Source organism: Carettochelys insculpta, chromosome 4, assembly GCF_033958435.1.
Source record: "Carettochelys insculpta isolate YL-2023 chromosome 4, ASM3395843v1, whole genome shotgun sequence".
Taxonomy (NCBI): Eukaryota; Metazoa; Chordata; order Testudines; family Carettochelyidae; genus Carettochelys; species Carettochelys insculpta.
Window position 1 is genome coordinate 106,751,872 of NC_134140.1, and position 116,303 is coordinate 106,868,174.

Consider the following 116,303-nt stretch of genomic DNA (forward strand, 5'->3'; position numbering starts at 1 on the left):
GTCAGCGGAGAGACACACATGCAAATACCATGTTCTCTAACAATCCAATGTGCACTCCAACCTTTACAGTATGCGGAGTAAACTCAGCAGAATGCACATTTTCCTAATGATTTATGAGAACACTAGCCTATTTGGGCCTTCTTCTGGTGAAAACATACAGGTTATCATTGGGGTCTGTAATCTGAGAGACTGAAGAGATCCAGCCAACTTGCTCAAGACTTCATAGTTTATTTTTTTATACATCTCAAACAGAAAAAATCATTTTCTAAAAATTTACATGAAAAGTATTTTGTTTGTTTCTCGGTAGCATTGTTCTTCAGAGAGGAAAGGTGGGTCAATGGTTATGATGCACTTTCTTGCTCTGTCAGAGTTCCTGTGAATCCTTGGAAGAATTAGTTTCTCTGTAGACAACTGTCCACTGCGGTAACAGTACTTGCCCACATTGCAGGGGTATTTTGAGCATAAATACCTTATAGGCTGTCAGGAGCCCCATACTGATCTAAGGGGGCATATAATGATGTAAGATGGATAAGACTGTGCAAGAAAACCGTAGCATTGTTCTAACGTATGGCAACAAAAAGTGAAATGACTAAAAATAATCAAAATGATCAGGTTTTTCACTGTCTATTGGAATGACATGGTAAAACAGGGTGGATTGATTTACATCAAGGTGATTTAAATTGTGATTTAAAATCACCAAAAATAATTGATTTAAATGAAGTTAACAATAAAGCTAAGACTGACTGTGATTGGAGTGAGCATAATTTTAGGGGAAACCTTACTGAACTCAGTGGCACTTGTTTTTTTTTGAGAAAACAAGTATAGAATGGGGCTCCCTTGGAAAAGCCGAGTTATGCTGAAGTACAATAGGGAATCGACTAGTCATATCAACATTATGGTCTGTGGCCATGATGTTCCAAAACAAGGGGCATGAATTATATAAGCAAATGACACTCAGTGGGAACTGGGAACTGTAGATTTTTCTTACTTCAGCTTTCTGTATTGTACAAGTGAATGACAGATTCTAAAACTAGTGAACTAATTAAACAAGCCATAAGAATTAGCTAAGCTAAACATTTTTTAGCAACATCCAACACAACACACAGCTTGGGAATTTACTTGTTAAATCACACATACTAAAAAGCATAGAGAGACTCTTGAAGGATGATGCATCACAAAGTGAATTATGTAAATTACTAACCAGTAGATCTACTCAGCCACATCCACATCTTCATCTACACCCTTTTCTCCCAATAAAAACAGATTTCCTTATAATATTTCATTCTTGAAATCAGGCACTGCATCTGCCTGCACTGCTTACACTTGCAGTGTTTTCTTTTTTACCTAGGGAATGAATTCTTTCAGAACATTCCGAGATAGCCATGAGAGCTTTTGTGTAGCAAAAGTGTGGGGGGAATATAGGAAGCTCTGTGCTGAGTAATAGCAACGGAGGGTCCTGTGGCACCTTATAGACTAACAGAAAAGTTTTGAGCATGAGCTTTCGTGAGCACAGACTCACTTCATCAGATGCTGGTCTTGGAAATCTGCAGGGCCAAGTATAAATAAGCCAGAGCAAGGGTGGGGATAACAAGGTTAGCTCAGTCAGCAAGGGTGAGGCTTACTACCAGCAGTTGATCTGGAGGTGTGAACACCAAGGGAGGGGAAGCTGCTTCTGTATTGAGCCAGCCATTTGCAGTCTTTGTTTAAGCCAGAGCTGAGGGCGTCCAATTTGTAGATGAATTGTAGCTCAGAACTTTCTCTTTGGAGTCTGGTCCTGAAATTTCTTTGCTGTAGGATAGCTACTTTTAAGTCTGCTACTGTGTGGCCTGGGAGATTGAAGTGCTCTCCTATGGGTTTTTGTATATTGCCATTTCTGATATCTGATTTGTGTGCGTTTATTCTTTTATGTAGAGACTGTCCAGTTTGTCCAATGTATATAGCCGAGGGGCATTGCTGGCACATGATGGCATAAATTATATTGGTAGATGTGCAGCTGAATGAACCCACAATGGTGTGGCTGATCTGGTTAGGTCCTGTAATGGTGTTGCTGGTGTAGATATGTGGGCAGAGCTGGCAACGAGGTTTGTTGCATGGATGGGTCCCTGAGTTAGAGTGACTGTGGTGCGGTGTATAGTTGCTGGTTAGGATTTGCTTCAGGTTGGCAGGTTGTCTGTGGGCAAGGACTGGTCTGCCTCCCAAGGCCTGTGAAAGTGGGGGATCATTGTCCAGGATGGGTTGTAAATCCCTAATGATGCACTGTAGAGGTTTTAGCTGAGGACTGTAAGTGATGGCTAGTGGTGTTCTGTTGGTTTCTCTCTTGGGCTTGTCCTGTAGTAAGAGGCTTCGTGGCACACTTCCTCAGGTGGGTATTGCAGTTTCAAGAATGCTTGGTAGAGATCCTGTAGGTGTTTGTCTCTGTTGGAGGGGTTGGAGCAAATGCGGTTATATCTTAGTGCTTGGATGTAGACAATGGATCGTGTGGTGTGTCTGGGATGGAAGCTGGAGGCATGAAGGTAGGCGTAGTGGTCAGTAGGTTTATGGTACAGGGTCGTATTCATGTGGCCATTGTGTATTAGCACCATAGAAGTGGATCTCCTCTGTGGACTGTTCCAGGCTGAGGTTGATGTTGGGGTGAAAGTTGTTGAAGTCCCGGTGGAATTCCTCCAGAGTCTCCTTCCCATATCTACACCATATCTACATATCTACACCATATCTACACCAGCAACACCATTACAGGACCTAACCAGATCAGGTACACCATCGTGGGTTCATTCAGCTGCACATCTACCAATATAATTTATACCATCATGTGCCAGCAATGCCCCTCGGCTATATACATCAGACAAACTGGACAGTCTCTACGTAAAAGAATAAACGCACACAAATCAGATATCAGAAATGGCAATATACAAAAACCCGTAGGAGAGCACTTCAATCTCCCAGGCCACATAGTAGCAGACTTAAAAGTAGCTATCCTACAGCAAAGAAATTTCAGGACCAGACTCCAAAGAGAAAGTTCTGAGCTACAATTCATCTGCAAATTCGATGCCCTCAGCTCTGGTTTAAACAAAGACTGCGAATGGCTGGCTAAATACAGAAGCAGCTTCCCCTCCCTTGGTGTTCACACCTCCAGATCAACTGCTGGTAGTAAGCCTCACCCTTGCTGACTGAGCTAACCTTGTTATCCCCACCCTTACTCTGGCTTATTTATACCTGGCCCTGCAGATTTCCAAGACCAGCATCTGGCGAAGTGAGTCTGTGCTCACGAAAGCTCATGCTCAAAACTTTTCTGTTAGTCTATAAGGTGCCACAGGACCCTTCGTTGCTGTTACAGATCCAGACTAACACGGCTACCCCTCTGATACTTGTGCTGAATAATGTGTCCCCTTTTTCTTTCCCATCCATGCCCCTGGTCCTTTCTATGGTGCCTCTGTCCTCCTTTCCTATATATTATCTGTCTTTAAGAAAACGTCAACTCCTCTTCTGTGCTTGGCCAAGATCCACCACCACACATGCACAGAACAAAAACAATCCTATCCAGCTTGTGTCTTTCTTTGCATATGTTACTTTTTAGTCTGCTAAGAAACAGAAATTGAAAGCCCAGAATTTTCGAGACGCAAGAGCTAGTAGTTAGGTTAGACAGACGAGCACCATTAATTCATTTTTATCAGACAGTACGTGTAGCATGTTTGTGATGAGATTTAATTGTAACTGTTATTTTTAAATGAGAAACTTAGTATTTTACTAATTATTAAAAAAACAGAAAAGCCTGATGTTTTTTCATTTAAAAACAATCAGCTATTTTTATCCACCCTGTAAAACAAACAATATAAACAGCAAATTAGCTTTTTAAAATTCTGCCTGGTTTAATGACCTCAAGTGTTTTTAGTGCTGATAGGAAAGCACGGCAGTATTACTTGTTTATAATTTATTATGACACTTCAATTAATCTTAGAGAAAATTAAAAAACACCCCATGGAGTTCTACAAAAAAGGCTTTAATGTAAAATTTTTGCAGACTATTAATTCTTAAAACCTTACTATTTTTCTTTTCTTTAAATTTTATGCATGTATTTTCCACAAGCACTAACCCATGAGCACATAACTTTTGTTACTTGGTTAAATCCAATGGTTTACTGTTGCAGACAATCCCCTTCTTTATTGGCTGTGGTACAAGATAACAGACTTAATCTTCCCAGTAACACGTGAGTTTTCATGTATCATTTTAATCTGCGAAACATTGGAGCTGAGTGTACTGTCACATGCTGATTTTACTTTTCTATGAGGAAGTGACTCCCAGGCTCAATGATGGATTGTTTGCTCTTTTCCAACAACAGGCAAGATGGTGAATGCCCTGGGGTGATAGACAGTGTGCAATGGAAACGAGAGCAAATCTGATGGCCCAGTTCAAGTTCACCTGACAAAGCTGGAGCAGTCTGCAAGCAGCATTCTAGAAAGGATTATTCACACTAGCATTATATTTTTGAATGCATTTTCCCCCTGTGCAGCTGCACAGTTCCCCAACACGGAAGGTTTATGCACCATAATAAAGAGATTTAATTTTTTTTCTTTTGCTTCCTACCCCTTCCACCTAGTTTCCCCTGCTCTGTGCAATTATATGGCCTCTGTATATCCAAACAAGCCAATACAAACATCACCTTGAAAACAATAGCAGAATTAAACAACAGTAACTGGACTTCTGCTGGTGGGAGAAACAAAAAGCTGATGGTTTTGTTAAGCCTAACTTTGTCCTGGGGGTGGGGGAGTTCCGATATTTTTATGTAGCTTTCGATTCAGTTTCTTTCCCCCTCAAGATGAGACAAACCCCCCTTAAATCAACTATGCCAACCAGATGACTTTCTGGGACAGGATATTGGAACTATAAGACATATTTTAGATTGTAAAAAACATACTTTATCTGAAGGAAGTCTCTATAGATTACGCAGGTAAATCAAACACCCTTTATTCACACCATTACAAAAACACAAAAGGGGGAACACTTTCTAATGTCAGAGGTGTTTTATTGTATATGGTGGGACAACTTCCTGAGAAGTGACAACTATTGGTCCCCATCCAAGGAGGTTGTTTGGCATGGGTAGACCTCTCCTGGAGTGATGAGGTTCTGTATTGAGACAGGGTTGAACTGCAGGGAACCATCTGCATGATGAAGGTTGTCAGCTGTTTCACAAGTACAGTTAAGACAGTAATACTCAGCATTTAGTAGACATTGCACTGGCATTTTCAAAGTGCTATACAAACAATAACCGTCGTCCTCATCAAACCTGTCTGGCAGGTATTTGCCTCATTTTGCAGAAAGGAAACAGAAGCAGAGAGAGGTAAATTGACTTGAGCAAGGCGTACAGCAAGTTAAGGGAAGAATCAGGAAAGAAACGCTCAAGTGTGTCTTGAATCCTGCATTGCCACCACTGGATCACACAGCTCACAAAAAAGTTTGGACAATAGCCTGAATGTATCTGAACCCATTTTGTCTCGCTATTTCACAGGCAGAAGCTTTCAGTGAGGTCACAGAGTGACTGGATTAGCAATACAGGCTAACTGCAACTGCCAACAAGGTAGCGCTAAGGATGAGTCTTCACAGCATAGTTTGCTCAGGTTACAACCTAACCATTAATACGAACTCAGTTCTTGCCTATTTTAACCTCAAGCCAGCTGGCCTGTCAGGTAATGTCTACACTATAGCTTGAGGGAACAATTCTTAGCCCCACTTGAAATCCCATTCCCAAAACAGCAGTGTGGCTGTTGAGCTCAGACCTAAGGGGTTCTACAGGCTTGGACTCTGACAGCTAGGCCATGCTGTGACATCCACCTTGCTATTTTAAGCATACTTGTTCATGCAGAGCTAGCTGGAGTCTGGCTGCCTGTGCTGAAAATAACCCTCCCAAAGGCAGTGGACACATACCCTAAGAGAGAGGGGGTTGCTAGGTATGAATTGGGGATGTAACAGCTTGAGTTACAACAACTGAGTCACAACAACTCATCAGTCTGTGCTGCCCATCCAATTGCTCTGGTGTAAATCAGAAGACTAGCTAGAGCGCAGTAACTTGAGTGTACTAACTTGAGCTATTGGCAGCAGTGAAGACAAGCCCTATCAGAAATCTAATGAAGACAGACCCTGACATTCTGTGCCCCTTGAATGCATCCCCAGTGAGATTCTGAAAAGGGAATGAAATAACTACATTTGCTACTTTCCAATTCTCCAGGTGGTAGCTCACAACAGTCCACTAAGGTCATGTCCATGAATTACAAGCTTTGGTCTGAAACAAAAAACAACAAAAGATTGTTTCATAAGAAGGAAAAAGCAGCAGCTGCTTCTACCCAGGGTAAGCACTATGGGAGCCTGCGGACAGCACACATACCGCAGGATGTTCAAAGACTGTGGAGTGTTAAAAATCAGGGGTACTTGGAGTGTGTTATAGATCCCTGAACAATCGTAAAAGTGCAGAGAAAAATGAATGAAATAAAGAGGAAATGTTCAAAGAAGCAGCTGCATGTATATGCAATATACTAAAACGTGGCCCCAGCAGAGTCAGCAAATGTGTAAAAGCTGCAAGAAGCATCTTTGGAGTGTGGGCTGAACTAATTTAAATATTCTCAGGAGACAGAACAGCAGTCTAATGACTCAGTGTTGACATTTATGTTGACAGCAGAAACCCCTAAAACAAACATCAACTGTTTTTAAAATTCTTTCCAATATAAACTAGACTTAAAGATTCTAAGGAAGCAAACAAATTCTGTGGAGAACTACAATTTTATATTACAGCCTTTTTCCATTCACTTCAGCATGGCTACTTTCGTGAATAAGGGTTGCCAGGCTGGGCTCTAAATTTACGGCAGTCACAGTTCCACTGGAGGTAGCGATGGGACTTTTGTTTTGTTTTTAAGAGGGATCTATCACGGGCTGGTAGGAATGTCTCCTATGGGCACATCAACAGAGGTGTGAGCAAGTCGAGCCATTCTTTGGTTTCAAGAACAGTCTTGCCTGTATAAGGACTGCAAGGTTTGCTCTGTGGCTATCAGGGTTAAAACTGCTATTTTACAACATAAGCAAGAAATTACATCCTTAGGTCTTAGAGGAAGGACGTACATTTTTATCACTTTTTGTTTCAGTAACACAGCATGTTGACATTGGAAAAAAGTCTCTGAAAATCATAAATACAAGTAAATTCAAATAGCAGATCCTCTTTCTTAGAATAGTACCTCCTAACAGCAGCTGGCTTTATAAATCCCACTGTCCTTTCTCAGCCAAAACCCACACTGAAGCTAAGCCCTGAATAAAAAGATTGTACTATTTTGTCTCCTTCTGATGCTGTGATTTCTAGAGGAGACTGATCATTATAAGGACAAAGTTCTAGTGTGAGCTCCTAGTTTTCCTGTCCCTTGTGGATTTGTTGTACTATTTGTGTTCCTTGAGTCTACTTTTATATAGTTCTGTTAATTTCCAAAACAAGCTGTGTTCAGTAGCATGGTGTTACCCACCTGGAAGTACAGGCCAGGTACTTCCAACACTTAGGAATAGCAGTAGTTTACTTTTATGACGCTGCTCTCAAAGCAGAGGTATTTAGGTCAATAAATGACTGAGGAATCAGGTTCTTGGCATAAGGCTAAGTTGGTTCTGCTAGTGAAGGTCTTGTCAGAGAAAGATGATGGCAGATTTCATTGCACTCCACATGCTGATTATTGAAGAAATAATAAATTCCTTTCTCCCCAAAATTGGTGGAGTGTGAAACATCTTTCTCATTAAGAGAATGAATTTGGGGATCTGTGAGGTAGATCAGGCCTTTTCCATTGCCGGTCACCCAACCTGGATAAATAAAGAATACATTGGAATGTAAAATGACACACAATAGTCCCTTCACTTCACTGTGGTCTGTAAATAAGCCTCTCTCACCCCAAGTCTGATCCCATGTGTGGCAATTTTACATGAGTGAAATTCTGTTGACGTCAATGGAATTACTCCTGATTTACCCCAGGATCAATGAGAGCAGAATAAGACCCTTAATGTCGACATTGATATTCAGGTAAGAACACAATCACAGTCAGGAGCCAACAGAAATGGGCTGTCTCTGAGCTCCTGGGAGGGGTGGAAGCCATCCCTCAGCACCACCCAAATTAAGCTGTGCCCCTCCCAGTCAGCCCTTAGCACTGCCCACACTGTGCAGCCAGCGCTCCAGGAGCAATTTAAACGGCCCAGGATGCCAGGGCTCACCGCCGCTACTGCAGCAATGGTGTCAGTAGCCAGAGTCCCAGGCTCTTCTGAATCACCAGGCCCCGGTGTAGTTGCCCCCTCCCAGTGGGCCTGATCACAGGACGACATTAGGTCCCAACAGCCTCCTGTTTTTGGCTCTCTCCTTCTAAGGGAGGAGGGGCACTTGAGTGAGCAGAAACATTAGAAGTGCAGGTCCTCAGCTCTAGCCAAGGAGAGCCTGTAGAGCTAAGGGGTGGGAAGGCGTGCACCCAAAGATAGCTTTCAGCCATTCAGGGGCTGGCTGGAGACAGGAAAGGAGAGGGGTAGCATGTGAACTGCTATACCGTCTCTGGTTCACCTGAGGAGCCCCCTTTGCCAAGAAGCTCCATGAGGCCAATTTCCATTAGCTTCAGTTTAGCTTTCACAAGGATACAGTGACATAAGTTTGCATCACACTAGGATCTGGCCTAGGAACACGATCACAGTTTCTCTTACATCAAGAAGGGAGAGCGCTTCTCTTTAAGCCAACAGGTGTTATTTATTTCACAATCCAAAAATTGAGGCCTGCTTTCTTACACGTCTGAGTCCCCTCTATGCCTCCCTTGGCCTCAGGGACATTTTAAAATGGCTTTGTTCTTTGTATAGAACAAGCTGCTGGAAAACGGGAAGGACACAAAACAAACAGAATCAGCCATCATACAAACCTTGTAAATCAACAACCACATCTGTGCCATGGGAAAACGCGTAGGAGAAATGGCCAAAGGCCAAGCCATACTCAGTGGCTTTGTATTCTGTCTTTACCACTTTCGTATTATTAGATAATTTCACAAATTCTCCCAGAATATAGGGCTCCACACTCACACAGCCTTTTATAGATTTGCCTTCTAAGATCTGAAAGAAACCACAATGTTAAAGGATTAAAATAATCCCAGTAGAGATGAAATGGTGAGACATCCTTTAGCTCAGCTATTTGAATTCTTCCTTGCACTATTACTTCTCCCCATAGCACTAAAAGGAACATGGACCTAAAAAGCCATCCACTTGTTCGTTTCCATCTGAGCACATGTGGAAGCAGAGCTCCCATCTAGCCAGACAGTGTCAGCTCTAGAAATGCCAATTCAACCTCGTGAGACAAGGCATGGCGATCAACAAGTTCTATAGGTGTCTTGTAAAGCAGAAGAAAAATAAATTGCAAGAAAATCAGTGTAAGAAATGAGATAAGGAGCTGGGAAGATGGCAGACCAGTGACCAGCAGTTGTTCATCTTTTGATGTGTCTGTGGTTGCTTGATATAGTTATGTTTACATAGTCAAGCACTTGAATGGATTAGTGTTAAAGCTACATTGGGCCTTGAAAACTAATACTCCAGGGTTAAAGAGCACCAAAGGAGCATGCTTAGCAAAAGCAGTAGAGCAAAGCTTTTTGAGCCAAGGTCATTTGCATATTGCATTATAGCATACACATGAACAACAGAACAAGAACTTATACTCTACACACATATAGGACAGAAATTGGACAGCTATAGCATACATAACAGTCTACTTGCTTGCTTGTATTTGGGACACAGAAGTCTAATAGAACCCTAGTTAAATATATAACCTAGGTCTATAAAAGACAGAGGGACAGATGGTTGGCTAATGCTCTGGCCGCTGGGTGCCACTCAGGTGATGCAAGAGGGCCAGAGGAGCTGCAGATTTTCTTGGAATGGACAACTCCCCACATGGCTTGTAGCTAGCTATTTTGACTCTATACCATCCCTCCTCAATCTGCTTGGTAAGAACAGTGTCTTGGGGGCAAGTCTGGATGTGCTGCAATCTGGTGACCCTCGTCTGTTCCGTGAGTGTCATTAGAAAGCAACGCCAATGCGCGTAACCCTGAGGCTGCCCTGAGAGGGGCTGGCTGGACCCGAGGTTCTAGCCCATAGTATTGGAACACTCTTACTATTAGTCACTATTCATAATGATTTAAAGTTTTTTTCACCGATCAACGGAAAAAAACCCAAAGTCCCTGTCCCAAGGATTGATAACCTAAGGGCCACACTGTGCTTGCCTGACTCACCCAAGTAGCAAGGCCACAGGAACCTTTGCTGAAGTGGGTGGACCTAGACAAAGCATCAGAGATATTAAAATACTACTCAAATATCCAACTGAGTACCAAATGTAGCCACACTATGCTATTTAAGGTATAATTATACTATCAACAAAAGGACACCTTTAATTCTAGGCACAGAGACTACATTCTTCTCCACAGCACGTTTCTTTTTTTAAAAAGTGGAGGGTATAGCCCTTTAAGAATTGGGAGCTGTCCTTCCCCAATCCCACCAGTTCTGGTGCCAGCGCTCAGTAGTCCCACTTAAATCAAAGGTCCACTTGAAGTGGATAAACTGAGCAGAATTTACCCTGATTCTGGTATCTCTGAAAGCACCTTTATAAGTAATAGGCTACATTTTGAAGAAACACACTAAAGATGCAGCTATTAAAGTAGCTTGTGCATTTGCAGACAAACACAAGTCCTCATATTTCTGTGCACAAATAGGTTAGGGGCAACTACATCTCTCAGCTGGTTAAATGCATCCTTCCCTGCTCTAGGTACACAGATAAAGGAATGGTTTGGTGGGGCTGGCAGGATATGCATATTTTTACATTTGCACCTATTGTGCCCTCTGGTGAGGCTCTGTGTTGGTATGGTCTATACTCAAACTGGTTTACCACGTAATGGCATTTGCCTCTAGGGGACATCTGCCCTGCATTTCAGAGTGACACTGAGTGAGTCTCCCAACCTGGGTGGACAGACTGAGTCAGCAACGCTCATAGAAGCCTTCTAAAATAGCTGTAGACAGTGCTTTGAAGTTACAGCTTGAACTCAGACTCAAACCTAGGGAGGGGCTGAGCTTCAAAACCTAAGCTCCATCCTGAGCTGCTAGTTCTCCCAGTCTGTCAGTCGTTGGCCAGGAGGCCAAATCCTGCTTGCTCCAAAATGCTGTGTTACATACCCTCAGGGTATGGGACACACTTGGCTTATCACTAATTATTATTGTTCTGCAGGGATCGTGTAGCTCTCTTTATTCTATACTTGGTCTCAGACAACAATCGGGGTACCCCTGCTGTCAGCTAGAAGTTTTGTGCCAAGATGGAGTGAAATGGAGGAGGCTTGTACATGTCCTATGCTCCACCCGCAGCACAAGGGTTTAAGTGAAGTAAGTCTCTACCCACTGCTCTACAGGAAAAACATTATCTGAGCACTTTCTGCTGGCTTCTGTAAGTCCCCTACTTCAACTGATTTCTGTTCAGAACTTCCTACCAGGAGTACTGCAGAGGGGATGTAAAAGATTTGTGTTGGGATCTTCTGCTCATACAGCCTTTTGTTGAATTCTGTCACATAGTACTGAGCAGTCATTTGTCGCTCCACATCACTGAAATGGTGAAGAAGCCCCTTTTCTTCTTTGTACTCTTTCCCGACATACCTATGTGAGTAAAAACAAACAAACACGCAGTGTAGCCAAATCCCTCAGTTAGATAGCAATAGGGGGAACCCACACTGGGATGCAAATCACCACCACAAATCCACTTTGTTGTTCAAGGCCAAAGCTGCTTATTGGTACCTTATTTAAAATGACAGCTGAAATCTGACTTTGTACCTCCTGATGGAATAACAAAAGTTAGCTATGAAAAATCTTAGCCTTCGGGTGAGAATTTCAAAAGCGTGTAAACAAATTATGCATACAACTCCAGCTGACTTCCACTGGAGCACAGGCACCTTTGAAAATCCCACCAGACTCCCTAGTAACCCATACATCACATTTACTGATCGTCTAGAATCCACTTTTGCCACTTGCAAAGTGGTGTACCTTCTGCTTGTGGTGTACCCTTCCCATCTAATAGCACCATGCGTTCGTGACCACTTACAGAGAATAAGGGGCTGCCCTCAGCCTTAGCTACTAGCTAGCTGGTTTTTCTATTATGCAGTAGAGCATCATATACTAAGCTCCAGAGGTCTCAGGTTTGTTCTGCTTGAAGATGACTGGGCTCTGTCCACATTACCCAAAGCAGCAAGCACTGCCTCTGGGTGCTGTGGCCTTAGGTGGACTTCTTCCACCTCTTAAGGCGGAGGTGTACATTTCACAAAGCCACTAAAGTTTTACCTATTTCTCTGACATGCCATGCTCTTCCCCACCCAGCTCTCTTCTTATCCCATCCTCTTGAGAGCCAGATAGCTAGACTAAGGCTTGGTCTACACTAGGCAGGTAAATCAATTGCACATACGCAATTCTAGCTATGGCAACTGCGTACCTAGAATCAACTTGTCTGCAATCAGCTTACTTGTCTGTCCCCACTAAGGAAGGTTGATGGAAGAGTTTCTCTTGGAGACCTTCTTTAATCCTTGCGATAGCGAGAAGTACAGGGGTTGACTGCCAATCCGTGATAGATCAATTTGTGGGGGCCAAAACCAGATGCACTAAATCAAATCCCTGGCAGATCGACTCTGATCTTCTGAGTAATGTAGGCCTGGCTTCAGATATTTAAAGCCTTTTAGGCATTGCTGAGCTTGGCCTTGCAATCCCCAACTGATTTAGGAGCCTAACTCTTACTTTCGAAAGTAATTCAGATACTCAGGAGCCAAAATCTGACTGCAAGTGGAATTCATGCGCCCAAGTGTCTATATTACTTTAAAAACAAATCAGATGTTGGCATTGGAACACAGAACCCAGCAAGGCCTAAATTCTTTTATAAATCTGGATTATAGTGCACAAGATGCTACAGACCTCCACTCGGGCAGAGGACAATATGTGGTAGTGAATCTTGCGCTCATAAGCAAACCTCTACTCATACTGATACTAAAACAGAACAGGCTTGCCACTCTGCTGTGCTCCTTGTTTACACACAAGCTTGTGCTGGAATCACAAAATTCATTTTAATTTTCACATTTGCTTATTTCACGTGAGCCTGTTTCTCTCTCTTGTTACAGATTAAGGGAGTGTTGTATCTGCTTTGTACTTCAGTCAGAAGTAGGAAACAATTGAAAATGAGAGAGTTTGAAACAATCAAAGGTATGAAATAAAATCCACTCACTTATTTCTGTGCAGGTTTGCATGGAGAAAAGCCCAAGGGCATATTAGGAAAATGGAAACTAAACGTGACACAGTGTCAGATAACACAGAAAACAATAATGAAGCAATTGGTTCTTTTTAAATACCTCTCGTTCTGGAAAGACATTAACTGCAGAATCACACTGAGTAACAACAGCTATAATAAAACAAAAAGGCAGGCCTGTAGCACTTAAAAGATGAACAAAATAATTTATTAGGTGATGAACTTTCGTGGGAAGAGACCCACTTCTTCAGACCTAGAAAATTCTAAGATCTGAAGAAGTGGGTCTGTCCTACAAAAGCTCATCACCTAATAAATCATTTTTCTAGTATTTAAAGTGCTACAGGACTTTTTATTTTTTTGTTTTTTTTGGGTAAAGATACAGACTAACACACCTACCTCTCTGTGACTATGAAGAACTATAATAGTGAGGCTCAACCCAACAGCCAGGAGTTTTGGAAGGAATTATAAAAACTTTTAGCTTCAGGATATTAGACAGTTTTTACTAGGGAAGATTATGAAGAAATTTCCCCTTGGGAGCAGGTTAAGCTTTAGCAGTGAGGTTTCTTGCACTTGTTTATGGAGCATTAGAGACAAGACACTGGACTAAGACAGATGTTGGCTCTAATCCAGGATGGCATTTGCTATGTTTGTATGTGTGTAGAACTACCCCCAGATTAAAATTTCCCTTCAGTGATCTGAGTTGGATCAATACCTTCCCAGAGTTTCTTCTTGATGCAGAAAGTGTATCCAAAATGCGTTCCTTTGTTTGCCTTCCTTGGCCACGCTCAGGTAGTCACCAATATATACAGCTGTCTCTTGGCCTGTCCACAGCCCAGATATCTTGGAGTATTTCAGAAGAAGAGCATCTGCCAAAAGAAAACCCCCACAAATGAACTTGTGTGTGTCTTTAGCAAGGTTGTTCCATGCCAGTAACCAAGGACGAAACCTAAGAGCTCGCAATTTTTTTCTGTTAGGCTAGAGGTCCAGGACTAAACAAAGTCTCTAAAGCTCTGCTATCTTGTCACACTCAATCAGTTCCCACACTGTAGCTCCCACGCTGTAGCATTGTAACAACATCTTTTGAAGTGGTTCATCCAGTAGCAGAAATGTAGTTAGCCAAAATGCATTGCTTTGGCAGAAGGACATACCGTAGGGCTGTTTTGGGGTTGCTCCTGTTTTATACGCTAATAAAAGCGTAAGTGATCATGGTATTCTGCAGAGAAACTACTAGCAAGTAGAGAATACAAAATATCTACAGCTGAATCAAATACCTTTCACTCCTGTTCTGTAATGCTGCTGCTTTGTGCCTGTCACAAGCCCCAAGGGAGCACAGATTATGTATATAAGATTGAGTAATACCAAATTGTGTGGCACTGGATATTATACTGATAAGAATATCTAGATTTATAATAATTAACCACAACGCAAATTTGGAAGGGATATAAAATCTTCAGGGTTAAAGCCAATCTATTGCTCGGGATTTGGAAAAGATCTTCATGCAAAGGCAGATGGTCACATTTGCCCACTGCAGGGTTCTTATACCTTCCCTTGAAGTATATGACATTGGCACTGTCAGAGAGTGGATGCTGTTCTAGACAGACCATGGCACTTAAAGCAGGGCAGGAAATGATCCCTCAAGAATTTTCAGGAGTTCAAATAATTTGCCCATCACATGTCAAAATCTGAACAAATTTTCACAAACGTAACTTCTGATTTTTTTTTCTTCAGATCAGGTCAGTCAAACTTTTTCATCAAAACATACCCTCTTTAGATTAGAGCCACACTTGAAACCGGAGCTTCACTTCAGTTGTGTTTATTAACTCGATGAGCTAGCAGACAGAGCTCCTAGACTCTCAGAATGAAAAGAACAAAATCCAAAAGAACCTGAAGACAAATTAAGCACATAGAGATTCTGGCAGCAGGTACAGCATGACCCAGTTTGGTTAACAGATAAAAGGAAAAAAATCTGATGTGATATTAAGCAAAATAATAAACTAAACCACAAAATATTGATCTGCCCTAGTTTCGCTCATTCTTCTCATTTAAGTATTGTAAGAAATGGAGTCTAAAAATAGCCAAACCCAAAAGATCTGCATAATCCTAGTAAGAACAAGAGACCTAATTCTGCAGCCTTTTCTTCGCACAGTTTCATAGATGTTTAAAACCAGAAAGGACTGGTATGTACTCTACTCTGATCTAAAGTATTGGTGTAAAGCAAAATGATAATCAAACATGGGACCCTAAGTTTACAATGGCAGTGGCTCTAACCTCTGAACAATATGGCCAATACAAAGACACAAATGAATCAGACCTTGGATGTTTATCTGCTGCTCCTATCTATTTTTGAGGGTTTTACACCTGGTTCATCACCATACGAGTGCCAGCTGGCATGTGGTACAAAATCCTTTCAAAGGGTAGCTCTTACCATTTTATAGCTATGTTTGGGATCACAACAGCACCAGGCACAGACACAGGAGTGGTAGTGGGGGAGATGTTACTTACCGTATGCTTTGTGGAGTTGTCTAGCTTTAAACATTCCAGTAGTCTCCAGTCTCTGTGCTAGCCAGTCATGTGCCACACCTGACAAGAGCTTCTCATAGTCATCCTCCTCTAGAAAGCGAGCTTTTAGGGTTTGTTCTTTGGTTCTCCCTGGAACAAAGACAAAAGAGCTCCCACTGGAGTTCAGAAATGATGGACTCTCTAGTTCAGAGAAACTCCAGGAAAACTGAGGTGATTTGTACCATGATTTCAGAGAGGAGCTGGAGCTGTGGCTACTGTTCAGAATGTTCCTGGGCTTTTCTGCTTCATCCTCCTCAGTGGTAGCACTTTCATTAAACATGTCAGTTTCTGGCTTCTTCCTCCCTGACAGCGAAACTCTGGTCCCAATCCCAGAGCTAAGTGGAGGCCTTGGAACATTGGTGGCAGGAGAGTCGTTTACTGAGCTCCCTCTGCTGCTGAAAGCAAACTCCCATCCATCTTCTGTATCTGCCTGGGTGTCAACTTCAGACATTTCAAAAGACCTATTTCTATCCATTTCAGCAGAAGATTTATTAATCCAGTTACTTACAAAGGAATCAGTGGCTATCTTTGGCTTGTTGCTTATAGATGTTGTAGCAGCCACCATAGACACATAAGGCTCAACTGACAGATCCTCTGTTGTGTCTACAGTATCTCCTAATGGGTCAACCCACAGAGAATTATTTCTAGTTAATGGCTCCATGACTTTTCTAGACCTTTCAGCATCTATTACATTTCCTTCCACTATGTTACACTGAATAGGATTGTGATTAAGCTTAAAGTCCCTATTGCTCTCATTGGTTCTAGACTCAACCATTTCAAATGACTCTAATTCTGCCAAAGAAGAGGAAATCATTTCCCTATCAGGTCTGTTGGGATCAGAAAAATGGGGACCCTTTAAGTCCATGGAAGAAACAGTATTGTTCCTGAAGTCTATATTAGCGGCATCCCCTGCTTTCTGGTTTAAGGCATTCCTTTCCAGTTGCGTCTCCTGCAAGAGACCTTCTCTGGAAGCAGAGGAAATATCTGCTAATGTATTAGCAGAGAGCATATTATCTTTTAATGAAGGCTGAGAAGGACCCGAACAGCTGCCTGGTAATTCTTGAAGAGAGAGATGATGAGTTTTGAAAGGCAATGAGTGCAGGCTACCAGCTTGAACATTTTCCTCAGAAGATTCAGTGGAGGCTGTGCAACAATGCTCATCCCCTGAGCCCTTTTCCCTTTGTTGCCAATCTCTGGGTAGCTTGTTGCTAGTGTTCCAATCTACTTCCTCCCAGCTACCAGAGGAACTTGATTTTGACAACTTGTCCCAAGACCTCAAAGAACTAGTGGTTTGACTCCTGCTTCGCAGGCTGCTGAAAATGCTATTTTCATCATTTGCAACTTTGTCTAATGGCTTGCTCTCTATCTCCTCTTCAAAGGAGACATTCATTGCATTAGGTCTAGTCCATTTCCTTCTTGTCTGGTGACTGAATAGCTCATGGTTTCTTCTTGCTTTTTGTGCAGCAGAAATTTTGGCAACACCTTTACCATAGCACAATTTTTCTTCAGTGGTACACATGGTGTCTACATTTTTAGTTTCAGTTTTTAAAGCAGTGATGCAGGCTCCCATTTTGGCTTCTCTGTGCCTGGTTTCATGATTCCTGCAAGTACTTTCAAACACTTCACTTATTGACCTATGATGCTGGGAATGCATTTCAAGGATTTTCTCAAAATTGATTTCACCACACAAAATAGGCTTTTCCACTCCACCTTTGTAGCTGTCAGGAACATAAGACCTTGCATCTGAATTAGCAAAGCTTTGTACTTCTAGATGTTCCTTAACAGATGTGATCAAAGACATGATCTCCTTGGCAAGAGTTTCTTTGTCTTGATCCTCTGTAAATGGTGAAGTGCTGTAAATGTACAGTTTCTCCATAGCTTTGATACATAGATGTCTCACTTCAGAGAGTCTCTCGCTTTCTCTGTAGAGTCGCTGATGAACTGTTGAAAGGCAGAAAGCCGCTTTAATTAAACTATGGAGCTCCTGCCTGCTCGTGACAGGATCATTTTCATTCTTTGTGAGGAGACCAATTTCAAAGGATTCCTTCGCTTCATGCAAGTAGAACTTTCTCTTCTCTGGAGGACATTCTTTGGAGTGACTATAGGACAATAAGCACGTGCCCCGGATGTTCTGAAAAGGAGAAAGGACGTGAAGTCAATAAATTACATATCTGAAAGCCTGTTCCAAGTTAAAAAAACAAACAAACACTTTCTACATGCATTTTGAAGCACGTATACCAGCTCATTCCAATTAGTTAGGGTTGATCCTGCTTTGAGCAGGTGGCTGGACTAGATGACCTCTTTGAGGTCCCTTCCAGACCTAAAATTCTATGATTTCTAAGAAATGAGGTAAGGATTGTTTTATATCTCCAGTTGATGTTCTCTCTAATTATATTCCATCCATGGACAGAATACATTTTGGTATGTGCATTAACAGTAGAAACATTCTGCCAGCTTTGGGCACTTTGCCAATCAGCTGGGTGGCACCTGAATCTCCCCTGGGCAGCTGCCCAAGCATTCAGCTTACAGGGAACACTGCCTCTGATTATTCTGAAATCTAAGTTTGCTTAGAGTTGAAGGGAGGTGAGGCATTAACTTACAAAGCATCTGGTAGGCCAGGGGTCGTCAACCAAAATAGCAAGAGCCATTTTTCTCAATTCAGTTAAAAAAAAATCAAGAATTCAAGAGCTTCAATTCATGTGAATATGAGATGGTCCTTAATAAATAGTGTTAAACCAGACTTTTTGTAACCCCTATTTGAAGAACAGCACACACACAGTGATTTGTAATGTGATACCTATTTACTGCAGAACATTCAAAAACTCTTTACCTGTTCTATTTCCTCACACTTTACATGTGGGTACTTGCTCCATTGTCTTCCTGACTTTCACTCTTGAACCTTCTCTCTCTACAGGATGCTGGGGGTAGCTATCCAACATTTCAAGAGCACATATCGTTTGCTACTTCGATACAAGTTGATCAGGAGGATGTGTTTTTTGTTTTAAACTTTGCAATTATAGTATCGGGAGCCACAAAGAAGTCCTTAAAGAGCTGCAGTTTGCAGACCCCTGTTCTAGGGGATGTGTGTCTTTACCTGTCATTCTCTCTCTGTGGTTGTAGGTAGGAGTTATAGGAAGAGTGCACCGTCCTTTCTGAATCAGAGGTGTGAACTGAAATCATACTCACCACAGCTGTGAGCACAAAGAGTGGAGTGAACTGGCTGAAGGCAGCTGCCAGTTTGCAGGCTTCAGCAGCTGAGAGTAAGCGATGGTCAAAGTCTTGGAGAAGGCTCTGTTAAAACAGCAGGATATAAGTTCCTCTCCAGATTATGTCATCTTTCTAATGCCATGTTGGTGGGAAAAACAAAAAGCAAACAAACAAACCAACCAGGTAACCATTCTTGGGTATATCTATCTGCAATGCAAGTCCAGTGTTACTAGAACTTGAGTTAGAAAACCCTGGATTTATTAATCTAGGGCTTGAGTGTCTACACTCATTTATAACCCTGGAGACTGTTGAATACTGGTGCTGGAGCATATAAACTGCATTATGTGGGCCTGTGTCCAATAACCCATATTCTAGATTTCCTATTACTGTCCCAAAACATGGCTGCTCTTACTCTTTCTACATGGTGTGGTGTGGAAAAACTTGACTGTCCAGAGGACAAAAAAAGTCACCCTATGGGGTGGACTTGCAGAGCACAGATGTCAAAGCAGTAAAGCAGGCTGTATTCCCACCCCAGAGTGACAGTGATTAGGGAGGGGGAGCCACAGGGAGATGGGAAGGATGGTAGAGCATAAACCCTGTATCTTGACTGACTCAGGCTCAGATCCACCACCCTCATGGGGTCCTGGGACACTGGGTCTCAGCCCCACGTTAGTGTGATTTTTGCAGACAGAAGTGGGGTTAGGCTTGAGCCTGAGTTTGAATCTTGAGCTTCCACTGAAGCGTAGATATACCCAGTAAAGACTTGACTGTATAATGAAGGTAATAGCAATGTGGTAGGAAATAACTGGCAATAAAAGGGTCAGAGTGCGGTCTGAGTTACAGCATAGTCAGCACAGTCCCACTGAAATCAGAGGACTGATCTGACTGCAGAGCTCAGCTGTACCTGCTGAGAATGTGATTCGCAATTTGTCTGAATGTAATAAAATGTTACAGCTTGACACTTAAATTGAATCAGGCAAAGTGGTAACCAAACCATGAGGTACACGGAGAGGGGTGGTAATCTGACAACATCAGAGAGTGGAAACTTGATACGTCAGCAGTAAAGCGTGCTTTGTTTGTATCTGTCCATAACGTGGTCTCTTGGAGGGACTGTCTTTGTCTGACCTAGGGGGGCAGTGGAATTCCTATTGGCCGTGTCAGTCCATTGTGGCAGGTACATATATACAGTATAGTATACTTGACAACTCTTATTTGTATCTTGCTTGGCAATAAACCCTGGCTAGGTGCCTTTGATCCTTATCTGGTCTGTGGTGTTTGGGGAACCCTGCAGGGTGTGCTGTGACTATTGGGTCCATATCATTAAATACACATGCAAACAGCCTTCTGGTTATCATCAGAGGAGCCAAAGACTCATGAGGACACAATGGCAGTAAATATGCACAGCTACAGGGTTCAATCTTGAGATCCTTAATAAGTTAAAACACAAAGCATTACTCAGGCAAATTGCCATTGACTTCAGTGAAGATCAGGCAGGATACAGTATGGACCTTCATATTTGATCAGTTGAATCCACTGGGTTTTGCTGATGCTTAACACTTCTTGTGGTTTGCATCCATAGGTGGTTTCTACGATAATGAGTCTTTGGCTAAGTGAGAGCAACGTACTAGATCATCTACACTAATTCCTCTGTCTGTCCATCCTTCACATCACGTTGGAAGTTTTGAGACTTACCTAATTTTGGCCAATGTTCGCACTGTCCCTTCAGTTTGCCCTGGAGGGAAATGACATTCATTTTGTGTCAAGCTGGTAATGAACTTTTTGGCTGGAGTTGAGGAGCTTCCCCAGGCATATAGGACAAGACCAGGACGTTTAGCCGAGCTTGGTGCAACTAAATAAGGATCAGCAAGCGACTTCTAATAAATGAATATTTACCAAGTTAACTTGAGAGTTGTTCTTAAAACTATTATAATCTTCCTCACTCATAGAAACAAAGATATCAGCCAAAATACCCAAAGATGTAGCAATTCCCTGAAAAATAAAACACCAAATGAAAAAGTGTTTTTTCCATTTTATTTTCAATTTCTGCCAGTACTGCACAAGATACAATGATAAAGACAGTCCCATGCCATCTACAAGGAGAGATGACACATGGGGAAATCTAAAGAAAGAAATGATGGAGCCAGATTTTTTTTTCGATTATTGGAAACGTGTGCATTGAATGGCATTGAGGAAAGACTGAGGGATAGGGTAAGTCTGTATAGGTCCATTAAACTGAATTAAACTACATCTATTTACACCAATTGTGGATCTAGCCCTGTATTTTTAGTAGCGATTTGAATGAGGGTTGGAATTTTATTACAGTCTTCCTTGTATTTCCTTTTGCCTGTCAGCTTTTCAAGTTTGACAAATTCATCACAATTATCACGTCATGTAACATAAGAATATCTGCAGACTAAATGCTACATTAAATCCTAACTAAACAGCTTTTGGAAAAAAGGTTCTTATTCTGTTTAGGATTCGTTTTAATACATTCCTTAATTCTTCTGTACGCAGTAATTTGGAACTGAACAGTCTCTCTCAAACTATTTGTATGACAAGAGGAAAAATTGTCAAGACAAATGGCCACACCAAACGCAATCAACGTATATTTCTCCTAATACAGCATCAGGCCTTCGATGACGTAATGTTGCCCTGAACTATTTTAAGAAGCATTTTTAAAAAATTCCAAAACACTGATTTTGACAAAAAGGCAGGAGCCTCACTTAACGACCACTTAACTCTATGGATTTGAATGTGCAAGTTGCATAGGGATCAATGAATCCCAAGACTTTCTAACATTATGAAGAGAAGTGGATTCGCCTTACTTGTCCTTCCAGTGTAGTGCAATATTCAGCTGGAACATTAACTTTGACTGAAATTGATTACATTCAGGCAGAATAAAAACTGGGAAATATGACTGAAGTAAGCACAGTGGAGTCTGGAATCAATGTGGAATTTGTCAGAGTATTCAGGGTGAAAATACCAACCTTTTTATCTGGCTGAGGGAGTTTGAAATAGCCCACAATTGAAGCCCAAATCAGCTCAGCTGCCCCGTACCACATTCCTGAAATAAAGCAGAGAAATGATCAATAAGCAAACTTCAAGTATTGCTTTAAAGGAGGTGAATTTATGTCATTTACCCTGAACTGGAAGATTTTAAGATTGTATAAAATCATGCTATGACACTTTTCCAGCTCAGGTGAGGTCTACACTAGGAGATTAAGTCAAATTTAGGGCCTAAGGTTTATTTTATAAACCATCAGTCTACACCACAGTGCTCAATAGGTCGATTTTAAGGGGATGCAAAGTCGACTTTTGTAATGCCAAATTCCCCAGGAGTAACGCCTAAAAGTCAGTTTTGCAATGTCGACCTATACACGTGCAGACAGCAGCATTATTAAAATCGATTGTATTAGCTTCCAAAATAGTGCCATAATGCCCCTCAATGTGTCCTTTCTGGTCATCACTTCACCTCCACTGCTCTTCAGGGCTATGTCTACACGTGAAGCCAACATCGAAATAGGCTATTTCGATGAATAACGTCTACACGTCCTCCAGGGCTGGCAACATCGACGTTCAACGTTGACATCGGGCAGCACCACATCGAAATAGGCGCTGCAAGGGAATGTCTACACGCCAAAGTAGCACACATCGAAATAAGGGTGCCCGGAACAGCTGCAGACAGGGTCACAGGGCGGACTAGCACTTCCGGGGCAACAGCTAGCCGCTCCCTCAAAGGGCCCCTCCCAGACACACTCAGCCTGCACAGCACGCGGTCTGCAGAGCCATAGGCACACACACCTCGAGCGACGCAGTCATGGACCCCCAGCAGCAGCAGCAGCAGCAGCAGCCACCAGAGGTCCACACAACCGTCCCTGCAGGAGCATGCAGGGGGCCATGCCATGCAGGAGGCAGCTGAGCACCTCCTTGCCACAGAGGAGCTGTGTCTACACGTGCACGCTACTTCAAAGTAGCGGCACTAACTTCGAAATAGCGCCCGTCGCGGCTACACGCGTCGGGCGCTATTTCGAAGTTAACTTCGACGTTAGGCGGCGAAACGTCGAAGTCACTAACCTCATGAGGGGATCGGAATAGCGCCCTACTTCGACGTTCAACGTCGAAGTAGGGACCGTGTAGACGATCCGCGTCCCGCAACGTCGAAATTGCCGGGTCCTCCATGGCGGCCATCAGCTGGGGGGTTGAGAGATGCTCTCTCTCCAGCCCCTGCGGGGCTCTATGGTCACCGTGGGCAGCAGCCCTTAGCCCAGGGCTTCTGGCTGCTGCTGCGGCAGCTGGGGATCCATGCTGCAGCCACAGGGTCTGCAACCAGTTGTCGGCTCTGTGGATCTTGTGTTGTTTAGTGCAACTGTGTCTGGGAGGGGCCCTTTAAGGGAGCGGCTTGCTGTTGAGTCCGCCCTGTGACCCTGTCTGCAGCTGTGCCTGGCACCCTTATTTCGATGTGTGCTACTTTGGCGTGTAGACGTACCCTCGCAGCGCCTATTTCGATGTGGTGCCGCGCAATGTCGAAGTTGAACATCGACGTTGCCAGCCCTGGAGGACGTGTAGACGTTATTCATCGAAATAGCCTATTTCGATGTTGCTACATCGAAATAAGCTATTTCGATGTTGGCTTCACGTGTAGACATAGCCAGGAGGAGCTGCCCACAGGGGAGGAGGACGCAACCCCCAACCCTGCAGCACCCCGCCCCCCGCCCCCCCGGCACACACGCCGCCGGCTGTGGAGCTACCCCACCAGCACCGACTGGTGGGAGTGGCTGGTGCTCGGAGAGTGGGACGACAACCGCTGGCTCCAGAACTTTCGCATGAGCTGGCAGACATTTCTGGAGCTATGCCAGTGGCTCACCCCTGCACTGAGGCACCAGGACACTGCCATGCGGCGTGCCCTCAGTGTGGAGAAACGGGTCAGCATCGCTGTCTGGAAGCTGGCCACTCCTGACAGCTACCGATCTGTGGGCCAGCAGTTTGGCGTCGGCAAGGCCACCGTCAGGGCTGTCCTCATGGAGGTAAGAGGACCCACGGGGGGAGGGGAGGAGGGCCCTAGCAGGGGAGGGCCACACACACCCTGCACACCCCTCATTGGTGCTCTCCCATGTGCTTCCCCTGCAGGTTGTCTGCGCCATCAATGCCCTGCTCCTCCACAGGCTCGTGAGGCTTGGGGACCTGGATGCCGCCATCGCGGGCTTTGCCACCCTGGGCTTCCCCAATTGCTTCGGGGCTCTGGATGGGACTCACATCCCCATCTGTGCCCCGGAACACAGTGGAGGACGCTACTTAAACAGGAAGGGCTACCACTCAGTGGTCCTCCACGCCTTTGTGGACAGCCGGGGCCGTTTCCTGGACATATATATAGGCTGGCCTGGCAGCACCCATGACGCCCGGGTATTCTGGAACTCGGGCCTGTGACGCCGGCTGAAGGCGGGGACCTACATCCCCCCTGCAGGAGATCCCTGTGGGGGACACCACCATGCCCCTCTGCATCATCGCAGATGCGGCATACCCCCTCCGGCCCTGGCTCATGCACCCGTACACGGGCCATCTGTCTGCCAGCCAGGAGCGCTTCAACCAGCGCCTGAACCACGCGTGCCAGGTGGTGGAGCGCACATTTGGGCGCCTCAAAGGGTGCTGGAGGTATCTCCTCACCCGCCTTGATGCGGGCCCCACCAACATCCCCCAGATTGTGGGCGCATGCAGCGCCCTACACAACCTCGTGGAGAGCAAGGGGGAGGCCTTCTTTCAGGGCTGGGCTGTGGAGGCTGGCAGGGGCGATGTGCAGCCACCCGCTGCCCCCAGTCGCCAGGTGGCCCCCGAAGGGACCTGGGTCGGGGAGGCCCTGCGGGCCCAGTTCGATAAGGCCGTGGGGTGAACGCTGGCAGGCCCCCCACTGCCCCCCCATCCTCCACAACACTCCCTGCCCCTATGCCCACACCACAGAGCACCCAAGAGCACACCCCCCCACTTTTCTTGTAAATAAAAGCAGACAGTTGTTTGTCAAATCAAATTTCTGTAGAACTCTTATTATTATTATCAACAAGACTAACTATTTACAGGCAAAATCTAACATATATATGTATTATAAATAGGAATTAGATGAAAGGGGAAGACAAGGAAGGGGAGAACTATGTACATGGGGGGCAAGGATCAGCATAGTAACAGGGGTCAAATATACAAACTATTTACAAAATAACCTAAAACTGGGGGGAATATATACAAAGGGGGAGGGGGGGCCACGTCCTGGGCCCCACACCCCCTAATGTCCAGTGCTGGGGGTGGGCGGCTGGGATCCCCGCATCGGCCTCAGCCCTAGCCGGGGCTGGCTGGGGGCCGGGTGGACCAGGAGATACAGCCGGCGGGTGTCAGCTGGCCCCAGGTCCCCCTTGGCGGAAGGGCCCTCGGTGGTGGGTGGCGGTGCGATGGCGGATGGCGCAGCGGCTGGAGCAGCAGGTGGAGCAGGCAGGGCGGGCGCAGCGGCGGCTGGCACGGCATGGGGGGCCAGGTCGTCGGCGATACGGTTGAAGGTCCGCATGAAGGCCCCCCATGCCTCCTGGTGCCAGGCCAGCGCCCGCTCCTGCAGCTGGAGGCGGCGTTCCTCCACCCGCAGCCACTGCTCGGCGACCTCCAGCTGCCGACGGTGGAGGGCCAGCAGCTGGGGGTCCATCGCCGTCGGGTGGTGGTGCTGGGTCTGCCGTCTTCCCTGCCGTGGGGCTGGTCGGTCCTCCGCCAAGGGGCTTGCCTGGAGTGATGGCCCCGGGGGGCTGTCCGGGACCACTGACGCCTTGCTGGAGCTCTCCGGTCCTTCCGATGGTGCAGCTGTGGAACACAGGAGGGAGGGAAGAAGAGTGGAGACAGCCGTTAGTGTGGGCCCCGAGCCGTGGCCCTTGTCCCCCCACTCCTCTGCTGCAGGTTCCCCATCCCCGTCCCTGGGAGATGCTGCTGTGATGGGGTTCAGGGGTCCCCCTGCACTGCACGCCGTCTGCTGGCAGAAGTGACTCTCACTCAGCAGGCACAACAGGAGGTTTATTTGGCAACAGATGCCCAGTTTCTCACAGAAGCTACAGTACAGCAGTCAGAGACGGTGCTTCCAACCCGTCCTGGGGAGAAGACCCCGAGGGGTGCCCCTCTGGGGTGTAGCTTTCCCCCTCCTCAGGCTGGCTGCCTTCCAGCTCTCCCTTCCCCTAGCCTCTAACTGCCGCCCCCGATTCAAAGCCAGCTCGGCTCCTCCCTCCTCTTTGTTCAGGGCAGTGGTATAACCTGCCAGTTGTAGCCCCAGGGTCATCCTTAGCCACTGGGAGCTATTCTGCTTGTTTCTCATATGTAGCCTGAGTCTCGCATTTGCACTCCCCCGACTCCATCACATGCTGCTGCTGCTGCTGCTGCTGGGTCTCCCACCCCCTCCCCCTGGGGGACCCTAGAGGTTCTGCTCCCAACAGCCCCAGGGATGGGGCATGGCACTGTTGTGCTGTTGGGGGGCAGAGGCTGATGCACTCTTCTGAGGGACATGCCACTGCTGTCCTTGGGGCCATGGTCATCTGGGCATGTGGAGGGCCCTGGTCATATCTATTACCCCCGCCCCTCAACCCCGGGGGTGTGCACCGGGGGGTGGGTACATACCTGATGGTCCACTCCCACAGTCGGGGGACACCCAGGGGGCGGACGCCCGGCTGCTGCTCCTGGATGGCAGGACCATCTGGAGGCTGGTGTCGCTGGAGGAGGACTCCCCCTCCTCCTCCTCCTCCGGTGCCCCAGGGGTGGGCTCCTGGGTGGGCCCCGGGGTGCAGGACTTGCCTCCGGGGTGGACTGCGCCTCCGGGGCCTGCTGGGGCTCCTCGGCCGAGGTATCAAGAGTGGCCGGAGGGAGGTGGTGTGCCGGGGGCCCAGGATGTTCCTGAGCTCCCTGTAAAAGGGGCAAGTGACGGGGGCGGCCCCAGATCGGCCGGCCGCATCCCGGGCCCGGGCGTAACCCTGCCGCAGCTCCTTCACTTTACTCTGGACATGATCCGGAGTGCAGACAGGGTGACCCCGGACGGCCAGGCCCTCGGCCAGCTGAGCAAATGCATCCGCGTTCCGCCTCTTGCTCCCCATTACCTGGAGCACCTCCTCCTCGCTCCAGAGCCCCAGCAGGTCCCGAAGCTCGGCCTCCATCCAGGAGGGGCCCCGCTGCCGCTTCCCCACCTGGCTGCTGGGCTGGGAGCCCTGGCTCCCCTTGGGGGGGGTCCCCTGGGGGCGCTTGGGGGGCTGGAGGGCGGCCATTGCGTTGGGTGTGGGTGTCTGTGGCTGCGGAGGAGAGTGCAGGCTAGCCGCGTGGCAATGCTGCTGCCTGCACGCGCTCTCAGCTTCCTGCACAGGAAGGCAGGGGGCGGGGAGCTTTAAGGGGCCGCTCCACGCGGCCACCATCAAGCTCAGGGGCTGGAGAGAGCGTCTCTCAACCCCTCAGCTGATGGCCGCCATGGAGGACCCCGCTATTTCGATGTTGCGGGACGCGCAACGACTACACGTTCCCTACTTCGACGTTGAATGTCGAAGTAGGGCGCTATTCCCATCCCCTCATGGTGTTAGCGACTTCGACGTCTTGCTGCCTAACGTCGATGTCAACTTCGAAATAGCGCCCAACACGTGTAGCCGTGACATGCGCTATTTCGAAGTTGGCGCCGCTACTTCGAAGTAGGTGGCACGTGTAGACGCGGCTCAGGTGAGCAGGAAGCAGTTGACAGGAAGCAGGGGTCATCAGCCCAGGAATTTTGAGTCCATTTCCTTTTCTCTCTGGCCAACTTGGCATGCAGATGTCTGGAGCACACCCCTGCACCACACCTAGTAGCCATGAGTTCCCAGGCTCACAAAAGAGTCCCAGCATGGAGCCATCAGGAAATCTTGATCTCATCACAGTGTGGGGGGGAAGGGGGAGAAGCTATCTTCATTCAGCTCAAAGCCAGCAAAAGAAATGCTGATACTTATGTGAAGATATCGCATGGCATGATTCTGAAAGGTACACCAGAGCTGCTCACCAGTGCCAAGTTATAATCAAGGAGCTGAGGCAAAACTACCAGAAGTGCCAAGAAGCAAATGGTCAGTCTGGGGCATCTCCCCAGAAATACTGATATTATGATGAGCTTCATGCTATTTTGGGGACAGACGCAACCTCTTCCCCCAGAAGACACAAGGACTTCTCATTAAAGAACGTTTCTTGGCAGGATGATGAGGTGGGGTCTGATTTGCTGGATGAGGAAGAGGTGGACAACAGTGGGGCCCAGTCAAATGCACAAGCTGACCCTGCAAGCCAGGACATGTTTCTCACATTGGAGCCTGTCTCCTTATCTCAGGAGGAGACTTGGGAGGCAAACCGGGATACAGGAGAGGAAACTTCTGGTGAGCATGCTCTTTTTGTGCTGATAACAGTATTGTGCAATCGTGTAAGGGGAGGGTGGGAGAGCTCTATGTCAGTTTCCCTTAGAACAACTTGTTAATGTCTCCAGGGATGGAACACTGATCCTATTCGAACATCTCGCTGAAGGTCTTAGACACCCACTTTTGGATTCTCCTCAGGAGATTTTAGGGGAGACCTGACTTGTTCTTGCTTCCATGGTGAGATAAGTTACTGCACCAAGGAAGCAGTAAGCAATCTGGAATCATGGCCCCACAAAGCATTCTTGCAAATTTTCTGGCATTGTACCCAGACAGAATGAGCAGTCTTATCCATTTTTCTTATTCTGAGGTGGATGACGTCTCCTTTGGCAACATAGAATGCATGGGAAGTTTTGTGAGTCATTAATGATTTTTTTTGCCTGACTGACTTTTAAATCATGGTGTGGCTTTACACTTAATTTCATATTTGTTTATAGATGTATATTTTGTGCATATAAATCTTGGACTAGGATTCAAAAAAGTGGAAATTCACTCAAAAAGCACAGTGTAGCATTAGACTCTGCCATCATCCTGCCAAGAGCAAAACTTCCTTACAGCTACTCTTTGCACCACCAACATGCAGACTTCTATTTGGCTCAGGGAATTGCTAGGATAGCTCAGAAGGTGTGGGTGTGTGTAAACTATTGTCTAATTTCATTCAGGAAAGTGTTGAAAAGGGGATAATAGCTTTAATATTAAAAATAATGAAAGAAACAGCATTTGTAAGTGCCTGTCATCTTCCAGTTGTCTCAGCAACAGACTGATGTTTTGTAAATTCCATTTATTTGATAAATAGGCTCTTGCTGTAAGCTTTTTCTGTTTCAGCAGAAAAATTATTTGTGAACATACCTAAATTTCTGTGGCCTTCTCTGTTACAGAGGCCAGGGAAAATTTTTAGATAAGCCAAGTCTTTACTAAACACCAGAATTACTTTTTTTAGTAAGTCGTGAACAAGGGAAATTACTTTAATGCTTAAATGGTGGAATTGTTGCATGGAAAAGTGTCTGGCTGCAGAAAGTAATCTTACCAAGCTTTTGCAGAATCTGTCCTCTGATCTGTATACAGACTGACTGAACAAGAATCCTATCACTTTCCTTGTCATACAGCCACACGCCTGAAACAAGAGTTTAAAAAGTCAGTGTAGTGTGACTCAAGCTATTGATGATTCCTGAGTCCTTAAAGCCTACTCCAAATCCCAATAAAATCAACCCAAGTCTTGCAATGACTTCAATGGGCTTTGAATTTGGGCTTTAGATACCTTGTAGGTACTCAGATAGAAAGGTGATGGAACAGCAAAAGGAGTCAGAGACATAACTGAATAGAGCTTTCGTACCAAATGTTTATAGATATATACCCTAGAACAGCAATAACAAAATTAAAAAAAATTATAAATAAAACATAACAGGCATGGCTAAGGAATTTTCTAAGGATTTCAAAGCTGTTTGCAAAGGTAGCTAAACATAAATATTAATAAATAGTATATAAATATCAGTAATATTAACTGAAGTGATTAATTAAATTAATAGATTGGTGGTAATGTATAAATGGCAGCATAACACTTTTTTGAGCCTGTGCCAAAAATATTTACTCATCACACCTCAATATGTTATGCATCTTTAAACAAGAGAGTTCATAATTTCAGATAATGATTAGGTATCTCAATTCTTATTTTTGTCTGATAATTATATAGTATTTTTCATCCATATTAAATAGCCACACTCAACACTTTATTAACTTATAGGTAAGTTTTCTAAGCATAAATAAAAAGAAGACATAGAATTACACACATTACTAAACATAATTAGAGAATGTGTATCGCTAACTATAGTTATATGAAACAATTATTCTCACTGAATACTATGCAAATAACCTTAACTCAGAGCTTTGCACTTTTTAAGAATTGTAATGTGATTCACGTGCAGCACTGTCAACTTGCTCTAACTTTATCCTAAGTCTTATAATATTTGATATGTCTCTTTAACCCCACCTCCTGTAGTTGCATGGATGAGAGAGAGACAGCGAGAGACTCATCTTTCATTAAAAAAAAAAAAGTATGTGTGTGTGTTGGGGGGGAGCCTCTACCCCTTATTCTTGTGGATGAAAGTTTGAGAGCGTGACTCAAAAGGAATCATAAAAGCTCAGAAACCGAAAGGCAAAGTAAAAGTACCTAAGATATGTCATTAGAAAAATATCAAATGGCTTTTAAGCCAATCTCGTGCTTTTTGGGGCCTGACTCATGGTTACTGAGCACTTGGGGTTGGCAATACTACACATCCCTCAACCCATAAGGTGATCTGGGACGCCAGGTGCACAGACTCCGAAGCGAAGAGTAACGATAACAAATAATTATTTGTAAAAATTCTAACAGTTTTCTAAAAAGTATGAGAATATTGGGACTCTCAAATTGCACATTTCAGACCTTTCCAAAGTGAGAAACAAGTCCTGTGAATACGGGGCCTCTCTCATTTCCAGTGCTACATATCCTGCATCTTTAGCCTTAACGGTCACCACTGTTGGCACAGGATACAATATTCCCCATTCTGTGCATAAAGCTTGAGTGATTTTTGGGAGAAAGGAGAAAATATTTCTCTGACAGTTCGAATGAAAAAATAAAATAAAAGTTAGTCAACTGTTTGGAACTGGCCAGAGATTTAAAATGTTAGAAAAACCCCCACAGGAGAGAAATGAGCAGGCACATATTGACTTGCCCGTCATGCAGTCAAAGGCAACATTCCCTCTAATCTTTATCATCTGTAGGCAGAATAGATTTTGTTATGTGCACCCAGGCATGTGCGTATGTGCACCACCAATAGAAAAACCCTGCTGATGGGCTGGGTGGTGCCTGAATCTCTCCTGGGCGGCTGCCCAAGTGCTCAACTTACAGGGCACACTAGTCAAAGGCGCAGGGTGTTTCTCAAGCCCTATGTAAAGGTTCGCGGAGTCTGGGTCCTGACCGAATCAGGGAAGTATGAAAATAGAAAGCTTCGTTGTCCATATACATGTATCTCATGGTAAAGAATGGAAATAGGAAATTTGCCAACTGCATTTTTGAGTGCTGAAGATAAAAGTGACAAAGGAAATAAACCCTAACATCTAAAGGGATTTGTGAGAGTGTTGGTGCACAAAGATACATAATGAAGCTGAAAAGGAACATTGCAATTTAAGACCCAATTTTTCAGGCACAGCTTAATTAGCATTATTTTATCAGGCTCTTACTACTGTTAACAGCAGCACTGAATTCTGACTATTATTGTTAAGAAGATTTATGTCCAGAATAAATCATTGCAGAATCAGGACTTTACTGAGATTGGGAATTGAATGATAAGATTTGAAGTGTGAGAGTCTGTGAGTGGTACAATTAACTAAAAATGTACAGAACTGCCTAAAATAATGAGCTAGACATACCTGTTGCTCCATTGTCATTTATAAGACTGCTTAAGATATACTCAGCTTTTAAAAGTTTTCCTGGGGGAAAAAAAAACAATGCTAAAATATAGAAAGATGAACATAACAATGGTGTATGTGTACTAGAGGGAACTGACTTATTCACAAATAAAAGTCTGTCTGTTGTAGTTGGTCTCCATCTTCCCACTGCATTCACTATTCATGTGAAAGTGCTTTTAATTAAACAATATATCAAAGTACATTTCTGAAATTAGGACCTCTGATAAACACTCACAGCTAGACTTAAACAAGGGGTCAGAAAATAAAGGACACCTATATATATATATATATATATATATATATATATACACACACATACACACAGTGAACACCACAAGCGATTTTGCAGGCATAGAATTTGAAATACAGCAGAAAGGGTGAAATGAGTAGGTATTTGTAACTAGGATATTTGCTCTATTTTGTACTTAGAAAATCTCGTATGCTGACTTATTATATGCTTCTCTTACAGGTCCATTTTACCAACACATTGTCTGCAGGTGTATTGCTGTGAATTGTCCCATTGCATTCATGTGGCGTGCTCAGTGCTGTGTGTTTACAGAAATGGACTAATAAATAAAAATATTTAACAGAAACATCACCACAACTCCCCTAACTGAATTATGGGCCTTGCTTCATTCCTTCCAGTACTCTAGCTCTTCCAGTATTACTTATCATCACATAGGTCTGGCCCCTACTGTGGGGAGGGAAAAATTCACCTCACACAGAGCTGCTTCTCAGATGCTCCCTGCATAGGGAAGACACCTAAAGGAAAGTAAGGAGCCAGGGGTTCCTCCTCATGGGCCACTTGGCAGAGCTAGCGTGTCACAACGAGGAAATATGCTGCACTTGTGAAAAGGCCTAAGCTTGCCTCTGGTGCCCCATGCTTCCCATCATGTAGGGTTGTGCTGAACAGGTGAGCTCTAGTTCATAGGGCTGAGCTCCAATGTGACAACCAGCATGGCTCTGCCCCCACTCTGAGATGATGTTCTCCAAGGACAGGAAATTGTGGCAGCTAGTGATTGGGAGGAGGAGGAGATTGTCCTCTAGCAGCTTTGGTTCCCTGATCCTCTCTTATAGGAGTCGGGAGCTGTTCCTAGGGGTGGATCACAAGCACAGAGAGGTTGCTTCAGAGAGAGGAAGATGAGGAGGTGGGGTTATTCCATCATTCACAGAGGAGGAGAGGGGAGCAGTGAGGGAACAGGACTTGAGCTGCTGGTCTCTTTGCAGGCTGACCAGCTCCATGCCCTGCGACACTGGTCTCTTGGGGGGAAAAAATGTAGTTGTCCCACCTGTTCCCTGGGCTCCCCTTCTGCCCTGTAGAGGGGTGACCTATAGAGGAGCAGGGGCTGCAACTATGCTATGCTACAGACAGATGGGAATTTCGGCAGAATTAATTCTACGGCAGGCGGGAGGAAGTGAGGACAGCTAAAGCGGGGAAAGGCCTGGCCTGGCTTGTACTGGGGGGAGGCCTGGCCAGGGATCATTCCTGCTCCCCAAATCCCACCCCATGAGGACCTCCCCCAAATAACCCAGGCAGGAACCTTCTCCCTCCAAACCCACCGGTCCCTGGGAGAACCACCCCTCATCAGCGTTCCCTCCAATTTTTTCCACCTGTGCGTGTAATACATTTTGTTATGTGCACCAAGGCATGCGCAGATGTGCCTCACCAATAAAAACACATGCTGCTGGCTATAGGAACTCTGCTAATCAGCTTGGCAGCACCTGAACTCCTCCTGGATGGCTGCCAAAGCGCTCAGCTTACAGGAAGCACTGCCCCTCACTAGAAACCTTTGTAAAAACCTGGGTATTGAATTCATACAGCAAGGAAACAGGCTTCACGAGGGAAAAACCAACAGTAAAAGCTGCCAATGGCAGCACCCCACTTAACAAAACCCAGGTGTTCCACAACATCTCCGCCATTTGTCACCTGTTTCAAAGGCCCAAGTCACACATGGGCAGGTTTGAAGGCTGAGAGAGATGCCCTGCGGCCTGTTTTCCCAACCGTAACAAGTTGGGTCTGCTTTGTTCCACAAGCTGTTCAATGGAAATCAGCAGAACTGCTCATGTGAGTAACAGTTACATGTTTGCAGCATCAACCCTAAGTATGAATATTCTGGTGGTTGGACACCACAGCAATGGGAGCACTGGAAACACATAGAAATAAGAATGATTATGAAAGATAAATTGCAGCTTTTGTCGTTTTCATTTCTAAGTGAAAATCACGTATTTTACACCAAGTTGTTAAAATGAGCCTAGAGTCAGACAGTTTTGCCTTTGACCCCCCCAAAATAATAACAAAAAGATACTTTACAAGCAACTCAGGTACCATCCATGCTCCAAGAATGATAGAAAAAAAAGGTACCAATTTACATGACAAATCAGCAGTCATGTGGCACTTTACAGACTAACAAAATAATTTATTAGGTGGTGAGCTTTCATGGGGCAGACCCGCTTCTGCAGATAACAGCATTTCCAGTACAGACTGACAGGTACGTAATGCAGAGGTCAAAAAAAGGAAATCAAAACTGACAAATCAGATACTGAAGGGGGCGTGGTTGAGGGCTATGAGCATTACAAAATTGTCAGTCTGTACTGGAAATGCTCTGTCTCCAGATATGCAGAAGTGGGTCTGCCCCACAAAAGCTCATCACCTAATAAATTATTTTGTTAGTCTTTAAAGTACTACATGACTGCTGGTTTGTTTTGTAAGAATACAGACTAGCACAGCTACCTCTCTGTTACAATTTACATGGGTGAGTCTGTCAGCTGCATTGTTTGTATAGTCAAGTGGCCTGACTGAAAAAGCGGCAGGGACAGTGCAGAGAAAACGCCTGTATTCTAATCTACTTTTTAAAGGCTCTTGGTCAGAAGTATAGCAATTCAGATACCACTGTTTGAAACCAGCAGGCCAGATTTGTTAAGGAACAAAAGCTGCAATTAGTATTTTCCACACCCTTTCACAATTTTCTCTCTTGGTTTTGGCTCTGAAACCCTTTATGCCAGGCCCTTTGTGCTGGCAAGGGGAGGTGGGAGGAAAGCATGGATTGGGAGAGCAGGATCTAGGTTTGAAAAGATGGCACTGGGATCATAGGAATGTCATTCCCAGAATAGGACAAAGTATCCTCTTGAAAGTCAAGTAGCTCCTAATTAGAACTGAGCTGAGAGAATGGAGTGTGCAGGGGAGAGAGAGCGTGAGTGTGTGTTAAGAAGAGTTTTGTTACCTGAATTTACAGAGATGCGAGCTAGGCGAATAACCACCTGAGGGGCTATTGGTGTGGCTGGCTGAAACTTGTGCAGGCCTTTGGCAATCTGAAGAAGTTTGCTGGAGGCATCCACCCAGTATAGAAATCGATCAATCAGGAACACAATAGCAGCTGCTGTTGCACAGTCTTTGACCATGATGGAGGCTTTCAAATAAACCTGAAAAGAAATACCAAAACCAGGAGACGACCAGGCAGAAACAGGAGAGGTTTGGGGGGAAAAAAAAAAGCTGTTAACTGTTTACAGAAAATAGGCTAAATAACTTTCTGCTGAACAGTGCTGCTTACACAACAGTGCACACTAGACCAGATTTTCAGTCATATATTCTTTCTTATTTGCTGGTAGGCAGCCATACAATTTTACAGAGATTGAAGAAATAGACACTGGGCAAAACATATACCCACTGGCTCATACTATACTGTATGCATTTCTCAGGCTGCTTCCAATTATTTTGCTCCTGGGCTTTTGGTAAGGGTGATAGTGATTAAATAGGGGTTATTAGCGTTATAAATATTCGATCTATTTATTACATTTTTTTAGCATGGAAGCTTCTGGTTGAGTGATTTGAACTGTGGATTTTCCTCCTATTTTACCTTTTCAGTTATTACATAGCTCTTAGAATGGTAGTTACATGCATTTTAAATAAATTTAACCGAACAATAACATCTGGCTCTTACACTGCTTGCCTTTCAAAACTGCCACCATCTCCTGCATCCCCAGTTCCCATCTGCTGTCACTGATACTTGCAAGTGCTCACTGTCTAGTTGTGCATGAGTTGTTATCTATAAATTGTCCAGGACTTTACATACGTAAGTACCAATAGTCCTATTTTACAATTGGGAAACTGAGGCACAGAGGTGAAAGTGAAAAATTCGAGAATGTCTGAAAACCAGGCCATTAATTTGCATATTCATAAACATTCAACACTATGCAAATGAGTGGCCTGGTTTTTGGCATTGCTGAGCTGCTGGAGTCCCCATTAGTTTAAATGGGAGGTGTGAAATTTTCTTTTCCCCTAAAATTCCCCTCGGAAATTAAGGCCTCTCAAGAGGTAATCAGCTTTCTGTGGGATCAGCCCCAAATATAAATAACTGGCGTAATGAAGCATTAAGACTGCAAGATCAAATACTCCTTTATACATCACAAAGAAGGGAACAGGGCAGAAGCCCATTTTTTTTTTCCTTGCAGGTAACCTTTAATGATTTTTAAAGTAGTATTAACACCCCCTGGAATCTCCGCTGTTGCAGATCCTTCTCACTGGCACGACGAATCATCCCGAGCTCCTGAAGGAGCATGCTGTTTAGGGGAAAGGAGGTCAGCAGGGTAGCTATGTGGATACACAGAACCCGTGTGGATGTCTAGAGAGCCAAACTGGAACCCACACACATTTCCCTTTCCAGGGGCATTGGGGGTTCAGTCACCCTTCACTCAAAAGAGTGGGGGGCAATAAGGAAAACAGTTCCACACACTCAAATTAGGAATTTCTGCCTCACATTACAAACTCAAAAGGAGATATGAGAGTAACATCCAATGATCATTTCACAGAAACATGTCCATTACATGATGCTTATCTGAGGCTGTGTTTACACTAACCTGAAAGGTCAATGGCTGCTACTGCACACCAAAAAGTGACTTTGCTGCTGTCGACTTCCATGCCTGTCTTGATGGCAGAAGGTCAACAGGAACGCTCCTCCCATCGACCTTCCTTAATACCAAGCCACTTAAAAGAAGTTCCGGGGTCAGCATTGACCCTGGAATGCACCATTTGGCACATGCGTGAAATGGGCACCCCGGAAGATCCAACGTAAGCGTTCGATCTCCCACAGTGAGCGTAGACCCAGGCTCAGAAGCAGGGCAGAATGAAGGGATTGTAAACCATGGCAGGAGCCTCTTTCACTCTCATAATCATGCCCACAGCACAGGTTGTAAGAGGAATGTAGAGGAGTATGGAGTCACTCTGTCCCTTCCTTCTTGTCTGGATGTTTTTTTAACAGGATCCTGTTCCATAAAATTCCATGAGTCACACTCTCGATTTTAAGCAAGAGAAAAGGAAGCGTCTTCACAGAGGTGAGGAGGGGGAGCACAGGTCACTTCAGGAAGAGAGAAGACACTCTTGCAATATGGCAAGGTCAAGGAACTCAGCCCCACTATGCTTCAACAATCTTAGAATATGCTTTCCAGCCAGGCCTTTGGCCCACGACCTCCCTGTTCCCTCAATTACCTGAGCTGGTACAAAGGAGAACAGTCATGCTGCTTACCCCACTCCACTGGAGCACTTGGATGAAAAGGGCTGTTTATACAGTAAAAAGTCCAGAGTCACGAGCATTTGAAAAAGCTAGTAGGTCATGCTGTCTCCCAAAAAGGGCCAGACTCTCCTCTCCCTCACACCAGTGTCAGTCAGAAGTAACTCCACTGAAATCTGCACCAGCTTTAATGCCACAAGTGAGAGAAGTCTCAGTCCCCAAAGCTCCATCAGATATTGCGTGACTGAAGAGAGAACTTTATCTGAATCATCAGCACAATTTCAAAGAAAAAGTTAGGTAGCTAACTCAACATTTGTACTTGGCTTAGAACATCTCCCTGTCTCGCTTGCAGGCACACAGGTCCAAATCATCATAGGGGTTTAGGCACCCAATTCTATGCCTATGTCTACACTTATGCCAACATGCAGAAGACAAGACCCACCCCTGTAGCTGTCTGCTGCAGTGAAAGCTTGATTGCACTGGCACTTGCCACTGTGGTGCATAGCTCTACCCCACAACAAAAGGCTCCAGAAACAGGAAGAACTCCAGCAAATCCCTCCCTCCCCCAACAAGAACAGGCTCCAGCATGGAGAAGCCAGTAGGGAAAGACTCTGGTGGATATAAACCCAAACAGGCAAAAGCTTCCTGCCAGCACCTTTCTGAAGCCTTTTACTGGGGGTCTTCTTGAGAGGAGGCAGTAGGACACCATACTACAAAAAATAGCACTGTAGACACAGGAAGCACTGCTTGGGTGTGCAGAGAGTTGTGTAGGGAACATACTGTGGGGTTCTGGCATGTAGGGAATGCTACTTGACTCACCTAAGCGCTCTTTCCATATCGACACCGCTATTTATACCAGTACTAGCTGACTACACTGTGTCTGTCTGCTACACGCCACCACAAGCGTAGACGTAGCTTATGAAAGTTAGGTGCCTAATAATCTTTGAGAATCTGGGCCACTGAGACTGATCTTCCTTTCATAAGGCTCCAGGGTGGCTCCATGACAGCAAGAGAGTTACTCTTGATTTACACTGATGTATCTGCGATCAGGGTCAGGCCCACAGCAGGGAGGGACTCTTAGGTTATGTCTAAACAGTAGCATTGTTTTGAAATAAACTACCAGAGAAGAGAGATTCCGGAACAGCTTACACTGAAATAACACTGCTACACACAAAATGCACTTTGAAACAATGCTCAGCTATTTTGAAATACAGCATCTACACACAACAGAGCTTATTTCAAACAGAGCCATTCAACACACTTTGGCCTATTTTGAAATAGGCTCTATTCCCTGTTTACATAGTCCCTATTTTGAAATACCTATTCCATAATAGCAATCATCAGATCTGATGAAGTGAGTCTGTGCTCACGAAAGCTCATGCTCAAAACTTTTCTGTTACTCTATAAGGTGCCACAGGACCCTTCGTTGCTGTTACAGATCCAGATTAACATGGCTACCCCTCTGATACTTATTCCATAATAGGCACTATTCCTCGTAGAAGGAGGTTCATCCATTTCGAAATAAGCCAGCCGCTACTTTGAATTTATTTCAAAATGGTGGCTGCGTTGTGTACTTGCTCGCGTAGTTATTTTGAAATAACAGCAGTAATTTCAAAATAACTCTGCTGTGTAGACATTCCCCCTTATTGCTCTGTCCAGCTCTTAAAGGCACAGCTTGCCGTGCATCTCTTGGGAGACAAAGTAAGCGAGGTGGGCTGCCTTTTCCATTCATCGAGATGATATTCTGGGGGTTTTTAGGTTTAACTTTTTTCTGATACAGAGAGTGGCGTTTGCTGAAAGGCTGGCACTTGAAAGGGATTCCCCACTCTCTGTGTGCACATGCTCTACTTCTGCCTGCCCACAATGGAGGAATCCCTCCCTTAAAGCACCTGTAAACTGACCCTGCAAACTACCCTTTCTAAATGCCCATGAGCACACCATATATTTAAGAACAGAACATTGCCTAATCTATTTTTTTCTCCCCTTCTTCCCTTAATAGATTGGAGCACAAAAGCCTGAGAGAGGGTGACCTACCAAACAAAAGGGCCTTTGAGTTTCTAGGAAAAGTAGACTTGGAGGAGGATGGAAGGAATCCAAGTGGCCCTATTATTTCCACTTGCACTAATTAGACATTTTTCTGTCAGCTATTGAGCACTGCTGAGAGGCCAAACTCACTGAATTCATTTCTAAAGTGTTTACAGAAGTTTGCATCTGTTTGTGTCTCTTCAGGAGGAAAATAAGCACTTCAATAGCATTGTGAAAAATCTAAATGAAGCATCCTATTCTGGAGGGCCTGGCAGCCTTGCAGCTGCATAATTTAGCTCTCTACTCAAAGCTGAAGTCTCTTGCGTCTCTTTCCAAAACCAAATGGACTCAAAATGTAGAAAAGTCAAGCCCGAGGGAGAATCTCTGCTATGTTTTAAAAAAAGGAACGGCTGCATGCTGTGTGGCACATAGTAAAGTAGCCTGGTGTCAGTCCTTGTAATTATGTTCCTGTGTTTCTACCAATGCGCTAAGAAATTAATACCCACTTCTTTCATTTACTGCCAAACAGCATGACTCTAAATTCCCCAGCACCCAGAGAGAATGCTGGAGAGTTGCCATGTGGCACAGGGACATAAAAACACGTACAGGGAAACTCTCAAAACTATTTTTGAACAATCAGTGACAGAAGACCAAATTCTGCACCCCAAAGCACTGTTATAAACTCAGAGCAACTTCACTGACTTTAAAAACGTAACTGCCTAACTGAGAGCAATCAGAATTTCAGATCTGTGGATCAGCAGACACTTCAGCCCCTTTGTCCTTCATTGGGGGCTCTCTCAAAGATCAGTTTTACTATATTTCCTACCGTTAGCGTTTTACACTGTGTGTGTGTGTGTGTGTGTGTGTGTGTGTGTGTGTGTGTGTGTGTGTGTGTGTGTGTGTGTGTGTATAGATGTGAGGGGAGAAAGAGAGAGTGAAATATATGCACACTTTGTTTCAACATCTGTTTCCATGAAGAGAAATGCACATGTCTAATTGAGTTTATGATACAAAAGAGGAACCTCAATGCGGAGTCAGGTGGTGACAGAATTAAGTTTGCATGAAATTTCTATACACGGATGATTGGAAAAAATGCAAAAAAGCCTTTATTGAAGGGCTTTCACTTAACAGCAGTGAGTGGATGTGTGTGCGGTTTTCATGGTTTCCTGCATTAGTGCTGCAACTCCACCCTATAGAGAGCTTCAAGTTTGGGTCCCAGAATTGGGTTCAACGATACCTTCTTTGCACTGACAATGGTAGCTGCTCCCAAGAGGGGAGACAAACTCAGAACCAGAGACATCTGGCACTAGAATGGACAGAAACTGTGCAAAATGGAAATTACTGGTGCATAGTGAATGAGGAGGAGGAGGGGAAGAAGACTGGGGAATCCTTTATGCAATGACTGATTTAAAGGGCATTAAAAGCACAAATAAATAAAATTCTGGTTCAAGGCTGTCTATTTATAAAACAATGACTACATAGGTAGCCACTCCATGAAAAGAGTGCCTGTTTGCAGACTCAGGAAAGTTCACATTGGGAAAGATGCCTTTGCAACTAAAGAGTGTAGTAGAAAGGTAAGTAGCTAACAAACAGCTTAATTTTGCATTCATCTAGGTGCCTAGGTCTGGAACAGTGTGTCTGTTATACGCACTCATGTTTGAGCACTTCAGCTTTCAGTTATGTTGTCTGTGAAAATTTGCATTCTTTGAGAGATCTTAAATGCATGCATCAGGAAGGAACTTCCATGGTATGTATTACCAGTGGCTCCAGTTCTCTCTCTCATACCCTTTCTAAAATCGACACACAATTTACATCCCATCTAGTCTTATAAAGCCTAAAAATTGCCTATTGCTTTTATATATTATATTTCTTTCATCCATCTATAATCAGCTCTGTGGCAATCAGTGAAGAGCCAAACCACTGAAGGATATGGCACTGACGGATTTGATTAATGCACCGTTAGCAAAGCCCATCCTCTCCAGTGGAATTGGACCTGATGGGAATTGTTAACCCTGGGGCCCCGTACTAGGTTTCTCTGTTAATCTTTATTAACAGCCTACCTGTAGAACAATAGAGTTTGGATTTCTGTGTTGATCCTTTCTGTATAGCCCTCTACAAACATTAATGAATTAAACATCATGTCTCTGTGAGGTTGCTATGTTCTCTAACAAACATTTTATATATGGGTAAACTGAAGCAAAAAGGATAATTAAGTGACTTGACCTAGTCACATAGGAAATCAGAGACAGAGTCTGGAATAGGACACAATATTCTGACTCTCTACCTCTCTGCTCACACCAATAGACACCTCCTTCTCACTTCATATGTTATGGATCCAACTTCAGGGTCTGATGATACAAGCCCTAACCTACTCCCTCCTGAAGCCATTGACAGTTTTTCCACTGATTCAATGGGAGCAGTATTGGGCCTGTTATTAGCAGCCCCAAATAAAGAATTTGAAAGCCCTGGGAGATCTCCATTTTTTTGAATAAATGTCTTCCTTCACCAGATGAGAACTAAATTCTGGAGCAGTTACAGCTTTCAAGAATCAAAAACTCTCTCTTTCTTCAGCTTAATTCTCTGGAAATTATATTTTCATTTCCTGCTGTAAGCTTTGACAGCACACAGAATTCAGACATTATAGCACATCAATCAATAATCACTTGGGAATCTCTGAAGCTATGTTGCCATTGAAGAATTCTGCAAATGTCAGAATCAAGACACTCATGCTAACCCTGGGAAGATCAACTACAAAGTTCATGGAGTACTTGAAAAATGTAAACTGCTAAGTCTTGCCTGCTATGAGAGGAAAGATAGTCCAGTGGTTAGGACACTAGCCTGATACCATGCTCTGCCACAGATTGCCTGTGTGACCTTGGGCAGGTCACTTATGTCTAGAGCCTTAAATGGTAGTTGCTCACCTAACTCCTATGGAAATCAGTGGGAAGAAGGCACCTCAATAGCTTTGGGCTGTAGTTTGTCTGTCCCACAGTTCTCCATCTGTAAAATGGGGACAATATTACTTCCCATATCATAGCGGTGTAGAAAGGATAAATACAGACAAGTGGGGCACTTCAATGTATAAAATGAATGCCCATTGAAGTCACTTGCAGAGCAACCATTTACTTCAATTGTGCTTTAGGAAAAGAATTCATAACTCCTCCCTCCTCCACCTCCTCCTCTTCTACCTGGTCTAAGAATTCTTGAGATATGAGCCACTAAAATATGGTCAGAGTTGAAGGTGGAGACAGAATGAAATACAGCAGTCAGAAAAAGGTGATTTTAAGACACAATATTTTGCGACTCACCCAGGGATTGAAGATACTGCAATAGTACAGTGTGAAAATTTGGTTAATTTATATCCCTCAAGGTCCACAAGGTATCATACCTTTCAAACATTTCCTACAGTGTGGTTGCTGGCAGTTTGGTACCAGAAGTTCAGTGTCTGTGTCTACACTACAGCAATCTGTTGACAGAAGTTTCTGTCAGAAGATATCTTATGACAAAACTTCTGTTGACAGACCGTGGCCAGACTGGCCAGTGGATCAAAGGAGCGATCTGCTCTGTCGACAGAGAGTGGCCAGACTGCCCAGCTACTCTCTCAACAGAATGGCCAACCGGAAGCACAGCAGACAGGGCTGCCCAGCGACCCAGAAGGCCTGCCCATTGACAGAGGGTCCCTTAGAGTGTCCAGAACGGCTTACTGTTGACTCTAACTGTTGACAGAGGCGTTCTGCCTCATGGGGGAGTGGCAGAATGCTGTTGACAGAAGTGACATATTCTGTTGATTTACTGTCGACAAAATGCCTTCGGAATGTTTTGTGGAAAAAACATCAGTTTTGTCAACAAAATTCTCTAGTGTAGACATAGCCAGAAAGAGAAGGTTGGTACAGTAATAGATTTTATTAGACCCATTCCTGCTGGTGAAAGAGATGACCTTTTGACTACCACAGAACTTTCCTTCAAATCTGTGTAGATGGAAATCTTGTCTTATTTCACCTACAGAAGTTGGTCCAATAAAAGATATTACATTATCCACTTTATCTCCCTAATATGTTAACATGTCAAACAGGCTCCAATTAACATACAGATACAGCAGCCATTTACTAGACAGCCCTAAAGGTTCTCAACATTATTGCAAGTATCTTTGGTTAAGTTACCAACTGGATCCAACAGGTAAACTGTTCTTTGATCCTACTGAACAGATGGGAAGTTTGGGTTTTGTACACATTTCTGTTTCCCAAACACTGAAAATCATGGATCAGAAATAGAGAATTGTTATTTTCTGCTGCTCAGAAAAGCTGTTTGGTGTTATTTCTATTTTAAAAAAGACAGACCTGGGCTACTCGGGATGTAGGCATCCGTGAAAATGAAAGGGAGCCTGTGATGACATGAATTCCTTCTTGGGCTGTATTCAGCACCAGACAAACAAAGCTACAGTTCTCCGCTGAGTTACCTCACTCTTCCTTACACTTGGATCACCAAAGGGAGCTCTTACAACCTTAAGTCGGGTAGCAAAAGGTCAACTTGGAAAGCTTAAGGCCCAGGGCCAATACTTAGGGCTTTAGAGATTACAATGCTCTTTGTTACCTTACCAACAAGTTCAAAAAGGAAAAGACTAAATACTCAGCTCCCCCTCTTTCCTGCTGTTTCAAAGGTTCTCATCTCTAAAGTGTCACACACACCTGTGGCATCTTAATCAGGAGTGTTTCTCTAATGTTAGCCTATAAACATTTCATTAGGAAAGCTTATTCAGTTCTCACTAAGGCAAAATTCCCCTTGACTTGAATATTCTCATTAGTGTCATGGAATTTTGCCCACATAGGGACTGAATAGGCTTTCCTAAAGTTAAGGTGGCATCTACTTTCCATTATAATAGCCTCTCTTAGCCCTCCACCTTCCCACAATCTCCCAATAACTATCCCTGGGAAAAACAGTTTGATCTGAAAATTGCCACCTTTACTGTGAGGAGACAGAAATAGATTAATGTATTTTCTTCCAAACTGGCAGAAAATATATTTTTCGTTACTGCTCATTAAATATAATACACATTGTTCATTCTCCTCGTGTGTTAGACCACTTACCCTCACCCTGGGGTTCTCCTGTCTATTCAACCCCCCTGTATGCCATCTGGGGCAGGGACTGTCTACTGTGTGTGTATGCAGTGCCAAGCACCATGTGTGGACCCAATCTTGGCTGGTCCCACGATGCTGCTAGAATAATAAGACAGCATTATCGTTATTTGAAATGTTCATTTCTGTTTAGTGTTGGTTTCCCTGTAGTCAAAACTGGCTTGCTCTTACCCCTTCCAGCTTTCCACATAGTTAAATCTCCTTGAAACACCACATGCTGCCTACATTTGGATTCTTTTGGATGGTCTCGCAACAGGGTGTGCAAAGTGGGGGGCGGACCTGAAAATAAGGGAGGAGCAGCACAAGCGACTGCTGGGTCTTAGGCTCACCCACCTCATAAAAACGGTTGAAATATGTTACTGTTTTTATGTATGTGCATTCAGATTTATATACCGATGAATAAAGTTTTTACATTCTACATATTTATTGTCTTACACGTACCAGAAAGACTTTTTCTTATGAATGTAACCAATGTAACTTTCCACCCATTTGGATTACATTAGACAGGTTGAGGGGCCCTGTTGACTGCAGAGACAAAAGGTAGGGGCCTGATGTCAGAAGTCTGCACACACCTAGACTTTTAAGGTAACTTCTCTGACGTGATGCCTACAAAAAATGTGACAATATCCAGGCCACTGACCAGTGTTCTCTCATTATTTCCTTGTGTATGTGTGTGTTCATTTCTCTTCTTGCTTTTTTTTTTTGGAAGGTGGAAGCAGGGACTATCTTTTTGCTCTGTGGTTTGTACAACACCAAGCACAATAGGGTCCTGGTCCACAATAATTATGAATATTTAATATAGTACATACAACAATTAATATAGCCAGTGCAATCCTAATCCCACTAACCCCATGGGTGATTTTTGCCATTAACTTCAATTAAAACAGAGCATGGCCCTAACCCAGTAAATCACATGACTAGTCTTTGATGTCTGATTAAAACACATGCATGTAGAACACTGGTGCAAAGCATGGTTATGTATTTTCAAGAAATCTTGCACAAAATGTGGCATATAAGAAGTGTGCGAAAAAGTTATTATTTGCTGAGTATGATTATGCTACCTCTAGGCATGTATTATTTTTTGTGTTTGAAGTTATGAGTATAGTGTTGGTTCTAGATCTGTATTTCAAAGGCTTGCTCCTGGGGGAACTCCTGCAAGGTAGTTACCCAGAACATTGTAAAGGGACTGTTCAAACTAAGTAGATCATCAAGGCAGACTTAGTTCACAAATGGACCATTGGATGCCAATGTGGTAAAACAGAAGTTTAGTTTTGTTGCTAGCTTGATGTATCTCATAGCTTTGGGGGTATATTTGCCCTATTTCTCTTCAGTTTGTCCTGAATTTAGTATTCTCATTGTGACCCACAAAGGCACGGTTACATAGTCCCACTATGAGCATAAAGCTGTCCCACAATAAAACTATGGGAGTGTATATCTGACCGTGTTCCCTGCCCCCCCATCCCCACCCCTCTATAGCCTTGTAGCAGTATACAGAGACATTTTATTGGCTTACAGAGAGTGTTCAGAGAACTAATATAGGTGGTAGAAGCCACAAGTTTTGGACCTGAAGGGCCTGGAGTCCCGTCGTAGTCCCTCAGTCAGATGTGTAGTTTTACTATAGAGAGGGCATAACCTTTACAGATTTAAGATTGCAACCACAGTCTGACTAGGGAAAGCAAATTGAGTCTTTAAAGTAAAACAAAAATGCTGAGGCTTCCAGATGTTTGGAAGTATTGGGATCTCATTACCAACTAGAGCAATTTTTGACTTTAGATACAAACAGCAGGTTCCTTCCTAAAAGTTTCTACTCAGATCCAATAGTCCCTTCATGGCAACTTTGTCTGAAGGAGGCCCTCAGAACGAGGCCCACTATAGTGGCTTGGGGATATGCTCATTTTCAGCTGATCACTCCTTCAAAAAACCAGTTTGTCTGTTGAAAAAAAAAGTGAGAAACACACTATTGCGCACATTAATCTGGATGATCATTTGGATGGGGTGTACATTTTCATCAAAAGACATGTCTAGGAGATGCAGGGGAGACTCCTCTTGAATTTGATCTACAAAGAATACTAAAAAATGGCTTGGGAGGATACTACCTCTTCAGTCCTACAGTTAAAACAAGAATTCCAAAACAAACACAACGTAGAGCAGATTAAAAGAATGTCAGCTTTCTCACCTTGGCTGGTCAGCCTTATGCTTTGTACCTCCTGCAGATGCAGCAATGAATGAGTGACACACCAGTTTTAAAGATGTGAGAATAACCCAATTGCTTAGGACCAAATTCCAGTATCCTTAGAACTAATCCTTAGAGCCAATCAACTATTCACCAAAGTAAATCATCACACAAGGAGAATAAAGGTATCAAAATCTGGCACTTCATAACAGCAACAATGCTGTACAGTTAAAAAGTGCCCTTCATTGGAGATCTTAAAGTGCTTTATAAACCTCAGTTCATTAAATTTAAGAACTTATTCTAAACATAATTTAGAATAAATGGAGATGAAAATTGTTAAAGGGGTTTCTCAACAATATCTACAAAGGCTTATTTTTCTTTCAGAGAATTTAATTATCTCTTTGCCCTCCACATTAAGAAGAAAAAGTTGTTCAGACTTTTATCTTTCCTCATCAAACTGTAAACATTCCTTTTCAGCTTCATTTTCCCTCCTTCCTTTGATTCAAAGAGCTGAAGGAGCGCTTGCTCTGCCTTGAAATTTTATTTAAAATAAAAAAGGGGAGGGGAAGAAGATGGAAGAAAAAAAAATCCCCTTTCCTGACTAATACTAATAATACAGGTCAAAATGTCAGTTGATCTACAATTAAATGGAAAACAAAAGAGGTTTTCCCTTTTTTCCCCCAGTACAATAGCACTGGAATATAAATTACTGCTGAAGATGAAATAATACTTCAAAGCACATGGGGAAGGGCAGCACAGTGTTTACAAAGTATTTTCAACGGCATGATGAAACATTGAAGACAACGGTAACCCATGGATTTCAGGGGTATTGGTGAATAGTTTAAAACTAGCATGCGGTAGGATTTTAGGTCCCTATAGTCTATGACCCATGATATGCTTTGTTTAACAAGGGCAGCTGCAGTTATCAACAGATGTTTCAGCAATAAATAATTGGTATCATCTCGGAAAAGACCCATCTACCTGGGGAGCGGGCATAATGCCGAAAACACTGCTCCACTATTACAGCCACATTAATCTCCTATCTATCCAGGTTTCTCGGGGAGTTTACTGCAGGTGTTTATCCTGGGAGAAAGCAGACAAATGCTCCAAAGCCAGAAAGCTTTGTGAAGATTGTAAAGGAGGTCGGCCTCAGTCATAAATTTCTGTCTTCGGCCACACACACCAAAGAGAGCAAAAAACCCCACCAAAATAAACGCAGAATTACAATAAAATCCTGCTTATCAGTGGAGCATATGAAACCAAACCCTCCCAACTTATCAGAAACACATAAGGTGTCCAACTCAAGCTTCCCATTTTCTTTTTGAAAGCTACTTATGCTGACATTAAAAAAAAAAAAATCACAATTTCCTGGGTCTAAAACTTGTCCCATTCAGATCTGACTCCCAGTGAAGTATACAAGCTCAGGGATAGAATCTCAGCATCAGTGAAGTCCATAAGAGCTTCACCATTGATTTCAGTGGGACAAGGACTTCTCCCCAGGTCTTTTGGGCCTGACTCACCTTTCAGTCACACCAGTGTAACTCTGCTGACTACTACTGATGTACCTTATTGTAAGTGAGAAGAAAACTGGAATCCTCCCATCTTTAATTTTAACTGTTTTGAAACAGGCACATCAACCTACACATTGTGCTTGGCTTAGCTGACAAGCAACACTCAATATTTGTGTAACTGTAAAAGACTGGAAGAAAAAAAAGCATTTTTTTTAAATTCAGTTTATTTAGCTTAAACTCGTAGTCTCCAGGTTTGGGTCTTTAGGTACCAGATCCTGAATGTTTAGGACTAAATACCACAAACCCTTTCTCGGGTGAGAAGTCCCATTTAAATCAAAGGGGTTTCTTGCATGACAACAACATTTTTTTTGCAGGTTTAGGTCCCTGAAGTTTTCACTGTATAGTTTTGTTCCAAAACTGAGGGCCCGCTCCTCCATGAGCTCACTCACGCAGGGAAGAGCTATCAGCCCCATTGAACTACAAGAGTCCTCTGTGTTTTTCAAAAATCAGATTTGTACAAAATATCTAAGCATGTATTTCAGGATTTTATTTGAAATGTCAATGCAAAATTTTCTGTGAGGATTTAGACATTTTCCTCTGTTGCTGGAAACCCAAACACAACAGCATCATGGTTTGCAAGATCACTGGAACATTGACAGCACTGACAGTGAAAGCAACTCATCTATTATATTGTTTGCATTACCTTAGCAACTATGAGTCCCAGTCATGGGTCAGGATCCCATTGTGTTAGGCAAAAACCAAACAAAGGTTGTCCCTGGCCCCAAATGCATCAAGCACAAAGGTTAGTAAACAGCATAAATGAAGTTATTTTTGTTTTGGTCTAATGAACACGTTTTTCCAGGTAGGCATATCTGTACATTCTACCAAAGTTCTTTTTAAGTTCTGCAAACACTGAGATACTGTCTGCCCTGTACCATTATAGCAAAATATTTGTAGGCATGCAAATGTCACTGCCTCCATACAGTATATCTTGACTGGAGCCTTTCTGGGTCTGACTCCACTGCAATTAGACACACACATGGCTGACCCAAGCCAGCTGACTTTGGCTGGCAGAAGTCTGGCAAAGGGGCGGTTTAAATGCAATGCAGGTATTCGGGCTTAGGCTGCAGTCCAAGCTCTGGGGTCCTTTCCATGTTCCAGGAGGCCAGGCTCCAAACATGTTTATTGCAATTAATCAGCTCTTTAGCCCAAGTCAAATAGCACTGGACAGCCTTGGGTGTTTAATTACAACATAGACACACTTCCTGATGCCAGCCTCCTCCATTGTCCACCACTATGTGCATATTCTGAGTTTGGCCATTTTCCCCCACTATGTGGTACAGCAATCAACACGAAGGTCCGCACTGGGTTGCCAGCTAGGAACGGGGGCGAACACCATCTTGTATCTCAAGTTCAAGTCTCAGATGCAGCTAAGTGCACAGCCCAGAAATCTAAGAGTAGGGTCTGATTCTGCTCACATGGTCATCAGTGGAAGAACTCCTATTTATCTCACTGGGAACAAGACTGGGCTCCTAGTTTGTGAGCAGTGATTCTATCCTTTAGCCTCCCATCTTTCCTTACCTTTCCGGAAATTAGGTTCTCCATACAGAGTGAGGGCACAAAGCCGTGGTCTTCAGGACATGGATATTTCACAATCAAACAGGAATGATTCTAAGCTCTTCATGAAACTCAGGGGGAATGCAACAAGTGAAGTGACAGAGTCCCATATTTAATACAAGTATGATTTGGCCTTTTCTGCTAGCTGTGTCCTCCTACCAGTTCATTAACAAAGTCATTGTCTGAGGTCATCTGTGTGGCAGTAAGTCTAATGGACTAATGCACTATACACTCAAGAATGGGATTTGTAGAGTTTAAAGGAATACATGCATTGAACTTCATACCAGTAATTCACGCAGCCTTGCACTGATGATATCTTGCAGGTTTGTTTTGTCTTCCGGGCCTACGGCTTGTTTGTACTGCCACTTCTCTGGTACGAAGGGCCACTTCATTTCCTTTGCTTCTTCAATAAGGGTCCTTAGATCATCAGGGAGGGAAGCTGAAAAGGTCAAAGTGCAGGTAAGGAAATTGCAGACGATTTAGCTGCTAATGTTATGATGTAGCATCTAGCTTGCAAAAAGCATTCTCTAGCCTGAACCACTTCTCAGTCACTACAAGCTATTGGTTCTTGTCAAGATTAATAATGAGACGTTGTGTCTCATCAGCTGCACTGCTATGCCCTGCAGGTAAACTGGGACTGCCAGCCATTAAAAAGGTTTTTAGCAGGAAGTAAAACACTTAGGTGGCCATCTATGCGTGAAGAACTAGAGAAAGGAAAGTAGGAAACATTTTCCCCAAAGTGAAAACAGGGATTTTGTCTGAGTGAGTTAATCCAACAGCCTGGATCACCTTCGTTAAAGATGGTATTAAGAGTCTGTGGATGACTCAAAAAAATACCAGATAAATAAAAGGATGGTGATAATGAGAAGGCTTGGAAAGTTTGTTAAATAATTCTTCAGTGTCCACATTTGTTACAAAGATAATTGGCAATGAGTTATTCAACCTGTAGCCCTAGAAATAATTGTATATCCCCCCATATCCCAGACACTCAGTACCACAGCTGGAAGAATTGTGAAACCCAGATGATTTCCAGATCTGAAGAAGTGGGTCTGTCCCATGAAAGCTCATCACCTAATAAATTACTTTGTCAGTCTTTAAAGTGCTACAGGACTGCTTTTTTGTTTTGTGAAGATACAGACTAAAACAGCTACCTCTCGGTGACTATTCAGCTACGTAGGAAATGCAAGAAGAAATTATTCACTCCATTGAATGGCTGATGTATTGCACCAGGAATTAAAATTTTCTACAAATCCCCTGTAGTTACCACTTGACACTGCATCACCGATACAGAAAATCCATGGACCAGCTCCTCATCTGCTATAAAACAGGATAGTTCCACGAACAGAAGATCAGGAAATTGCAGATGATTTAGCTTCTAATGTTATAGCTGATTTACACTAGCTGAGGACTGGGCAATGCATGTCTGTACTGTTATGCTTCCTTTTCCGTTTATGGTAGAAGTAATAATGCTCCATAACATACAGGACAGAATTTTCAGAAGTGCTCTGCACAAATTAATTCCACTCCTGCAGCCAATGGACCACTGACTTCAGTGGAAGCAGAATTAGGTCAGTTTTACACTTCTGAATTCCCCAATGGGAATTTTATCTGAAGATCTCCAAGTCCTATAGAGAATGGGTATTATCCATATGGGGAAACTGAGACAAAGGGAGATTAAAGGCCTGATTTTCCGGGACGATTTTCCACTGCCTGATTTTCCATTGACTTCAAGTGGTATGTTGGGTGTTCAGCCCCTCGACTGATTTGCCCCAGGTCACACAGTGAGTCAGTGGCAGAATAAGAAATAGAATAAACTAGAGATGGAATCCAGGTCTCATAGCTTGCTGACACTCAGTGCTAATAAAAGTGGATTAACAGGGGATTACTGACCAGCTGGTGTTAACGGCAATCATCATATGCATATCTAGCCTCATCTGGCCATTGATCTCCACGAAAAAGCCTGTTCCGAGATCATGGCTACCTAAACGAGATGGTGAGCTAAACGTACTTCTACTTTTCTACAAAATCATGCCCTCTTCGAGGCCACAATAAATTAAAACCTATATTGCTCATTCATGTCTGCTGCCCAACAACTACCCAGCCCTGCTCTGGAAATAGACTGAAGCCCTGACACTCAGGACCAAATTTTCAAAGGTTGCTTTTGAAATTATGCCCGTGTTCTTGCAGACATTTTCTCACTCAAGTGACATAGCTGCATACGACTGCTGTGCTACCACCCACGAGCAGCCAGGATTCCTCAGGGTCCTGTTGCTCTGTCTGGGCACTGACTGTATCATTGCCGCTGCTGAACAGTAGGGCAGAGAGTGAAGGCATAGAAAGGTGGCTCACTGGAAAGGAGATAGAGGTTGACAGCTATGTAACATGCTCCCTTCTTCCCAGTGTCAACACTGACTCCATGTGGTATCACCTAAATAGGACTGAGGGGAACAGGACTGACCACAAAAGCTACAGCTACACTAGAGAGTTTTGTTGACCAAACTTGCAGAGCGTACACACTAAAAATGCCTTCTGTTGATGTACTGTCAACAGAACTTGGCACTTTTGTCAACAGCCTTCTGCCTCTTCCTCCCGAGGCACAGCACCCTTCTCGACAGAATCTGTCATCAAAAATCCATGTGGATGCTCCAGGGGACCCTCTGTTGATAGACAGGGCTTCCAGATCACTAGGCATTCCTATGTCTCTGTGCTTCCGGTTGGCTGTTCTGTCGAGAAAGTGGCCGAGCTGTCCAGCTGCTCTCTGTCGACAGAGTGAATCGACAAAATGATCCACTTTTGTGTGTGGCTGCAATCTGTTGACAGACTCTGTTTGGAAGTCATCTTCTGACAATAACTTCTGTCAGCAGATCACTGTAGTGTAAATGTAGCCATAGAGGACAGAATTTAAGGAGTCTGCCTCTCTACGTAGAGTAGCCTTAGTAAATAAAGGAGAAGTTTCCCTGATTGCCTCCTCAGTGGAGGATGATGGAGCTCGCTTGGAGATGCTGCATCCCAGAAGGTGCCACGGTGGTACCTACCAAAAGAGCTGCACATCTCACAGCTTCCCCTCATGCCCAGAAAAGCAACTGCAGCAGAAAAGAGAGGACAGGCAGGCAAGCAAGCAATGCCTGCAGAGATGCCAGTCAACTTTTCTTCCGTGGTGCACCTCAGAACTTCGACTCAGCCATCTGCATTTAATGGACTTACAGTTGCTGAAACTGACATGCTGCATCTCACTGCCTGCAATTTCCCAGCCCTGCCCATTTTTAGCCTCTCCTGCCTCCTTCCCGGCCATTCATTCCCCTTTCTTCTACTTCCTCATCTCTCCCTTCTCCATCACAAAAAGCATATGGATTTAAACAACACGAACATATATGTGACAGCAGCAGCATCAGGCATTTCACAACTAGTAAGTAATATGGTCAGGGCAATGGCAGACAAGCTGTCTATGAGCATAACTGTATTGCTGTTACCCTCAGCATCCTAGGGTTTGTTTCCAGTAAGCATTGTATTTTAAATTAGGCCCCAGTCCTGCAGGTGGACTCTGTTCCCATGTGGATGTAATAAAGACCAAGGACAGAATATACACAAATTTTTTCCTTAATATCTTATACTAGCAATCAAATATTTTATTGCTACATTAGTTAAAAAGGAATTTAGAGCCAAATTTCAAAAAGCTCTTAAAATAATTTAGAAACTACGGCTGCACTTAGGCCAAAGGATCCTGAAATCAATGGGAGTTAGATGCTAAATACTTCTGAGGATCTGGACCTTAGGAACCTAAGGCTCATTTAAAGTCAATGAGTCGAAGGCCAGGTCTAAACTAAAGGGAAAGGTTGAATTAAGGCATGCAACTCCAGCTATGTTAATTACATAGCTAGAGTCGATGTACTTTAATTTGAGCTTCCACACAGTCTCCACTGCAGGAGGTCAATGAGACCACACTCTCCTGTTGAAGTCTTGTACTCCATGCAAGGAGCAGGCACACTGGCACTCAGAGAGGTGGCCTGAGTTCAGTTTAACCCGCCTCTACCAGACTCACTAAATCAAACCCCAGAAGACTGATTGTGGTACTGTTGATCTTCTGCCTAGTGAAGACATACCCTTAGGTGGTCTTTGGCGGCAAGTTTTCTTCAGCATTTGTAACGTGCCTGGTACAATGGGGATCCGTTTCTGACTGTAGCCTCTGGGTGAGACCACAGTCAATACAATTATTGTATTGTGTGGCACTGTAACATCATCTAGGGAATCACAAAATGTTGCAGTGGCAAGTAGAAGTAACTTTGCACTCTTCAGCCAAAGTCCAAGCACCACAGATCTTACTGCATGATTGTGTTAACTCTGTAAGTGATGTAAATCCAATGGTAATTAATAGGGCTAAAAGAAGGAGATGAAACTACACTGAAGCTGATCTGAATGATTTGTAAACAAAACAAAGGATCAAACCTTACAGTGAGTCCATCTGTCTAACATAAAGCAGCATAAAGATTCTCTTTTCCCCATTTCTGTGTGTTGATTCTCAGTCCTTCCTACATTTGAGCCAAACACCAGTTTGACAAAGGCAATGAGAGAAGAAAACCCCTAAGCATTTGTGTTAAGAGAATCCCCTTGGCTGAAAGTGCTCCAAAAGTGTCCCTGTACCAATGTCATTCTGCTGGAAGCACATGTGGGCTGGATGAATCTGCTATATCACAATCTGATTGCTCCTGCTGTTTAATAGCCACCTGCCGAAGGGAAGGGGAGGTTAAGATCATTCAACCAACCCACTGTGTGTGCCCTCCGGTGGAATATGCACACAGAGAGCAGCTATGATTAGCTACTAATATGTATCATCACTGCCTCACTGCAAGTGGATTTTCTTCTTTCAGCCAGACCATGGCAGCCGTTTCTTAGAAAACCCTGAGCCTCACTTTAGTCTCTGATCACTCACTTCCTGAAGCAGTTTACCTGAAGGGCCATGTCTAATTTAGTAACTATGAGGGCAGTGATTTACCTTATCTGGAACTAACCTGATTATTTCTCATGCTCTGTGGCATTTAATAGGAGAAAAGAAGAAGAGAAGGATGGAGAAGAAAGCGCTACCTGATTAGGAGTTCAAGGGCCCATTCTGAAGCGTGATAAAGCTTAAAGGAATTTGTGAAGAGAAAACAAAGTATCCTTTGTAGATAAAGAAAAATCTTCCTATTTACCACCTCCAACACAATCATGCTCAGAAAAAAAACCAAGGCGCTTGACAGCCAGCTGACCCCCCCCAACAAGAGATGGGTTTGAAAATATGTTCCAGGCAGACTAGCATACAAATGGGTCAAGAATGAACTAAATTAATATTATGACTGATTCGCTCATGCGAAGGGAGGAGAATGCACTGAACACTCACAGTACTAACTGCAGCTGACAAGTGAACTAGCTGGTGAGAGTCACCTGTGCTCTCCAATTAAAATAAATGTTTTTGATGCTTTTTAAAAATCTCAGATTCAGATATTAATATTTTCCTTAGTATTCACTGCATGCATCATTTTATTTTTCTGTGTGGCAAAACAGAATCTGCGTACTGTCCAGCTAGTGAAAGAAACAGAGAAGGAAAATTCAAAACATATTCAGTAATGAAAACTCAAAAGATACCTTCTTGTACAAAATAAAAGCTAGAGTAGCAGAAGGCTAGATAGCCACTTGAAAGCTTTTCACAGGGAGAGCAGAACTAATGTAACATTCTGCATGTTTTCATGTCTAAAGCAAATTTAAATTTCACTGGAAATGAAATAATAGGGGGAAAAAAAACCCACACAAACCCAGAACCCCAACCACCACACAAATGCTGAAACACTGGTTTCTCTATAGGTCAGAAAAAGTAAAACTCTTCCATACTAACACTCATTTCATATGCATTCATTCCAAATATTAAATGGCACAGTTTATGCTTTCAATATGACTATTTCAAGAGTTTTTCTTGGAAACACTTATTGAGATGCTGCATATTTTATAAGAAAGAGATTCAAATGATGGGGTTTTTTATGAGGAGAAACAATCAAATACTTCAGCAACAGACAAATTTCTAGTGAAAAGAAAGTAAATAAGTACCAGCAATCAGAAGTTGCACTTTTTTTTTTTTAATAATTGAAATTTATGTGCATCAGCAAACTTTTGGGGCATTGTTCTTCCCAAACTGAACTGTTCCTCATAGGCTCATGTTTACTGAAGCCTAAAATTGGAACTGACAGCAATTCATTGCAACAAAGTGGGCTTCTTCCCCTGCCTGCCTGTAGCCCATGTCCCATTCATGCCCTAGAAATCCAGTCATCTCCTGACACTCATCTGCTGGGAGAAGAAAAATAGAACAGGGTTGGGGATGTGTCACTGTGGCATGAGTTCACAGCAATCTGCTGGCTTGTTCGCCGAGACCTCACCTTTGCACTGCTGGTACTCTCTCTTGTCTTCCTCAGATGCATCAGACATCTTGGGTGAGAGCACATCCAGAGCTTGCTTGCACTCCTGAAGCAGCTCAGCCACAACTTTTGGATTATTCATGATGCCGGCTCCCACTCTGCTGCGAACTGGGCGTCCCTGGCTGAGCAGTGATCAATTACCTAGGAGAAGACACAAATTCTAAATGAAAAGGTTCCCTTCAAGGCTGAGGTACCTGGTGAACAAAAGAGAAGGAAGATGATTAACTAAAGCATCATCAATTATCTGCGAGACTCAAGCAGGGAGAGATAATAGGGGAAATACATGACAGCCTCGGAAGACTTTATTAGAGGAGTGTGTGAAATAACTGCAGGGTCTCTGTGGCAAACTGTGCAAGGCAAACATCTCTGAGGTACCAGAGAGCAGAGAGAAAGGGCTTACTTTTCAATGGAGCCGTAAAATCACGAGCAGTGAAGTGACTAGCCAGGGTGCATGGAATCTCTTTTCAGTCAGAAGACTCATGCAGTCAAGTGCTTTTCATTTGAACTGAATTGTAGACCTTTCCACACAGAATTACAGCGAGGCCCCACATTTTCAAACACTTGCTGGGTGATATGGCATATGCTTAGTGGAGCCTGCGAGGAATAGTTAGGCTGTATAATTTTTACTCATGGGCCTCATAGTACACAACTTTCTCACAAAACCTCCCCAAAACTTATTTAAATCAATGCTGCTAATCCCCCCACCTCCAGTACAATAATATCTCAAAAGGAATCTGTCCCTATAGTCAAGGTTTCAGCATCTAAAGCTAGAGACACTAGTGTTTGTGCTCACTGATTATGTTACGCTGTGCTGACAGCAATCTAGACACAAAAAAACCTAGTATGAAATCACAGAAAACCACAGAATTAATTCAGCTACAACCACCCCTTATAACACAGAGTAGGGAGAGGTCTGTTTTTATATTATGAGAGGAACTTGTATCTTTGCCTCACATTTCCCACTGTAAGATCCTATTTTCAGTTGCTCATAACTTTGCCAAATGTAACCATTTTGCTTGAAATTTTCTACACTGGGAGGCTGCCTTAGACTGGTGTTTTTTTGGTTTTTTTGTTCTTTTAAATTTCAGCTGCAATGGGTGTTTGTTTTGTCCTATTAAATTCTGGTTCACTCTGAGAACTTCTAGTACCCCACACTTTGGAGCAGGGATTTGCAATTTAGCTTGGGGTGGCCTTTGTGTCGGAAATGAGCTTTTGATGACCCTATGAAATATTGCAAAAATTGGCCAAGTTACAAGCCTTTCAAAAACCGAAGTTTATTCCTGCTGAGAAGAGATTCAACCTGTGCTGGCAGTTTTGTAGCCCAGGACTGAGCAGAGTTTACCCTGCATTGCATCTCAGAGCTGCTGCAGGCTGGGATGAATCCTTATTCCAGTCTCCGTCATGATACTGAGAAGAGAAAGCCTGACTCTCCTGTGCTGTCAATATCTCCTCTGTTGGGCCCTAGCAGTTTGGAGAATGAAGTGAGTGGTTTGATTCAAATACAGAAAGGATAAAGAGCTGTACTGGCTAGAGGAGTGGGAGATAGACTGGCAGGGTAGAAATGGGGGCTAAAATGGGGTTGGAGAGAGAGACAGACTAGAAGTACAAAAATACTGGGAACTGGGAGAAAGACTGGACTAACTGGGCAAGAAGCCAGGGGCTGAGAACCAGAGGGCTGGTGAAAGAAGGTAACTGGGCAAGGTAATCAGATTTCACAAGGAGTCAGGGTGGCTGAGAGAACTGTGGCTACCTCAGCAAAGAGACTGAGACAAGAAAGTCAGGGGCAAAAACTGGGACTGGACAAAAAACCTGGGAAGAAAAATTGCAACTGGAAACCAATGAAACTGGGGAACCCAGAGAAGGGGTGAGTGAAGGCCAGATTGGGCCAGGGAGACAAATCAGATAAGCTAGAATGAGAGGTACTAGGACTTGCTGGTCAAGGAGTCTGGGTCAAAGAAATGAGGAAACTTGGAATGGCCAACTAAGGAGAATGATGGACACAGGGATGAGAAGTCCAAAGCAATGTTGGAAAGCAAAGATGCTCTATTTATTGCATGGCGATTTTATTATTAACTTAGTTTCCCCAATCAGCACTCTGAAATTTGGTCAATTCTCGTGTCAAGGTCAGGCTCAGTATGATCACAATCACTGTTTAATTAGGACCCACTCACACTCTTTTTGTAAGAGTTTCATCCGTATTGTTCACAAATTCCCAAACACGCCGGCTCAGCAAGGCAGGTAGAAATCATACAAAATGAGTGGAGTATCCAATCACTTATCCTGTTCCTTGAAAAACAATTCATCTTCCTCATTATCCACTTCACCATTGCCAATGGTCATCCTCCAGTTCTCCCTCCCAAAGCACACAGGCTGGGATATATGCTGGTACCATTTATGCCTAATGAATATTCAGCCTCTTTTCCTTATTTGTAGCTCCTCAGGGTGCTGTGTTGGGGTGCCCTTCTCCCACAGGTTATTAATCCTTTCACCTCACACTTACTAGCATATGTGTCAATTAACTTACCATAGCATTCTTGTGATCAGACATCAGCTGATGTCCCTAACTAAAAATAACCCAAGCTGATATACAGTAGCATCTTGTGAGCACCTATCAGCAGACTAGTCATTACAGCATTCTATCCTGTGATATCTTATCGTCTATGCTTATTCTTGTTTAGCAACTTATGCCAAGGGTTTGGGGGCCTTAGGTCTTAATTAGTTTGGCCAAAGTATTGTTTTACAGGCCTTAAAGGTTTGTAAGCTCAGTGCATTATTGCCTTCCCTGCCTCCCTTTGCACAGCGCTATACCTATGGATTACAGCGATAAGCCTAGGACTTTCTGGGCAAGGAGACGGGAGAACCCTGATGGGTGGAGACTGGGACTGGCTAGGTGAGGAGAACAGAACTGAGACAAGGAGCGAGGGTAAGAGAGACAAAGGAGTAGGGCAGGGACACGTTGGAAAGGATGGGGAAGAAATGATCAGCAATCGGAGACAGAAGAAAAGTTGTGGCCACTGAAGCACGTTCACTACAGAGTCTGGCATGGAACCCAATACCTCTGAGTCTGTCCACTTCTCTACTGTCAGCATATACCTGAGAAACCCTGGCATACTGTTTCTTCCCATGCTGACAATGGTCCACATACAGGATGACAACCTACTACTGCTATCGTTTATTCCCTTAGTTCCATGGGCAGAGGTCCACAGCGTGTATAAGTTCCAGTTCTGCTGATGACTCATGTGGGTCAATATCATGGGTGTCAGTACACCACATGATGGATTTTTTCCCCCCCAGTTTGGAAATTACACACAGTAAGCTATGTGAATTAAACATTACTAAGGTTGCGAAGTCGAGCACTCAAAAGTCAGCCCTGTGCTCAACCTCATGAACAAAAGGCCAACTGGCTATCAGCCAAGGCTATAGAGCAGAAACTTCACTTTCCCTAGTAGCATGGTCTCAGTGTCTCTGGGGTTACAGAGCAACAGAAATAGGCCTGAGTTGGTGCTCTGCATTCTCTCAAGCATGGAGACCATCAACAGAGCTTCACCGCCAGCAGTGGGGAGGGTAATGGCAGAGAACTGCTTTTTGGTGGTGTGGTCCCCTGCCACAGGGGCTGCTGGCTGTTCTTTGTGGACAATAAAGAGGGAGCTCTAACACCCTCTGACGTTGGGGTTCCTCTACAGACTGCATCAAGCTACAGCACAAGACTATATTTCAGTGACACAGCTCAGAGGCTTAGTCTTCACTGCAAAACATTATGGGTATGGGGCGTTATGGTGAAAATGACAATTAACTTACAGAACACTGATCACAACAGTGTACGCAGCATAAGGAAGCCACACACCCTGTTCACCACCATGTCAGCTAGTCATAGTTAAACCCTAATTTAGCTAGTGATAATTTATGACAAAACAATCTATCCTGAGGTTAACCCTCCACCCCAAATGTTAAATCTGAGACCTATGGCCACACAGCAAAGTTATTTCGAGATAACAGCTGTTATTTTGAAATAACCTTGAGAGCATCTACACTATGCACATGCTATTTCAAAATAAATTAAAAACAGCCCAGGTACGTTATTTCAAATTTTGTAAACTTCACTGCGGAAAAAATAACTGAAATAGGCGCTATTAAGACAGAGAATAGTGTTATTTCGAAATAAGCCACAATCGCGCAAATAGCACTATTCTGAAATAGGCAATATGTGTCCGCATGTGCTATTTCAAAATGCATTCTTGTGTGCAGTTGTGTTATTTTGAAATATGCTATTTTGGAATCACTATTCCGGAATGGATTATTTCAAAATAAGGCTGACGTACAGACATAGCCTAAATGACAAGTTAAATTGTAGGCCAAACTGATTGTCATGATCATTGGAAAAGGTTCCTCACAGAGATCCCTTTGCCTAAGCATCTTTTGTATAGGGATAAATAGTGAAAACTTGAGTTTTCTAAACCTGGTAACTACTGGAAAAGTTTACCCTTATATCAAAGTACTTTCCTCCTTTTCCCATTAAGACTAAAGAAATTGATCCCATTGCAGGCTACATGTCAATCAAAGACGCTCTCAAATGAAGCCACTATAAAACACCAGACCTACATTTACCATTAGGCACACTGACATCCAATTGATCTATCTGACTAAACAGTCCTGTTTGTAAAGAGGAGCATGCGACAGTCCCATGAGTACATCTCAGGGTAAGATGAATCATCCCTGTCCTAGCTCCATTCCTGCATGTAAATGGATTTCTTTTAAAAAAAACTTGCTTTTCTGGGGAGCATTTTTTTACAATAAATACATGTATTAGTTTATACACAACCTCTTTCTTGCTATATAATATGTGTATATGGGAGAGAGAGAGAGAGAGAGAGAGAGAGACCCTAGCTACTCTGGAAATAGCATCCATTAGCAGTTTGTTGGAGAAGAAATGTTTAGGGCTATATCATCCCAATTTCATTAGCGGAAAAAAATCTCTGCTGAAGTGCACCAGAATAAGGGAGCACAGGTAACTGGCCTTAAAATATAGTGCTCAACGAATACTGAAATCAAAGGAGAGCTTTGCGAACATGATCTGATTTGTGCTGCGTCACTCAACCTGGACCTCAAACTCTGGCCCGCTATTCTCTAATGGAGACTTTAGAAATGCGTATATAGGTTCCCCAAGCTCAGACTGTGATGTTCAGTAGTTTTGATAATACTTTTGTCTAGTTATCACAACAAATCTATCCCCAATTTACAGTAAACATTTTCCCCCTTGGAACTCAGTCACCTTTTACAGGCGATACGCTTCCAAGTCACAGTCAACGCGAAGTATAAGTATGATGGGTTTAAGAAAAAAAAAAAATTCAGATTCACTACTTAGCTACTTCAGGAACAGTTCCCTTTAAAGTATCTACTCCTTTACAGTAACTGTAGATTGTAGCCAGGAAGAACAAGTTATATTTGAATTATTGAGCTCCACAGTGTAGATTTTGATCTACAAGCCCTATAACATTTATTGGGAAACAATTTGGCTAATCAAAGTATATTTTTCCGTTGCTAGGGGGCAACAGGCAGACTCATCCCAGGACAATGAAAACCAATCCATTTTTTCCCCCCACATTTCCCACTCGGTAGTGTGTAGTACTGCTAAGTATAGCATCAGGATATTAAAAATCTGATAAAACATCAGCCTGCAAACTCACACCTCTCCCAGTAAGTTTGTTTTATGTTCCTGCAGGCTATTGGGAACAAGGGATTTTAGATCCTTTCCAGTGTGGGCTGACCATGACAGACTGTATACACCTTTCTCTCATTGTATATTAGACTACTGCTGAGACACTGATATAGTGACCTGGTACTGTCTTTATCGATTTGACCTTTTTAGAACTTTTTTTGACCCTGTATTCTTACCTGTATATCTTGCAACATATAGTTAGGGTAGATCATTAGCCAATAATCTGGGCTTTCATACCATGCCAGCAAGAAGGAGCTGCAGACGGCAAGAAAGAAAAAATGAAACCATCCACCATCATTTTCTTTGGTATATGCCACGGCAAAGCAGGTCTGCATGCTGTACAATAATGAAACACTTGTATGATTTGTTGCTACGTTAAGAGCCTCCTTGTGTTGAAGAATAACAGAAGGGCCCCAGGTTGAAAGCAGCCATGGGTTCATTCTTACATAATTTAATACAAATAAAATATAGTATTAAGAGCGCTAATTATTTCTTTACCTCCCATAAAAAGGCATTTGTAGCTGGTATGTTACATATGCCTCACCTTAAAGTCCAGTATATGATCGAGCGTTACCATACATGAATGGAAGGGGGTTTAGGGCATTAGAGAGGAAAATCTATGACATTATAGTAGGGTTATGAACGTACATTTCTCTTGTGCGTAACTCTTCAGTTGCATTTACTTTTTTTTTTTTTTTTAAATAGGCCTTTTTCCTGGCTTAGGCAGACACCCACTTGAAATCAGTTGCAAAGTTTCCACTGGCTTCAATAAATCAAGTCCTACAGCAGGGTCCCATGAGTTAGACAAGCAGTTCTCTAACCATGGTTCCCAAACTGCCTGTGGATTGCAGAGAAAGCTGACAGGTCAAAAGATGCTAGCTCCTGCTCCAAGATCCTGGAAACTGCTGAACACTAAAGAGACGATCCAGCTTTGTGGTTTCCTCCACTGCTACCTAGGAGAAGTAGGGGAAAAAAAATAGGTGCCATCCCAGAGCCATCAAGTGGGCTGGAGCTGCCAGCTCCGAACAGGAGTCACATCTGGGAGCAGAGTGAAGAGCCTGAAACAAGAATGTCCAGGACAGAAGCTACTACAGGTTGAACCTCTCTAGTCAGGCAACATCTGTGCTCCAGCATGATTTTAGTTGGCCAGATGTCCACTTACCATGGGTATGGCCAAGATTCCTGTGGTCTGATAAAGTTTGTTTACAGCCACCAGTTCTGGTTCTCATTGTTCCACGTTCTTATTTAGCTGTAATTTACCCCTAAATGTCTGTTAAGAGCCCAGGAAGCAGTGGAAGCGTTGGTAATGCTGTTAGACAATATTGACCTACCATGGTTTGGCAAATTCTCTTGTTTGGCACTGGTCAGGTCCTGAGGGTGCCACACTAAAGACGTTCAACCCTAAGTGGTTCAGCATATTCAGGGGAACAAGATGAACAGAAGGCATGCAAGTGGGACAGGAAACCAGAACGTTGGGAAGCATTAGCCGGAAAGCAGAGAAGAAAGTGACTCAGTAGAAAAACAATGTGGCCAAGGAGCAGATGAGAAGGGAATCGGGGGTCTCCACACATGCCAAAGAAAGTAAGATCTGACAACAGGTAAACATATAATAGGATCAGGTCTAGAGGAAAGCTAGGGGTAGAAGAACAAAGAATATGGAGGTGGAGATGAATTGAAGAGCAAAAGAAGACCCTATAATAACTTTTCCTCACGGAGGACAAAACTTTTATTGTATTAAAGACACCAAAAATACCCAGTATTTTGTTAAAATCACAAAAGTTCCCACCCAAACTGAGGATGGGAGTGGAAATAGGATGTGGGGAGGGCCACTATGAGATTCTCTCTTTAGTAAGGTGTAGTCTGCACTGTGCAAAAATTTCAGAATCCCTCAGTCTTCAAAAGCAAGTTGTTTTCAGTAATATTGTGGATGGAAGAAAATTTGAGAGTTTGTGTAACTGGATTGTTATATAAGCTTTGGGGTCTTTTTTTGAAAAGCAAGTGACATACTCCAAAATGCAGCAATCATCATCGTCATTTGAGAAGCTGTGAGGAAGGTTTAGGAAATATTATTTGTCCTGAAATCCCAATTAGAGCTTTTTTTTCCACGCTCTGAAAAGATATTATCCTAATTTTGATCTTATTGAGGCTATGCTATAATTCCATGGAGACCAATGAAGGGGAAGCGAAGACCTGACGAGTTCTATGTGGAGGCTGCATTTATGGATTAATCCCAATAGGGAGTAACTAAACCTCATCCCCAGGGCTTTTCAATCAGGACTCTGCACAGTCAGTTGAGAAATGAGGTCGTTATTTATGACTGGGGCTGTTTTGACTTTCAAATAAACAGTTTAATTATTATAAGTACTACAGTGAAACTCTGAAATCAAGCGCTGTTTTATTACTTTTATGTCAGTTGTGCCTCTCTTTCCCAACCCCTCCCCTCACTGATGGGCAATTCAAGCTGGGTTTAAATGCTAGAATATACGTGATACTGATCTTCATGTCAATCACATCAGAAAATATTTCCCCAAAGCAAAACTTGCCAAGAGTGGGAAGAGATACCTTCATTACACCAAGCAGACTTAGGGCTGGATTCTCCTCACCCACCATTGTAAGGTACAAGTAACCCCAATGAATGTAGTGGGACTGCATCAGTGTAAAACAGCTATACATGAAAGGAGACCTCTTGCCTTTTTTGGATTTAACTGGCGCTACAAGTACTCAACTTTTCTGACAGCCTGGCCTTCTGTGTCTTCCTCAGACACTCTCAAAGTAGTAAAACATTTTCCTCTTTCATCCCTGGACATTCATGATCAAGGTAATATTTTTTTCTCAGCTGCTCGAACAACTTAAAAAAAATCCAATCTTTTATTTTTATATGAAAAGTTATTTTGAATAGATTTCCACTAAAATTAAATTAAATTCCATTAAGTAAAAATGCAGTCTTACCTCTTCTCCCTTCTAATTCAACAAGACTGAAAGAGTCCTCCCCTCATTTCAACATGCAGGTTGGCATTTTTGCATTGCTCATGTTGAGCAAAGGCACACGTCTCCTGTGATGCCAGTAGAAGTAATTTATCTTTTTCTAACCAAATAATTAACTGAGTATAAAAATCAGTTCAATGTGAAGATTACATATGACAACAGATGACAGACCAGAGCATAGTGACAGGTAGCATCACTGAGGTCAATGGAGCTGCACTGATTTACACCAGCTCAGGATCCGGCTCCAAGTCTCTTGATTAAAGAGGAGGAGGAGTGAAATCATGACCCTTTGGAGCTACTGTAAAGCTACTCTGCCAGCACCCATTCATGTAATTGATTAAATTTTAGTCTCACTCCAAATGTACATCTCTCTATAGTTTTGTCCCATGGATTCACACATGGGGTCTTAAAAATGGGATATGTACTGCTACAACAAATCTCTCACACGTTGTTTGTTCAGGTGCAGATTATTCAAAGTCATGTACAGGTTTTGCTTTAGAAGTTGGTGGTGGGTGCTCACAAAAGGCACCATGAAGCTCTTTTTACCTATGCTACGTTTTTATTCATTAAATCTGAAGAGTCTAATCCTGACCCTCTTACCAGTAACTAGCTAAATTCCCATGGAATTTCATCAGGAGCAGGCTTGGGACCCAAATGTGTGAAACTTGGAAGCCTAGATATCGTAGGTTTAATTTGCACAGCAGTCTGTTTGTCTTTTCTGATCCAAATAGTCAGGGCCATATTGATATGCATTTCCTGCCTCCCAATTCCTACTTAAAAACACTTTAAAATAAGATGAGATTATGCAAAAGATAGAAAATGCTTACTACTAGATCTATGCATTTATGCACTTGTAACAGAACACTTTGGGAGCCAATTCTCCAGTTTGTGGACATGGCGTTGCTTCATTAATTTCAAAAGAGCTAAGCTGATTTACAACAGCTGAGGGTTTAGTTTCATTTCTTAGAATTTTTCTACATATGGAAAAAGCAATACTCTAGGAACCAAAGACTTAAAAACATCACTAGTGTGCACTTCAGCTGATCAGTATTACTAGCATTCTCAGCAGCATGCAAGTTCAGTTTCTTGTATATTCTGACAATCACTTGTGTTTCATTTGAGTATTTTTTTCTGGTGTATGGTAGCTTTGCTTTGTCAGAGATAATGAAAGAGACATAGCAAAGCTATTTGGTAGGGGGCTTTTACTTTAATTTTATTTATTTATTTTTTTACTTCTCTGGTTTAAAGATTAGATGTTTTCCTTTTGTAAAGCTGGGTATACCAACTGGCATTGGCTGTATTAAAATAAGGAAGAACCGCAATCAAAAAAAGCCTCTCCAAAGGCAAGCTTTCTTGTTAATATGCACAAACATGAAAGGCTTTCTTTTCATCCTATACAACTACAGTGTGTGTAAATTGCAGGGGGCTCATTGGCATAAATCTCGACTGTGACCTCTGAGGTAAACTGGATTTACATTACTTTCTGACAAGAATTAAATGAAGGCCTTGTGGATATACGAACAGCCTTCTAGACTGCAACAGATGGGCATGAATGTGCTCCCTAGGCAAACGATCAGTGACATCTGTGTCCTCCAAATTCTGGTGGTCTCAGCCAATTAACAGGCAAAAGGAGAGAAGAGGGGGGAAAAAAGCCGGCCTCTGCCCAGCCACCCCCAGTCAAAACTGAAGCAGAAGTGCTTGTGTTTAGAAATGGGATCAGAAACAGCCCACAGCAGTGAGGGGATTGTTATAGGCTCTACAGAGATCAGCACTACAGAAGAAGCTAATGTGGATAAATTAGATATCATTAAAACAGAACAAACTCTGCACACCAGTAAAACCAGTGTAAACCCAGAGTAGTATCATTACTGAAGGAGATTTGCTCCAATGCAATGGAAAGAAGAATTTACTCTAACGTTTTCTTACAAGCAGAGAAAACAAAACACTTCATGTAACTCTGCTCACCCATGGTTTGTGGAAGCTAGGAATGATCCAGATCTGGAGTCTAAATGACGGCTGCTTCCTATCTTTGCAGCGGGGTCAATCAGGAAACTGGATCCAAACATCCTCAGTTTAGATCCGGACATTAGACCCTTGACGTAAAGCGGTCAGGTAGGTAATGTAAGAAAGACTTTCAACTGGAGGCAGAATCCCTGTTATCTACCTTTGCCATTATGAAAACAGTGCTTTGGGGATGGATTGTAAATATATCCACTGGTATATATATACATATATGTAATATATCCACTTGTATATTTACAAGGGTTCTTGATCTGGTTCTTTCAGAGAGCTTCAGAATTTTTTCAAAATAAAAAGCAGTCAAGTAGCACTTTAAAGACTAGCAAAATAGTTTATTAGGTGAGCTTTCGTGGGACAGGCCCACTTCTTCAGACCACAGCCACACTAGAACAGAACTATGGTCTGAAGAAGTGGGTCTGTCCCACGAAAGCTCACCTAATAAAGCTATTTTGCTAGTCTTTAAAGTGCTACTTGACTGCTTTTTGTTTTGATAGTGTATAGACTAGCACGACTTCCTCTCTGTTACTATTCAACATACAAGGCACAGATTTTTTTCAGTGTGACACAGGTACTGAGTAGAGTATCAAGAATATTCTTTATTAATAAAATAAAGTCTCAAACCTACTGTAGTCAATTTTTAAGGGAATAAAGTCTTTAAGGGATGCTTTACCCATGAAAGTCATGACCTATTAAATTTGTTAGTTTCTAAGGTGCCACAAGACTACATGTTATTAGTGAAGTTGCAGACTAACACAGTTACCACGCTGAGACTATTTAAGGGAACCGATTTATTTACAATGAAACATTTGAGAGGATTCTTTAGAATTTTAAGGAACATTCATGAAATTTAAAAACATTAGATATGTACGTAAAACTTTGGCCTGATTATGAGCACAAGGACTGGACCAGATGACCTCTTGAGGTCCCTTTCAGTCTAACGATTCTATTTGAGGAAATCAGACATCACCAAACTACTAAGGACCTAAGAAAGAAACTTTCTGTTTAGCAGGTGAAGTTTCTCATTGTGCTTTGTTTTAGACCCTTAAAATGTAGATTTCACTGCTCTCCAGAATGTCAGTCTGTGCTCACGAAAGCTCATGCTCAAAACTTTACTGTTAGTCTATAAGGTGCCACAGGACCCTTTGTTGCTAAACATTTTCCTTGAGCATTAGTGTTTTAAACCCTCACCTATGTAAGAATTGTTCTCCTTACAGCTGCATGTAAATATTCGCCTTTCAGTTAATGCACTCATAGCTATATCCACAGAACAACGTATTTACAGGAGGGACTTTCTCAGAAATACCCAGCACCACATCTTTCACTGAATTTAATGGGTAATGCTGAACTTTAAGCATTTGCATAAATACTTTCTTCAATAGCAATTCTTTCCTGAATCTGACCATATATGCACAGTTTCACTACAGACACACTTCACAAGTCTTGCTTGTGCATTGTCCACAGGAGCCAAAAAAAGGGTGCCAACTAGAACATTTGCATGCGGAGCAGCATTATTCTGGAGAGCATAAGATTGTCACTTTGCTCTGTAAACCAGAAATGTAAGGCAACCGGCCACTTCATGTAAGGAGGGTAAGAGAGAGCAATTCTGGGACACAAACTGATCTTTAAACTATTCAAACTTTGTTTACTTGTATTCAGCTTTTAAGGGAATACGGTCAGTGGATGTTTTGCTCATGACCTAATAAATGTATTAGTTTCTAAGGTGCCACAAGATTACTTGCTATCTGTGAAGCTGCAGACTAACACAGCTATTCCTCTGAGAATATTTATGACCAATTCTGAGGTATGTTAAAACAAACAAGCAAGGAAACCGGAGTAATTTCTGAAGAGCTCTTCTGTTCCTGTTGGACTATCCTCTGTGTCCTCACGTGTCTATTTTCAGCAGATTGCTGTACAGTCACATTCTTAGGCCATCCATTCTTGTTGCTCGATCTAATTGGCTGATAGGATGGTGATGTGAAATGTGTACTGAAAGCTGTTGTTCATTTATAAACTCGTGTTTCATATCTCCATTCCTCCCCTTAAGAACACTGCAAAAGTCAGCCGCCTTTGACCTTCCCCAGCCCCAAATGTAGGGGGACAGCAGAAGGAATTTTGGGCTAAGAGCAGAATTGTGGTAGTGTCAGGAACAAAAGCACCTGTTGTTTTGCTCCTGTACTGACTTTAAAAGTATCAGTTCTGGCTCTCCCCGCTCTTCCAAAACCACCATTTCAAACACCATTATTGGATGCAAAAATAAAGGAATAGTTGAGACAGATCAATAAATTTAAAAGATCTTTTAAAAAAGAAGACATAATGAATTTGGTACAGCACATATTTTTAGATCAAAGATGCCTTTGAAGTGACAAACCCCTAATCCATAAAATACCCAAGTACTTCCTTTCTGTTTCAAACTACTTGTTGTCAAATAAAATGGAAGTTAAGGAAATTATCTTTATCTGAAAATGGCCAAAAGAAGCCATCACCTAATGACAGCCTTGTCACAAATGACAATTGGGGAAATTGTTAGGATGGTGAGTCCTAACGACTGGAGAAATAAGCTTGCTGTTAGCACTAATCTGGTCATGCATCCCTCCCCACCCCCCCTCCCAATCCCAGTCAACTTGCTGTGTGAAACAGCTAAGTCTTTGTCAGCCCTAACAGCGGCTGGAAAGACTTCTCTTTCATGAATATGTATCACCATCCCTCCCAGTCTACAGAGACAAACCCTTCAAAACTGCAATATAAAAAATAAAACAACCTCCCTGCTCAAACCAACCAACCAACAAAAACCAAAACCCTAAGCTACTGAGATGAGCGGAATGAAATGCTAGTAACTAATGAAAGCTCACGCTTTGGTAATCAGGCCAGAGGACCGTCTTTCCTAGGACTTTTATTTCCCAGCAGATTGAGATGAAGTCTATAGAGCACTTCACGTCTTCATGTGTAAATGGACAAAATCTGAATGACCCAATAGGGATATATTATGCATCCCTCTCTGTATTGATATTTATTGATACCAAATATTTGACCAATTTTTTTTGCACGGGTATTCGGAAAAAAAAAGGCTATATACACACAAAAGTGTGGGCCTTAGCACCTCAGACTCACGTGAACCCATGCTTACTCATGTGAGTAGTCAAGTTGATTTTAAGGGGATTACTCATGTAAATACAGACTACTTGCACATGTAAGGTGCCAAGACTTCACATCTCTTCATCTTCTTCCCATCACGATAAAATATTCAGCCTAAAACTTCCAAATAAATTAAAAATAATATGTATCATCTTAAATAATTGGACATTTAAAATATATTACCTTAGTACGCTATTTTATACTGTAGGAATGGGTTATCTTTTTTTAGAAAAAAAAAAACCCAAACAATTTGGCCAATAATTTCAAAAGTAAATCGTGATTTTTGGGTGTCCAATGTGAGACAACAGAAAGGGGCCTGATTTTTAGACAGCAGATGCTCAGCACTTTCTAAGAATCAGATCTCTCTAAAGCATCTCCAGTTGCACAACCAGAATCACTAATAATTTTTGAAAAGCTTGTGCTTTATTTAAATAGGGTCTTATTTACCAACTATTCACCAAGTGCTCTTCCAGGAGAGGTGTAACAGAAACATAGTGCCTGATTTTACTCACAATAACACTAGCTAAATTCAGAACTAGTCAAATTATATCAGTGGAGTTACATTGGTGTAAATGTGGACTATTTGACAGCTGACAAACTCACAGGTCTTGTCAGAACTGTGCACATATGTTCATACACTTGGAGAAGGGAGAGAATAGCTTATAAGCATGCAGAAGGGTAGGTACATGTGACAGAATTATTTTGCATCTGCAGAACCGATCCTCAATTTCCTACATGCCAAAATCTGTCAGTGAAACTAATGTGAGAGACAGAAACACAATGAAAGCTCAAAACTTGTATGTGCAATATCGATTTGACCAAAATAAATACTCAAATTTGTGTGGGGGGAAGAGATTCTATTGGCAATGCAATACATTTATTAAAATAGTTAATATTGTTCCTAAAGTTACCTTTAGATATTTGTTGTTTGAACTGTGGTGAGCTAATAATGTAATAAAATGAACCTTAATTTATTAAAGAGATGTTTATGTGACTTCACGGATTTTACTTTTTCCCCCAGTAATAATGAAAGAAAGAAATAGGACTACAAGTGGAGATATTAAGACACAAAGCTCCATTTTTAGGCTCTAGATATTATGCAATGTTTGCTGTAGACCTTTCCATTTCATTAGCATATTCTACTTTACATGAAAACCAGTGATGAATGCTCCCCCTGAGCTAAGGCTAATCCTCTTTAAAAAGCTACAGGCTATATTACATGTGGCCACAGCCGCAGTTATGCCATGGATGAATCACTTTGAAGCCTATTGAACAGCGTTCCCCTGTGAGACTTTGCACAGGCCCAGAAACCAGCGCTCTCTGTGTTGTGAAATCTTAGTGTTTTCATCATGAAGAATTTTTATAAGGGGATAGAACCTCCTCCCCCCCAAATAAGCTCATAGTGCACGAGATACTAGGTGCTGTCACTACTTCTAATTGCCAGTCTATAACTGTAGCACACAAGATTAAAATAAAATGCTGACCTTGTCTTTCAACAGCAAGCAGTTATGCAGAAGACATGATTGTAGGAACAACAGCTCATAATTTACAACTAAGATGAACTAAAAACTGGCCTTATAGCACCTTTTTCTAGTGGCTACCTAAAATTTAGTAAATGTTGAGAATGTTAAAGTGATGTGAGATACTACTGTAAACCTGAAATGTTTTTGAACCAGGCTTTTCTTTTTCTTCTATGCTACCCCTCTCTCCTCTTTACATCTGTTTCACTCCCATGCATTTTCTTCATCTGTATTCTTTTTCTATATTTCTTTCTGTGGACCTTATCCAGAGCCAATTGAAACCAATGGAAAGGACTGCTTTTACTGTGGCGGGTTGTCTGCGCACATATGCAGGTCTGTCTCTCTTATTTGCAATGAGCCAGCAGAAAACAACAGAAGGGAGTCCAGAAGGTGTCCCATGGTTTCACTAGAGAGCTTTATGAGCAATGCCTGCGACTGCCCAGTGAAACTGACAGAAGTGTATCATCCCAATATGCTTCACCACATAGTCGTCACTTTGGGTAACGAATTGCTGGTCAGTACCAGCCTGCTACACTTCTGGCTATTCCATAGATGCTCATTAAAGCAAAGAAAATAATTACAACTCTAGGGTGAGATGCATCTTACTCAAGTAGATGACTAGTGCACATAACTTAGCCCCTTTAAAATCTGCATGGTGGGCCAGAATATTCACTGTCAGACAGTACAGCGCACAGACCACCTCACCATGTGAACATCGCAAGACACAATAAAATCAAAGTAGAAAGAAAATCATGGAATATATGAGTCTGCTTGAAGCCTGGGAAATGTCTTTTAATACTGCAAGCACTTATCTACATGTGCAATGAATTTGTGTCACAGTAGCCAAACAGAAGAGTTTTTTAAGTGACAAAAATACCACCTTATCTTCCTAGCACCTTTCATTAATAAGTAGTGACCAGAAGTCCCATTTTCAAAGGGACAGTCCCATATTTAAGCCTCCCTGCAGCTGTCCTGACTTTTCCTCAAAAACATGCAAATTATCCCATATCTGCTGTTTCTCCTCCTACCCCATCAGTACTAGCAGGTCCTGCTGCTAGATCCCCACTTGCCAGCCACCCGCTCACCAGCTGCATGTCTGTGTGGGGCGAGGAGGGTGTCTACTGACCACCAGCGGAGGTTGGTGTGCCAGACTGGTGGTGGGGTAAAGCAGCATGGGGCCAGCTGCTCTCCCCGCTGGTTAGTTGGTGCAGCCTCCATTATGAGCTGGCTCACTGATAGCAGGGCCAGGCCCCACCCCTTGCTGGCAGGCACTGGCTGTGCACTGTGAGCGGCAATGGCTGGGGCAGACAGTTATGTGTCACCTCTGCTGCCTGCCTACCGGCCCTTACTTGCTCCCTCGCTCTCTCATGGTTATCTTCCTGTTGTTCCTCTTTGTCCCCAGCTCTGCGGCTCCTCCCAGTCTCTACAAGCACTGCACGTCCCACTCCTGAAGCAGCATCCTTCCCAGCCACTGGTTGGAACGCTCAGCTCACCAACAGCCCCTTTCTTCCCCCCGCTACCTGTGGCTGGGCCAGCACCCCTGGAATGCATAAGACCCTACAGCTTGGGCGTTGGCCAATAGGAGCCAAGCCCTGCAGGTACCAAAATCCAGCACAGCACCTGCACAGAAAAGATTCCCCGTCCCTCAGCTAAGCTTTGGGATGTTGGGGAAGAAGAGGAGGAATGATTTCCTGTCTGTTCATACCCTGAGCCTGCAGGCTCCGCAGTAGCCCCTGGGATCACACAGGCACACGCACCCTGGTCCTCCCCGAGGGAGCATGGGATTGCGTCGTACCCTAGGCACCTCCCCCTGCTGAGCCACTCCTCTGGTTGCATTTGCTGAAGCCCCTGAAATCGGGTTACTGGGGCCTTGGTGCATCACACATCCTTAGGGCTTAACCCCTTCCTGCTTGTCCTGCAGCCGGGCGGCAGAAGGTGGGTGGGTTATGTCAGTGCCCAGCAGCAGCCTGGAGGAGTTAGCTGCCTTTCAACACTGGGCGGACAGGAAGGGACAAGCTACTTCCATTGGGGTCAGGAAAGGAAAAAAATGAGCTCTGGAAAGACATGGGTCAGATCATTGTTGACCTGCTCAACCCCTCTGTCCATGGGGAAGCAGGTCCTGTCCCTTCCCTGTTGCATAGTACCAAAAATCTGCTGCTGGCCACATTCTTCTGTGAACCCTGGCAGAAATCTGGGGGGTGGGTATGTGACCCTGCATGGCACACACTCCTTCCCACATGTTGCCTCAGAAGACATGGCACCAATTACCAGGAGAGGCAGGTCTCTCCCCAGAGTCCCACCAGGCACGGAGAGCGGAGAGCAATGGGAAGGAAGGGTCAGGTCAGTCACACCGAATGTGAGAGATGTACGAGTGTGTGTAAAACAGAAAGAGACCAGACCCTCAGTCTGAATCAAATCTGAGTGTTCACACTTTGTATTTCTCATTGTTTGCCAATTGCCATTCAACTTGTTTGAATACAAGTAGTTTTATCAGGTGCCCTGCATTCAGCATAGGGAAATATGGTCACCCTATTAATAAAGAACCCCCTTCTAGACAAAACTGCACACAATGATCATTTTGTCTGCCTCTGAAATGCAGCCACCTTTGGGTTGGAACATGGCAACTGTATACAGCAGCACAACACCCTAGTACTCTCCCGCAGTTCCTATGATAGCGCCATTTGAAGGTGCAGATACAATTTAGTAAGGCAGAACACATTTCTTACACCGTAATCTGACCAGGGCGCTGGGACTAATACTCTGCTGCTTGCAAGGAGTGACACAGGGTCTTTAATGATCACAACTGGTCAAGAGGGTTACAGGGTTAATAGCCTGTCACATGTTGGGTCATAATCCTTTGACTCCAGTGGTCTGTGTTATAGTCAGGTCTTCAACTTTAGGTCTCATTTGAAAGATGACACGTCCCACAGCCCAGAGCCACTTACGTTCTGTACTCATTCTGCACCCACTCGGAAAAGACCACCACCCACTGCATTGCCAATATCACTTCCTACATCTTAAAGGGATTCTCTTGGGCATCTCCCATGCAAACACTGACCAGGTCCAATTCTGTTGAGCTCATGAGATCTGACAAGACTGTAGCCTGAGGACTTGCCACCGAGTACCAGGAGAGGCAGGCCTGGAAGCCCCTGGTGGTATAAAGATTATTCAGATCTGTGTACAAAATGGTCATAATCCATCATTCTGAAGGGAAGATGGTCCAAACCACATATCCATAGTGAAGCTCCTTGGCACAGGCCATAGCTCACACAAACACCACTGAATCAAATGAAAAGACAGACAGCTCCTCCCTCCATCTCCCTTTCCTGGAGTCCTCTTTTCTCAAGGGCTGATCTCCTCCTACATTCTCCACCATATGTGAAAAAGTGGCCCCTTCCTGAATCACCCTTGACGCAGGCTATTGCAGGACAGCTGCACCTGCTTCAGTGTTGCCTTTCTTCTGGAGCTCTCAGTAACTCCACGCAACCAATAGTCCTTTGCAGGGCTCATTCATTGTAAGAGGTCCCATAATCATAATCCAGATTTCCCCAGGAGTTTAAAAGTGCATTCCCAAAAGTCACAAGTCCCAAAAGTCCATCCACACCACACCAAGTACAACACCAGTGTCTCTCACTGTGCTCCAGTTCCCCGCTATGCCTCCTTACTCTGACCCACACCAGCCCATCTAGCTGCTTCTTAGCTCTGGTTTCCTTCCTAGCTCTTCCCTGGAAACCTCAGAGGGCTCCCCATTCTTCAGCCTTCTCGGACCCTGTGGCCTTAGTTCTCCAGCTCAGAGAGCCAGCAGCCATTTCTGCATTTTGCCCTCTCTGGCGATGGCTCTTGTGCCTGGGAAGTTTGGAGGACACTTTTCTTGCCTTTCTGTTTTCACCAGTCTCACCTGGCAATTCTGCTTGTGCTTTCACCCCTTCCTATTTCAGTGCAGCATTCTCACTCTAAAACTCTCAGCCCAGCTCTGCTCCCTTTTTCTCTGGCCTCTCTCACTTTCCGGACACTGGGTTTTGAACTCTTACAAGCCTTCATAGAAGATATTTGTGTAATTTGCTTCATCCTGTAGAAATGAAAGTGTCCCTGAAATGTCCCAAATACGGTAATTTGAAAAACACAAAATTCAAGCATAGTCTAGGAAAAACCTTAAACACATGCTCAGTGTTTTCTGAAGTTTGAGGAACCACTGCAAAATGATAACTGAAATCAATACGCATTTAGTCAGAGAATACACAAATCTTTCTAAAGAGATGGTGTCAGTTCTTCATCTGGTATAAGCCAGTATAGTTTCACCAGTGTTTGCTGGGTAGTTGTCCCATTTAACTTGTGCAGGCCATATCCTCAGCTAATGTACATCAGCACAGCTCATTAGGGCCAGCCATCAATAAAACCTGTCTTTTAGTCAAGTACTTTGATGTTTTACAGAGAAAACACAAAGACGCCTTTTCTATACAGCTGTGAGAGAAGAGCACAACTTAAGCAAGGAATGAGGTACACAGTTAATAGTCACAATAGTGCTGCCCAGTGTTCCCTCTGTTCTTTTCCATCCTTTGTTATGTGCACCAAGCAGGTGTGGATGTTTGCCACCAATAGAAGCACAGGCTGCCCACTGGGGGTGCTCTACTAACTAGCTGAGCAGCACTCGAATTTCTCCTGGGCGGCCACCCAAGCACTCAGTTTACAGGGAACGCTGGTGCTGCTCTATAAATAATACTTGTGATTTCTACCTTCAAGCTCTACTAAATCCATTAGAAATTCCTCTTCAAATACATGCACCACGCCATAAACTTAGGTGTGTAGCAGATTTGGTGCTTGATTGTAAAAAGGCAAAAAAATGACACCTTGAATATTTCTCCCAGGGACGATTTAGGCTTCATTTTAAGGGATGACTTTCTAAAAAACGTGTCTTCCCTATTATTCTTCCTTCTTTTGCTTCCCTTTGCTACTCTTGAAACCTTGCACCAGAATAAACAAGAAGTCCCGTGGCACCTTATAGACTAGCAGATATTTTGGAGCATAAGCTTTTGTGGGCAAAGACCCGCTTCGTCAGATGCGTCACTCATGCATCTGACAAAGCGGGTCTTTGCCCACGAAAGCTTATGCTTCAAAATATCTGCTAGTCTATAAGGTGCCACGGGACTTCTTGTTGTTTTTGAAGATATAGACTAGCACGGCTACCCCTCTGATACTTGCATCAGAATGACCCTCTCCCATTTTGGGGACGGCATAACGTTTCCTCCAAAGTCAGTCAATTTTGCTCTAATTAGCAAGAGTCACAAGGTGCCTCCTTGCTGCCCACACCTCTTCCAGCTACTGAGCATAATGCTTCTGCTGTACACTCACACCTGGTTTTGCATTTCTGTAAATCAATCACAATATAATCATGTTACAAGGCTACGTTCCCAGGAAGTGAGTCTAAAATGTTTCAGGGAGAACTATGATTCACTGGAGAAAGGGAAGAATGGCAGGATGATATGGCAGAAGTCTTGCCCTGATTTGTCAAAACTGCAGAGGCTCAGACATCCTCAGACTAGAACAGGGGTGGACAACGACAGCTCCAGGGGCTGGTTCCAGTCCACCAAGCATTTTTCTCCAGCCCTCCGAGGTGATTAGCAGAATGTGCATACTTACAGCCAGCAAAATCTGTCAGGTTGCCGCGCCCCTAGTTTGTTCCCTTTGCAGCTGGGCTGCTTCTTGGATTCTGCTGCCTGCTGTGCAGAGGGGGAAGGGTACTACTGAAGTCAAGACTTCCACATGGACTCCTCCGATGGTCAGAACATCAGACTGGACCTATACATAGAGTGCTTGCACCAATGTGCACAGGCAGAAATTGTGGAAAAGCAGCATTGCTTGCCCCATAACCTCAGCTGAGCAGCCTCAGAGATAACTCTGATGTTATAATTAAGGAGGCTGACAAAGGACGTGCTGTTGTCATCAAGAATAAGTCAGACTACCAAAAGGAGGCTACCAAGCAACTCTCCAACATCACATTCTACAGGCTACTATCCTTCTGACCCCACTGAGGAGTACCTAAAGAAACTACATCATCTGCTCAAGATACTCCCTAGAAAAGCACAGGAACAAAGCTACACAGACACAACCCTAGAGCCTCAACCAGGGTTATTCTATCTATTGCCCAAGATCCATAAACCTGGAAGTCCTGGACACTCCATCATCTCAGGCATTGGAACTCTTACTGCAGGACTGTCTGCTTATGTGGACTCTCCACTAAGACACTATGCTACTGGCATCCCCAACTATCTTCAAGACACCACTGACTTCCTGATTGGTGCATTGGCAATCTCCCTGAAAATACCATCCTGGCCACCATGGATGCAGAGGCTCTCTATACCAATATCTGACACGAAGATGGACTATAAGCTGTCAGGAACAGTATTCCCTGATGGTGCCATGGCACAACCAGTGGTGGAGTTTTGTGACTTTATCCTCACCTACAACTATTTCAGATTTGGGGACAATTTATACCTCCAAATCAGTGCCACCACCATGGGCATCAGCATGGCCTCACAGTATGCCAACATTTTTTATGGTTGACCTGGAACACCAGGTCCTCAGCTCTCGTCCCCTACTGCCTCTCCTCAATTTGCTCTACACTGATGACATCTTCATCATTTAGACCCAGGGGAAGAAGGCTCTTGAAGAATTCCACTGTGATTTCAACAATTTCCACCTCACTATCAACCTCAGCTTGGACCAGTCCACACAAGAGATCCACTTACTGGACACTACAGTGCTAGTAAGTGATGGTCACATAAAACACCACCCTACAGTGGAGGGTTCAGGGAGAAGGAGACACATAGCAGAGCAGCTCTAGTCTGAAGCATGGATGGTAAGTGACTCAGGAGTGCAGAGCAGGACAGATTTCCCTTAAAGAGACAGACAGACACTGGCTTCTCTCAGGAACTTACCCAGCAGCAGCCAGTGCATACACTCTGTGTCACTGTCATACATATCTAGTCTGTGCCACACATACACTGTCACATAGACATTGTAGTACACAATCTGTGTCACAAAGTCTGTCACACACACCAAGTGTTTCTCTTCCACACTCACACACTCTTTGTCTCTCTGTAGTCTCCCAATCCCAACCCTTCTACCCAAGGCCCCACCCCTTCTGGGTGCCCAGTGCTGGCACACAACCAGTGGCAAAATTTGTCAAGTGGCTCCTCTGTGAAAATTGTTGTCCATGCCTAGACCAGAATAACTTACTGTGCTAACTAACAATTGTTTTCCTGGCATGGCTTAAAATACCCTCTATTCACAGTCTTCCCAACTGTTTGTCCAACTTACAAACTGTGCTATTTGAACTACTGATCCTGGATCATTCTAGGTTCAATGGTTAGTGTGTCAGTAGGGATAAATGGGGTAACTTAAATGGTGCCAAATGGCACCAAAAATAGGGGTATGAGGAACTGAGTTACTTTAGCAATTGCGTCAGCTGGTACATCTCGGAGAATTTGCTAAGGGCAATCTGTGACTTTAGTCCCCCTGCAAACTCTGAGTGACGGCAGCCATTTTAAAAGAGGGGCCTCTCTCTGACGATCACAGAAGAAAAACTTAGGGAGAGAACATTTGTTAAAATAACTACCCCTACTCTTTGTACTATGTTTGGTCAAGAGTTACCTCTCTCCCAGAAAGACAATGCCTGAACAGAGAACATTTGGGGCACAAACAACAAAAGCACTGTCTCCCCAAATATTTAATCTACATTTCTCAAAAGGACCCATTTAAATTAATATAAATTAGCCCCTACATTAAACAGTTAATTTACTTGTAAATTCTTACAAAATTCCTTCTGAGCCCAAAGAAGTAATGCTATAATTTTGTAGAGGATACAAAGTATTCTTCAAATATTGCTAAATCTCACTATTTTAAACACAAGATGAATAATATTTAGGGTTTACTTTAGAATTCCAGTCCTGTAACCGAGTATGAGAGAATCTCAGCTGTTATTCTAAAAGAAAAATTAAGTTATTAATGCCCAGGATTGGTGAGAAAGGGCTGAAAATGTAAACCACAAAGGCTCCAATCAAGAGGCAAATAAAAAAAAGCCCTTTATACTGATTATTTCTTAAAAATCTCATCCATTTCAAGCCAGTTGTGTAGTTTTGTAGGCCTAACTCATGATTTTGAATACTTGAAGCTGGCAACACCGCTCTTTATATTTGACTGGTGCCCTTCCTTTAAGTGCAACATTCAACTCCTCACTTTCTATGAAGGTGCAATCAGGGGCAACAAGTTATGTGGGCCTGTGGTGCCCGGGCTTCAGGAAAGTTCCTGGCCTAGAAAGGTGGTTTCAACAAAATTTGTGGCCAGGTCTCTCTACTGGTCCCTCCTGCTGCCCCCATGTGCCTCTCCTGGTGTGTCCTCCAGCCCTGTCTGCCACCCCGAATGACTAAAAAGGGCCCTCGGGCCTCTGCCACCATTGATGATACTGTGAGGCTGAAGTGGCTTCCTGCCCGCTCTCACTACATGCGCAGCTGCCTGCGGGGACGGGTGATTCTCCATATGCTGTCCCAGCCAGTGGGAGCAGTGCCAGTGGGCAGCAGTAAATGGACATCCCTCCCACTTCCCACCTAGGAGCTGCTGCCAGAGGGGAGTGCAGTTCACTTAGGAGAACTGCCCCAGGTAAACGCTGCACCCCAACCCCCCTGCTGCACCTCACCCCCATAACCGCTGCTGCCCCCAACCTCCCTCCCAGAACCTGCATTCCCTTCTGCCTCAGTCCAGAGACTGCACTCAGCACCCAAACTCCGTCCCAGAACCTCCACCTTAAACCCTCTCCCACACCCAAACTCCCTCCCTGAACCAAACCACTCTCTCTTCCTCAACGCATGTGAGGGGAGAGGGACTTGCACCCACTCTGGGCACCACCAAAAATTCTACAAACCTGCTGCCCCTGGCTCTTTCATGATGAAGGATCATATCATTGCTCTTGAATTCACAGTTGGTTTAACATACTACAGAAAATGATATTTTCTAGTCAGTTCCACAGCAAGGTTCTGCTGTTTCAACATTTACCTCATGCAGCAAATGCTGAGTATATAAAATGGCACTCATTGGAGGCCTTGGGCATTGTACATCTCAGCTAAGCCACCAAAATCGACGTTGTAACGCTACAGCTTCTGCTGAGATGGAAGAGGCAGAGTGTTTTAGGCAAATGTGTGATGTATAACTTATTTAATATTTATTTTAAAAAATGCCCTCACTTATTGGGACTTATGGGCAATATCTATAGCGAGGCTAAAGACTACCAAGGAACTGAACTATTTTCTTTCACCTAGAGGCGTCCATTCCTTCCAGATCACAGTGATGCTGGAGCTCTTTTTCTGTGAAAGAACCCTCTCCAGATCCCATCCTCATGCTGACTGCAGTAGTTCTCTGAATAGCAGTTAGCTCCTCTCTCTAGCCAAGCACGAAGCAGAATGCCTGAGTGGCTCCCATAATGTAGCCAGGGAGGGATCAAAGGTTTGGGAAGGGTTTTCTACTGAGTACAACTCTATAGGAGCAGGATTGGCTCATACCCTATATAACCTAACAGATATCTGCTCCTTTTAGCTCCCAGCCACCCTACAAATGTCTTGCTGCCCCAGGCCTGTGTAATTCAAACTTCTCATGTAATGCACCCTAACGCTTAGTTCTTTTTAGGGAGGGAGGACAGAGGAGAATCAGGAGAAGAGCAGAAAAGGGAGAAGCAAGAGAGGTGAGATGAATTGGAGGAGGAGAAGAGAAAGAAAACAGTGAGAGAGGAAGGAAGGATAGCATGAAAGTGAGATGGCTAGGAGAAATGCTGAGGGGACAGTGAGAGGAAGCAGAGAATGGCAAGAGAGGGTTATAGGGCAAGTAAGAGTAGCAAGAAATGAGATAAAAAGAGGAGTCATGGAGGGAAGGCCACAGGAGAAAGAGGACACACCTGCCACAGGAATGGAGGCAGAACACGGAAAAGAGAAAACTGGGGGAGAAAGAGAGACACCTGTCTTGTGGGAATCAGCTCTCCTTGGCTACGTCTACACGTGAAGCCAACATCGAAATAGCTTATTTCGATATAGCAACATCGAAATAGGCTATTTCGATTAACAACGTCTACACGTCCTCCAGGGCTGGCAACGTCGATGTTCAACTTCGACGTTGCGCGGCACCACATCGAAATAGGCGCTGCGAGGGTACGTCTACACGCCAAAGTAGCACACATCGAAATAAGGGTGCCAGGCACAGCTGCAGACAGGGTCACAGGGCAGACTCAACAGCAAGCTGCTCCCTTAAAGGGCCCCTCCCAGACACAGTTGCACTAAACAACACAAGATCCACAGAGCCGACAACTGGTTGCAGCCCCTGTGCCTGCAGCATGGATCCCCAGCTGCCGCAGCAGCTGCCAGAAGCCCTGGGCTAAGGGCTGCTGCCCACGGTGACCATAGAGCCCCGCAGGGGCTGGAGAGAGAGCATCTCTCAACCCCCCAGCTGATGGCCGCCATGGAGGACCCGGCAATTTCGACGTTGCGGGACGCGGATCGTCTACACGGTCCCTACTTCGACGTTGAACGTCGAAGTAGGGCGCTATTCCGATCCCCTCATGAGGTTAGCGACTTTGACGTCTCGCCGCCTAACGTCGAAGTTAACTTCGAAATAGCACCCGACGCGTGTAGCCGCGACAGGCGCTATTTCGAAGTTAGTGCCGCTACTTCGAAGTAGCGTGCACGTGTAGACACGGCTCTTCTCAGTCATTGCACATAAGCTCAAGAAGACTTTCTGTTCCTAGCAAGAATTGGGCTCAGGAAATGTGCTTTTGAAAGACTGACAGATTCAGAAACTCTTGTCTGAGATGACTAACAGCGAAGAATCTTATCCCCTGAGTAAAGGCCGAGAAATGAAGAGCGAAGTTAAATAAGGTGAGCATCACATTTTGTTCGTGCATGGAAATGCCCGCCAGTTACTTCAGGTTTTCAAGCCGTTCCAGAGAATCCCTAGAACTGGGATTCAAAACTTTCAGCAAATTTATCTTCCTGTGCATCTCTTCTTCTCTCCCCCAACCCTTCCCTCTCATCCTCCATTTAGAATCAGCTATCAAAACAAAAAGCAGTCAAGTAGCACTTTAAAGACTAGCAAAATAGTTCATTAGGTGAGCTTTCGTGGGACAGACCCACTTCTTCAGATCATAGCCAGACCAGAACAGACTCAATATTTAAGACACAGAGAACCAAAAACAGTAAGCAAGGAGGACAAATCAGAAAAGAAATGATCAAGGTGAGCAAATCAGAGCGTGGAGGGGTTGGGGGGGGTGGGGAAGGTCAAGAATTAGATTAAGCCAAGTATCCAAATGAGCCCCTATAGTGACTCAAAGTTTCCATCCCGGTTTCAACCATGTGTTAATGTGTCTTGTCTGATATTTGGATCATAAGCTCTTTAGATGCAGGAATCAAGTTTTATTAGCACACTTTGGATGCAGTAAAATAAATGTCTGGCTGTAAATTTGTATTAGGGCTTTGCTGACTTCTCCAGCGAGCTCTAAGCAACCTCTAGTCCACTATCATCACTGCGAGAAACTCACTTTAACTATGTCAAAGGGGAGGTTTACAGCTCATGTAATTCCAAAATTCTAACTCACACACTCCAAAAATTACAGCCACTCTGTCATCAGGGCTGGGGCATTGCAGCAGGGCAGTGCTTGGGGAAGCAGGCTTAATACCAGTCCTTGCTGCTGCTTCTCCCTTTGGATACACAGAGGAGTTTGGAAGAGACTGTTGAAGACACAAAGAGGAGCTAAGCAACTAACTCGCTTATATGCCAGTCTCCAAAGTTGTTCAGCACGTTAGCTCCTGATCCTGCAAACACACACGAGTAGCCTGACTTGCGTTCAACAGGACTACTCGTGTGCATAAAGTTACTCATGTCTGTAAATGTTTTCAGGATCAAGTCATCATGAAACCTGAACAACCCCTAGAAGTCCTTTAGAAACAAAAACAAAGGCTTGACTGACACAACTCTGGTAACATAATCCAACATTGCCACCTACTGGCTGTAATATCTTAACCTGCCTGAACACACAAGCAATTAAAGTGGAAATACATTTGGAATAAGTAAAGTTGCGTACAGTTTCTCATACCAGAAGCCATGCAGACTAGAATCAGATCAAGTAGGAAAAAGTGAGATAATATGGGGTGGATATCCTTTGTAACATGATAAGAGCATTTTAATTGCATTTACAGTATACAGTAGATGATGGATATTCACAGAGGTATGCTGTCTGATGACTCCTTGGCAGAGACTTGCTTGTTTTTTTTAAAAAAAAGAGAGAGGTACTGTTACTTAGCCAGCTCCCTAACTCCTCCGCTCAGCCAATCCCATGGCTGGGGCTGCTGGTACCAGCAAGTACTGGCACAAAAAAGCACTGCTCCGTGGTAATATCTATCCACTAGTATATAGCTATTCACAAGTCTGGTTATCATGGCCTAAAAACTCCCAGTTACACTTTATCTCATCATTATCACCCCATCTTCAGAAGATTTTTCTGGAACACGAGAATTAAAGTTTCTGAATAAATACAGCTATGCAGATCCCAAACAGATAACAACACTCACTTATTGCAAAAAAGATGGAGTGCTGAAGTACACAACAATACCGTTATTAGGGAGCACAAATTCAGCTACAGACAGTCTCTCTCTATTACTTATAAAATCATACAATTATAAAAGTGTTAGGAATGAATTAGGTCTTTCAAAGTCAAAAAGTATTTGCTGAGGCAGTTATGATTCTGTATTCCGTTCTTTATGGTCATTTACTTAATGGCACAGAAAATTCACGTAATTTGGGGATATTGTTCAAGCAGTTTTAGGGGTAATCAAATAAGGATGATGCCAAGGTGTTTAGGATTAAAGGGTGCTGTGTGTTCAAATTTTTTATTTAGTGGCACAATGACAATGGCATTATGCAGATAGTAAACAGCTGCTTGAAAAGCAATCCATCACCTTGTATTATGCCACCTAATATTAAGTAATAATATTTTTTAATAAAAGGAATTCTATTTTTAAGGATTAAAATAAGTTCATTCAGTAGGGTGACTGGTTAGGGATTTGATCCTGCAAACACAAGCACTGGCATGACTTTACTTAGGTGAGCAGACCTACCAGAAGCTAACTGTGAAATTAGAATATACTTATGTATATATGTATATTTGTAGGCTAGGATCCACAGATACAAAATGAGAGAGATTTAACATTGTTCTCAATCTCAAATCCCAGACACTCTGCATGAAGGGGAATAATATAGGTTAGGAAAAAGTGCCGGAATACTTGGCTTCTGAAATATGTTAGTGCAGCCAACCCTTGGGGGAGGAAAAGCTCACAGATTTTTCTGAAAAAAATCTAGGTAGTCTTTGTTTTATATTTTTAAAGCACATAATGTTAGGGCCTTTAATGTTTCATTTCTGTCCTCTTGTGGTAAAGGCTCACCTTTGTAGAATAATGCCATCTCTTTACACTCACCCATTTTAGACTACATTTATATCTGGGTAGCACATTTTAGGAGAGAAATTTTTAGTAAAAAGTTCCAGAAATGTTGAGTGAAAAGTTCCAATTTTCTAAATCAGTACTCAAGTGGTCATGCCACATACAGATTAATGGCTAAGAGTGGTCAGAAGAGTGGTCTTTCTGTGAATGCACCAACACATTTAAAGTAGTCACATCTAAATGGTGCCTGCAAAATGCTCATTTATATGCACGGTTACTCATTTGTACAGGGATACACCCACTCTGTCCATATAGCAGCTGTGCCTGTAAATTCTGCATTTGCAGTTTAGATAGACAGGTTTGAAAGTTAGCCCCTTGGGAATTAAACAAAGGAAAGAGACACACAGCGAAGTCCTGGCTTCACTAAAGTCAATGGTAGTTTTGCTTCTGCCTTTAATAGGACCAGGATTTCAAACCAAATGTTCATTTATTTAAACAGCAGAGGATTATAGGAATTGACCTTTTGGCCCAGCCTAGTGATCCATCTAGCCTACTATCTTGTTTCAAACAGTGGTCAGAACCAACTGCTCCAAAGGAAGGAGTCAAGAACGCTCAAAGGAAGAAATCATAGAATAATCTACCCAATATGACGGTTTCTTTCTAAACCCTTAGTGGCTGACAGTATGTTAAATTTGCATAATCAGGATTAAGTGTTGTATAATTCTATTTCTTTATTCATCGAACAGGCTTAGAAAGAAAACCCTGCCTCTAAATGCTCCTCTAAAATCATTTAACGTGAGCTATGATTTCTCTCTCTATCAAAAGACAAAGCAAATACTTTGTATTTACACTTTAGTCCTTATGAAAATAAACTGATTTCAGGCATATTTAAAACTTGCCTATCTTCTGCGAGGTTCAAAGCTTTATGATGTAAAAGCTCCCAGGCAAAAAGGATACATTACATAATTAGCATAAGCTTTCTGTCTGGAAAGAAAAATCTGTAATAAGTCTTGCCTACACAGTGTGCATTTCTTAATAGACTATTTAAAGGCCCAATGTAATTTGCTCCACTCATAGAAGTAGTTCTCCTGAATCAAATAGGAACCACATATATGTGGAAGGTGAGGAAATTTAGTCCTTCAACCATAGTGGATAATATTTGTCTGTAAAATATTAAGGGTGGGATTCCCAAAGGACCAGTGTTCCCTGTAAACTGAGTGCTTGGGGAGCCACTTAAGAGAGATTCAGAGACTGCCCAGCTGATTGGCAGAGCGCCCACAGCTATCCACTGATGGCAGCATGTGTTTTTACTGGTGATGCACACAACATGTGTTCTGCAAAGGTATGGAACATTTAGAGGGAATATTGCAATGGACCTAGTGGTTTCAGTATTAAGCAAACACAAAGTCCAAGTTTTAACCCCCCAGAAAAGGCATAGGAACCACACTATGATCCACCGAGTTAAGGTAGGCACTTTGGTCCCCTATATAAGGAATGGGGTGCAACAGGATGCTAGGCAGCTACACATCTAAGCTAGACAATGGGAGATGCTAAGTCCAACCCATCTCTCAGAGAGAGGCACCCAAGTCCAGGAGACCCCCAAAAAAATCCTCTTATTACCTTAATGATCCACAAATAGGAACCTGATGCCTGGAATGAGGTGGCTTAGGCGCCTACCCCACTTTTTAAGGGAATGAGTTAGTGTCAGGATCTTGGCTGAAGGGCATGGGTCAAGGACAGAAGTCTGTTTGTGCTCATGTCATGCCAAAGGGCCAGGCTGTTATCAGGAACCCCAGGGTCCCAAGGGTCACTCCCCTGTGGATTTTTTGAAACTTTCTGTGAATCATCAGGAGTTGGCCATTGTCAGGATACTGTAACAGGTCACTAGTCCAGCAGGGCAAAACTTTTATTCCTAAAACAACAACAAATGTAAATGAACACAAGGTTTACACAAGAAAAACACAGAGAGGTAGCTGTGTTAGTCTGTAGCTTCACAAAACAAAAAAGCAGACATGTAGCACTTTAAACACTAACAAAATAGTTCATTAGGTGATGAGCTTTCATGAGGCAGACCCACTTCTTCAGATCTGGAAATAGTGCTGAAAATGAACTGGCACAACCAACATATGAAAGAGAAAAAAGAAATGAAAATGACAAATCAGCTGGGGGGGCAAAGGGTAGGGAGGAAATTACTTACTGCAAGTGTCTATTAAGTGACTTGCCTGAGATTACTATGAAAAACAAAGATGGGGAAGCTGTCTTTGTAATGAGTAAGGTAATTGCCCTCTCTATTAAGGCCAAGGTGCAAAACATCAAATTTGAGAATAAATTCCAGTTCAGATGTCTCCCTTTGCAAACTGGTGTTAAAGTCTCTTTGTTGCAGGACACAGATTCTCAGGTCTTTAATACTATGGCCCACTTCGCTGAAATGCTCACTGACAGGTTTATAGTAACAGAGAGGAAGCCGTGCTAGTCTACACACTATCAAAACAAAAAGCAGTCAAGTAGCACTTTAAAGACTAGCAAAATAGTTTATTGGGTGAGCTTTCGTGGGACAGACCCACTTCTTCAGATCATAGCCAGACCAAAACAGACTCAATATTTAAGGCACAGATAACCAAAAACAGTAAGCAAGGAGGACAAATCAGAAGAAGATAATCAAGGTGAGCAAATCAGAGAGTGGAGGGGTGGGGGGCGGGAGGTCAAGAATTAGATTAAGCCAAGCATGCAGACGAGCCCCTATAGTGACTCAGAAAGTTCCCGTCCCGGTTTAAACCACGTGTTAATGTGCCGAATTTGAATATAAAAGCCAGCCTGGCTGCTTCCCTTTGAAGAACAGTGCGAAAATTATTTTTCAGTAACACACATACCTTTAGGTCATTAATAGAATGCCCCATTCCATTAAAATGTTGGCTAACTGGTTTGTGGATCTGGAGTGTTTTTATGTCTGTTTTGTGCCCATTAACCCTTTGTCTAAGGGAGTTAGAAGTCTGTCCAATATACAAAGCATCTGGGCATTGTTGGCACATGATGGCATATACGATGTTAGTAGAGGAGCATGAGAACGTGCCTGTGATTCTGTGAGTAACCTGGTTAGGTCCAGTGATGGTATTTCCAGAGAAGATATGCGGACAAAACTGGCAGTGGGCTTTGTTGCAGGAAAAGGTTCCAGGACTGGTATTCCTGGGGTAGAGACTGGGGCTGTTAGTGAAGATCCTCATAAGGTTGGGAGGTTGTCTGTAGGAGAGAATAGGCCTGTCACCTAGGGCCTTCTGGAGTGTGGCATCCTGATTAAGGATAGATTGTAGGTCTTAATAATTCGTTGCAGTGGGTTGAGTTGGGGGCTGTAGGTGATGACCAGTGGTGTTCTGTTCTTGGCTTTTTTGGGCCTATCTTGGAGTAGCTGGTCTCTGGGTATTCGTCTGGCCCTGTCGATTTGTTTTTTTACTTCTCCTGGTGGGTAATTCAGGTTTATGAATATTTGGTAAAGATCTTGTAGTTTTTGGTCTCTGTCAGTTGGATCAGAGCAAATGCGACTGTATCTAAGAGCTTGACTGTAAACAATGGATCTAGTCATGTGTGCAGGATGGAAGCTAGAAGGGTGTAGATAAGTATAGCGATCAGTAGGTTTTCGGTACAGTGTGGTACTGATCAGGCCATCCTTGATTAGTACTGTAGTGTCCAGGAAATGTATCTCTTGCATGTTGTAATCGAGGCATAAGTTGATGGTGGGGTGTAGATTGTTAAAGTCTCTGTGGAATTCTTCTAGAGTCTCTTTGTTTTGACAGGTTTATGTGTATTCAGATACACGTCTGATTTGTGTCCATTCTTTGGCAAAGTGATTGTCCAGTCTGTCCAATATACATAGCAGAGGCGCATTGCTGGCATATTTCACATTATTGGAGGCACAGGAGTATGAGCCCCCAGTCATGTAACTGATGTGGTTTGGTCCAGTGATGGTGTCTCCATAGTAAATATGTGGGCAAAGTTGGCAACAGGGTTTGTTGCAAGGAAAAGTTCCAAGATCAGTATTTCTGTGGCATGGTGTGCGGTTGCAAGTGAGAATTTTCCTGAGGTTAGGTGGTTGTCCATAGGACAGCACAGGCCTCTCGGAGTGCAGCATCATGTTCCAGTAGAGGTTGTAGCTTGCTGATAATGCGCTGGAGGATGTTGAGTTGGGAGCTATGGGTGATGACACGTGATGTTCTGTTATTGACTTTCTTGGGCCTCTCTAGAAGTAGCTGGTTTCTGGGTATTTGTCTGGCTCTGTCAATCTGTCCTGTTTCTTCTCCTGGTTGGTAATTAAGTTTTACAAATGCCCAGTAAAGATTTTTAAGTTTTTGGTCTCTGTCAGTAGGATTAAAGCACATGCAGTTGTATCCAAGGGATTGACTATATACCATGGATCGTGTGATGTGTCCTGGATGGAAGCTGGAGGCACGCAGGTAAGTGTAGTAGTCAGTGAGTTTCTGGTAGAGATGATATTTATTTGGCCATCGGTGACTTGTACTGTGGTGGCTAGGAAATGGATCTCTCGTGGTCAAGGGGGAGACTGATGGCGGGGTGCAGGTTGTTAAAATTGCTATGGAATTCTTCCAGAGTCTCTTTACCATGGGTCCAAATGATGAATATGTCATCAAACCATAAAAATATTAGCATACTGTGCAACCATGTAGGTGCCCATAGCAGGGACACTGATCTGGAGGTATAAATTGTCCCTAAACTGGAAACAGTTGTGGGTAAGAACAAACTTACATAGATCAGCCACCAGATTTGCCATGGTAACATCTGGGATAGTGTTCCCAATCACTTGCAGTCCATCTTCATGCGGAATATTGGTGTAGAGAGTTTCTATATCCATGGTGGCAAGGACGGTATTACCAGGAAGGTTTCAGATGTTTTGGAATTTCCTCAGGAAAGCAGTGACAGCTAAAGCCATAACCACTCAAAAACCGTCAAGTAAAATAGTATTGTCTAGTATTTGGTTAAGTCCACCTATCCTTGACTTCCAGAAGATGTTTTACAAAAAAGAAAGTTAGTGTGTGCCAGGAAAACAATGAGATATAGAAGGAGACAGCAGACAACAGTGATGTAATAGGAAGCGAATAATTACACTTCCATTGTTTACTTTTAAGATGACAGCCAAGTTATTTCACAGGAATATTTAAACTTCCTCAGTTTAACATAACTCTTTAAAAATTATGTAAATATTTACAAATCTCCTTTATAAAAGGCAGTTTTCCCCAGAAAATCTGGAATTTCCCATGGGAAACTCACCCAAATCTAACTACAATTAATGACCAATGAGACAGTACCAGCCCCTCTTCCTCAAGCTAAAAATTCTCCATCATGTTGAATTAAGGTTGAAATGATAAATACTGAAATATTAGGAGAGTCTCACTTATGGGTGTAACAGCAATCTGAACTTGCCCCTATACGACTTCTCATTCATCAATGTGTCTGAGGAATAAGCCCTATTATTAATGCTCAGTTAAGACAATAGCGTCCTGCATCTCAAAGCCAACCCAAATGACTAGCTCTCTCAAAGAGATATCAGTTATTAGAGTGCACATGTGGTCCTGAACAAACAAGGAAGAAAACTCAGTCTTTGCTAATGTGGTTGAACCAGCTAAATCTAAACCCTTGTTTCCTTAGGCACATTAATTACACTTCACTGGCCATGCCTCACCTGTAGTTCAATTGCTCTCCGTTCCCCACACAAACACTGTGGCTGGTGCAGCCTCTTGTCATTCTGCAAAGGTATGAACTTTGCACCCACCAACTGAAATAAGTGAAATATGAAGGAGAACCAAAGTTTATTTAGTCTTCAGTGGCTCAGCAAGGTCAGGTCTGAGATAGCTGTGTGGTTACCACCCAGCAAAAGTTCAGGCAGTCTGGGGTCTTTATCTGTGAAATCATGGGAAGTTAGGCAGTTGCTTGGGGGTTTGGAAAGTACGATGCCCAATTGCTAATTGGGTGCCCAAGTCCCTATTGTGAGTCTAATCCTAGTTTTTTATGTGGAGAAGGCGCTAGACATGCTTAGTTGCAGTTATTATTATTAAAAGTAAGTGTTGCAAAATACTGATGTTTGAGAAGGGAAGTTCCTTTTTTTGAAATAATGAGGTCAGACATTACTTACTGTTTAGCAAAACCGTGTCATCAGTATTAACAATGAGAAGTCCTGTGGCACCTTGTGGGCTAACATTTATTGGAGCATAAGATTTCATGGGCAAACTGGGTCTTTGCCCATGAAAGCTTACACTCCAATAAATCTGTTAGCCCATAAGGTGACACAAGACTTCTCATTTTTGCAGGTACAGACCAACGTAGCTACCCCCATGCTAATCATCAGAACTGATGTCCTCACTTTAAAACGATACCATGCACACAGGAAGGGTTCAAAGAAAGGCAGCCAGACTGAGTAAAGGTTTTCAAAGTAAGACCCCGAGGAAAAAGTTAAGGGAGCTCATATCACTTAGCCTCAAGAGAGAACGTTTGTGTGCAGACATGACGTGGAAGATGGAAGGATGCCAGGCTGAGCAGCTCCATCTTTCTAACCCACAGGTAAGGTGGCTTGTATACACCGTACAGCAATGCTCACTAGATGGGTGGGGGTTCTTAAGCTCACCAATGTGCTGTGCATGGCCTGGCCCAGGCAGATCCTGCTGGCGGACATTAAAATCTCCCTAGTTCACTCAGAACTAGAATCTACACAGGCCAGTTAGCGCACAATACACTGCAGTGCTTTAGAATTCACACCCTTCTCGTGTGCACTGCTGCAAGCCCGTATCCACAGGAATCTGATAAAGGCGAGTGCCCCTGCTGGCCTGATCTGAGTGCTGGTGACAAAAAGCAACTTTCTCTCCTAGTTATCCTCTTCCATGCTAGACCCTCTTCTTCCTGCCAGAAGATGACTGGGTTTCACTGGGCTAGTCTGTCCCTAATCTCCCAAACCCTGAGTGTAGCCTTGAGCAGAATTCTCTCTCTCAACTGGATTATCTTCCATGAAGGAAATCCCATTTTTGGATCTACACAAGTTGACAGTGACCATAGGACACCCATGGTGTCACAGGAGCTGGCTTCCTCTGGGCCCAGGCCCTGCCCCCACCTGACCCCTTCTCCCAAGCTCCCCTGTCCAACCCCATCCTGCTTTTGCTCCTCTCCAGGTTCTGCCCCCACCCCTTCCCTGAATGCCTCACCACCGCCCTGCCTCTGCCTACCCCCCACCTCCTCCTCACCTCTGCCTGCCCCCCTCCCCACACCTCACACAGCTGACAGGAGGCAGGGGAAGGCATTTGGAGGAAGGGGGAAGGAAGGAATCAGCAGAGCCACCAGCAGGCTGGAGGCACTTGGGGAGCGGGAGGGGGAAGTTGGCTGCCAGGGGTGCTCCAGTTCCAAAGCACTCAGAGTCAGCACCCACGTGCGACACTGAAATGGGTCTTTGTGGCTACACTAAAGACCTTAAAGAGCTGCCCTGAAGCAGCTGGGATGCTGTAAATTCTCTAATGTAGCTGGTCTGACCCAATGAGAGAGAGCATTCCCATTGGGGTAATTAATCCATCCCCAGCCAGTGATGGTAGAGAGCTTCGCCCACCCATGTAACATTGTCCACACTGGCACAAAGGTCAGCGTAACTTGTGTCATTTGGAGGATGGCTTATTCACACCTCCAAGTGACACAAGTTACACTGACTTAAGTATTGTTTCTAATGTACTTGCAGGCTCTGTGGCAAAGCCAAGCACATCTTGTTTATCTGAATAACCAAGGCTGAACCGTCACCTAATACCTGCTTTTGATCAAAGGCTATGCCCAAATAATGATTTTATATATAATCATATAAAACCTGTGCTCGGTACAAACATAGACTTACGAAATCTGAATAAATATCTTCACATAATTAAATGCAGATTTATTATTTCCAAGAATAAAACTTAGAGACAGGAGAGGTGACTACTGTTGCTAAGGGTAGGGGCACAACTTTGAAACCAATACATGCAAAAAAAAACCTGGCAGAAATCTGCAGGGGAGCTTGTGACCATGTTCAACCCCTACGCCTCCCCTCTGGGAATTCAGACTGCTTTGTCATGTGCCATTAGCAAGTTTGTCCTCACAGCAAATGATCTGGCCTGACCCTAATGAGGGCCTTATTCTGTCATTTTGCTATTGACTTCAATGATTTGCAAACAGCTTCAAAATTTGCTATTGATTTCAATGGGTGCAGGACTGAATTTTGAGAACATCCTAAATGGTTAAGATCCTGGACAGAATAATTCCGGTCAGTGCTTTATTTGTGCTAGGGCTTGGCCAGAACTGAGCGCTAGCACCTCAGGCAGTTCTTAGTTCTACCTTCTCTAGGCTTGCTGCATCAGTTACAAATGTAAACACATTTCTTAAGCCTGAATGTCTAATTGCTTGAGACCCGGTACCTCTTTCGTTACAAATTAAGCACTGGTTCTGCTTCAGCAAAGTGTTCTCTAGGGACTCAAAATTACCAGCAGGAATCACAGAAATTCTATGCCAGGTCCTACTATGTTGATATGTCAGTTTGTGGTCACTGCTATTGATGGGGTTCTTACCATTAGCACATTTTGTAACAGTAGCACCTTAAGGCCCCAGGTGAGATCAGCATCCCACTGTGTGAAGTCCTGTTTGAACACACAGTAACAGAATTCCTGTCCCAACAATTTAGTCTACATAGACAAGATAGACAGAAGGGATTGTGGGGAAACAGAGGCACAGAAAGTAAAGTGACTTGTTCAAGGTCACACAGCCAGTCAGAGGTCAAGCTGGACACAGAAGTCAGATCATCTGACTCCCAGTTAAGTTCCTTATCTTCTAGCCCACGTGGCTTAGCTTTCCAAAATGTTGCCACAATTTTTTTTTGCGCCATTTGGCATTACTTTCAGCAAAGGAAAGAAATGTACTCTAATAACTCAAGCGATTGTATTATTGCAGTAAATGCCAATGACACTGTCATAAAAGCAGGCACATTCTGGGCTTGACTCTTCTCTCATTGGTATAAAGCAGGAAAAACACCACTGGATCTGTAACCATCCACAGATGGACTTGAACCTAGGACCTCTGGAGCTGGGGGCTAAAAGCCAACTCATGCACTGATGGTAGAGGCTCAGGCACTAAGTTCCAGGTTTGAGTCTGACTACTGGCAATTAAAAGTGAGGGATCATCCAGGATTCAACAGGAAAGTTCATAGGGATGAGGTTCCTCAGCTAAGGGAAGTAGGGAACCCACACACCTACTGAGTGTGGTTCACTGTCCCATGTAATGACACTTAGAACACTTACAGAGAGAAAGAATGAGCCTCCTCTGCAGCTGTAGCTGAGAGCCAGCCAGCTTTTAGCTCCAACTGTAGCAGTTCATACACTAAGCTCCAAAGGTCTGAGTCCATCTGTCAGCAGTTACAGATGCAGTGGAGTTTTCCATACCAGTTTTACACTGCTAAGAGACGAGAGTCAGGTTCAGTAGCTATTGTCTTAAAGGTTTTGTTTTTCCTCTCTCATTTGAAAAAACACAACCTGGTAAATAAAGATTCTTTAACCTCAGGTTAACTATGCTTTCCTAGAAAATCCCTCCTACACCCAAGGGCTTATCGAATAATAAACAGAAGATGACTGATGGGAAGATAGAACAGATTAGCTGGCTGAAACTCACGTGACTTGATAGCAGTATCTTACTGAAGTTACGTAATGAGAGTCAGGAAGATGACCATGCTTTGCTATTAACAATAGCAAACACCACTGAGTTCTTATAAATGAGCTCATTTGCAGGAAATGAGGGGCACACAAGAAACATGAAAAACAGCACAGCCGGTAAAAGCATGCATAAAAGTTGCACAATCATGGGCTTTCCAACCATGGAAGCCTCAGCATCAGTCTGTAATAAGATTTTTTTAAAACAAGAACATATCCATACAAGAGTTGCACTAACAGGTATTCTGGGATATATATATTATATATGATTGAAGGAAAAAATCATCTCTCACTTTTCCTGAATATTATTTTCAGGATTACTGCATTAAAAGCAATAGAACCAAAATCTACAATTCTCTCTGAAGTTAAGACTGAAAAACCAAAACCACATCACCCAACTGTACACATCAAATAATCACATAAGAATCATTTTAAAAAGAGCATAAGCAGCATAGCTAGCCAAGTGTACTTAACACATAATTAAGATGTGATATATTTTATTCTTTAACCATCTGGAGTTGAGAATTTGTTTATATTAATCTAACCATATGATTTATAATATTGTAGAATTTATACATATGGAGTAAAATTCTATATAATTTACTCAGACATAACCCCCATTATTCTTATTATTACAAAAATACATATTACAGGATTTGGCCCACTGATTTCATACTGTCACATACTTAATATAGGAAACACAATGTTGCATTGTAGTTCGGACGGGGATTTAAGAGACCTGGAATTTATTCTCTACTCAGTGGTTCACCCACTGCGTGATCTTGTGAAAGTAGTTTACTGCTCTGTACCTCAATTACTAGATCTGTAATTCATGCTTACTCATCTCTGGGAGGAACCTGCAAACCGTCTGATGAAAGATGCTGTAACTGTGAACTTGCATTATTATGCAGTAACTGTTGGCATCAGGACTCCAAATAAAATATTCTTTTCAACTGAACTTGGGTTGATAGTTGAGAAAAGACTTTTCTTCTCTCACAGAAAAAGATGATCAGTATCAACATTTGTTTCTTAAAACATAAAACAGATATTATTTTCTGTTGGCAAATAACCAAGCTGTAAATGTTCAGCCAAAACAACCAAAGCAAACCTAACTGTTTCCCTAACAGGTAGAATCTTGAAAACATAAAGCATCCTGAAGGGTGGAGGAATCATCCTGTACAGAGAGAACTACACTACAAATATGATTTCCTTAATGCAAGCTTGTAATTATTTTATGATGGAGCATATCTTTGCAGCCAAGACATTGCAGAAGTGACAGTGGAGCAGCAAAGAAAAGTCCACTTCCAAATACTCTTGACTGTAGAATAGCAACAGAGAGAGCCATGCTAGTCTATATACTTATCAAAACGAAAAAGCAGTCAAGTAGCACTTTAAAGACTAACAAAATAATTTATTGGGTGAGCTTTCGTGGGACAGACCCATTTCTTCAGACCATAGCCATACCAGAACAGACTTAATATTTAAAGCACAGAGAACCAAAAACAGTAATAAAGGTGGACAAATCAGAAAAAAAATTATCAAGGTGAGCAAATCAGACAGTAGAGGGGCAGAAGGGCAGGGCGGGAGCCAAGAATTAGATTAAGTCAAGTATGCAAATGAGCCCCTATAGGGACCCAGAAAATTCCAATCTCAGTTCAAACCACCCGTTAATGTGTCGAATCTGAATATGAGAGAGTTCAGCAGCTTCTCTTTGGAGAGTGTTGTGAAAATTCCTCTTCAGTAACACGCAAACTCTTAAGTCAGTAACAGAATGGCCCACTCCATTAGAATGCCAGCTAACAGGATCGTGGATCAGGAGTGTTTTTATGTCTGTTTTGTGCCCATTAACTCTTTGTCTAAGAGAGTTTGAAGTCTGTCCAATATACAAAGCATCTGAGCATTGTTGGCACATGATGGCATATATGAAGTTAGTTGAGGAACATGAGAATGTGCCTGTGATTCTGTGAATAACCTGGTTAGGTCCAGTGATGGTACCTCCGGAAAAGATTTGTGGACAAAGCTGGCAGTGGGATTTGTTGCAAGGAAAAGTCCCAGGACTGGTGTTCCTGCGGTACAGACTGTGGTTGCAGGTGAGAATCCTCATAAGGTTGGTAGGGTGTCTGTAGGAGAGAATAGGCCTGTCACCTAGGGCCTTCTGGAGTGTGGCATCCTGATTAAGGATAGATTGTAGGTCTTAATAATTCGTTGCAGTGGGTTGAGTTGGGGGCTGTAGGTGATGACCAGTGGTGTTCTGTTCTTGGCTTTTTTGGGCCTATCTTGGAGTAGCTGGTCTCTGGGTATTTGTTTGGCCCTGTCAATTTGTTTTTTTATTTCTCCTGGTGGGTAATTCAGGTTTCTGAATATTTGGTAAAGATCTTGTAGTTTTCGGTCTCTGTCAGTAGGATCAGAGCAAATGCGATTGTACCTAAGGGCTTGACTGTAAACAATGGATCTAGATATGTGTACAGGATGGAAGTTAGAAGGGCGTAGGTAAGTATAGTGATCAGTGGGTTTCTAGTACAGTGTGGTACCGATCAGGCAATCCTTGATTTGTACTGTAGCGTCCAGGAAATGTCTCTCGTGTGGAGTAAACGAGGCATAAGTTGATGGTGGGGTGCAGATTAGTCTCTATACCATGGGTCCAAACGATAAAGATGTCATCAATGTATCTTAAGTAGAGGAGGCGTAATAGGGGACAAGAGCTGAGGAATCGTTGTACCAGGTCAGCCATAAATATATTAGCATATTTTGGGGCCATGCAGGTGCCCATAGCAGTTCCACTAATCTGGAGGTATAAATTGTCCCCAAATCAGAAATAATTGTGGATGAGAACAAAGTTACAGAGGTCAGACACCAGATTGGTTGTGGTGACATCAGGAATGGTATTCCTGATTGCTTGTAATCCATCTTCATGTGGAATATTAGTGTACAGAGCCTCTACATCCACAGTGGCAAGGATGGCGTTGTTGGGAACTTTTCTGACATTTTGTAATTTCCTCAGGAAATCAGTGGTATCTCAGAGATAGCTAGGAGTGTTGGTGGCATAGGGTTTGAGGATATTACAAAACATCAGAAAAGTTCCTGACAATGCCATCATTGCCACCATGGATGTAGAGGCTCTGTACACTAATATTCCACACTGGGAGGATGAGATGGATGAGGATGATGATATTGAAGAACTGAAGTACAGGAGAGCACAGCTGCTGGCTGCCCTGGATGCATTGCTTGCAGTGGAGCGCTAGTTCTGGAGGCGTAAAACCAGCACACACTGATGGGATGGCATCATTTTCAGGGTCTGGGATGACCAGCAGTGGCTGCAGAACTTCCGCATGCACAAAGCTACTTCTATGGAACTTTGTGATTTGCTGTCCCCCACCCTGAAGCGCAGTGATATCAGAATGAGACCTGCTTTGACAGTTCACAAATGAGTTGTCAATTGCTCTGTGGAAGTTTGCAATGCCTGACAGCTACTGGTCAGTAGATCTACAGTGGGAGCTGCAGTGATGCAGGTAGCCAAGGCAATTTGTGACCTTCTGATGCAGAAGACCGTGACTCTGGGAACGTGCAGCACATAGGATGCTCCACTGCAGTAAAGCCACCCACTAACTGTGGTGGGGCAACAGATGGAACACACGATCCCATACTGGCCCCAGAGTACATCAAATGCAAGGAGTACTTCTCTATGGTGTTGCAGGCATTGGTGTATCACAAAGGTTGTTTCACTGACACCTACATGGGATGGTCAGGAAAGGTGCAGGACACGTGCATCTTTAGATATTCCAATCTGTACAGTAAGGATGGGACTTTCTTCCTAGAATAGAATATCAAATTTGGCAACATGGAGATGTCCACAATGACACTGAACAACCCTGCTTACCCTCTGCTCCATTGGCTCACAAAGCCATACACTGGCACTCTGGACTGCAGCAAGGAGCGCTTCAATGTCAGGCTGAACAAATGCAGAATGGTGGTGGAATGTGCCTTTGGCCATTTAAAAGCCAGATTCAGGTGCCTTCTGACCTGTTTGGACCTTTGACAAACCAACACCCCCACCCTGGTTGCAGCATGCAGTATTCTCCACAACATTTGTGACTCAAAGGGGGGAAATTTCATGCCAGCCTGGGCTGGAGAGGCAGATACTTTAGGCAATGCTTATATACAGCTGGACACAAGGGCATTCACCAATACACATGCAGAAGCAACGGCAGTCAGGGAGGCTTTGAAAAATAGCTTTATGAATGAGCAGACAGCCACATGAGTCTGCTGCATTTAACTACTGTGATACCACCCCCCCCAAACAATGATGTGTGCTTGACCTTTATGAAAGCACCTGCAACTGCACCTTGCCCCATGTCAACTAATAAATGACACTGTGGTTTTCACAAAAATGTTCTATTTAGCAGGGGAAAGGTTCAGGGGTAGGCAGGAAAAAGAAGGAAATCCTGGCGTCACATGAGGTGGAACGAGAGCTTTTTGCAGCCTACCGAGGTCCTGGGCATGGAACGAGAGACTGTCTTTGTCCCCCCCCACCATATTTGGGGACCCCAACAAGAAGGAGGGTCAAGCTAGAATCGAGAGGAAGACAGGCAAGATTGTGTGGTGGCTGCATAATCAGTCCTGTTGTGGGTGTCCCTCTGCAGTTCCAGCGTTGAATGCAGGATCTCGGTTTACTCCTGACAGCTGTCAGAAGCTCGGCCGAGTCCTTGTTCCAGCACTGGAGCATGGCTTGACACCAATGAGGGGTTCACCTTCTGTCAGTGGTGGCTTTGGCTCACGCCCTGTCTGTCTTTTCAAGCTGCTGCAGGATGAGGTCCTGTTTGGATCTTTTCTTATGCCTCATCTCACCAACCTTGTCTCCCCCACTCACGCTGCCTGTTGAAGACAGTGAAGGTCAACATTTAGATTCAATTTTTAAATGTGACACAATGGATCTCCGACAATCACTGAAACTTTTGTTTTCCAAGGCTACTTTTGGCTTCTCAAGGATGACAGTGAATCAACCTCTGCAGAACAGAAGCTATTAGTTACCCAGACCATTTCACTGCAGACATGGTAACATCTTGTAGGCTTAAGGATGGTGGGGTGAGGGCGGGGTCCACACAGACTGGCAGCTGCTTGGCAGGGGGGAGGGTTCGAGCCTGCCAGATGCATGACGGACTGAGTGAGGTGTCTTTCCTGTAAATTGTAAAGGGTACAAAAAAAAACTCTCTCAGTGGGTCCTCATAAATCCTGTGCAGGAGAAAAGCCAGCAACATGGTGGGAGGGTGGAAGGCCAGGAGAGCCTGCCAGCCATGCAAAGGGGGCTGGGAAGATGGAGAACCCTCCAGTCACATGGTGCAGCAAAGAAGTCCTGGGAAATTTAAATGGCCAGGCAGCCATACAAAAAACTCTAATGAAACTACCTTTGCTTCTTCTAGGTTGCCTAGAGAGACATCAGCCTCCTAAGAATAACATAGTGAAAGAGAAAATGTACTCACCCTGTGTGAGCATAGGGCTGGAAGATTTACCAGAATGTTGTGTGGTGCCATGATACCAGATTATTTACTGGTTGCCTGGTGTGGCAAAGGGTGCTATTATGGAAGCTGCAATAAAGGAGATGAGAATAACAAAATAGTACCTGGCTGAGACCTTTATGGAGCTCTCCAGAAAGAATAAGCACGCCATCCCCCGAAATATTAACAAGCTGTTCTAAGGGGCACACATCCACCATGCCTGAACCGCAAACTGCTTGGAGCAGTTTAAAAAATGTGCTTCACAGAAGCCTATAGCCCAACCCAGCCACAACCCACTTGTAGCATTCTTAAAAAACACTCATCAGAAGAGCCCTCTGCACTACTTCTGGACCCTGGAGGATGAGGTGTTGATAAGGGGACGGGGCCAAGGGTGATGAAGAGCACCGTGCTGGCAGGATCAGCTTCACTGAACACCTGCTGAATGTCAGCATCCCCCTCTACATTGGCCTCCTGCTCCCTCTCTTGGCTCCCACCAGAGTCCTGAGGACAGTCTCCTGAAGAGTCCCTGTTAGCCTCAGGGAGTGTGGTTGGGTCCCTCCCAAGAATGATACCCAGCTGCTCATAGTAGCAACATATCTTGGAGATGACTCAGATCATCCACTGGCTCCTCTCACTTTGTTATAGTCCTGCCTGAGCTCTTTTATTTTGACCCAGCATTGCTGAATGTCCCAGGTGCAACCATGTTTGATCATGACCCGCAAAATCTCCTAAATGTCTGCATTTCACCTGCTGACTCACAGTCTGTTCATCACTGCTTCTTCACCCCACACAGCAATGAGATCCAGGATTTCATTGTGGTTCCATGCTGGAGCTCTTTTATGACCCTGAGAGGTCATATCAGAAGAACCCTGACCAGTCACTACGGCTAGAGGCAACGGATGGCTCCTGAGGTGTGCTATCCATGGTGGTCAGAAAGACAATGAATTCAAGTTCCCGTGCTTCCTGTTATCTACTTCCTGCACACCCAAGAGCAACAGAGGTGACAACGGCCAGAATGGACACCTTTGGGGTATTGTGAGATGCACGTCACTGGGGCTGGGTGTACCACCAGCTTTCCACTCCACAGACCCAGAGCCCAACCATCATGCCCTGGTCCAGCCTCCAACCACTACGACTATATTTTCCAGTTTACACCCTCTCAATGTGGGGAGGACATGCAAAAGCCTTCTTAGCTAGGGCTCCCAAGCACTTTACTTCAAACTGAAACTTTGCATATTAAAACATAATAAAAGTATTAACTACAAAAGTCGGGGTGGGCAATAATTTTTTTACGCTGGTGAGTGGTCAAGGCCTGCACTTTTCTATGGGGGGAGTGCAGGGTCTGGGATGGAGATTAGGGTGCAGAAGGGGGCTTGGAGTAAGGGACTAGGGTGCAGGAAAGGGTGAGGGCTTTGAGGGAGTTTGAGTGAAGGAGGGAATTGTGGCAAGGTAGTGGGGTGCAAGGTCCAAGAGGGGATATAGGTGCAGGAGAGGATTCTGACCTGATGAAGGGAGTGCAGGGGGACATCTCAGAGGCAGGCTCTGGCTGGGAGGCACTTACCTAAGCAGCTCCTGGCCAGCAGCACTCTCAGGTAAGCTTCTAGGCTTGCTAGTAGCCCTAGACCACTCCATGTGACTCTGTGCTGCAAGGGAATCTTTGCATGTTGCCCTTGCCCCCCACCCGCAGCAAAATCTCTGAATTCCTATTGGCCAGAAACCACTGGCAAGTGGGAGCTCAGCAACTTTGCTGGAGATGGAGGCTGTGCACAAAGCCCCTCCCTGCCTGCGGCGCAGACAGCCATAGGGAACAGCTAGCAACTTTGAATGGTGCTGCTCCATGCAGAGGGTGGGTCGGATCAAAAGACTTGGTGGGTCATATCTGGCCTGCAGGCTGTATCTTGTCTGCCTCTAGGTTAAGTGATAGCAGACAGATCAAAGCAGATTACTTAGTAAATAAACAAAAACACAAACTAAGCTTACCACAGTGACAAGATCGGCCATGAATTAGCAGTTTCTCACCTTGAGAGAGGATACAAGGAGGTTTGCAGATTCTTAAGGGACAAGCTGCACTCATTTTACAGCTTGGATTCCCCAAGGCTTTCACACACAGGCTAGAAACCCCCTTACGCTGAATTGGGGAAGTGCTTACCCTCAAGCGTTTCCAGGAGTCTTCTTGTGTGGGGAGTGAGGAACAACAAATGATGCCGCTCCCTCCTCCCCTGCTCTCATTTAGCATAGGGTGGGAATGTCTTTGTCCCAAATTCAGTTTATGGAAAACACTGACATCCCAAGATGGAGGGTGGAGTCATGTGACCTACACTAACATCCCCTGGTGTTACTTACAGGCTGTTTGGAAGGATCACAGGAAAGCTCACTAGGTGATGGATAAGCCCTATGGTAACTGGATCATTTATTGACATTCATTCTGCGTAATACATTATGAGCATGTTTTGTCTGTAAATAAAATGTAAGGGTGGACAGGAGGTTAATAACCAGGGAAAAATACACTTAAGAACTAGTTATGTGCCTTTCAGTGGCTTATGTGTGGAATAATGTTCAAAAGCAATTAACTTACCATTTGACTCAGCCTGTTTTGCTGCCTACAAGTACAGTATAACTTAAAAACTTTTTGGTAACTAACTCCATTTAGAGTCGAGAGTTGCCTACACAAAACTCCTGTTGAACAACACAAATAATTTCAGTGAGAGCTGTATGAGAGTAAAGTAAATAAGATTTTGCTCCAAATACATACTCAGTGACAGAGAAATCTCATCATAGTAATGTTAGAAGAGCCTTGCTCTTAGACTGACTCAATGCAAACAACATAAATAAACTCTGCCCCTCACAGATTCAGTACGAGAACCCAAACAGAAATAAACTGCAGAATAGAGCTCAGAAATTCCCACAGATTATTGTTCTAGTTCTCTCTCGACAAGATCTCCACACTTCCTTCTTTGACTTTAATTAACTAATAGCTTCTCAGGTGTCTTGGCACCCTCAGCAAGAGAAATCAATTAGAACTAATCTGATGATTACACGAGCATCGCCAACGTGGGAACGAGTTAAATGTCTCAGGCAATACACCAGCCCTGAATGCCTCCCCCCTCAGCTTTTCAATCTTCTTTTCGTTTCGATTCAGAGACTTGCCAGGTGCAAAGCCCACAGCCCCAGCAAAGGAAACCGCTCACGGCCCGCGTTTAGAAGGCAGAGTTAGTGCAAAGCGCGGCTCACTGCCCACAGTAAGCACAGGGGGGATAACAGCGCAATCCTTTTCGGGGGAGCCCTTTGAGGCCTAGCAGCCAGCAGGGGTCACTCGCACCAGGGTCAGACAACACAGCAGCCGGGCTCTTTCGAACCCCCTGGCGTCCCTTTACTCACCCCAGTTCTCTGGCACTTACATCGCACTGGCGGGAGACAAGCGGCCGCGGCAGGGGTTGGTTTGGGCGCTCCCGGAACTGCCGCCGCAGCGAACTACAAGTCCCGTGGTGCAGCTGCTCCCTCCCGGCGCGGCCGGCAACGCGAGGGGCGGGACGGGGAAAATCCTGCTCTGGTCCAGCCCCGCATTAAAGGCTCCCGCTCTAGCGCCGAGCCCGGAGCGGAGAAAGCTCGGGGCGTTGGAGAGGCTGATTGAGCTCGTCCTGCTGCCCCGATCCCCGCTGGGATTCCCCCGGAGGCCGGCTGCGCTAGGCCGGGGCGCCCCGTCCAGGAGAGGTGAGAGCGCACAGCTGGCGGCTCCTTGGGGCAGTTCACGCCCGGGGGCAGATGCAGCGGTGGCACCACGGCGCCGGAGGGGGCACGCGGGCAGGGGCGGATTTGGGGGCGGCGGGCAGTTACCCTGCTCCTGCGGTAGGGCGGCTGCTAGCGCGGGGCGCCGTTGACCAGAGGGGCTCGAGCGGGGACTTCCCACCGCCTGGCCTGGCCGCCGCCCGCCCGGGCGCAGCTGCTCTTGCGCGCAAGAAATTGGCGCGTGGGGGCTTTCCCAGCGGCGGGGGGAGAGACATTGCGCAGTCGCGGGTGGCAGCCGAGGGGCCCGAGCCGAGAGCGACTTTTCACTGCCATCGCCCCGGGCCGCGAGGGGCGTTTTCTTCTTCACCCACAGAGATGATGTGCGGGGCCGGAGGGGACGATTGTGCATCCCCCCTGCTGCCATCCAGCTAGGGCAGCTCCCCTTCTGCGGGGGTGAAGAGGCGCCTCCTCCCGCCAAAGAGCCGTGCCAACCCATCTGCGGTGTGCACTGATGGAGGGGCACTTGTGCCGTGGGTGCCTGCTGCTGGGGCACGCAGGGGGAGGTTTGTCATTATCTTCAAAAGGAGCAGAATCAAGTCCTTACTTGCCAGGATCCTCACTAAATTTACCCTTAAAAATACAGAGGCATAAACGTGGCAAGATTTTGCTTTTTTAGCATCAGTTTCCAGGTATTAAGGAAAATTTGGCTCTTGGAATCTCACCTAGAAATTCCCCTAGTCCAAAAGTTGCAAGAGTGCTTTTGGGGATGAGCTGTAGCTGTCCACACTCATTACAGCACCTGAAGATTTGTCTCATAGAATCTGCATTTATGGTGGAGAAGCTGTTTATAAAACAAACATGCCAACATTTATTATGGCTTTTGTTGGGAATTCACATCTTGGACTTGGGTTGTGGGGGATAGACATGGTGATTCAACACATTTGCTCCCTTTCTGAATGTTACCAAATTTAATTGTCAGAATTACTTTCAAAGCAGTTGCCTCATTTGTATTTTCATATTTGTAATCTGGCTTTGTTGGTCTCTTTCTGTTTATGTTATGTCAGTGGAAAAAATTGAATATAAGTGGAAAAAATTATTTTTAGAAATTTTCTTTTGTGAGATGAGTGCATGCACAGTATATCTGTTCAGCAAAGGATCCACATAAAGGTCCATGCATGGTGATATTGTCAGCAACCCAGAAATTGTCTGGTTTTTTTTTGCTGATGGATTTCTGATGAAATTCAGGGGAAGTGAGACAAGTATGCACATCCAAAAGTGAAAATGACACTAAGCGTTCAAGATTTTGCAATGTAGTTCTCTAAAGACTGGGGGCTTTTTGCTTCCATCAGGACTTGGCCCCAAATGGTCAGGAGTTTAGACAAGTGTGTACTTCCATGCAAAATTCAAAATCCTATCTCATAAAAATACTCAGTACAGTGGCACTTGTGGAAGGACTTTGCTTCAATTTAACCATCCAATCTTCATGCTGACACTTACTGATGTGTTATCCAAGACCTAAGAACTGCCTTCTCTGTTTGAGAGAGTACTTCCTGACATACATTCATTTCTCCTTAGGTTGTCAATAGAAGCAAGTGGTCATTTGTAAAATTTGATGTGCCACACTTCAAAGAAAGCATGTAAACTTGCATTGATGTGTCACTTTCACAACATCCTGGAAATTCTTCTGAATACACACCTCCACTCTGATAACTGAAAGACAGTAAGCATTATTGCTGTGCCTCAGACTGATTTGGGAGTAGACTGGTGAAGTGCAGAGCTTTTTGCTTGTAAGTTACAGGTTCACATCTGTTCCAAGGTCAGGCAGGACTGAAAGTTGTTAAATTCTTCAGGCTAGTTTGTAGTTTTATAAAATAAGTTCCTACCCCACTGAATCACAGAAAAGCAAGAGAACTGAAAAAGTATCCTCTCCACTCTGAGATGGTCCCACCCAATCAGATCATGTTGGTATGGTACAGTCACTGCCTAAGTGGCACCAATTGTATGGTTATACAGAAGGGATTTCTCTCCAGAGCTGTTAGTTCAACACTTTCCGTAAGTACCAAAATCACTTTAGAGAAAACTACAATGACATTTTATAAATTTTACCCATAATCATCTATTGTTTTCAAGTGGGCTGGGGAAAAGCAGAATTATTTACAGGAGTGATGAACAGCCTAGAAATCATAATCTACTTTAAAATAATTTGTTCCTTAACATATAGGCTTTGCTTATGTCAGCCAGTAAAACTATGTTAGCCTGATTTACTAATATGATTTCCCTGATCAGATTTATCCAGCATTGTAATCGGAGATGTTCGGTGCCTAAGCTGTTGATTTATAAGTAAAAGCATTGTGCCTTGTTTTGGATAACAATCAAAGAAGGAAAATAGTTCAAGGTCTTGTGACTTATATGGTCTCACTAAATACTGGAATGACAGCAAGGTATCATAGTGTCTAATCTATTCTTTGTGTGTTCATAGAATAAAGTTGTGCAATCTTGTGCTTGGAAAGGCAATCATGGTTAGAGTTCGTATTGCACTGATGCTTCACATAGCAATAAAATACAGTAGAACTGTAAATAGCTTTTAGTAACGACTCAGATGGAATGAATAGTATCGCTTCTGCACCTCATAGTCAATCTTACGTAACATCTTTTAAGTGATAACTTATTTGTATGTAGGAGGAAATACTGTTCTGCACAGTATGCAATTAGTCTGTGGTACTCTTGGCCACAAGGTATTTATGTGGTCAAGATCACCCAGAATTACAGGAGCATGGATTTAAAACAAGAACAAGGAAATTTGAAAAGGGATAGTCTCTTCCACCTGTCAAGGCATGAGCCAGCTGCTAATTAATGGGGGTTAGGCCAGACTCTTTCATAATTGCAGTTTTATTTCAGAGGAAGATGAAAGAACTAGTCTTGGCCCCTGTTGGATGCAGGCTACTGCTTGGTGGCAGTATGGCAAATCCTCTGTCGCAGCGTTTCCCAAACTTAAAAGATTTATGTATCCCTTTCAGAACTTCAGCTTTATTGGCATACCCCCTCTCCTAGTGCCATCCTGTTGCTTTTCTCCTGATAGTTTGTACTTTATTTTCTGCCATATGCCTCTTGAAATCCTTTTGCGTACCATCACTGTTATGTGTACCACACTTTGGGAAGTGTTGCTCTATCCCATATTTGTTGGAGAAAGCAGGGGCATTTTCACATCCACTTTCAATGCATTTTCAATATCTGTAGTGTGTGCATACAGCACCTACTCCTTGGTGAGATTTCTAAAGGTGACATTCATGTCCTGAAAACTAACGCTCTGCACTCCTACTCGACTGTTCTACCCTGGATAAATACAGAAGTAGTCGTTAGGCCAGGGAAAGAAGCAGGCCTGCTGCTGGAGGTTTTATAGAGGCAGGGGAGGAGAACGAGGCAATTGTTCAGGGATGCAGGTGATTTTAAACGGCCTGGAGCCTCCTGACTGCTGCCACTGATGGTACAGCATGGCTAGGCAGACTTCCTGCCACCCCTGCTCCTCAACGCTCTGGGAAGCAGTGGCATATCCCTGGGTGCAGTCCTGGGTGGAGAGAGAAAGGGGTGTCTCCATACGCTGCCCCTGCCCGGAGTGCTGACTCCACAGCGCCCGTTGTCTGGGAGTGGAGTGCAGCTCCTGCAGTCAGTGGTGTGTGGGGACTCTCTGAACCCGTTGCCTGGGAGCTGCTGCCAGAGGGGTGTGTTGGTCACTTTCGCTGCACTGCAACCCCCTAGCCCAGCCCAGAGCCTGCACCCAAACTCCCTCCCAAAGCCTGCAGCTGGAGGGGCCTCTCCAGTCTTTCTTCTTTTAGCTGGTGTGCAGCAGCTTCAGAACAAGAGAATGAGGGAACTCTGTAGCAAACTGTCTGCTAGCTTAGTGGTTAATAGGTCTGCCAGCTTTGGTTGGAGGTGTTGCTGGAGCTTCCATCACATGATATAGCTTTCAATTAAAGATGAATGCTTGGAGACTCCAGGACAGGCCTGGAACGGTGGCAGCTGTAATCTTCAGAGAACATGGGGACCCCTAGTCAGATACTCTCCCCACCTTCCTGGGGAAAGGGGGGGATTGAATGGGGGTTTCCCACATCCCAGGCAAACTGTACTTGTAAAGGCTACTTGTCCCATTTCATGTTGTCAAAGTGATATGATAGTGATATATAATATTCAGAGTCACTAAAAAGTTATATATCGGGGGTCCACAACCCCCAGCATGGGTTCCAAGAGTCGCATGTGAGCAGACTTTCATTGTCGTCTGAGATGGGAGCTCAGCCTCACCCCTCTTCCCCTATACAGCCAGGAGCTTGCCCAAAGCCATGCCATCTGTGGATTAACAAAAGACTTGGTAATGCTGCTACCAACCATCACCACCAAACGGTAAAGCTCTGTATCTTAGTTAAAGAAGGAATAGTAGTGACTTTTAAAAAGTACAGCCGGCACTCGGACTCTACATAAAGGTCAAATTTCAGCACTTTCCACCTTGAAAAGGTTGCTGACCCCGTTCTACGTGATAGTTTCAGTATGGGTTGCTGAGGTCTACAAAATAACTGTTTAGGCTTCTTACAATCTGTCACCAACATATTTCTTCAAAGGAGAATCCATTTAGTAAGATACTTTTAATAGTGGCAGAACTAATTAATATTTACATAGTTTCTTACAAAAATCTCCAATATTTAAAAATATTAATAAAGCTTACTAACAGCCTTTATTTATAGTTCTATGCAGTACTGTTGTAGACATGTCCACCCTGGTCTGCTTGAGAGATCATGTGGGTGAGCTCTCTTATTGGGCCAATTTCTGTCAGAGTGACAAACTTTTGCTCTTACCCAGAAGTTGGCCCAATAAAATATACATGCTGAACTTCTCTCGTCCAGCACCCTTGGGATCTGAGCAGTGCCGAATGAGAAAATTTGCTAGACCATGAGAGGTCAGTATAGTCTAGTATATTACCAACACTTCCACTGCTGGCTGGGTTCTTAGAAGACAATAACGGGTAAATTACATCTAAATAACAGCACAGAACACTGAGAACCAGGACTGGTGCCTGTAAACTAACTTTAATGGACCATGGGAAGCTGCGCCACATCCATGATAACTGGTCATCCAGTTAACTAAAATCATGCCAGATTACAGAGGTTGCTGGATGAGACTGTTCCAGATTAGAGAGGTACAACCTGTATTATCTCACTCCTCTTGTCTCTATAATATCCTCATTTTACAAATGGGAAGCCAAAGAAGAGAGAGGCTTTTGAGAGGTCCCGAGCCACATAAGTCTGTAGCAAAACTAGGACTAAAGCTATTTGGATGCACCCGGAGTCCTTAAATCCTCATCCTGTACTCTGCAGGTTCCCTATAAAACAAGTACACATTAACCAATCAGTAGTTTTTAAACTATTCCAGTTCCAGACTGGATTTTTTTTTTTGTGCATTACAATAATTCTATGATTTAATTCTTTTATAGTTCTGAGAAGACTCACCATCATGACTTCCTTTGAAGACACGGAAACTGAAGAGACAGTGACTTGTCTCTATATAACTTTGTACCATCCTTGCCAGGAAGAAAAGCAGGTATTTCGCAGCTTGAAGTTCAACAAGCGAGAGCAGCTCCGGGCAGATGAGGTGGCAAAGTTCGGCCGAGATTCTAACGTCTGCCATTATAATTTAATGGATTCCCGGGTTTCCCGGGTTCAGTTTGCCCTGCAGTTTTTCAGGCGTCTCAACAGCTCAGAACTTGGTTTTGAGATAAAAAACATGAGCAAAAAGACTAAGCTAATTGTGGAGAATGTGGAACTGGACTACTTAAACAAAATTGACCTGCCATGGAAATGCATCATTCGTTTTGGGGACTACCAGCTCTTAATGGAGAGACGAGATGGGGAATCGGTGAATTATTTTGAGACTCACTTTGAGTTGGCCCAAGCTTCCCTTTTGCAAGAGAGACACCTGCCTTCACTGCAGCCCATACCTGAGTATGGCATTTCTCCTTCTTTGCTCCATTCCCAAGAAGTAAAACCAGTAGAGGTAGATGAAAATGATTTGTGATAGAGGGAAGAAGGTTATTTCCAAAAGCGTCCATTAGCTAACTCAGTATGACTTCAGAGGACCAAATCTTATTTTCTTAGGTCACTGCATGAAACTGGCTTTCCATAGTTGCCACTGCTGTGTTATGTATTCTCCTGTGCACTCTCTTTAAACATATCACAACTTTTTCCTTTAGTGGCATTTGATCTGTGTCATCTTTATTTAATTAACATCCTATTTCCTCCCCTCCACTGTCTTACTACCATCTTTATTTTTTGTCTGTGGTAAACCCCAGTCAGAGTTAATGGGTCTTTGCAGGGCCATAAAGAGACAATTGCAGGATTAGCCAATTAGCTGTCATAGGAACATAGGGATTTCATTACCTCCAGGTGAATTTGAGTTGGCTTGATCTCCCTTTCAGGTGCTTGTCATGGGTAGGCTTATCTCTGACTCCCCAAAAAGGGCAATGCCCAGTAACACAGGGTTTGTCTGTCTGTCTGTCTCTCTCTCTCCCAGTTTCTATTTAACTATCTTTGTAAAACACAGTGCAAAGTTTTGGCTTTATAAATAAACCACACAACTGCAATTAATTTACAAACTTGTTATATTGCGATGTTAAGTTTAGTACTGAAGTGCAATCTGTAGTCAGACTCAGATTCATTTTCAACCCAAATATTTGTTAGTATTGAAAATAAAACTTCTTTATTCATATTTTATGCAAATAGAGCTATTTAGTTGGTATATTTAGCATCACAGAAACAATTTTTCTAATGCTAAGGTCAATAGAAGGTACTACAATAAGCTCTGTATCTTCGAAGAGTGAATGTAAATAAAATGTGAATGTCCATTTTGAGGTTTTATTAAAAATGTGTGCACACCTTGTAATATCTTGCCCTTTTTGTGATTATGCAGGTTGGACCTCCCATGTCCAGCACCCTCAGGACCTGACCAGTTCCAAATGAGGGAATTTGCTGGACCAGGAAAGGTCCTCTACCTCCAGCCTGGTGCCCGTGCCCACAACCAGCTCTGTTTCTGGCCTGACCAATCCCCTACCACTGTTCCCAGCCCTGGCCCCAGTCCCACCGGGGCCAGACCCCCTGCTACCATGGTCCTGGCTTGGCAGAGCTCTAAGCAAGCTTCTCAGCCCTCCTGCCACTAGCTCCTGACCATGGGGTGCTCTGGTGCTGCCGGACCCTGGATGTTGCTGCACCTTCCAAACCAGGACTGTCTGCTTGAATCTGTATCTTGTAAACACAGTTACATGAGGAAGGAATTACTCTGAGAGCAATGCCAAGCTTTAGAGGCAGTTATTGAGCATCTAAAAAGAACCAATTTTCAGTTGGTGATGAACATTGCTCCAAGAGCAGACTTTCAGATAAACAGAAGAATGCCTGCAATAATGTCATCTGGAAACCTACAATAATATTAGCCACATATGTTGTTTACCCTCATTTTTTTAAATTTTAATTCACCCAGTGTGTGTAATCTCTGACCTCTGTCCAACAGTTGCTCCTCTCATCCACAAATCTCTGGGCTCAGGCATCACTCAGTTTACTTCACTGCTGCTTATGAGGTCTGATCAGGGTACTCTCCTCTCCTGTAACAACCTGTGAATCTCCTCAGGAGCACCAACTTGTGAGAACACAGGGCTCCACCAGCCACATTCCCATTCCTTTCCTCTGCACCCCCAGCATATCCACTGCACCTGGGAATCTTCTGGAGGGAGTGCAGAAGCTCTCTGTATTGGTAGCTTTCATGCCTGTCCTCTTCCTCACTGCTTACAGCACCTTAGCTGGCACAAAGATAATGTTGACCAAGGCCCAGAAGTTGAGCGCTGACTAATGTGAGGCGTGGGGCTATGTAGAACTGCATACTCTTACTTCAGATACAACTTTCAGGTAAAAGCACGCTTGGAAGGCCAAGCAGCATTTGGACACTGGTTTTACACTAGCGTAACTCTGCTAACTTCAACAGAGTTACTGCATTTCACCAATTTAAGAAAAGAAAACCAGAGCGTGGTTCATAACATCTGCACAAATGACTTCAGATCACTCCAAAAGGTGTTTATTCTTGAGTTACCTAGGTCAAATTCACTAAAATCTTAACTCAAAGAAGGGTCATCCAGTGGTTAGACCACTAGCCTGAGACGCTGGAAAGTTGTGTTCAATTCTCTGTTCCACATACAAGTCTACAACATGTCCTCAGGCAAGTCACTTGGTCTCTCTGCTTCTATTCCACAGAGTTTAAGGCCAGAAGAGATCACTGATCATTTAGTCTGATCTTTTGTAAACCACCAAGCACCTGCACACTAATCCCATAATTGAAAGCAGACAAATATTAGAACCCACAGGAGACAGATATTATATGCCACAGGCAGAAAAAAAATGGTTACATACCTTTTCTGTTGTTCTTTGAGATGTGTCACATACATCCCTTTGCCAGGAGGCATGTATGCATTTCATGCTGTTGGAGAACTTAAATAGTACCAGTCAGAGTGGTTTGAGCACCCTCTGTTGCCATGTGCATACCATTATAAGAGGGTGGAGCTACTCCTGTGCCCCCTTGGTTCCTTCCTACCTGACAAACACTGATAGAGAGGGGAAGTAGGGCAGGTCACAGATGGACACTACAATCATCTCTCAAAGAACAGTTACAGAAAGGTGGGTATCTGTGAGGGTGACTTACAAGCAGATTAACCTGGAGGTAGGTTGAGAGTCTACCTGAAAGCAATTGCAGAACTGGTTCAAAACTAGCATTGTGCCCAGACTGACAAGAAATGGCATAATGAGCAGCAGATGTGTAAACAGAGGATCCAGTCCCTGATTTGCAAATGTTCTGACTATGTATTTGCACTAGGAAAGCTGCTAAAGTTTTAATCAAATAGCCAATACAGTAAACCCTCAAGATACACGCAACTAAGGAAACAGCTCCTGTCAGGGCTGGCAGCCAATAGCCAGGCTGTTGCCCCTGACAGGAGCAGTTTCCTGGTCCCCAGAGTGGTGGGGAGTTGGGAACTAGGTGGCAATCCAGCTTCCGGCTCCCATCCACTTGCAGAGCCAGAAAACTGACCAGGGAAGTAGCCCTGATCAGTTTCCTGGCTCCAAAGAGTGAAGGGGAGCCAGGAGGGCTGCCCCAGGTCCTGGCTCCCCTCCACTGGCTGGAGCCAGGAAACTGACCAAGGCTGCTGCCCCGGTCAGTTTCCTGGTTCTGCAAGGGGAGGGGAACTGGGAGCAAGGCTGCCACTTGGTTCCTGTCTGCTTGCGGGACCCAGGAAACTGACCAGCCATGTGCCAGTCAGTTTCCTGGGTCTGGCAAGCAGCCCTGCCACTCTGAGAGCCAAGAAACTGACCAGGACTGGTGGACTGGTCAGTTTCCTGGATCCTGCAAGCCCTGGAGTTGCACAAAAATGTAAGTTATGTGGGTGTTGCAGGAATGCAACTGGTTTCCAACACAGTGGTTTCTAATATTTTCACACTTCACTGAGAAACAATTCAATGGCACATCCACTTTTTTTAGCTGAATCAATTGTTCATAAACATCACATTTACTTCCATTTACAGTGAGAGTGTGGAATAACAACAAGCTGTACACTCACACCAAAATGCAAGTCTACAGAGCCTGCATCCTCAGCACCCTCCTTTATGGCAGCGAGACTTGGACCCTGTATGTCTGCCAGGAAAAGAGGCTTAATGTCTTCCACTTGCGCTGCCTCAGGCACATCCTTGGAATCGCATGGAAGGGCAGAGTGACCAACACCGCCATCCTCGAGCAAGCTGGAATCCCAACCACGCACACCCTCCTCAGGCAGCATCGGCTCCGCTGGCCTGGCCATGTCCACAGGATGAATGGTGGAAGGATTCCAAAAGACATCCTGTATGGTGAGCTAGCCTCTGCCAAAAGACCTCCCGGATGCCCCCAGTTGCTCTACAAAGATGTCTGCAAGAGAGACCTCAGAGAGGTAGACATCAAGCTGGACAACTGGGAAGAACTAGCAGACAATCGCGGCAGATGGAGGCAGGGGTTACACAAGGGCCTTCAGAAGGGTGAGATGAGGATCAGACAGCTAGCAGAGGAGAAAGCGAGCACACAGAAAGCACAATAAGGACTTGCCAGACACCCACCACATCTGCAAGCGATGCAGCAAGGACTGTCACTCTCATGTGGGTCTTCATAGTCACAGTAGACGCTGTAAACGAAGCCCTCAATTGAAACTATAAAGGGCGCGATCCATAGTCTATGCAGACTGAAGGATGCCTACTACTACTACTAGAGAGGTTTGCAACATAGTTGGTGCACACAAGAAGCTAAATAAGGATCACATGCATTAGTGTGTCAAATCCACCACAGAATAACACTGTCTTTGACAGAGAGCACAGACGCATTTTCCAATCTGCTTAATGCCATGCCAGGGACGTTGGCGCCAGTATGCAGCATTTACACCACATCCTAGCTCCATCCAAGGCTCCTTCCCCCAAATTTCCACAGCAGGCAGTGGGGGCAGGCTCCCCACCAGCTTGTTTAGGTTGGGAAGCAGCATTTCAGCTGCCTCTCCATGCGAACGGGGTCCTGCAAGGGTCAGCATTTCCCATCACGGTTGCTCTGCAAAGAGCCACTGTGGTGAGGGGAAGAGGGGGAATTTGACGAAATTTCATGGCACACGTGGACAGTTCTCATATCACACTGGGTGAAAACCACTGCTTTAGGAGATGGTGTGATGCTAACTAAGTGGGAGCATGAATGCAAGAAGGGATCCAGGAAAAAAAATCTTCTGAGTGGAAACTTTTATCTTGTGTGCAAGCTAACAAATAAGCATGTTGAGGACCTGAAGGGTGTGGTGTGGTCCACGTAGAAGACTAAAGCTCTCATCAAACCCAATGAATAAAGCTTCTGCTCCTCTGTATGAATGTGAGGCTTTGGGGGAAAAAAAGTCAAATAAATTGCTTGACCAGTGTGGAAACTGGAACTGACAGCAAGAAATTTCAGTGAGGGCAGAGGTAAACTTTATCCTCATGGAAAAACCATAAAAGGAGGTTGGGAAACCAAGGCTCTCAATGTACGTATTGTCCTGGTTGAGATTATTGCAGCCAGAAATGCCACTTTTCAGAGAGGCTTAATAGGGAGCAAGTCAGAAAGGGTGGGAGATGTAAAAGGGATGTCTCATTAATTTTGTTAGCAAGAGGTTCCAGAATTGCTTTTTTAAATTGGAAACACCACTCTGGAGGACCCAGCCAATACTAAAATGTTCACTAGTTTGTGAGATTTCTTGTGGACCTCTTCTGCTTGAATATATAAAACCAAGGCCACCCTTACAGCCAGTTCCAGTGTCATATGGTGAAGAAGAAGATGCACTAGGACACTGCGAGGTTTTGTCTCTTGGGCTGCAAGAGCTGGCTGGACAAATGCCAGGTGCTGAGTCCTGGTCATCAAAGAACATTGTGTATATGCCAATGATCTTAGCATGCCTTGAGGGTGTCAATGAAGGCATGAGAGGAGTTACCTTGGTAGGTGGAGTAGAGAATGCTAAAATGGCAGAGTAGAACCCAAGTGCACAGGAGATAGGTAAGCCAAACCTCGACACCGCAGTACCGTGGATATTAATGGTGGCTTGCACTGAAAACCTACCGGCCTCCTCTGGATCAGAAGCTTGCTCACATTGATCTGCTGTAGGGATGACAGTGGCCAGTACCAATTGTGGCCCTCCTTCACCATCAGGGACACCAGTACAGAGAGTTTAAGCAATTCTGTGGCATCAGGGTATGTTCAGGAAATGAGTCTTGGGTATAGGAACGTTCAGAGTCAGCCTCAACAGCTCTGACATGCATTCTGGAGTTGGTGATCTCCCCTGCCACAACAAAAGAGCACTCTGGAGAATGCTTCCCCGTAGGGTCTCACCCAGAGAGCTTGTTCCTAGCATGTCTTGGTATTATAACTCATGCTGGATGTCCATGTCCTGGGTAGATGGGTGTCTCTTCTTCGGTACCTTGACTTAAACCCTTGTACTCCGAGCAGGGCAAAGGTCATTGTGACCTTTATTATTTGTGAACTCCATATGAAATGACGAGTCTTGAATGGAGCTGTTGCTTTCCCTACCCTGGCATTGGTATCCTTATCTGTTCCTCCATCTCTGTCCATAATAATCCCCAAGTAGGTGAACTGCTCCACATCTTCTAGGTCAT

The 116,303-nt window shown here is 43.9% G+C and overlaps 2 protein-coding genes across 6 annotated transcripts; one reads left to right on the plus strand and one right to left on the minus strand.

Annotated features, from left to right (window-relative positions):
- Nucleotides 1–3,883: 3,883 nt before the first annotated feature.
- ALPK1 (alpha kinase 1) lies at nt 3,884–103,845 on the minus strand. 4 transcript variants are annotated; one of them, XM_074993423.1, is made up of 14 exons: nt 103,741–103,845; nt 56,284–56,463; nt 50,167–50,321; nt 35,142–35,340; nt 31,882–31,941; nt 29,504–29,590; nt 22,048–22,124; nt 20,954–21,049; nt 19,040–19,144; nt 15,797–17,984; nt 14,007–14,160; nt 11,505–11,667; nt 8,910–9,096; nt 3,884–6,274 (listed from the first exon to the last, which is right to left on the minus strand). In XM_074993423.1, exons 2-14 carry the CDS (start codon nt 56,402–56,404, stop codon nt 6,261–6,263), a joined length of 3,606 nt encoding a protein of 1,201 aa, XP_074849524.1. In that variant the 5' UTR covers nt 56,405–56,463; nt 103,741–103,845; the 3' UTR covers nt 3,884–6,260. The 4 variants fall into 4 exon arrangements, with proteins under 4 accessions (XP_074849524.1, XP_074849522.1, XP_074849523.1 ...); XM_074993421.1 differs by having other exon boundaries at nt 3,884–7,821; XM_074993422.1 differs by having other exon boundaries at nt 3,884–7,821; nt 103,761–103,807.
- Nucleotides 103,846–103,940: 95 nt separating this feature from the next.
- TIFA (TRAF interacting protein with forkhead associated domain) lies at nt 103,941–111,588 on the plus strand. Of its 2 annotated transcripts, XM_074993425.1 has the most exons (3): nt 103,941–104,073; nt 109,568–110,075; nt 111,040–111,588. In XM_074993425.1, exons 2-3 carry the CDS (start codon nt 109,588–109,590, stop codon nt 111,284–111,286), a joined length of 735 nt encoding a protein of 244 aa, XP_074849526.1. In that variant the 5' UTR covers nt 103,941–104,073; nt 109,568–109,587; the 3' UTR covers nt 111,287–111,588. The 2 variants fall into 2 exon arrangements, with proteins under 2 accessions (XP_074849526.1, XP_074849528.1); XM_074993427.1 differs by lacking the exon at nt 111,040–111,588 and having other exon boundaries at nt 109,568–110,992.
- The last annotated feature ends 4,715 nt before the right edge of the window (nt 111,589–116,303 follow it).

Bases quoted from the DNA above. Each gene is read 5' to 3' on its own strand.
- ALPK1 (XM_074993421.1), bottom strand. From the start codon at position 56,404: ATGAATAATCCAAAAGTTGTGGCTGAGCTGCTTCAGGAGTGCAAGCAA. The intron at 50,322-56,283 runs GTGAGGTCTCGG...TGACCTTTTCAG, and splicing joins AGAGTACCAGCAGTGCAAAG to CTTCCCTCCCTGATGATCTA. The intron at 29,591-31,881 runs GTATGTCTAGCT...CTCTTGTTTCAG, and splicing joins AAATGACAATGGAGCAACAG to GCGTGTGGCTGTATGACAAG.
- TIFA (XM_074993425.1), top strand. From the start codon at position 109,588: ATGACTTCCTTTGAAGACACGGAAACTGAAGAGACAGTGACTTGTCTC. The intron at 110,076-111,039 runs GTATGGCATTTC...GTGATTATGCAG, and splicing joins TCACTGCAGCCCATACCTGA to GTTGGACCTCCCATGTCCAG.